Source organism: Pezoporus occidentalis, unplaced genomic scaffold (genome assembly GCF_034315485.1).
Source record: "Pezoporus occidentalis ecotype Australia unplaced genomic scaffold, CSIRO_AGI_Poc_V1 ctg21, whole genome shotgun sequence".
NCBI classification, from domain to species: Eukaryota; Metazoa; Chordata; class Aves; order Psittaciformes; family Psittacidae; genus Pezoporus; species Pezoporus occidentalis.
In genome coordinates, this window is record NW_026913964.1 from 3966577 (window position 1) to 4088472 (window position 121896).

Sequence of the window (121896 nt, forward strand, 5' to 3'; positions counted from 1 at the left end):
TTGTTTTCCAGCACTAGGACCTGCAGTGGATCCTGCTGTGACATGTTTCCAGCTGCAAAAGGAATCAAAAGATTTAGGGCTGAGTTCCCTCCTGATTCTGGAACATGTTCCACTGTGCAATCTTTTGTAATATCTCTCTGCAATAAAAGCACTAATGCTCTCCAAGAGGCCTCCCCCTTTCACTTTCCTCATAAGAGGTGATGACAAGCTCCCAGCCCAATTGTCTACACACATCCTTAAGTGCAGGGAGCCAGAAATTTTGCTACCTTTCCTAGTTCTGACACTAACCTGTACACTGGTCCTGGGCAAATCACTTAAGCTTTACCCCACCCAGACAAAACTTTCATAGAAATCAATTCTTGCTAATACTGGAGCAGCAGCATTAGCACTGCTGGGAGATGGCTGTAGACAGTGGGACTTCCAGCTGCCTTCAGGACTCTGCTGGCAGAAAAGACCTGCCTATGCCAGGGCTCATCTTGCTAACTCTGGGGCAGCTGAATCAGTTCTGTAAAAGCACACTGGTACTGTCAAGGTCCTGCCTTTGAACGTGTTTCTCCAGCTGTAAAATGTGTATGGAAGCACTGAGCCAGCTCTGTAAAGGTCTGCTGAGATTTAAGCTATGTTGGCATCCTCCTTAGTGTCAGTAGAGCTGGCAAGCACGAGGAAAGCGCAGGATGGTTTCTACTTTCCTTTGAATCATACTGTAAAACTCCACAACCCTGAGAACAGACCTCATAATTCCCAAGCACACAAGTGGGTTCAGGTGCTTGTGTGGGAGGGAAAGAAGAGGTTTGGGGAGGGGGGTTAAGTAAACAACGCATCCAGAATCTTTTTGTTACCCTCCAGATTTACTTCTCCTCAGCAGGAGTTGGTACAGCAAAGTACAATTTTGTGGCTCTTCTTCAAGACCGTCAATATAAAAATATCAGCACTGTTTTTATTATCTGAAAAAAAAAGAGCTCAGAGATGAGTTTTTGCGATCAATGTTCGGTTCATTAAACAATGACTCAGACTAGGTTTTGTGGTGAAGGATTCAGCTTTTCCTTAGTGGTAGGATCAAGATGTCCTGTTTTCACGATAATCTACATTTCATCTGTCTCACGTTGCAAAATTCGTTTTTACCTTGATCCCACAGAAACCTCTTAGTTTCTTGCTTTTGTTATTGTAAATTATTTACTTTAGAAACGCTGAATCATGACACTGAGGTTAGAGAAAATCGCACTTGTATTTAAACTGAGAATTGTTCCCACATCTTCTGAAGATTCCTGGACTATTATTTTTGTGTGTCCTTAAGTTCTGTGGGTTAGAGAAGTTCCAGTGGTACGTGGTTTGCCCTCCTCAAAGAGGTCCAAACCTGGACTTTTTACCCTGGAGATACCTAATTCTAGCAAACGATGCCTGCTAGAGGAACTGTGCCTAAACATGGGAGAGCTGTGTGGGCAGTCACAGTGCTGGCTTCCACCAGACTGCCCCAGAGCATGTCTGCCCATTCTGCTGCCGGATGGGCTCCTTGAAGCCTGGGTAGCAGAACAGCAGTGGGTCCTGGGCTGCAGCTGCATGGCCTCATGTTGCCCATGAACAGCATGGCATACACCTGCACAGAAGCAGGCTGCAATTCAGAGGATTGCTCCAGAATTCCTGTGTGTGAACACCTGAAGCTTATGTTAACACCTTGGGCTTGCAAAAAATTGGGCTAGAAATCTTCTAAAAAATCTATTTCCTATTTGACCAGAAACACAAGGGACAGGAACCAGAACCCAAGTCCCAGGTATGCACCACAGCTCCCCAAGCAGCCTGGAAATACATTTTGGTCTGCACAGTGTGGTTATTACCCAGCTGCAACCCTGCCCTACCAGCGTAAGGGCTACCTTACCCATGCTCTGTCCCACTGGCTGAATCACACCTGTTGTAAGCGAAGACGTGCACTAGTTTCCTGTCATCCACTGACAGACAGCTGCCAAGGCTCCCTCCATGTGCAGTCACAAATTAAACTGATAATTTGTTTGTGTGTCAAACAGCTAAAGTCAATGTGAAAGCTGACATAGGGTGACCTGCCAGGTGGTGTGAGCAGTGCAGCAGTGAGTGACTACTGGCAGATGAAAATCAGTGTGAGCCCAGTATATATTTTCCCCCATTTCTTACAGGTTTTTATGAACACAAAGATGCATCAGGGCAGGTAGAAGACAGTGTGAATGTGAAAAAGCCATAATTTACATTTTGTGTTATAATATCTGCTTACAGGTGTCTGCTTCACCACCCTGTGCACTGCCTGTGGGATTATAGAAACACCAGCACTACTTTGAGTGTAAACTGTATTGCGATACAAGTGGTGGGTTGGTGATGGCCGACAAATCTCTGCTCTGAGCAGTGGCTGGCCTCAGATGATCATTCACTGGCTCCTCTTCTCTGGGCCACTTAGGAGCCCAACACATCTAACAGCGGCGGCCACTCGCCTGCTGCATCTCTGCTCCACTGAGCACTGCCTGACATGCAGAAAGGCAGATAGGGGCCACCTTGTTAGTCATTTAATGAGTAAGCAGACCATTTCTCCAGTGTTATCCAGGATCACTCAGCCTGAGCCAGGACACCAGCCTGGCAAAAAGGGAGCTCTTGTTCTGGCCTCTCTCTGCAGCAGCTGGCAGGGGGCTTGTCCCCTGAAGCAGAACAGGACTGCCACACAGGCGAGCCCACTGGGTACAGAGCATGTGGGATGACCCATGACCATGGCTTTTTCCAGAGGCCAGCTCAACCTGCATCAGCTAATACATGTTTTCTGGGGTTTCTGGGTTTCTTTTATATCACCACTGGTCCTTTTTTTCTTTGTTTGTTTTTTAATATTACGACTGATAGTTGAATTTTCCATTTTAGTGACTCTCATCTTCTGGAGGTGCTCTGTAATTGTGGATTATTTAAGCCTCAGCACATCTTTAAGGCAGGTTTTATACTCCCTTTTACAGAAGGGCTGGGTGAGGCCAGGCTGCCATGGGAAGGTGCATGCCAAGCTGCATCATGGCCAGGGATAAAGCCCCATTTTCCTCTCTTAGTTTCTGCAATGGGATATTGTCTGCTTAATCCAGGCAACCATGTCAAGGGATGGGGCTTCCCAGCAGGATGGTGTGATGGTTTGTGTGCATGTGAGAGCCCAAGCGGAATCCCAAATGAGCGCTGAAGTGCTACTGGCTTCTCCAGTGGCCAAGTAACTGTCCTGCTTGTTAGTTGCCCTTCATTTTACAGCCCTTCCCATCCTGCCATGACTTCACTTCATCTACTGCGCTCTCAGGTAGTGTTAACCTGCTTACAGGCACCGCTGCAGAGCAGCCACTAATTTAACTTGGGCTGTAAGGATGTTGAGTGCAGAGCTGTGAGGATCTGTTGGACAGTAGTAATGCCTCCAGTTTTCTTTTCTCCCAGGCTTTTCCAGGACGCCATGCACACATTTGGTGCTTGCTGCCACTCCATATGTAATTCTTTGCCACCCTGTCAAGGAGTTGCATGCATGCTGCCCATGCCAGAAAGAGGAGAAGCATGTGCTGAAGGACTTTGAAGCAATGCAGGGCTGAGGGGGAGAGCACAGGACCCACAGAGCAGGAAGCTTTTGGTCGCGTGTTAACGCTTAGAAACCTGACAGAAATGGGACAAATGCAGGAGTGCAATTAGGGAACCATATTCCCGGCTGTTTGCAGGGAGCGTTCATTCCCCCTTCCCAGCTGTGCTGGGGTGGAGGTGAATTTCCAGTGCAGCGGGAACACTAACAAGTTAATGTTTAACATTATTATTACCTCATCTTCCAGAGGCTCCTTCTAAACATAACAATTGACGACAGGCTCCTGATAGTTCGGGGGAGACCGACCTCAGCCCTAAGACTATGATGAATATGATTTCCCTTCCCCCTCTGTTTTGATTTTCTGCTCTGTTACTCCAGAGCATTGGCTGGCCATGACCCCTGGCTGCTTTTTCTGTAATTACCAGCTCCTGCCAGATTTACTGTGGAAGTTAATGTCTGTTCCAGCCAAGTCAGCCCCACTGTTCTATTGTACGAGACAGTAACCCCTTCAGTACAGGCAGAGCCTAGCAAAGCAGAACGAAGAGTCAGGAAAGGGGCTTCTCAAGGCCCTGGGGAAAGCCTCATGTGCTTGACGAGGGTGCTGCATTAACACTAGAGCTTTCATTACACAGAGGCAGGCCACAAAAATCTTCCTCACAGCCTTTCAAATCCTGCAGAACACATGGGGTGCTCGATGAGGAAAGAGCAAGAAAGCAACTCTTACAAGAGCTCTGACAGACTCTCAGGCTTTCCTCTCAGACCACTATGCTCCTCTGGGCCTTTTCGTCAGAGCCGGTGCATGGTCTGGTGGGATTTTCTTTAATAAATTAACATTCTGGATGGTTACCCTTAAAATTGGAAGGATTTTGTTCAGATGTTGTTTTTGCAAACAACTTTTTACATGCTGAAATGAAGCTTGCTAAAAAGGGCAAGATTCAGACTCAGATGGCTATGCAGTAGAGGCACATCTCGCAGCTTTGGTCCAGCCATCAGAAACACCATGTCTTGCTTCCACCCATTCTGCCCAGCTAATCAGAGCAGCTTCTGGGCTGCAGTCATTTCAACAGTGCACAAATATGACATTTTAAAGTTCTATGGAAGATGAAACACAGTTGAAACACAGTCAAGTGTTAAATGCAGTTAAAGGCTAGACTCCGATGACAAATATATTGAGCTATGTCTGGAATAATTCTGTCTAAGCCATTGGAGTTAGGGGGTGCAAGTCCTGTGCCATGGGGTCATGGGCAAATTGGATGTGTAGCCTTTTTATGGTGTGTACAAGAGCAGAAGTGGCCACAACAGCTGTAAGCAATGTCAGAAACTTCTGCTCCTGACACAGCTGGGAGATAATTGTGAGGAATCAAAGAGATCATACAAGTACCAACCTGCTAATGTGACCCATTACTACAGATGGGAAGACACGAAGAATAGACCAAGTAGACTGGAGTGACACATTTGCAGCAGATTCTCCTCCAGGGCTCCCATATTTCTGTTTAAGATTTTGCAGACAGATGCACAGTAAGTGCATGGTGGAAATAAATCTGGTACCTCCAGGAAGTATCATCAGATGTGCTACATGAGCCATGTAGAGTTACTCTTCGCATTTTAGATTGATATTTAGATACATCAGGCAGTACACACTCAGTAGGTCTGCGCATTAGACTTACTTCATGCGGCTGGGTTAGCACAGTGCACATGCACAACAGTGTGAGTTGGGGTGCTGTCTGTCCCAGGTACCCTGGGGGTGACTCCTGGGCACCTGTCTTGAGCCTCTGGGACGTGCTTCAGCACAGCAAGGAGCTTCATACCTTTAACCAACCTGATACTCAGAAAACCATGGGAAATCTGTAAAGCTTAAACAAAACAAAAACTCCAAAAGCATCCAACTGGACACATTTATGCATAGAAAAAGTCATATCTGAAAATGTAGATATATGGGCAGCCCTAGTCTTCACCGCAGCTTGAGAGTCTGTGGTTCATGGCAGATATCCCACTCTTGAGGAAAAAACAGCACACTCTTCTTCACCCAAGCCATCAGAGCCAATTTTCAGGTTTGTGGGGCTGTGAGTGGGACTAGGAGCCGGAGCTACTTGGGACGGGAGTCTCTGTGCTTATTCCCTTTGTGGAAGCTGAGGCTGGAGACACGCCAGGACAGTGGGGCTGGCAGCAGCAATTTGGCATGTTGGGACTTGCACACAACCCAGCTTTTGGGTAGAAGACTTTTGGACCAGCCTGAGACTGAGGACACACCTCAGGCGTGAAGAACCACTGGCTTTCTGCGTCCATATTTGGCAGAAGATCACCCATTCCAGTGTCACCATGAGAGGGCTGATGTGGGTCTCTTGCTCTCTTGGGCTGCCTGCCTTTCTGCACTGATGGGGAACAGGAAAGGAACATCTTTGCCTTGGCAGTGTTGGCAGTGGATTGCAAAACACAAACAAGTAAACACAGAGTATCCCCGTCAGAAGAAACGGGAGATAATGAGCTGAAGTTACCTACAGCGTTCTGGGCTGCAATTCTGGCCCAAAACCAGGAGGAAGCTCACCCGCCAGCCCCTCTAAAGCCGGGGCTGGGTGAGGAGAGCAAGGGGGACCCTGCACAGGCCCCTCAGTGATGAGGCAGACCTCTCAAATCTTTTCTAGCGTGTGAGACAGCCCAGTGGCCTGTCACGCGACGGGGGGACGTGTCTGGCAGGCTGGCCCTGCGCGATGCAGGGGCTGTGGCAGGAGGCCACAGAAGCCTGGCCGCCTGCCAGCCCCCGAGCTTCGCCTCCTCCAGCAACCTGCCAATCTGCCGCCCTGGACGTGCCGCCGGGGAGCGGGAAGCAGGCCCAGCCCCGCGCTGTGCTCAGGCGTGAGGTATTTATTATCCCGGCAGAGGGGAGGCGTGAGGTGGGAGTCGGATCTGCGAGGAACGTCGGGGCTGGCTCTGCCCTCGGTGCACCCCGGGGCCAGGGGGTTGCCACAGGAGCCATGGCACTGCAGATGGAGGTCTCCATCTTCTCAAGCTGCACCAGGGTGCCACAGGTGCCTGCTGTTGACAGCAAAACTAACCCCCGCCAGTGTGGAGTGGGGGCATTGCCCTCTCCCTGCTCTGCTCAGGATGACATCTCAGCCCCGCTCCCAAGAGATTTCCCCGTGGCTCCTGGCCTCTTCCCCTGGTGAGATCTGCAGCATATGCTGCACAGAGAGCCAGACACAGGCATGCTCGCCTGCCCTCGGGGTACAACCACAGGGTGTTGGGAGCACCCCAGGCTGCCACTGTGGGAGGCTGTGGCAGGTGTGGGGAGATGTCAATGAGCGTCCCAGGGTGAACCGTGAGTGGGGTCATGCTCGCCATCACCTTCCTGCACATGCAGAAGCCCTGCAGAAATGCTATTGCATAGGCTGAGATGTTTTAAGGCACACATGTGAAGCACCCTGCAGAGTATCAGGGGATGCCACTGCAGGGCACAGTGCTGGTCTAGTCCCTTCAGCTGGGTACCTGCCTCTGGCCGTGGCTCATACCCACACTTCAGAGGGGAAGGAAGATCTCATTCCTGCATGTGGGCAGTGATGCAGCACTGGACTTCATGGGCAGGGAGCATCCCAGGGTGCTGTATACCTCAGGAGGGCACAGGTCAGTTGTATCTATCCTTCACCCCTTCTCCCTTTGGTATGAGGTACACTGCTGGATGTGTGAAAAGCCAACAGGTATTTTCATGTTAGGAATCACACAGGACAGATAAATGTCTTACAGGCCATTGGCAACATCTTCCCTTTACAGAGCATAGTTTAAAAGAGTTTCCAACAGCTGCAGCCTGACATTATCTTGGGTACTCAAATAATTTCAAACCTTCAGCTTCACCATAGTGGAAGAGTTGGATTGGTGAAAATGAGAATTAGACTTTCTTCGTTTTTATATCACTCACTGTCTGTTTTGAAAAGGTATTTTCAACCAATATTGAAAGGCAAAATACAATGTCAGCATCTTCTTAAGTGTCTTCAGGTGCAAGTAGATGGGATGGAAAGCCCTTGAACAAGGGCAGGAGTGGGACCTGTCAGCCCCACTTATGATGCAGACTGGGATTTGCTGCTGAATTTGTTGAGTTTGACTGCAGTTTTCTTTTTGATCTTGGGGTGGGTATGGGTTGTGTTTGAGTAACTATTTTAATAGTTACAACCTGGGAGAAGAGCTTTTCATGGCTGTAAATACAATGGTAAGGATGTGTAATTTGTCAGTCTGAAAAACTGAGGGGCTACACCTATACCGGTGTGGTGTTGATCAACAATTACCTGTATACAGACTTTCTGTTATTGGCAGTTACAAGTACTATGTAGTGAACCCCTCCCTATGGTAAACACACTCAGCTGGTCATCAAGTTGTGGGTTTTTTTCTTGTGGGGATGGAGGCTGACACCAAACCCAGCAACAGAACAAAAGCTTGGTCTGAGGGAAGGGGGTTTGCAGTGTATGAAGTGAATTTTGATTCATTCCCAGCTCAGATGTTGCTTTGGGAAATGTATTCTCTTCAGGTCTCTCGCTGTGACTTTATAAACAGAGTCAGCGACTGGCATTTGGAGGCACTAAAAGTGATTTAAATGATTCAACCTGGGATTTTTGCCAAGCAGCACCTCCTTCTGTTTGCTGCGGAGGCTTTTCTGCCCTCCCCCTCGCCGGTGGGTTGGTTGTTGTTGTTTTTTTTCTCCCTCCATGCAGAATTCTGTGAGACGCTCCTTTGAGACCGTCTCTTTCTCCTAAAAGAAGAAGGCAAAAAAAAGTTTGCTCCTCCAGATGGACAGCTGCTCCCTGCTCCTTTTGATGTTGCTTTTATCTGCCAGGCCACTGCTCTCTCACCCTCTCCCCTCCCCCGGAGGCAGTTTCCATGGGGGTCTCAGGGGAGCTTTGTCTCTCACATGTGTTTAAAAAGAAATGTGGAGCTGACACAAAGGCTCCACGGCTCAACCTTTTGCCCTCTGGAGTTATGAGGGCCATAAAGCTTGAGTCCCTGGTAACAGCGCCGATGACCAGGGCAGTTTTGGACCCAAACAGAACTTTTTTTGGCAGAAAATTGTTTAACTAAAAATAGTTCTAGGGAGGAAAATAAAAGTTTGTGCAAACTAAGCAATGTCTTTTATTGCCTTATTTGGTGTTACTGGTAGTAGCATGAACTTCTTCAGTATAGCCAGAGGCAGACGGCTTCATTGCATTTAGTATCAGATGTGAAATGCGTGGGGCACAGACAAAGAGTGACACCCGCTGAAGTGCCGGGGTGCAAGGCTGGGATCGCTGGTCTGCAGATGGGAAGGCCAGAGGCTGCTCTGCTGCGGCACCTCACCTCCAGGCAAAGCTCAGAGGTGGCACAACCTCCAGTCATTGAGGCTTTCTCTACAAGGCAATGGAAGACCTGATTCTCCTTGTGAGAGAGGAGGAACCTCGGAGTCCAGCAAAGGTCTGAGGAGCCACCAAGACAGCCACCAAGCAACTTTCAGCCTGAATTCTCACAAAAGTCTCCTAGTGCCTTAGCTGCAGAGTAGAGGAGGGGATTGCTGTTCTCTTACTGCACTGGGAGGCTGTCCTTCATCTATGTGTCCAGCCTTGGTGTCTCCCACCATGATTTGGGGCATTAGTAGTGCAATCTTTCTCTTTTTTTAATTCCTGCTCAGTCTGGCTGGTCACAGGTGTTGGATACAGGTACTCCACAGTTGAGGCAAAAGGTTCTCTAGCATTTGGTTTCCTGCTGAAGCTCTTGCCTTCTGCCTAAAATGGGCCAGACATAGAATGAAAGAGGAGAAAGAAACCCTGATTCTTTTGCCTCTTGCAGAGGGTATTTATTTGCAGAAGAGCTGCAAGAGTGTTGAGTCCCTATGAGTAAATTATAACAAGTGGAAAAGCTTCCACAGACTTGCTCAGGACATATATTAGCCTAATTACAAAACTGCTCTCCTCAGAGGTGCCAGATACCAGAAGAGAAATTCAGAGGTGGATCCTTCATTTCCTTAAGGGAATCTCCAATGTTTGAATGCTGGGTGTGATAAATGGCAGATGACCATGAGGCAGTGTCCCCCAGTTTCCTTTCCTTCGAGTCAAAGTTGTTGCAGTGTGGCCTGGCCATTCAGACGGGAGCGAGGCAGCTGCTGCTGAGCAGAGGTTTGACTGTGTGCGAGAAGACTCTGAGCAGGAGCTTCAGAATCTTTAAAGCATCTAAATATTGTGAGAAAACACCTCTTTCTCTTTGTGAGCAGGTTGGGAGCAGGGCCACCTGTTACATATGTATGTGTGGGTATATAAGCTTGATGGGGTTCTTACCAAGGCTTAAGGCTATGGCAGTAATAAGACATTTCCCAGGAGTCTTTCCTTAAACTTTTATTCTTTCAACCAGATAAAGTGGGGGGTCACTTGCTGTGGAACAGATGGATGGACTTTTCCTACTCACAAAAAAAAAAAAAAAATCAGGAGATTTTTATTTTAGGTTAAATAAAACAAAACAAAGAAGGAGGGGAGAGGGGGAAAACCAAATCTCCCAAAGAAAGAAAAACCTCAGTGATTTATGCTGAGACATTTTGTGTTTTTTACCTAAATACAACTACTGTTAGAGCAGACAGGGAGAATTTTCACACCAAAAGGTACACACAGAAAACACAGCTAGCATCTCTTTCCACTTACATGATCTCTCACCTTGGTAGTCTTTTTGCTTGAAATGAGCAGCTTTGTGTGTGAACACCAAGGAAAATTCCCTGTGCAACCATGCACCAACAACCACATGCAGTAATTCCTTGTGTAGCTACGTTTGTCTGCTTGTCTTGCATGATAAGGTGCACATACGCACTCTCATTTTCTTCCTATAAATCTCCTTTTCTTTTCAGAAAGTTATAAACCTTAAGATAATAGCACACACTCTCTTAAAAAAAATATTTCCTTGGCTTAAAAATATTGCCTGGAGGAGAAAAATCTCCATCAGCTGAAAGGCAAGGATTTGGCTCGTATGCCAATTGTCGCTCTCCCATCACACGATGGGGAGCATGCTGGGGGGAAGGAACAGTGCAAAAAAGGAGTGCAAAGGCTGAGCAGTCCTTTGGCTCTGGCGATCCTTCAGTGGTATACGAGCCTTAAGGGGATCACATGCTGGGAATAGAGTGAAACAACCATCTAGCTCCTCTAAATCACATCACCTTGTAGAATCAGCAAACACAATCTCTTCCCTCCCGTATATCACTCTCACACCAGACAGATCTGAAATGCAGAGGAGAATTGAGCACTTCTGCTCCAGAGCATGCATCTGCAGTTAATAACAGATGATCCTAATCACCGTTCCTGGAGCCCAGGGCTAGCTGATAACTCTCTCTTCTGACTACTGACCCCCATAATCTTCTCATTCCTGAGAAGGAGCAGATATTGTGAATGATGGGTTTTAACAACTGGGACAAAAATAGTCCTCCTTTTGCTCAAGGAATTCAGATAGCAAACTAAGGGAGCAACAGACTGGCTGTGAAGCCAAACTACAGGGCTGGGAAAGGTCTGCATTATGTATCTATCTATCTGGATCTGCCAGTCTTGTTCTCAGTGACCTTAGGCAAATTAGTTAAGGTCTCACAGCCTCATTTTCTTTCTCTGGAAAAATCAAGATAGTAATAGAGAGCAACTCCACAATGGCATTGTGAGGATACATTATTCATTCAACATAAGAAGGACATGGAGCTGCTACAGCGAGTCCAGAGGAGTGCCATGAGGGTCTAGAGCACCTCCCTTGTGAGAAAATACGGGCTGAGAAAGTTGGGGATGTTCAGCCTGGAGAAGAGAAGGCTGCGTGGAGACCTCATAGCAGCCTTCCAGTATCTGAAGGGGGCCTACAGGGATGCTGGGGAGGGACTCTTCAACACAGATTGTAGCGATAGGACAGGGAGTAACAGGTTCAAACTTAAACAAGGGAAGTTCAGGTTAGATATAAGGAAGAAGTTCTTTACTGTAATGGTAGTGAGGCACTGGAATGGGTTGCCCAAGGAAGTTGTGAATACCCAGTCCCTGGCAGTGTTCAAGGCCAGGTTGGACAGAGCCTTGGGTGAGATGGTTTAGTGTGAGGTGTCCCTGCCCATGGCAGGGGGGCTGGAACGAGAAGATCTTAAAGTCCTTTCCAACCCTAACTATTCTATGATTCTATGATTCATTCTATGATTTATCATATGCATTGAATTTTCCAGAGTAAGATGGGATATAATACCAACAGCTGAGAAACATGCTTTGCTGAAACTGCTTCTTTACTTGGAGAGTTGGTTTCGCTGCTTCTGCAGCAGCCCTTGAGGCTGTGTTACCGCTGAAGGGTAGCCTCACCAAATCTCCATTTACACTTTAAAAACCTCTATGCAGGCAGCAGCACAGACACAGATGCAGCTGCAAGAAGAAACCACACACCACAGTTGTGCAGGTGCATGTGGGCCCCAGTGGGAAAGAATATTAACTATTTCCTGGTAATAGGGACACAGAGGTCCTTCATGTGGATAAAATAATATCAGCACAGTTCCAGGCAACAGCCTGTGTGGGAAACTATTATCACAATGAACACATAACTGTGCTTAACAGATCCTAGCTTCAATGACTATAGGCTAAATATTCTGGACTCTCTTTCAAATTCAGCTAAGTTTGTGCATCATGTGGCCCATATTTTTAACGTGGCAGGGAAAGCTTTCATCCAAAGACTTCAATTAGTGTTAGTTTAAAGCTTTGTGACTGGAAGGCATAGTTGGTATTTACCCCAGTATTTAAAAATCAGATCCATTTTTTGTGACAAGCTCATAACTTTATTTACATGTGCCCTTGATAAAAAGTTGCAGCAGAATCATTCTTTATGTCTGTAAGGTACCTGGGAATTAGAAGAATAATTCATAATTGATATGTTTTAGAAGAGTTTTATCCTCTGGGAGGAAAATTGACTGTTTTGATTCTTTCAATATATTCTTTAATTACATTTGTTGTCTGAATTGTAGTCTGAAATTGAAACTGCATGATTATTTTCTAAAGTAACAAGGCATGTTTCCCTTCTCTGAAAAGCATGAAGTGAGAATCAGGCCTCTAGTGTGAATGTATACATAAACTGCATTTTAAAATCACGTTTTATGAAATTGCTTCCAGTTACATGGTTTGCTGGAATATTAAGATGCAAATGTAGGCAAAGCAGATTTTTTTTAATACAGTTAATATTTGTGACCCTAGTATGGTTGGCTGAGCTGAAGCTGTGGCAGGAGATAATGATGTTCTGCTGAAACACAGCAACGCTTCAGTAAAGATGATAATGCACTGAAATAAAAACATGTGGCATTGCAATCCACCCACACTTCATCACGCATCACACCAAAAATGTCACGATGTGCTGATGGTGAGGTTTCTTTTCTATAATCACAGAGCTGGCAGTTCAAGCTGCAATGCTCACAACAAACCATGCTGTTTCATTTCATGTGTTTGGCTGGTTTTGACCGTACCCAGGAACTTTCTTACTTGAGACAGTGATGGTGGATGCTCCTTAAGCATCGAAAAATGAGATTCAAAAAAATACTTAGTCATGCAAGTTTCTGCTCTTACTGAGCCCCACCTGAACAGTAAGAGGCTGTAAAACTAGGCAGAAAACCTAGTAAGAAAGAAGTCTGGCACCAGATTCCCATGTCTCCTTGCTTTCAAGCAGAGTGGAAAGTAGCCTCTTTCAATTCTACTTAAAATATAACTTCTGCAGGTTTTCCAGATTTGCCTTTGTACTTGTAGACTTTTCAAAGCTTTGATTTGGCACAAGTTTCAGCAAAGCTTTAGGGTTGTAGGTAGTTGGAATGATGGCAGAAGTGGAAATTTACCTTCCCTCTGTGTCATCATTACAAAATAGTTATGAAAGTTTTTTTGGTTTTCTTTTTCTGTTTACCCCGTCTGTCTGACAAACAAGACAATACATCCACAGTCACCTTCAAGAGCTTCTATTTCTCCTAACACTGGTGAAGCTAAAGTAAAGATGAAATATTTCAGGAAAAATTGCTTGAATGGATCAGGCTAAATCCAAAGAAGGCCTACCTGTATTAAGGTTGGGGCCTGGTAGAGTTTTGGTTCCTGTACCCTAAATTTTAACTTCGATAACCTCAGCTACTACTTAAATCTTCTTTAACTCGTAACATCAAAAAAAATCCTATTTAAGCTCTCTTAAAGTTCTATATCTACATATGCTTACTAGCACTTCAGCATTCATAGATCTGAGAAGTGTGACTTCTACCCCACACTGAAGGTCAGTGCGGGGTAGACCCAGATGCAAAGCATTTCTCCTCTCTGCCCTTCCCGCCTTTTACCTCTTGGGTTGGATGATGATGCCTGCTGCTTTGGTTTGGTTTGGCTTTTTTTTTACCTCAAAGCAACAAGTGTTGATGATGATAATCCTTGCTTTGCAGTTGCACCAGTCTCCCCAGGGTATACAATAGATGCCACAAAGTAAGTGACAGTCTTAAACATGGTTAAATCCACCAAGACTTCTTCAATCTTAACCAAGGGGGGCGCTGTCCTGCTCTCATTTCCTGTTTCCAAGGTACTGCAGGGATGGTCATAATCCCCTTCTGAAGGGATTGAAATTCACATTTCCCAGCTCCCTAGAAAGTATTATAGTGATTAGGGGAGAGATTGGGATGGGACATTTCTCCTCTTGTAGGTCTTCCAGCAGGAAAGGGAAATAAGATTGAATTCACTTTGTCAGAGAGAAGAGTGGTTATGGCTATGATGCCTACTGGCTAGGGCACTCACTAGACAGAGCCTTGCCTTCCTCACCCTGCTTCAGGATTGCTTCTGCATTTTGCAGTAAACAGCTATTGCAATATTGTTTACTGTACCTAAACATCCCTGAGATCACCATGAGAAGCCCAGGATGTTCCTTACCACCTGAGTGCAAACTAACAGGTATGTACTTGCTTTCTCATCTAACTCACTTCTAATTCTTCCTAAAGTTGTCTTTCCGACAAGACAGCTTGGGAGTACCCCCAAATCTCATGTAGGCACTAGAGTACTCCAGGCAGCTGTGGCTTTATGGGGAGTGGTAGGAAAGGGCAACAGCAAGGCTTTGCTGCATTTCACACTTTTGGACAATTGCACCTGCTAAGATAGCACACACATGAATTATGTGATGTGACAGTGGCCATGTGCCAGTGCAACTGTGCACTACACGTTTCCCACTGCACTTAGATCAGAGCTGTGTCTGTCCCTGCCTCCTAGAAGGCCAGAAGCTCCTCAGGGTCCTGGCTTCTGCTCCATGGGGCTGAAAATCCGGTACTACAAACCCCGGCCCTGCACTGACAAAGTTCCTCTTTTGAGCGCTGCAAGTATAGTGTGGGAGTGAAGTCTAATGATATTTCAGTACCATTCAGTCCTCAGTCTTCTAGATGATCCTGCCAGTAATAACTGCAGTGATGGGCATTTAGTTATGGCAGTGGCATTTTGTCATGGTAACTTCCATCCACTGCCCACTGAACTGAGCCCGCAAATGTCATGTCGCAAAGGCAAGTGTACAGTTCCTCAGCAGTAAGACCTTCGGATGGCTCCCATGCACAGACAGGTTTTAAAACAGGGAAGGATCTTACAGACCCCATTTCTGGTCAACAGAGCCACCGATTCCTGAAGCATGACCGGTTCATGGATATAAAAGTAGTTATGACGCAGTGCGTGGTCTTTTTAGGGAAAGGACTATGGGAACTTCCCGTGCTGTGTCTCCTTGTACGTACTGCAGGGGAAATGGAAGACGAGAAACACCGAAAGTGGGAATTAAGACTGTGTTTTCATTTCCTCTTTCTTGTTTGTTACTTGGTCCTTCTCTAGTAAAAGAAAAATACAACAACAAAACCCCCAGGTGCACCTGGGTTTTTACATAAATGTTCTCTTGCACTTCAACTCGTTCACCTCCTGGCACTGAACTCCAGAAAATACAGCACACTCTCTCTTTAAGAAAGACTGCTCCCTGCCCAGCTGTTAACTTGCCTGAAGGTGAGACCTCTGTTAAATTCATGGCTCCAGCTGTCAAAAGCAAAGAAAAGCAGCTTTTCCTTGGCGGCTCTCTGCTTTGGGTAGAATTTGACAACTTCCTCAGTCAGCAGAATTTAATCAGCACCAAGTGCCCACAGCCGCTCAGCTTCACCACTGCTGGGGCTGGGGCTGGGACGGGGGAGCCAGACCTGCGGAGGAGATGAGGGGGAGAGGCTGCAACGCAGCAGGCACAAACAGGCACAGTCACCCGTTTCTGTAGGAAATCCAAAGCTTGTCACTGGCTAGGGAAAGCCCCATTACACCCTTTGGCTTAAGAACTGCTGTTATCACCCAGTAACCTTAGCCATCTTATGTTCTGCTATGTCCTCCTGTGAGAAGCTGAGAGCAGTAAGTAGAGTGAGTTATTGACAGCTGACAATGAGACTGATTTCCAGTGGAAGCTGGTGAAATGGGCTCCGGGATACGGTTTCCTAGACTTAAGTGAACAAGTAGAGCCAAGGGAGGAACTCTTGAGATCACCATGCCCTGCTTGCCTTTCTCCTAGGGAAGAGAGTGTCTTCAGTTATTGTCACATAGATGTCAACAAATGAAATGATCCAACACTTGTAGCAAAATTGTTAAGCCAAGTGCCTAACCAAAGGCCCAGCATTTGATGCATTCATGTGCCTCAAATGGTCAGATTGGACCAGCACATGCAGACACAGGTACACACAGACTTATGTATGGACCCACCATAGCAGGAGGGCATTTGCTTTTCTTCAGTACCGCCGCTTCCTTCCTGCAACCGAGCCCCAGAATCCCACAGAGAGATACGCATGGGGGTGAGACCAGGATAAGGTCGCAGCTGAGGACATGGTTGTGAGGCCCATGTTCCAGCCCTGCGGTGCTGTGTGTGCTGGAGGCTGTGCTGGCCAGTTCCCCGCTGCTGCACCACACCATCACTGGGGAGCCAGCATGGCAGCCCTGAGGCCCTTGTTTGAGGGGGCTGGGTCAGGGCAAGATGGCTGCTGTTACAGCAGGTGTGTGTGCATGGGGTGTTTTCTCAAGGACACTTTGTATTAGCACTACCCATTTAAAATAACCCGTTCACAATAAATATTATCTGCCTATGTGTTTTGAACGCACAAGCTCCAGACGTTCCTATACATTGCAGTTCATTTCTAAGCACCTGCAGCTGTTACCCATTTCCTGACAATATCATCATGCCCATTGAGGAGAGGAAGGACATGTCGTGTTGTTGATTTTTTTAATGTTTACCTCTTCCACCTGTTTGATATTAGCCTATATAATGGCACAGAGTTAAATCAAAGGAGGCTTCTGCTGGAAGCAAACAGGAAATGATGCAATACTCAGGGTAAGGGAGGCAGTGGGCAGCAGGGCTGTGAAGAAACAAGTGTGGGGGGTATTAACTTGTGAATATCCACTTGCCTCTAAGCAGAAGGGTAATTTAGTCCTCCTTAGACACAAGCCAGGTATCAGAGGGATGCTAAAGCACTAAATGCCCTCAGCTAGAAAACAAGAGGGATGAGAAAGGAGGGGATGCTGTGAATGGAGGTAGGAGTGCAGGTAAAGGCTTGCTGCTCAGGGAGTGGGGGAGAGCTTGCAGGTGCATTGCAGCCCAGGAGCTTGACAGTGATCAATGTAGAGCTCAGGCTGTGAACTGTGTACTTTCACAGCCTGTAGCTATGAATGTGGTGAGCTTTTCTCTCCTGTTCCTTTGTATTTGGGGAATGAACTTCATAAAACCTGCATTCATCGTTTCTGCTCAGCCACATGACAACTTCTACTGAACTGTGTCCTGGAGGGCTGATGCAGCCACAATAACAAGATCCCTCCTGCTCCAGTCATTAAAAACACCGCATTTCTCATTTCACAGTGCTGGGGGAGGGGACCGAAAGCAGCCAAGGAAACAAATCCCACTGAGGATACTGTTACAATATGAAAGAGACCATTACCCAGTGCATTTACCTACAGAACTTACAACAAATGTCCTACCAAAATACATACTTTTAATCTTATCCTGGTATCGCTCATCTTTCCCAACATTTACCTTCAAAAAGCTCTAACTGATAAGCAAAATTACAATCTTTCTTCCCTTCTTAAGCCTCTCTGATTTAAAACTTCGCAGTGCTAAAAGGCACAATGCTGATCTTGTAACAGGGTCTGGAGCCTCTTCTCAAATGCTATCCCCCTTACATGAACAGCTAACTGAAGACATCTGTTGGATGCAATTATCTGAATGCTGCACATTTGTTTTATACATATTATTTTCTATATTACTTGGGGATAATGTATCTAATTATGTTTTTCTGACAGTGGTATTATTTTTGAAGGTGGTTTTCTACTGTCAGCCAAGTTGAGTGAGTGGTCAAGTATTGTTCATCAGAGTTCTAGTGAAGTTTTGGTATCAGTTGATGATGTAGATGTGCATGTTTAATTATTTCAATAACTCTTCCCTGCCTCCTGTAACTGGAGGAGGTGAAATGCATGCTCATGTGCAGCTCCTTAGCTTTCATTCACTGTAATGCAGTTTCGTGGCAGGAGGTGAACTCTGTCGCAGGCTTTCTGTCTGTAGGATTACCTACTGTACAGCCCTCTGCTTGTGGGAAATGGGCCAACTAATAATGCTGGATTAAAGAATAGATGGAAATGAATCAAACATACCTTCTTTTGGAGTCAGAAATATGTTGATAGAAGCTCTAAAATTTTCATTAACTTTTGTGACAGCAGCTCACAGTGACTATTTTATAAAGTACTAGGGAAAACACTTTCAGCAAATGTCTGCAGAAAGCTTTTCTCTACCAATTCTATTTAATCTGTCTTCTAAAAAAAGGCCCTATAGTCCCTGACACAGCCAAGTTGCTGTGGCTTGCTAAAATACCAGTGTTAGCTGAACCCTGGTAACTGCACAAATGTGCTTTTAGCTGGGGCAAATGCAAGATAAATTATATTAACTTTTCTCTGGGGTATAAACTAACCTATTTCACCTCTTGGGAGGGGACATGATTGCAGGTCAGGCAGCGCAGCTCAGCTGATGGACCATAATTTGCTTGCTGACGTTAGCCTAAAGATACTTCGTGTGAAGGCCGGGTCCTTCTCCACAAGGATAACAAGGGTCCTTCCCTCGTGCCTGACCTGGTAAGCATAGAAGGAAAGCCTGTTATTAGTGTTATTCAATTTGCATTACTGTGATACTTAAGAGCTCCGGTTTGGATTAGGACTCTGTTGTGCTAGGCACTGTATAAACACACATGAAAGCATTACACTGTCCTCAAGAGCTGCCTGCCTTATACAAACACACATGGGAGTCAGGTACAGTTTCACACTGAGTTTGGGCTTTGTCTCCCTTAGTGCCTCGTGCTCTTTCAAATCCTCCATATCTAACAGCCTATACCTCAGCCTGCTCTTTGCTGAATTGGCAATTTGGCCAATTCTTGTGTTTGTGTAGCATGCAGTAGGTTGCCTGGAGGATACTTGAGGCCAAGCTGGGACAGACCATGTGAATCTATATTAAGGGCAGCTACATAAAGCCCCCATGTACTGCAGTTATGAGTGGTAAGAGTTTGAACTGGCTGAGCATGGAAAACAAGTGCCTAGCACTAGGCAACTTGGGTGTCAGAAGGGGATGAACCTGAGCCAGCACGGGCAATGCTACAAGGCTTGTTGTGTCTGCTGTGTGCAGGACAACTGTGCAAGGCTTGCTGTACCATGGGAAGCATCTTCCTAAACTCCGAGACAGGCTATTAATAAACAACAACAAAATTGTTTTTTTTTACCTTGGAATTGGTGAGTAAAGCAGGAGCAGTGAGAAGTTGCTAGTTTACTCTGTGAGATGTGTTTAGTAGGCTGTTAATGGGACTTCTGGCTTTAGCAGAAGAAATCGCACCTTGTTCCCTAAAACTTGCTCAATAAAGATGAGTCATAAGCAATGTCTGTGTTTTGAAGCAGTGATCCTTCCTTCACCCTATGTGGGAAAGGTGAGGTAACTCCTAAAAAGGGGCTGCATAGAAACCTGTTTGGATAATAACCCTGTGTTCAGGTGTTCAGTGGCCTGTAGTGATAGTCTCATAGCAGTGTGCACCCAAACAGTTCTTGAGTTTTCTCATTTTCTAGAAGTAAGTAAAGAGCTCTGCAGTAATCTTCTCATTTCCCCTCTTCCTCTCAATATTAAAGATCTGAGTACATCACTCCTCCAAAACTTATTCAGAAAAGCTACACTGCTTTTTATAGATAGCCAGTAAGTTCAGCTGCATTCAAGGCCTTCTCTGCAGAACGCTCTTCTGAACAGCGTTCACCAGGATGGCTACAGCATCATTTACGTGTATGTTGTACCGGTATGTGGTGTCGTTCTTGGAACTGCAGTGTTTTGTGGGTTAAAAAAGTGATGTGGGCAGGCTGAGTCGGGGAAAATGTTTACATATCAAAAGATATAAGAATTCTCAAAACCAGCATAAACCTAATAAACAAGTCTCATGAGGTGTTGTTCAAGGTAGTTTGGTTTTATTTGGAAGTAAGAATGCAATGCAAGTCAAGGTGTTGTGGTTTGACTGATAAACCAGTTCTGGTCATGATGGGGCACAGAGCCTACACCATTTAATTAACCTTACAGCAGCAGGGAAGCATCTTGCTTTTGTTTTAATGTATTGCACCCTGGCTCACTCGTGATCAGTCACTCCCGATTAAAAATACACACTTTTACTCTTGTGGACAAAATGCATAAACATTTGACCCCTAGAAATATGATATACAGCTAAAGACAGCCCTGTGGAGTATGTATGTATGTTATAAATTCCCCCTATCTCACAGGAGCAGCATAGTAGAAAAAAAGATAATCAGTTGTGTCTCTTGGTCTCCCTCTCCATCCTGCTCCCTCATCTCCCCTGTGCTCCCCCTCCCTTTTGCTGCAGGATGTGCCAGCACTTGTCTTGGCAAAAAACAGTGTTGGATCATGAAACTGAAGGAAACTCCAGCGTGTTTGTGACTAGCTCAGCCTTTACTAGGCCTCCTCTCCTCCTGCCCCAGCCTCCACCATGAGAAGAGTGAATCATGGTGGTGCATCTGGGAGATGGAAGTGAGGGGCATCCACACCCAGCACTACGTGGCCGCCTTTGCAAATTCATAGTTCATGCTTTCATAAATCAGGGCCCTGCAATGGGAAGGGTGTGTAAATGCATATGCCCCCCAGGTCGGTCATGGCAGACACCACCAGCTGTGGTGACAGTAAGAGTGAACTGCCATTCAGTTTGGTCTTGGTCTGTCTTTTCAGTGGGGAAGTGGAGCAAGTGCTTGGGACCTGGATTCCTCTCTGTACTCAGGGCACATAACATCAGCTGATGGCTGTGTAATTTCTACCCACTGCCCTCCACAACTTCTGCACCCAGCTACTGGCTTGTTTGCTCTCCCTGTCCAGGCAATTTTTAGCATTTCTGGAAAGATTGCCTGCAAACCTTACCACCATCACTGCTTTTGGCAGAGGTGATTTCACAACACAGAAACCTGCCCAATAGGAGCTGCACAGCAGCTCATCTTCCAAAGATGCTACCAACCAACGGTGAGATGATACAGCGCAAACTCTCCCTCAGCCACCCTCAGCCTGGTCTGGATTTCAGCCAGGGACCCAGATATGACTGACAGGTTTTTAGTTCTGTTCTCTAGTATCACACAGCATCTTGCCCCAATCATTAAAAATTAAATCATGAGTAAACATCCATGCTGTTCTTAATGCATATGAATCTATTAACTCCATGCCAGGACTCTGGATAGAAAGGGTCTGACTGGGCCTTCTGCATCATGAACTGCTGTTAATAATTTGTGAAGCTCCATCCTAAGCTTGCTCTTTATTTTTCCCTTGTAAAATTTAATGGCAATTTTTTGTATAAGCTTGTTCCCCATGTCATTATTTTATACCACTTTGTTCTTGTGTTAAGGTCATGCTTTAAATAATTGCTTTTTCTCTACCTTTTATTTTCTTCTCTGACATGTTTAAAGGCTCCCATCCCTGTTCATCCATTCTTGTTGTTTCTTTCCTATATAAATCAGTTTCTTTTACAGTCTTCTAAGATAGACTCTTCATTTCCCTGATCATCAGTTGTTCTAGTCTATCTTTTGTGTAAATATGGGTGACAAGTGCTGTATATGTTGTTCTGAGTGATGTTTTGATACTGCTTTACACAATGGCAGCAATGCTTTTCTAATCAGCTGAAATATCTTGTCTCATACATCCTGTAACTGCATTTACTTCTTCCATGGCTCTGCCATGCTGGTAGCTTAGTTACTCTGCAATGGATCTTTGGTCTTTCTTCACTGCTGTTTCTCTTAAATGCTGTGTCGCATTTTTATAGCAGGAACTCCTGCTTCCTAGGTGTATGAGCTTTTGCGCTGTGAATTTCTGAAGTCATCATTTTTTTTTTCCTGATATTCTATTCATCCTTTCTGTTGATCTCATCTACAGTAAAATCTCTGTCCTTACTGTCATCACAGTAAATTTCATTATTATTATTATTATTATTATGCATCCATCAGCCTTGCTTACGATTAATAACAATAAAAGCTCTTTAACTTTTGTCTTATGCTGTTCCTGGTGTGAACATCATTCCTTAAGTTTTAACACAAAACTTCTGTTGCAACTGCTTTTGTGATGAACGAATCAATTTCATTGATATGGCAGAAGCTATGCATGCACCCTTGTCTGTGTGTTTCTGCTGGAGGCTTTTCTTCAGTTTAAGAAAGGAAGAGGAAAGCAGACTTCTTAACCACACAGCAGAAGACAGTAGGATAGGATCACCCTTGACCTGAGCCAATGGCGGGATCCCTAGATGTACTTGGCAAATCAGTTGCCATACCTATGGAGGAGGAGAGAAAAGGATTTCTGCTACTTTTATGTTCTTCCCAAACATGCTCTGGGAGCCATTGTGGAGGCACGTTTTACTGGAGTTCAGCAATATCTGGCTGTACTGTTTACTGTAAGTACAGAAGAGGCTGGGGAAAAAAAACAAACTGTCTGAAGTTTGTGTGGCGGTTCATTGTCTTCAGTCTGGTCAGCTCCATGGGGGAAGTCTCAGGGCTTTGAGAGCAGCTTTTCCAAACATTGAGAACAAACCCTAAGCATTAGTAAAAACCACAGAGTGTACAGTTAATACACCCAGATGTGCTGTCAGCTCCACAGCACTGCATCAGAGTGGATGGAGTGTGTAAATCTTGGAAAGGTTAAAGCTGAGAGACCAGTGATGTGCATAAAGACTCGTGATCCTTCCAGGAGGAGGAGGGCGATGAGGTGTTATCATTCTCCATTAATCACTTACATCTCCAACCTGCCTAAATCCTCTGAAAAGAACCAGCAAAGAAAACACCAGCTGCTGTAGCTCCTTCTTTTTCCTCTGTACCCACCAGTCTCCCTCCCTCCTCCCTGCCTTCTCCAGACTGTGTTTATTTTTACTGCTCGTGAATCAGCCAGGAACTTGCTCCCTGCAACAGGATCAGCTGAGAACAAGATGCAGATTGAATGTTCCCTGAAATCCTGGGTTTGTTTTGTAGCTTACAACCAGCAGCAAAGCACTGGAGAAAAGGGGAGAAAGTGATACATGTCTTCTTCCTCACCCGCTGAGATGGGACTTTCATTCTACAGAGAGCGGGACTTCCCCAACTTGCTGTTTGAATGCCTGGCAGTTTTCACTAGAGATTTTGAGTACGCTTAGCTTATGCAAGTCACTCAGACTGTGAGCACTTTGGGAAGGGAACCATTGTTTTATACACGTGTGCCTAACTCCTACTGTAACCCAGACCCACTGCACCAAAACACCACACTGCACCATATGCAGCACAACAGCTCTCCCTTCAGCAATGGCTGTTTCTTCTCATGTCACTGTGATATAAGAGCTGTCCTGTCTTGAACAGCAAAAAGATTCACCTTCCAAATTCAGTCACGCCATGGCTACCCCTGCTCTGGCATTAGTGCCACGGCTCATAATGGGGCAGGGGCAGGTGGTCCCTGTGTTAGTGAAATCGCTATCCTGCTTAGCAAAAACCATCCCGGGTGACAGCCACCTGCACAACAGGGGTAGTGAAGAATGGCAACTGGTGACAGAAGTAACTAGTGGGCAGTAGAGAGATGAGAGAGGGGGGAATAGGAGAGAAAAAGCTGAAGGGAAAAAAGGAATCAAAACACTTCCCAAAAAATGTATGTGGGAAAACAGAAAAAGAAAAGGAAAAATAATTCTTGGGAGAATGAGCACCTTTGTTAGCCAGGGCAGGGTTGCCTCTTTGGTTCTCTGAATCCACACTGTCTAACCAGAGCACCCATGAGTGCAAGACCTATCCCAGGGTGCATTCTCCTGCCATGCTGCAGTCCTGGTTCCCAGAAGGATCACACTACAGATCCCCAAGCAGTGAGAATTTGGAGAACCAGTTTTAAAGTCCTATCCTCCACAGAGCATGGAATCCCTTATTTACAGAGCCACTGAAATACTGGCTTTCTCCAGACTCTTGTGTTCAAACAATCCAAAGGCCACCCCAACATTTGCCATCTGACAAATCATGTAATCTGATTTAAACCCAGAATTTCAATTTGTATGCCTCTGAAAGGCATGAAGTGCTACCCTTGTCACTACACCCAATGGAAAAGCACTCTACTCATGGAGAGGGGTGAGTCCCTTATGCAGCACTCCACCACGGCACGCACCGAGAGTCTGACTGTCATTTTGGCACTGGCCTCATGCAGAACTGCTAATCTCTTTCAGATTGAAGAGACTGTTTGCTGCCAACACTTCTTTGCCAAAAGATAACTTTATAATACTGATAATCAGGTGCCCTGTGATGATAAAATGCCTGTTGCTTGCCCCTGTATGAAGTTTCTTGCTGACAAGCTGCTTATTATGGCAAACCATTTGTGTTATGGAAAAAGTGGAGTCTTTTACTGAAAAGCAGAAAAAAAGTCTTATCTTAGCCTAGAATGGGAGAAAGTGCAATTAATTAATTTGTTTCTGAGTCTGACCTCTAGACATAATAGATTTTATAGCACAGCTATATATTGTAATTACAGGATACAGCAAGCCTATACTGTAGCTTGTAGTTGAGTGTGTAATGAGGAGTGAAAGATTGACGTTCAGTGTGGTCAGATGACTAATACACTGGTAACAACTAAACTGGTCGAGCAAGAGTATCAGGCACCTGAGATAGCATGGATGTCTTGCTGAATAATGATGTTGTTGCCTATGTTGATTATCTTCCTCTAAATTGGGATTTAACTTGTCCTAACAGCACTGAGTGCAACACAAGATTGAGACCCTGCTGTTCTATGTGTAGCTGGTCTTATGCCACTGTTCATCTGTGCACTCTCTATCCTCCCTCAAGAGCACTGAGATTTTCACAGACTGCACATGGTATATATATATGTGTATAAACACATATGACAGATGATAGATGCCTTCTGAAACTTGCGTTAGTGATGCTTTTCAATCTTGCCTGGGAAAACAAAGAAATTATGAAGGTGAGAGAACATCATAACTTGATTGCAAAATAATGTAAGGTAAACCTTCAGCATAGATGAAGCCAGCTTCATCTCAGGATTTGTGGGAACATTTTTTGGGTCCTGAACATATCCTTTTTGTGATGTTCTTCATAAAGACCTACAGCATCCTTGTTTCAATGGAGTCCAATGGAGCTATAGCTCTCGGCTGTGTTCAAATGATGATGAAACACCGTTAGGTCATTATAAGGTTCAAGCATGATAAATGCCCTCCATTACTATGTCTCACTGATGGAGCTCTGTGCAAAACTGTGTGCTTTGCAGTTTAAGTTCTGGAAATCTTCCTGCTTTTTACTGGCACTATAACCCAATCACAACTTGTCTGGAAAAAAAAAACAAAACCAAAAAAATCAAACCCAACAGGTGCGATTCTTAGGTGAATTTTCCCTCAAAATGAAACAAACCAATCAAAAACCAGAAACAAAAAAAACCCAAACCAACCAAACAACAACAACCAAACAAAACAACAAACACCCACCCCACCCCCAAAAAAAAAAAACACCCAAACCCACAAACCCCAAATAAGTTTACAAAATAAATCATTCATCATTCAGTGTGGAGGTTTCTGGCACAGCATTCTGTAAACCTAGTGCAATACCTGCATGCCGTATCTTCAAGTAATGCCACTCCCAAACTTTAAAAGGTGTAGGACTCAATTGTCACAGGTTTTTAAGGCTACAGACAATAACAAAGGGATACCTGCATTGCTTCTGAGAATTTCTTTGGCAGTGTTATGTTTAAGGCTCTGTGAGCTTGATTGGAAATGGCTGGGTTACCTGCTACTGCAAGTACGGGTGACTCACCTGGGATTTCTATAGCCTGAGCACTAACAAAGAGCCTGTGACTTCCAATCTGCCTGGGGCTCCTGTCTGCTGTCTGCTTCTCTGTGTGCCTTTGAAAAGAACACGTATTCAGAAACAGAGAGGGAGCCTGAAATAAAGAGACAGGGATAGCAACAAACTCAGATTACAGTTTGTGTACTTGTGTTTCCTGTTTCTGAGCGTCTCCAGTCCCAGTTACAATGCTTAGTTTAATCTACTTTACAGAGCTACCCGCTGCAACCCTTAATCTCAGAAGATGCTTTTGAAAAAACAAGGCCAGTAAGTGAGGCAGGATTTGGATATGGCTGGGAATCATGACAGCTGAACTCTGGCATTGTAGCAAGCAATGTTGCCCGAGTATGTAGGCAGTAGGAGGACAGTAGGAGAGTAAGAGCACTGTGTGAGCTGATAAAAGTGGATTAAAGGTTTGGCATGAAGCATACCATTAGAGAAGGATGTTTTTCAGAAAGGCAGAGAGAGGAGTCTCTGCCAGTTCTGTCCCTGCCCTAATGAACTGACCACTGCTGGAAATGCTTGTCTCAGGGTGGTGCTGAAAACCACCTACTAGGACACAAGAGATGCTTTAGGTGTCGTAAGAAGGCATGAGTGACTCTTCCTGACACTGATGCTGCAGAAGCACTGCACGTGGATCTCATATTCTCTCTCACAGGAGGCAGGAAGAAAAATAGAAACTAGGAATACTCACCCTGTTGTTTCAGACTTGCTGCCAAGGGGTCCAAGCTGTTTATATGGCAGAGGTACCTTCGAGCCCTTGTCACATCAGCCTCAAGTGTCTCTGCCTCCTCTCTTCCATTGTTGTCCATGAACCAGAGCGGCCTGTAAGGTTGAGGGTGGCTGGGGCAGAGCGGGGAGGGAGGCGGACAGCTCATGTAGAAAACAGTTTTGCAATGCTTAGATCCTGCAGTTTTTGCTTTCCCCCTATTGTTAAGTGGCATTGAGCACCAGCAAAACAGGAAACTGCTTCCTCCAGCCGCTGACCCAGAAATCCCATGGCAGCTGCTGGCTGTAGAGTGGCCTCCCCACACCACCCTGTTCCTAGAAAGTGTCTGGACATTTGGAGGAGCATTAGGAAAGAACAAGAAATACCAGGAAAGCTTGAATAAGCAAGTATGCTTAGCGGCTCCTACAAGAAGGGAGCCATACTGGAAATACCTGGTGGTAACTGTCAAAACTGTCCTGTTTTTCCTAAATTAGGGTTTGCGGAAGTGAGAGCAATAACATCTAAGCCAATCTCTGTCACCTCACTCATCTGGTAGTGACAACAACAAACTTGTCCCTTTGTTTTGCTGTGCAGCTCTTGTATCAGACATCCTCACTCAAGCTGTGAAGAAACTATTGTTTTACAGGCACTGCAGCTTGTGTTGTGATCCTTAAATTTCGGAAGTCCAGCCAGGCCTTGGCAGTCCTGGGTAGCCTCAGCAGAGTCAGGAAACAGTGCTAGTGAGGTGGTAGGTGACCCTTTTCTTCCTGACAGCAACACCCCACGGTATCAAGAGAATATATGCTGCTTGGGTTTCTGTCATTCTGAGGAGACTGCAAATGGAGGATAGCAAAGACCTTGTGGCTCTTTTTCTAATTATACACCCACTGGTGTTCTCTGATATCAAGGGCAATGTTGTCCTCCCTGGTGACATTCTGCTGACCTAGAATTCCACTGACTTGCTTTGGGTTTGATTTTTATTTTTTTATTTTTTTTTAACATGGTGTGATATTCTTCATTCTGTCTCTTAAATACGTAACATAGAAAAAAAACCCAAATCCTGTAACCTCACTGGGAACGTCTGGTGGAAATTTTTCACAACTGCATTTCTGTGTTTCTGAAAGTAGGACACATTGATGTGAAAGAAATGATGCTCAACCCAATCTCTGTCACCTCATTATTCTTGAGCTTCAACTTAATTCCCTCCCTGATGCTTTGCACAGCTCGTAACCAGACATTTTGTGTCTGCTTAGAAATCTGCCATACAAAATGAAGTGGTAACTATATACCCTCTTCTTGCTGGAGAGATGAGCTTTGAGGTTTGGTAAATACAATTTCTAGAGTACCCAGAAGGTGCATTATGTTGTGTAGGCCTGATCCTGCACCACTGGAGTTCACAGATGCCTTACAAAGACCCACTGAAACCACACTGAAAGCTCGTATCACAAAATCGGTTTCAAGATGATAGCAAAGTTTTAACCCCGATGAATTTGTGGTTTATAGTTTACAGCTCCAAAGACAGAGTTATGTTAACAGCTCTCAAACTCTAACCTCCTGTATACCACTATGGCTGTATGGATGCCAGTGGGGTCACAAGGAAGAATAATTTGGTGGTTTATTTTCAGACAGTCTTTGAGTTCCTTATGTGGGAGTTCATACCCTGAAGTAGAGGGAACATGCCTGAATGCCTTGCAAAACTTACTCCTGGTTCAAAGACAACGATCAGCCATTTGAGTAGCCCTGTAACCCTAAAAAATATGTGAGGCAAAATTAGTTTCAGGAGTAATAAATAATATGAGGTACCGAGATACTATAATTTTGGACATGGAGAAGATACACAGTGGGAGTTCGGCCGCAGCAGACATCCCTGGGTTGTAAGGATAGAGCACATTCTGATACATTTTGTTTGTTTCCATGTGAGTGTCTCATTTGTCTGGACTCAAACCCGATGCTATTGCTAGGTCACTTGTAAAGACTCATTCTGGCACACTCTCAGCCATGCAGTCTCTAGTTGGTGTATGTGTGTACACTGCAGTGTCTTTTCCCAGCAGTGGCAGCAGGAAGCTGCTGACCGAAAATAGGAGAGGCTGCTGGAGGAGAGTGGTGGTAAGGACAGGACAGGACAGGACAGCTCAGCTGTGTCACCTCAGAGGTGCACTCCTTCAGAACAGGCTGTTCTTACACTTCCCTCTGCTCTGCGTGCAACTGAAAGTTATGGGGCAAGTGTACCTTCAAAACAGTGTGGATGCCCATACTGCGTATCTCTTTTCCTATCTGACTTTTACTGCAGTGTTTTGCATTGGTTTTGGAGGTTTGTGAGACTGTGGTTTGTTTGCCCTGTCAAAAGTAAACACATATGGTGACGTGTTGCTTCTTCTCCTTAGGCCCTTCCTCATACTCTGGGAGTCATCTGAATTGTCTCTTTAATTCACTGCCCCAGAAGTGTGTCACACACTACAGCATCATTCATGGATTCATTACATACATGTCACTGCGGGGATGCAGTGCGTCTGCTCCCCAGGGTGAGCTGTGCCACAGGGTTTCCCTAGAGAGCACAGACGACACCATCACTTGTACAGATGACCAACTCTGCATCTGTGCTTTCTATTGGCCTTTATTTTTTTTCCCCACTTTTTTTTTTTTTTATGGGAAGGGGACTTGTCACAAAACCATTTGAGCACGTGTGAGACACTTAACAGTATGGTAAATATACGTCCCTTATCTTCCTTGACAGAGAAGCTTTATAAAATCAGGACGGTACTTCAAAACCATGAAGCTCTTTTCCAACAAACAATCTTTTTGTGACTTGTGCCAGATAGGCTTTGGTTTGCACTACAATAGTAATGTGGTGCTATTGCTGAAAGTCAAAAAACACAGCACTGCACCAGGTACTAAGAAGGAGAAAAAATGACTGCTACTGCTGAAGCCAGGACAATCAGAGTTGAGCAAACATATCTATATCTATTTCCTTGTCTATCCCTCGCAAAATATAAATCACATTAACATTGCTGTTACACAACAAAAGTGCCTGTTGAACTCAAGGTTACACTTAACCTATCTTTGAGACTCATTTTGTGTAAATAAAACATAATATTGGATAAAAGAGGAAGAATGCACTAAGGTGAACAGAAATGTTTAGGAATGAACTAAGGGTACATAAACTGGTTCCTAAGACATGAAAGAACACCTATGATTTCTTGCGAAGAGCTTCTCTTTGGAAATTGGCCTTCTCACCAGGGGCTGAGCAGCTTTCTAGTGACACTTCCTGGTCTCAGAAAGATCTTTCTAAAATGCCTTATTTAGTTCCCCGTCTGAATCAATAAGATATTCAGAATCTCTCTCTTTTTCATGGCTCCTGGCTGACCAGGTAAGTAACACTGCTTTGTACCTCTGTATCTACCTTGTTCGACAGATCACTGATCACCGTCCCCTTGCACATCCTTTATTTCTTGTCCCAAGTGCCACTTACAAAGAAGGTTAAGACCTGATCTTGGGACTGACATTCACCTGTACCCATGTAACCTGCTAATTGCTTTGCTGGAAATCCACCTAATACTGTAAAAAAGAATAGTAACAAATGTTCATTGCTCTTGTTAAAACTTTTCTTCTTTACTTCGCTGGCACAGAGATTGGGGAGGATTTGGTAGCTATTCTGGGGTTAACAGTCTTTCTGCCCAAGCAGATGCTGTTAAATGTTGGCTCTTGAAGGCTTTTCCTTTGCTCATTAATCTCAGATCTGGTGAGGCCAGTAAAGCAGTGAGGTGTGCATCTCTGTTTTTACAGTGCTAATGATAGACTTGTAAAAGGGGGTTTCTGGGGGGAAGAGAGGGGAGAAGGGCTGATACTGGGGTTTTGCTGTAACACTGACTCTTTTTCCTGTGCATAGCTATACTTTGACGTGGTATGCTTGAACTTACAGATCAAAGAGACTAACCAGAATGATCCACTTGTGAATTGTTGGCCATTATCTGTTATTAACTCATCTTGAGCACTGTGGTGAGCAAACTGTAATTTGCAGTATAACATTTCTGCTCACCGTGGTGTGAAGCAGCTGAATGTGTGTGCCTGTGGTAGTCCATAATGAGAAGTAATCTTTTTCTAGCTAATTCAAATAGATGCTTGCCAATCTCTACTAAGGTTGATTAAGAATTTAACTGACTTCTAATAATTTTGTTTTTCTCCTTCCTGCCCCTCCTACACCACATTTAGGAGAGGAGAAGGTTTCACCTTCTCTGTTTCTCTTCAGTATATGCTTGCTTCCAGGAAAACTTGGAAGCACAGCAACAACCTCCTCCAGTTCTCTGCCAGATTTCCTTCAGGATTTAATGATTCAGGTGGCTTCATTTGCTAAATTTTTGCCAAAAAAAAAGTAGTTCTCGACTGACACCGTATAATAAAGTTGAGCAAACAGGAGGGCTGGTGGGAGACTTACTTTTATTGCCTGGCTTTAGTCACATGACAGATCGGGTTACAAAATACTTATACCCCTGCCAAATCTCAGGATCCACCAATTCCTCCTGCTACTGTTTTAATCCAACCTGTCTTTTCTTTTTTTTTTTTTTTTTATTCCTAGAGGGCAGGAGGTGAGGGGGAAGGCATTAGACTGGGGCAGGGGATAGAGTGACAAGCAAGTACATCATGATTGGGAGTATCCCTTTAGCTCCTTCAGTGTTAGTTCAGCACTTTTTCACCAGCTGAATAGCTTATTCCTTCTGAGTGTTGGCAGCCTTTGGCAAAAGTAAAGCAATGTCAGCATTCCCCTGTTCCATCTATTTTTTGGAAAATGAATCATTAAAAATATTCCATTTTCACCTTGTTTGCAAGTTGTGGTGAAGGCTTCTCCCTCAGTTAAATTGTGACATTCTGGCTTGAAAAGCAACTTCAAGATCAGGAAGATAAGCTAACACACACATTAAAAAAAAAAAAAAAATCCTCCTTCTTCCTTGTGGAAAGAAATTCAGGAATTCAGTTGAGCCACTTCTTTTATTAGCAGTGAGAAACATATATTTTCAGAATAATTGCTGATAAAACAACATATTTGTAAAATGTAAACTTCATGCAACTCTCTGGAGTTCTTCACAGTAGTTTTCCTTTTGTCTCCCAGCATGCAGCAGATCCAGAAGCTTTGGTGTTACAGGTTCCTGCAAGAGATCTACCTATTCATGTAGGTAGATGCCCGCTATCTTTGTACAGTCTCCGATGCCATAGCTGCACTGCTACTGATGCCTCAGCTAGGTTAAGGTGGGCACAACTATGTCCACAGCGTACCAAAGGCATGCCTCAGCAGCAGAAGTGCCTCCTAACAGTGGGCTGAGATTTTTGTGCAAAAGGTGAAACTCCATCCCACAGGCACTGCTTTTTGTTGTGTACAAGGTACAGAGAATAACTACACATCTTTCTCCACCTTCAAGAAAGAGGAGCTGTTGTGGTACAGGGAAGTTATGAGATAGGTTCAAGGCAACACAAGACTCCTTGGGTGAATTCAAGGGTCAGAATTCAGATGAGAGCTGTAGTCCCTGTGTTTCAGCTACAAGACCACCTATCTTCCCTGCCTTCTTGTGTCTGTGACCATCATAGTTTCCAAGGGGGAGCATGTTGCAATTGTTTTTCTAGTTCTGCTCTTCTTTCACAGGTTGCCTATAAAGATCTGCAATGCTGTTGCACTGAACTCATTCAGAGCTCTCCTGAACACACAGCCCTGCTCTGATTTCTGACAAAACAACTCTAGGAGTTTTTTATGACTGCTCCTGCAAACGGGCAGTGTTAGAGGAAGCACGTATCAGCAGTGACTCCTTGCATCTTGTGGACACTCACTGTAAGCTGTCCAGAGCAGGGACCGCCACTTTCAACTTCACAAAGCTTTTGGCCTGTCAGTGCTTCGGACCGCAGCACTAATGAGCACTTAGAAAGCCCGTTTTCAGGAGACTGAAACAACACATATTCCTTGCTTCAGTTTTTATGGGATTTTTAATGCTACAAGAAACAATGAATTTTATTCTTAAGTTTTCCCTCCTCAACTGCAAGTAATTAAAGTGCAAAAATATTAGGAGAATATCATCCACAGTGAGGGAAAGGCAGTGGTGGATCTCTACACTTCCGAAGACTCCAACATAAAAGAGTTAATTTAATAAACGGATAGATTTTGATAAACCGTGGCCGTGCTGTGATGACCTGCTCCATGGGTATGTTTCCTTGTACTTTAGGCAATTTCGTTTCTGTGTGTGCAATCACAGCACCCTCTACTGCCTCTTGTTTAGCTTGCAGAAGGGCACCAAATGATTGTAAACTGAAAAGGACTTTTAGAATGGCCAGACTGATTATGAGGGATTGTTTTATAAGTTAAACAACACCCCACCATGAGAAAGGTAACGCAGGAAGGCATTTCAGTTCTGTCTAGAATGCAGTCCCGAGCTCTTGAATGAGCAGTACGAGTTAATTCCTCAGGGGCTCAGGCACCTATCAGCCTGTGAGCAGTTTTCCCCTTTTATCTGTATGTAAGTTCCACTTCTGTTGGCTCCATGGAGATAAAATAAATGAGCGTTCCTACTGAGAAACTGGTTTTCCTAACTCAAATGCGGCTTCCCTGTGTTCCCAGATCAACTAACCTGGACCTGACAGAAAACCTCCCCCCTTCCACAACCTGCCCCTCAGGAGTTTCGAGTATTGCAGATGTGAAATGACTCCTTCCCCGCGCCCAGGTGCCGGTTTGCTCTTAGCGGTTCCTTGTACAAATCCAGGGGTGTTCATCACCCCCGAGCCCTCAGCCGGTCACCAGGCCAGGACCCTTTACACCAGCCACCTCAGCACTGCGCCGGCAGCCAGAACTACCTTACCACCTCCCTCCCCTCGCCTCGCCTCGCCTCGCCCAGCCGCAGGCCACGGCCACCGCCACCGCCACCGCCACCGCCACCACCCGCGGGCGCACCCGGCCTACGCTCCGAGCCCCGAGCTCAGGCCTGCCGGGGGGCGCTCCACCTAACGGGGGGTGCTAAGCGCTCGGTGCCACTCCCCACGGCTGGGAGCGCAGGAGCCGTTTGCCCGCGGAACATGTAACGAGAGAACGGTGCATGCTATGGGCGGTGACCGCCCGATCACCAGAGCACAGCCCCGCAATCCCGCAACCACTCCCCCGCCTGACCGGCCCCTCCTGCGGGAGAGCACGGTGAGCTGAGGCGAGGCGAGGTGAGCTGAGGCGCGCACGACGTCAGCGCGCCGGGCTGACGTGGCGCTCCTCTCCGCGTGCGCGGCCCCGCCTCCTGCCGTGGCTGCGCGTGCGCTGGCGGGTGAGTGCGCGCGAGTGCGGGGTGCTTCCGGGCGGTGTTGGCGGAGGATGGTGCTGCTGGAGAGCGAGCAGGTGGGGTGGCCTCGGCCTCGCACCCGCTGCGGGGCGACCGAGGGACGGAGGGAAGGAAGGAGGGAGGGAGCCTCCGCAGAGAGGCTCCTCAGAGCCCCGGGGTGTGCCGGGCCCGCGCAGCGCCGTGCCCTCGCCCGCCCCGGCGGCATGGAACCGGCGGTGGGGTTAGGGTTAGGGTCGTTGTACCTGGTACCTAGGGAGGGGGTGGTGGGGACGGAAGCCCTGGGCCCGCGGTAGGTGGGGGGGGTTAGAGGTTGCTTTCCGGGATGAGAACCTAGGGCTGTGCTGTCCCTGGCTGAAGTCGTGGGGAAGGAGAAGCGGGAGTTCTCCCTCCTTCGGTGCTTGTTTCGGGGGGGGCTGGAAGGGCCCGGCCTGTGCGAACGGCGCCGGCGGAGAGGGGCAGCGGCTGCTCCACGGGGGTGAGGGAGGAGGAGTGAAGGCCCATGTGGTGGACTCCCGCCAAGGATGCGGTCTGTCTCTTGCAGTTCTTGACGGAGCTGACCAGGCTCTTCCAGAAGTGCAGGACATCGGGGAGTGTTTTCATAACGCTGAAGAAATGTAAGTTCCGGGTCCGTTACTGGGTTGAAGAGGTGTGCCTCTAAATCAAACCTGGTGTGGTTAGCATATTTTAAAGGGTACAGCTGTAATTCAGAGTATCTCAATACAAGAGGAGTCCTATGGACAAATCAATCATCCTAGCTGCAGTACTGATAACCTTGAAGTTAGACTGTGTTTCAAACTGCAGGAAATACTGGGGCTTTCTAATTATTAGTAATAATTGGAAATTAACTGTAGACTTCTATGAAAGCAGAATATAGCGTTGCCTTTGTGTGTACATGTTTCTCTGGTTTCTGGCTGGCTGGCACTGCTTGAGAAATCGAGTGTCTAGGCTGTGGTTTGGCATGCATTTAAAACATACTGCTGCTGAAGCAGGGGCTTTGAGCAGCCTGGTCTAATGGAAAGTGTGCCTGCACGTGGCTGGGGGGTTGGAACTGGGTAAGCTATAAAAGGTCCCTTCCAACCCAAACCATTCTGTGATTCATTCTGTGAATGATTTACACTTTTTTTCCTGGCAGATATAGTTTATTGAACAGATCCTTCTGGGGTTAGAGGAAGGGTTCTGTGAACAAATTTGTGCAGTGTCAGTTCAGATGGCCTTAGATTTTAAGGTGTTTTACAGATCTCAGCAGCAGTTTTTAACGTCTCACATCAGGAGGCATCTAGTGATTTTAGTGAAATAAGAATAAACGTTCTCTGCCTTTCAATACAGATGATGGCCGAACAAAACCAGTACCACGCAAAGGCCATGTAGAAAGTTTTGAACCAGCAGACAATAAATGTCTTCTAAGAGCAACTGATGGAAAGAAGAAAATTAGCACAGTGGTAAGTGACAGTTTTGGGTTAGAAAGATCAGTAGCCCTACCTGTCCTTTATGTAATGCCCTGTGTAAGTGAAATTTGTCTTTACATGAATTTCATGAGAACTACCCTCTTAATTCCAGAGAAACCATATGGTAGCTAAACACATTGCTGATGTTGGGATGCTGAAGTGTTGCGCTTACCTGAAGTCTTAGTGCTTACGCTCAGCATTACAGATGGGACAGTAGTTTATACGTTTGTTCTGTATGTGGGACTTTGCTTCAGAATGGTACTGCAGGACAGTGAAAAGGGACTGTTTTCAGCAACCTTGGCTGTTGTGTTTTGAGTTGGTGAATCCGTTTGGAGGGAACAGGGAAACTGCTTCTAGAGACATGGGCAGAAGGATGCAGGGCAGTTATGGAGTCTGCAGTATGTAGACAGATGCTTGGCTCAAGGAGAAGAAGGGCCCTGCACACCTACACTCAAGCCTCAGATGACAAAGAGGTAGTTTACTGTAGACCTCAGTGAAATTACTGAAGCTTCTTACAATCCATGAAAGAATTGAATGTTACCAGACTGAACCATTAGGAAAAGGATTCTTGTTTCTTGGCAAGAAATACGGGCATGGGTAGACTCTTTTAAGCCTTAATCTTGCTTACCATGCATTTTATTTTTTCACAGAGCTGTTTGTATTTAACTTTAGCGGACTTTAGCTCTCCTCTGTGATGTAACTCAGGAAAAATGTTACTTTGAGAAATCTTGAGAGGAGCTGGGCAATAACGTATCTTTATGGCCCTATGAGTAAATAAATCCTTCCTTAGAATACTTCTTCATGTACTTTCCATTTGAAAACACATGGATTTGGGACGAATGGCCTCCAGAGGAATTTTATTAATGGAGTAAGGGGTGTTTTCAGTTTTCTAAATTGGTGAAGTCCTAGGGCATTTTAATAGAGCCTACTTACCACTGAATGCGGTGCATTGATCTAATTGCTGCTAGGCTAGTCACTTGGTGAGTGAACGTGTACTGATATTTGGTTTTTAATAGAAGTCAGTGGTTTTGTGGCTGACCTCCACCCTTATTTTGTAGGTGAGCTCCAAGGAAGTAAATAAATTCCAGATGGTAAGTTTTGTATGCCTTATATCTTCCTTTCCTGTAGCTACTGGGGAGTGGTCAGTAGGCAGCACTGGCCAGCTGTGAAGGGGTTGGCTCAGTGCAGAGGTGCCATGCAGATTAACCTCAGACTACCCATCTAGCTGCATTTGTTACAAAAATAAAAATCCCATTGCGTTTCATCTGACTTTCTGCATTGATTTAGAAATAGTTTTCCCAGTGTGGGGTGTAAAAGCAAGATTTCTGTCAGACAATGCAGATATGTGTCCCCATTAGCAATATGTACAATGTTATTTCTAGTATATTGTCACTTGTTCTTTTAATGGTTCCACTTCTTATTTCAGGCGTATTCAAATTTGCTGAGAGCTAACATGGATGGGTTGAAGAAAAAAGACAAGAAAAGCAAAAACAAGAAGAGTAAAGCAACGCAGTGATGAAAGAATGTCCTACCATCACTGTAACAGACTTGACCCTTGCTCAAAGCAAAGTCCATTTCTTTTTGAGTTACCACTTGTCTTTGGCTTTCCTTCCAGCAGGATACTGGGATGTGTTCATTACTTTTGTTTAAACTGAAAGAGCAGAAAGTACTTTCTGTGGTTTGCTGTATGGCAGGAGTATCTACAAGGTTATACTGAAATAGCTCATCTGCCAACTAGCTTTGTACTTATACTGCTGTTTGTTTTGTATTTTACAAGTGGGCAGTGTAAAACCTGTTTAGGGGTAACACGGGATGAAGAGAAATGTACCAGGAGCCAAAGTAAGACTGGAGCAGGTATCTCAGTTACAGAGGCCCAGGTTTATAGATAAGCCTCAGTACTAGGGAAAGTGGGTGCCAATATATTACCAGGAACAGCAACTTTCCTGTTTCTGTCTTATTTTGAGGGACATGATACCCCTAAGGCAACCAGCATGGTGCTTGAGCTCTTGCAGAGCCAGGCAGCTGTGCCTTTGCTCTGTGCTGATCCAGCTGTGCTCACCCTGGCTCGGGGAGGGCAGGATTATGCATCATGTTCACTTCTGACATGGCTTAAAAATGCTCATGTCATCCATACTTTTTTATAGCTTCATTCTGCTGTATATTTGGGGATCTAAATTTCCCCACACTTTACATCTTACAAAGTAGCTCCTTTCTATGAGCAGATGTAAAAGGTGAATACTTAATTGTTCCTATTAAACACAATGAGAAATGGATGTGGTTGTAATGACTGATGTGACTTGTCTTGATGAATTGCTAGGGATGGTACAGTTATCTTTGCCTTTAGTACTGACTCTCCTGATGCTACTTCATGTATTGCTGCTACAACTTTTAACAGGTCTCAGAAGTTCTTGGGTTTGTCTTTGAAGTTATCTCTTTACATATTTTAATTTTCTCATCTTCAAGAAGAGAGCAGGAAACCTAAGTAGGTAGTTCTTAATGCAGTGAGCTTGCAGTGGTAAAGGAAATCATTTGAGTTAAAGAAAGAAACAGCAGTAAGCTGTTTAAACAAGGTACCGGGTGGGGAGGGAGGGGAAACACCAGTGTATTCGCAGAAATCTCTAACTCCTGCATATTCACTCTGTAAGTATTTTGTGAAATACAATGCATAGGTAACTATGGCTGCTGTAACTCATCTTCGTATTTGTTCCGCTTCATTGTTTGTGATGGAGTTGTGTTACAGTTTAGCTTCAGGAAGATAATTTTAAGATTCCCATCATCACTGTGACCTTCAAACTTAATCTGATGACCCATGTGAAGAAAGGTAGTTCAGAACTTTGGTTATGCCTCTAGCAGGTGCAGGCTTTTTCTTCTCTTAAAAGGCCTAGGTTTAGGTCCATTAGGTCTGAAACAAGCTTTTGCTGTATCGGTTCTTATTTCACCTCCCTGAAAGCAGCTGCCTGATTTGAATGCAAAAGTATAGGCAGGACAAGTGTAAGCAGCCAGGCTTGTACCAGCTCAAAAAGCCCACACCACAAAACTTGCAGTATACTTCTCAAGAAGGCCCAGTAGCCAAAACCTTTTATTATATAAAACCCCTTATCCAGGAAAGTTCAAAACAGTTTGTTAGAAGATAACGCATCCTCTCTGATGCTTGAACTGAATTTCAGTGCTGCTGTTGCATGTTGACAGCCAGTCTGAAACTATTAAAAATTTTACATTCACAGCTCATAATCTCTTTTGTGGCATAAGGGATGAGAATGACATGGTAATACATGTCTGTGGCTGTAGTCAGACTTGCTCCTTAATTGCCTATAAAACTTTTATTTCCACTATGTGACATAAATTTACAAGTTTATATTACACATGAAATTCAGTCAGGACACATAAAAAGGCAGTAGTTGCCTGTCATAAATTATTGCAGCTTTTTGAAACTTCTTTTGACAAAACGCTGTTGTTTGTTAGTAAAAGCATCCCACAAATGATGCTTTAAGCACTAAAACAAAACCTTGTATTCATCTCGGTAGCTGTACAGGATAAGTGCAGGAACCCTGCAGAGGGAAGGAAAAGAGAAAAGTTTTAAACTTTGGAACTGCAGCTTCAAAAGCTACAATACCTATGGCAAAGCTCAGCAATAAGCTAACAGCAAAGATGCAGTAGAAAAGAAGTTCTAGTTCCTTTGGATATGGCTGCAATTTTCCCCTTCATTCTCTTTCCATTTAGCCTGCTCAGTTTTCATTCAGTGATCTGAAGGGCGACGGCTACGCGGTACTCTGTGCAGGCATCAGATGGGAAAGGAAGACTTTGTCAGGGATTGTGTTACATTCATACCCAGTAAACTTCCCCAAATTATAGAATGCTATTTGGATGTAATAACTGGGTTCTGTTGCTCACAGCCTTTGAAGCCACAGGAAGAAAAAAAACGAAGTTTCACATGATAATTAGTTGCCTTGGTAAACATAAGCAATTTTGGGGCATCTTGAAGAAAAAAGAATCGAAATCTGGTTTTGGTCTCATTTAAAAGTTAAGCAGTATCTTCAAGCTGAACATAGGTTTAAGAAAATGTATTGCAAATGAAACCCATAACAGGACATAAATACCCAGGTCTCAGTGAACTGTACCGGTACCTGCCAACAGATGCAAATTTGAGGCTTAAAACAAGATGTGGTCAGACTCTTTTCAGCCTTGCCAGAACCCAACAAGGAGACTGCAAGTTGAACATGAATGGTTTTATGCTTAGAAAACAGAAATGGGCTTTACTGCAGGTGTTGGGAGGGCATGCATCGTGTTTACTTAAAGTCTGTCAGCTATGCCAGACTCCCACAGTATTCCTTCAAAGCAGGAGGAACTAAATGAATTTTGAAAGGCAAGCTGAGTCCCTCCCATGAGAAAAGAGGGTTCTTCTGCAGTATATTAAATATATATATTTATATAGTATATATAAAGAGGTATACTTCCACAGAACAACAGTATACCTGACTGTATGCAATTGTTTGCTCTTCGGTTTTATGAACAAAGCAGCAAGTGAGGTAACAGTGGGAACACATTTTAGAATTTCTTGAAAAGGCTAATAAAAAAAATTTACACGTCCAAGAATTTCCATTTGACCACAAGTGGGGATTAGATGGCCAGTAAAATTTTCCCATACTCAAGGAACTATACATGTTTTGGAAATATTTCTTTCTTCCTCAGGGAGCGGGAAAGGGGAGGACAAACTAAGAGCAGCTTATTTAAGTAAAGTTTGAAGGCAGAAAAAATTGAGGTATTTTATGTACATGTAAGAGCTTAACAAATTTACCTCTTCTCCACTTTGATACTATAAATTTCATCACAAACTGCTTGTAAGTATGAACATCTCTGTTTTGGCCATCGTGACATCAGCTGTCTCACAGTAACATCAAAGGCTTGTCTGTCTCCATCAAACTAAAAATAAAATTGACAAGGATCTGTGATACAGTCATATTCTCTTGTGAAGGAAACACTTCTCCCAGTAAGATTCAGTCTTCTGAACACCGTGTAATGTCAACACTCCTTAATTAAACATGTTTCAAAACAAAATTCATATAAAGAACATGTGCATCTTGAGTTTTTAAATGTACTAAGAAACTGGTCACTAATTTCTTAGCACAGGTAGTTTAGCAATAGAAAGGTGTAAGCAATGAAAAGGGCTCCCTCAGTTTCACAATGCTGGATAGAATGTGAGAACTGTGGTGTAAGGGTGGCCAAAAGTGAATGATGCAAGCTGTACACGTGCCTGGTTATGGTAAGGAAAAGGTGATAAACTATCTCCATGATTTGGACAGACTGGATAAACTAAGTATTTTGAAAATATTTTCAAACCTTGCACTGGGATCTGATGATCAGACAAACACTCCTTCAGAGGAGCAGATGAAAGGTATGAAAGCACTTCCAGGTAGGATGCCATTCTTTTGTTTTGTGGGGGCTGGGGAGGCATCCATCTCACTCTAGACCTTCTGACTTTAAAGCTACGGTTGTCATTAGAGGAAAGAAAAGAGCTTTGTCCTTGGTGGCTTTTTTTCACCTCAGCAAGCAGTTTCTGAGTTGTTAGAAGGTGTCAGTATAATGTTGATACATCAACTTTTTATCTTGGCTTCATTAAAAGATATTTCAGCCACTGTAAGCAACTGCCTCAGTATTTTGGGTCCTCCTTTATTAACAGGTTCAAGAGACATCTATGTTGACACTGCTGTTAATGCTTATTGTCTTCTGAAAATGAGCAGTAAGGATTCATTTCAGTTAACTGTTCTTGGGGAAAAAAAAACAACAACAACAACAACACCCCCAAAAAAACCCCAAAACAGAGCTTCGGCTTAGGACTTCCTCATGCTGTCGTGTAACTTGACAAAAGCATTTTTCTAGCCTGAGACAAGCTCCTTGGGTAAAAACAGTTCTAACAAGTTTTAAAACCTAATTCAAACTCCTTGAGGAGAAAAACTTATAGGAGAATTTTACAGTCCTCTTCATTATGAACAGAATTTATCATCTATTGTTCCATTAGAGTTTTAACGACAATGTTTAATTGCTTACCTCTAATGATAAAAAGTGTATCATAGTTGCTTTTGGCAGGTCTACCTGTAAAAATATGAAGAAATCAATACAGTTGCTCTTTTACCAGTTTGCTAACTAGATTTCAGCTATACTGAAAGGAGTCAGACTTCTGGTTCCCAAAGAAGCACTCATGCTGGTAGAACTGAGAATTTACCAAGGTTTTAAGCATTTAAATAAGTTCTTCATGATGGATTCCATTATGGAAAGATCCAGACAGCAACTGCATCATCCAATTCAATTAAGAAATTAAAATTAATTCAAGCTTCTGCCAAATACTTACTGCTAAAATCTCAATCTCACTTGTTTTCTGTTGCAGGCTAGAAATGAACGTCTGAAGTCTTGTTTGCACCTGGCAACAAAAGATGGGCAAAAGTAAAATACACTGCTTCTGTGACACAGGTAGGGAACACTTATTTTAACAGAAGAGGCTGCTTCTAACACAAGATATAGAACTACATCATATTTAAGCTAAAATTCACATTTAATATCATTTTCAGTAACAGTTCCACCATGATCCTTGATGAGTAGACAGGAAGGAGACGGGGAATGAGCCACTCCTTCAGCAGTGGTAAACACTTGATAATACTGGTACTAAATAGTTGGTAATACTGTACCAAAGCAGACAGAACTGCATGTTACAATGTGTATTCTCATGTATGTAGTAAAAACTTCCCTTCTGTTTCTGCGTGTTAAATAACTTTTCAGAGGAACATCAGAACCTGTGACTGGATACAGTGAATCGTATCTAGTTGAAGGATAATTCATTTGAAAGCCAAACCAAGGTACCAGTCATGCCTTGCAACACTTTTTTTCCAGAGCAAGCAATACTGCAAAGGTAGTGCTTTACAGATGTAGCTGCAGCCTTGCACTATATTGTCTTTGTACCTTGGAAAGATGCTTTTGTGTATTAAAACCCTGAAAACATATGTCTGTTTAGCTCAAAGCTCAGAGTAACATCCACTTCTTTATTTGGGTTCCAAGTACTGTTTATAAGGGAGGATTTTCTGTTGCACACCCACATTTGGGCTGAAAGGGTGGTAAGATTACAGTTATGTTTTACCATGTACTCTAAATATCTTGAAGCCAATAGCCATGAATGACTAACTCTTGACATTTGTTTCTAGTATCATTTAATCTTTTCTACGTTATCACAATATTACATTTTAGGTAGGGCTGTTTGCTTAAATCTACTATTTTTTTAGACCATTAGTTTGAGACAGCATAATGAAATACATAAGTATCTGTTACATACATATTACAAATTAACAGCATGTCGAACTTGTATCTTTAACATGTTCCAGCAATTACTAAAATAAAAAAATTCCAGAAAAATAGTTCCTACTAAAAATAAAATTTCTAATACGTATGTACAATGATGGCTGAGCAACCATGTCACAGCCAATCCCCAAGACCCAAAATGTTGTAAAAAGGTGGTCTTTGCTTTTGTATTGTTCATAGTCTATTTTATAGAATCACAGAATAGTTAGGGCTGGAAAGGACCTTAAGATCATCTAGTCCCAACCCCCCTGCAGGGACACCTCACACTAAACCATGCCACCCAAGGCTCTGTCCAACCTGGCCTTGAACACCACCAGGGATGGAGCATTCACACTTCCCTGGGCAACCCATTCCAGTGCCTCACCACCCTTACAGTAAAGAACTTCTTCCTTTATATTTATGAATAATAAACAGGATGTATATCTGTAAGGTATGTGATAGTGAAAATATGAATTTTACCATTCCTTAACTTCTAAGGATCACCTCTTAATACTTATTTAATGTATGTGTACCTGAATTTCTTGACGACGCCTGGCACTGGCAGATAATTTTTCAGGAGCTATAACACTAACATTAGGCACCGCAAGAGTTCCATGTGATTCAAATACACCTAAAATGCAAACATATATTTTTAGATTACATTCCTTTACACGAGAAATAGCAAGAAACAGAAAATTCACTAATATTAATAAACTAAGATCTGCATAGTAAAGGGTTCAAAAAGCTGCTAAAAACCCCCAAAGCAAGTCAAGTAGATAGGATAGTGAAATACGTGCATGTGCATTCTCAGATGCTCACTTATGACTTTGAAGGACTGGTTGGTAAGACCAAGAAATATGATATTTTGTATCAGTGTTCCCTGATACTAATAAATGGTTCCAAATGGCTTGCAGAATTTTACACAGGAATGTAGCATGCCTAATACCAAACCAAGAAAAGCTATTACAAGAATGAGGCAACTGTTTAATGCTTAGTCCCAAAGCAGAGTCAATAACAAAACAAAAAAACAAAACCCAGCCCCCAGTTCACCCAAATAACAAGAATAAAAATTTGAAATGGCTTATTTCAAAATCTAAGTTGCCACTTATGGTAATCACACACACACGCACACACACATACACACACAAAAGAAGAATAAAGTTAAGCATGGCCACCTCTTTCTCTCCCTGTTATGCAAGGGGGGGGGGGAGGTTGTTTCTTTGAAAGTAACAACCACCACCACACACTGTATCAGTACTTCATAAAATAATTATCAAAAATGTCAAACTTTATCCACACAATGAATGCTTGATATTATTCTTTATATACAAATTTATAATATCAGACTAAGGAGTGCAAATCTGTAGCTAGAAATGTAAAGGCATTTTCATTTGAAGAAAAAATCTTAGTAGAACAGTAGGTCAATATACATGGGTCTCAGCACTGTAACAATCACGGGTCATGTCATTTTTCATCAAGATGATGTTTAATTTCTCCTCAGCTAGGACATGTTCATCGGTTTTGGCTTTTCACCCCTCCTAAATCACTACATCAATGAGTGCTTATGTGGGGAATGTTCTGTATATTGCTCTGAGCACTTTGTTTAGAGAAAATTTCACATTTAGATCACTTGGAACAACATTTGAGACTAGGAGGAAGTGGCACTGCTGGGAAACATTTTCATGCTCTGACTATGGTAATACTTTTGAATTTTATGTTCTAGCAGTATTTTCTTGTAAAACAATTTTTAATCAGAAACAGTTTGTATGTTCTTAGAAACTAAGTACCTGAGATATTAGTAAATGATCCCTTCTGATTTGGTACTGAAAGATTATCTGAGGTTTCTCTAAAAATAAACAAACAACAGCAGTTAGGGAAACAGATTTACAATAATGAAGAAATACTGTAATAAATTGTTTCACATTACTTTACAAACATACTTATTTAAATCTAACAAATAATAATAAAAAAAAAAATCTATGGATATGGCCCATATTCTCCAGAATAAATTCTATTCTGGAACAGACAGGAAATAGTAAAAAAAATCACATTGCAAAATCTGATCTAGAAGCAGTCTTTTTGATTCCTACGGATGCAAAAAATGTGTTCCCATCATGCAGGAGTGATTTAGATCCTAATAAGAGAATATACTTTAAGAATATTTCCTCTAAATTATTAATTTAATCTACAACTCCTTACAGGTTTCTATGAGATAATATTAAACATATTGAACTAATATTTATGTTTAAGATCACACATATTCAAAGAAGCTTTCAATGGTTTGGATCTTTACTTTGCACATTCAGGATTCATTAACAAAGAAATTTACCAGTGCTATTAGAATCACAGTTATTGCATTTCTCTGTTTAGTATTATCAAACATGGTATTTTCTATATTCTGTTCTCACGATCTAGAAATAAGGTAAATTTTAGATAGAATTATTTTCTTTCACAGCTTCCAGCAGATCTTGTAGATCTGTCACAAAACACATGAGACTTGGGTAAGTTGTTACATTAAATGGCAAGACTGGCTGAAGCCAGAAAAATGAGAATGAAGCTGTGGGCAGGAGGGGTACGAGGAGATGTCAACCACCTGCAGAAACTACTGCTCAAGCTGGGCATTTCCCAGCTTAACAATTTCCTCTATTGTTAAGTCTGTTCAGAAATACTACGAGTGTCAAATGTGTTAAGCTTTTGAATTCTAGTTTGTGTGACTAACCATGTCTGTTCCTGCTGCCAGTATCCACACACACACACAGATTTACACACATATAAATATATATAGATGTAAATACATATAGTGTGTAGAATTATATTATTTACAAAAGATGTGTGAATAACAGCTATACTGCTTATGCACACAGGTGTGAGTGTAGCCTCTCCTGTGATTTCTGTACTAACTTCTGTTGGTGACAATAAATAGCAATGTCAACAAAGATAGGATGATGGGGTGTTGCTGTGTACCCCGAGTCTTTGCTAGGTGTTATTTTGATTTGCACCCGCTAGGGTGTACAAGTATCCTACACCTTCATTTTTACCGCATCAACACTGCCTCAGAATGAAAGAGATTTGCTGCTGTAAGTCTTTGATTACACAGTATATGTAATGCGACTTCTGGTCAGTAACGGGTACTTGCTGGCAGTCCTGCATACAGACAATGCTGGTGTTCTGGTAGCATTTGAGTTGGATAACTGGATGGCCTTTTAATTTGTGAAGCACTATGGATGTCTGAATGTAACAGCAGCTACAGAAATCAGTCTCTTTCTTAATCTCAATAGAATTCTATAACCAAGCCTTTGCTGTCTTTTCTCCTCAAAAGAAATTCAGCAAAGCTCTTACTCTTTACTAAATAAAATCAAGATTTAACTGAGCACATCTTAAAATTATTTCGCTAAAACACACATTCACTTCTGATTTTGACTATTCACATTGACATTTTATGTTACTTACCTACTACATCTTTCATCACAGTTTTTAGTTTTCAGTTTCTGCATCAGGTGATCTAGTAAGTCAGATTCTAAAATCCTTTTCTCCGTCTGTCTGTCTTTCTCAAAGGATTTCACCTATGATGTAGTTCAGTGAGTCTTAAGATTTTTGATTAATAGTATATGAATAAACTTTTATCAAATTTAGTCAAAACCAAACTGGAATATTCACTCATTAAGGTGAAGCATTCAAAGGTATGAAGCTAACATCATGACCAATCAATCACTGCCAGTTAAATCTGATTAGACTTTTTTTTCCCAACCAATTTACTCTGCATTCCCAAAGCTTAAAAGAGTTTGGTTACTTGTATTTAGTAGGTAATAATTTTTTAACAGAATGGTTCATGGGTGCAAATACCACATCATTAATATCATATTTGGTTTGTTTTTGTTTTTTTTTTAGTTAAGGAATTATATTTGAATAAGGCCTGCCTTTCAGTTTGCATGAGTTACAGACTCAAACATTCAAAACTTTGAGTATCTGCTCCATCTTATTCAGTAACAACACCATTTGCCTCCTTAGCACGTTCTTTGTTGGTTTTGCTTCAATAAAGCTGTATTCAGAGAACTGCTCTGTAATAGTCTCATGGAAAACACTGATATATTGCATCCTCATCATCAAAATCTACTTATTTATGCAGTTATTGCACAGTTATAATGACAATGCCAGTAGTAAGTGGAAAATATTTTTGTAATGCCCACTGACCAGGTAACACGGCCATCCAGATGCTGTAAAATGGTTACTATTTTTCAGTCAAAGAAGGAATTTTTATTCCAAAACTAATGATCTTTTTTCTAATGATCCAGAATCAACAATATTTTAAAACTTTTAACTTCTGGAAAGATTCCAAAACCAGAGGCTGCAGAGCACAGAAAGTGGTAATTCACCTTGTGACACAGTCCAGACTTTCCATCTTAACCTCAGCTTACAGATACAAGGAATGTGGTTCACTCTACCTGTCTGAACTACATGGATTGATTTAGATTTATGTTTTAGCTGTCTTTGTATTTATCTTTACAGTTAGTAATTTTATATTTTCAGGTTGGATATAAGGCAGAAGTTCTTCCCTGTGAGGGTGGTGAGGCACTGGAACAAGTTGCCAAAGCAGTGGTAAATGCTCCATCCCTGCCAGTGTTCAAGGCTTGGGCAACATGGTCTAGGGTGAGGCCCCCTGCTCATGGCAGAGGGGCTGGAACTAGATTATCTTGAGGTCCTTTCCAACCCTAACTATTCTATCATTCTGTATTTGTTTTGTATCTCAGAAAGCTGGAACTGGAAACATCACTGAGTCATCTCATTATTTTTGTAGTTTCAAAGAAATCAGAGACAACAGAAACCTTTTTCCACATAAAGACACCAATGACTCAAAGTCAGCATGTTTGCATTTCTTTTTGGACTTTCCTAGAGGAAAGGGGGTCTGTAAATAACAGTGTTATGGAGGGATAAAAAGCTTCAGAAAAACATTCCACTACTTATCAAGTGAAACTGTATTTATTGAATTTCATCTACTTGGATACTTTAGTGAAAATAATAATGATCTTGAAAAAAGAAATGCAGAACAGATTACAAGTCTGTAACACCATCAAGCATCCTCTGGTCCCACACTCACCTTCACATGACTTCCTTCTTTATCTGACACAAGGGCCACATACATAATCCCAGAACACCTGCAATATTCTTGCAGTTCTTCTTGTGACTGAAATGGGAACAGGGGAAGGGGAATGGGACCAAAATTCGACAGATTATGGAATTATTACTTAAGCAATAAACTTAAGTCTTCTGTCCTTCATTAAAACAACTTTTATGCAGCAGCTACACTGATTATGTAAGCTTCTAAGAGAAGAAAGCTTTATTAACAAGTCCAAGAGCTGAAACTTCATTACGCATGTATTTATACACCTAATGCTCCTTGAAAGTTGAAATCTGTTTAAGTCTACACTAGACAAAGAGAATGTCTAAGCCTTGCAGTCCTAATTCCCACATGGAAGGGCTAGCTGGATCTAGAAGCAAAGATTTTACAGATAACTGTAAAAACATGCAACACAACATCAATCCAACAGCCACCACCCCACTCTCTGCAACTTTCAGTAATATGTCAGTCCTGCATGACTGGTACTTCGTCATGAAAGCTGACTCCAGCCATCAGCCTGAGGCTGCCTTACATCACTATCAGTGATGAGAATGATGTAAGTCAGCTTTACTGGAGGGCTTGCTATGCTGATTTAGGAGTCGGCTGCAAGACAGCATTAGACAGAGACAAGAACTACTCAAAATCTTCATTACTTTAAAGAACTGCAAGAAGAAGAGAGCCCAGGGTGATCATAGAAAAAGCATTATGATCTGGATTTTTTTCGTTTTGAGGGACTGAAGCCATTGGAAATGTTACAGTGAAAGATTACAAAGAAATCAGGCAATTAAGGGAGTGAGCTCAAAACTGTCTGCTCTGCAGCACATGAATCAGAATGGACAACTGCACAGCACTTCTTCTGTTAGTCACCAACTGACATAATTAAAGGTGACCTAGACTCATAATCCTCAGGTAACCTCCACTGCTATTGGAAGGGAGTTCCTCACTGCCATGGAGCTCCCTACTCCAGTGAGGCAGTAGGGGATAAAGCTCTGGTTTCAGCTGCAGACAAAAGGAGCACAACTCAGCTTGCCACTTTCTCTCCCTCTCTTACCACACGTCTCTCCAGGAACAACACGGGTACCCCATAGTGTATCTAGTAGCTGAGTTTACTAAACTTTTTCTAAGAGTAGAATGGTGTCAATATTCCCCCTGTACCTACTAGTCTTCAGCCATGTGGATAGATTTAAAAGTCAATGTTACCGTTCTGTTCTAGACATGCCCTTATTAAGGATTAACTCAGGGATTTCACTTGCAGCCCTCACTGAAAGGAAAATTCACTGCCTTTGCTGGTACAAATATGCTTCTGCTTTGAAGCATCTCCACTTCACTTAATTTGAGCTATAGTAATTTTAAATTCATTATGCAACTTTTCCCCCTTTGATTTCAACAGGCCTTGGACTCTGCTCTCCATGTATAATTAGGGAAGCTCACTTAATTTATTCCTGCTTAGAGGAGTGCATAAAGATACTGCATCGCACTTCTAGGTATGCTGGGATGTAGAGAGGAAGAATGCTGCAAGCCCAGTGAATCTTACAATTATTGCATCTGAACAGTGTGCTATATGCTCAGTTTTAAGAGTCTGTAACTCATAAAAAAAACCTAGAAAAAACTGAAAAAGGGCAGTCTCAGGCTGCACTATCTTAAAGACATCAACAACATAATTAACACAGAGAGACAGGAATTCTACCTGGGACCAGTCATACATTATTTCGGCTGGAATTCCTACAGTCCAGAGTTTCTGAACAATATTGATAGCTCTACCCATGGACATCTGACCAACACTTACAACCAGCAGGTCACATGAGCTGACAGAAACCTGAAGGGAAAGTAAAAACAAGAGGGATAGTATTAGCCATGAGACCTCCTTTTCCCCCTTCATAAGGCAGTGAAAGTAACAAAGAGGATAAATATGCTAATGCTTTTCAAAATCCATCAAGCTGAAAAAACAGGTTAGATCCATCTCTTCTTAGAGCCACAATCTACCTGAGCATGTTTGAGAGCCACTGAAGCTTGCTCGTTGATAAAAAGCATCTGCATAGCCTCAGCTTGCAAAGTATCCTAGCTTATTCTGTTCTTCCCTTTTCTGCTTAGCAATGTTAATCTATTCTTATAAAGAGAAGTTTGTAAAACGCACATTCCACAACCAAGTAAAACTGTGTGACACTGTACAAAATAGTCCATTTTCTTAAGTTTCTTTCCATTTCCACCTCCTATATACTTTTATAAGGGCAGAAGTGGTAGGGGCAAAGTAGCACTTATTAGCTACTACACTTATTAGCTACTACTCTTCTACCTGCAACAATCTACAGGCTGAGGAAGATGTCTCATTTAAATTTTTAAAAAAGGGGTATAAGCCTGAAGATCCTCTTCTCTTTCCCTAATTCTTATTAAACAATATATTTTTATTAATAAACTAAATAATTCTCTGCAGAGAAACACAGAAGAAAACAGGTAATCTCAATATTTACTGTCTATTTCAGTATGCTGTTATTTTGGGACACAGCTGAACATCTTTGTTTTTACCCATCTGTGGCTACAATTAGGTTAGTAAACTGTCAGGAGTAAACAAACAAACAAAGGCCCTATATCCCGCCCCCCTCCAAAGACTTACAGAATCCTCCACACTGGAAACAGCAGCAGTTATTTTATCTATAGCTATGCTGACTCCAACAGCTGAAGGAACAGGTCCTACCATCTGTGGCCCTCTAAATTGTGGAATCTCAAAACAAGACAAAAACAAAATGGAAGACCCAAATAATTATCTCTGCAAAATGTCAAAAAGGTGTTTCATTTTTTTGTGGTTAAAATAAAGAAATAGATAGATAGAAATGAGTATGGTTTAAATAAATAAATAAATAGAAATGAGTACATACCAGATGATCATACCTGCCCCCCGCAGCAAGAATTTCAGGCACAGTTCTTTGTCTTCTTTTGATGTATGCTATAAACTGAAAGATAATTCCATTGTGCTGCTGTATTTTGTATACAAGCCCCAGATTTATAGAAACCTGTAAAATAAAAATGAGTATGTGTACAAGACCTTTACCAGTATTATAGTTAGTATAATTGATTTTCTGTTAACAGCAAGGATTGAAAACATAACGTTTTCATAAGGAAGACATACAGAAACACTCCTTAAATAAAAATAAGAAAATCATGTTTTAATGTTAAAGCATCCCAAGAGACCTATAGCAGAAAACCCAAACAGCAAGCCTCAAGGAAGGTGGAGGTGGGGAGGACTTCAGTAGTCAACAGCTTTCTGTATTTTTAAAATATTTAGTTTGTTTCAAAATTTAAAAATTCCTTTATGCTCTAAGTGATGTCTTCAGTCTGGGTTGGGGAAGAAAAAAATGGTAGTCTGTATGTCATTAGACAGAGATTAAACCAGAGACTTTTGACTGGAAGAGGTCTTAAAAGGAATCAGTGCCAGTATTATTACTTGCCACCAAAAGACACTTCGATGTGGTTTTTCTATTCTAAAATATGACTACTTTGTTTCCTGGCAAATTACAAAGCCCAGCAGCCTATAAAGCCATTAATTTATTAGCAGAGTATTTTACAAACCTGAAGCTTTATTCCAAGTTGCTTTAAAAGACCAATGACTTCCTCTAAATCCTTCATGCCATGCTTCAGCAGCTGAGTGACACCTGGCTTTTGTTTTATCATTGTGTTTAAAAATGGAAATACATTACTTGCTTCTCCCTTCTGTTCAATGAATCTGTAGAGCCGAGAAAGCTAAAAGCAAAAACCAAAGAAAAAAAATATAGGTAGCACCACTGACAGCACTCACAACAGATCACATCTAAAAAAAACCTAGACTTCGTGTGAATAAAATATCTGCCTCTTTTGTTTGTTTAGCCTAGCAGCCCATTTTCACCTAGTGAGTTGAGGAAAGGAATGGACAGGCACAAGACTCCTCAGGGTGTCCAGAAGTTAACCTCAACTCCTTATGTACATTCATCAACATTTGCAGACTTTTTTTTTTCTCAAGTTTCTCTCAGTTTATTTTACCAAATACCACTGTAAAATATTCTGTTTATCCTTCAATTGCTTCCATAGTCCAAAAAATATTTTTAAAAGCAGAAAGAAACTTGGAGAGTTGCAATACCAACTTTCAGAAAGAAGAAGGAACAAAATCAGACTCACTTCCAATTAGACTGATCTATTTTGAATAACAGATGTAACCATTTATTTTACTTACTCTGGCTGATTAACCTGCAAAATAAATAAAGTATTACTGAGTTACGGCAAGTTACAGAGAAATTATCACTGAATTAAAATTACTTACACTATTTGATGTGAGAGAAAGATTACAGAATTTGGCTTCTACTTCTCTTTTAGTTAGCTTTTCAGTCTACAAAAGAAACAGATTCAAACGTGTTCAGCAACTGAGTTACCAAAAAATTACTATTGCTGAGAAAAATTAAAACACAACTTTCCAATGCTTTTAATTAAATGTTGCACTTACAAACTGCAATAATACTGTAAAAGAACAAAACCAATAAATAACATATTTTCCACCAATACTGTAGTGAGCCTTACTCAGCTTCATTTCAAGAAGCAACAAAAAGCATACAAATACCAACTTAAGCTGTGCTTATGCAGACATGCACTTTGTTGGGATTTAAACCTTACCTTAATTATTTAAATGGATTTCATCTATTTTCTCTGCTTATACGGTAGGAAAGACCAACATGATATTGAGATACATTTTGAAGTTTTTATTGAATTGCCTACCAGTTCTTAGTTACACAGGTGAACAATTATCTCATAAATACACATCTAAAAATCTTAAAACATCTGAAAACATCCCAGAAGTAACACAAAAGGAATTAATCTAATTTTACAGCCCAAAGATAGTTCTGTTTCTTATAGCTATTCCTGGTTATTCTGGCAACGGACTGTTACTCATTTTCAGAGACAACTCCACAAAACAAGATACTCTACAGTGATGATTATAGAGATTAGATCTATAAGTAATCACTTACCACAGCATCATACAGAATGATGTAGACTTGATTGAGTTTATCCTCTGGTATCCCACAGTGCAAAAGTATAGCTTTCAGTAAGGCAGTGTGGTTCAAGTAAATACTGTAATTTCTTTCCTAGCAAAGGGTAAACAAAAGGAAGAAAGAAAAAGTTTTACTTGCATTCCATTTGCTTAGTAATAGTAACATTAACAACAATAATTTCTAAAGATTTAATAATAGCTCAAAACTCACTTTAGACCCCTCCTTCCACCACCTTGCCTCCCATCTGTAACTAAGACTGACAAGGCTTGTCCCATTCTACAATAATCACCTACCTGACATTAGAAATACGTTACTTCAGTGGCACTGTAAATATTCAATCAATATTTCCTTTGCACACAAACCTATGCTTCATTTTAAGTTTACCTATGAAACGTATTTTTTATTTAAATCACAGTGTTCTATAATTGACTAATGATAAAATGTGAAAACGCCTCTAGCTAAGGTTAAAGGAACTACCCTTTTTGAAGACATTAGACTAAATATTTACTTAGATTAACATTTTAGGATGGAAAGAGAACAAAGGGCATAATTAAAGAATCTACCTGTAGCACTGAAAACTCTTGAATGATTTCTGAAATGACATAAATTGTTTCTGCTATAGGCAAAAAGCTATTTCCAGTAGATGTTACAATGTCAAATGCACATTCTAGAAGTTCTTTAGGATGACAGCGGTCTAACTTCCGAGGTCTGAAAACTCGCTCTATACAGTATCTAAAGGAAACATTGAAGAAAGAATTAGCATCTTCAGAGGTCACTGTCATAAAGCACAGCACTTGTGCAAAATGTTATCTCTATATCCCTTACCTTTTCAAGTTTGATATATTATTTCTAGCTACAAATCTTGCAAAAGGAATCTGAAAAACAAAATATATATAAATTGTTGAAACAAGATATTCTGACTAGGCTCCTGAGATTACTACCATGCAGTAACACTTGTACTCTCACATCTGTAAGTGCCTTAAATATTTGCCATAGCCAAGTAATATTAATCATTCTTGCTCCAAGTTTTAAATAATAACATTTCCCTCCCTGCCAAGTTCCTAAAAGAGCTTGGAGAGGAACACAAGGACATTTCTTAATTACCCTACTGCATGCAAAATGCATCATAAATCAACTATGAGCATATTAAAATGTACAAGCAGATTATTTTGCTGCTTACATAAAAGGAGTATTTTTTAATAAATCTTTGGTTGACACATTTTCCGAACAAGTAATTCCTACAGAAAAATCAATTTTGTGGATCCCACACAAATCCTTAATTAGGAATCACATTGTATAGCTTGATCTTATAAATGCAAAGGAAAGACAAGTCAAACTGACCTTACATTAGTGAAATGGAGTATAAAAAGTCATGTTCTTTAACTGTCACTAGTAAACAAAAACCACAAAGCATTTAGGTTTTAAATGCAAGGTAATTAATGAGGCCACCATTGCACATAATTTGGTGTGACTGAGAGAGGAATCCCAGACTGTAAAGTGCTCAAACAGCAATTCCTCCCAAGAGTAGACTGATCCTTGACAACATCTGTTTGAGAAACACAAAACTGGACAGAATGTTACTCACATTCTCTATAAATAAGAAAGGGATGTAAATACTAGAATTTTCACTGGTCACTGGATGTGGAGACAGTGTTCTCATGGGAGAATGCATAATTAGTACATAAACTCTGAACAATCCTGAAAGATACAGCAAGGCCATGAGAGGCCCGAAGAAGCTTAAGCAAGCAAGATAAGAAGAAGCTGGAATTCACGGAGTTAATCAGAACTGTAGACTGCTGGCAAGCTTTCGAGGTCAAGTTCTCACACCTGTGCTTAACCAATTATATGTTAGTCACTAAGGGTCTTCAAGACATGTATCCAATCATAATATGCCAAATCACTGTAACTGCATGTAAGAAACAGTATATAAAGAGTTAAGGCTTTGTAATAAATTTGGCAATAGCTTGATCACATTGATCGTCTCTGCGTTGTCCGTGACTCCTGCGCCAACAACTGGAAAAGTGTCTCTTACATGTGGAAGAAAAAACCCCAACAAACAAACCACAAAAACTCCACAAACAGCAGTAACATCGATTACACTTACAATATGGCACTATTTTTACCTGTGTAAGATATACTTCTTCTGAAATGCTGAAGCAGTGTAAGCTTAAACCAGATTTGCCACTAGTGAATCAAAGGTATCTACAAACATCACAGGACTATTCAAACCCAGCTTTGTCTGCAGAGAGGAAACTACTTACCCTGAGGTCATATGGAAGCATTACCAGCATCCCACTGTGATCCATGAAATAGGAAGCTTCATTATGTTCATATAGTTTTTTATTTCTGGGCATTAGCAGTGGAGTATGCAGCTTGATGGCTCCTGCACAAAACCAGTAAAATACTATTACCTTGCATTTCAGAAGTAACATCTGCTTTATGCAACAAGCTCACAAACAATCTTGCAGACCATGATAATCTCAACCAATGCCTTTAAAAAATTACATTATTTCAAGTGTCTTTAATAGACTTTCCTCCTCCACTCTTTAAACAATGCCATCAAACAGATGTTCCATCTTGCATACTTCTTGGGTTCAGCAGGCACCCTCACAGAGAAACAGAGAACTGCCAGTTACATAGCACCAGCAGAATCCTCACTTTGCCTCCCTTTTTGAACACCACCTTTCACAAAAGCATGCATATGCAACAGATGAGAAACTCTACAGATACCACTAGTACTGTTTTGATCTAGAGGCACTTCTATGGAGAACAAAAATTGTTCAGACATATAGCATCCTGTGCCTCAAAAACATACTAGAAGTGTTTATGGTTCACTGTAAATTATTTAATACCCTTTTTTCTGGCTTTATTTTGCAACCATCTATCTGTATAAATCCAATCTTAACTGAAACCTAACTATTAACAATAATATCACTAATCTCTGAAAAATACTTTCCTGTTTTAAATTCTCTACTGATTCTCAAATGGCTATTTTGTTATGGAAGCTTTACTCACTTCTTCAATTAGATGTCAACATAAACTTTTAATCAGGGGGAAAAAAAGCACCCCAAATACAAGGAAATGCTTCTAACCATTAGAGACAGCAATACAGTCTAACAGAAAAAAAATATATATATGCCATCCCTCATTTTTTTTCCAGAATGAAAACATGTTTCAAAGTCTGTGAAGCTTCTTACTCTGTGACAGCAGTAAAACCATTCTGTTCTCTTAAATCCATTCAATCATAAAAAAATTTAAAGGAACAACTCTGGTGAACACACCCACCGTGTCTTTTAAATATCCGGCTGACAATCTCACATACATGCTGCTGTATCTTGGCTGCCCAAACAGAAAAACTACCCTGAAACCATCACAAATAAAAAGTACATATATAATTTATATGCCATGAACACTCCAGGTAATACAGGCAATTATTCCATGTAATATAGGCAATAAGCATTCTGCTATCTCATCCCACTGTAATAAAAAATAACTAGAGCTATGAAAAGCATTATTGTGCTATATTACCTTGTATTTCTTCAGATTTAGAAATGTTTAAAAGCTGAGAAACCAAGAAGGATTACTTTGATTGCCATGATTAGACAGGGAAGAAAACAGTCAGAGGCAACGCATTCTGTTGGCAATCAGATACAAGTAGCATTAGTTTGATAGAAATTAAGAGTAAAGAAAGTAATCATCTGGATATAAGCTTAAAGCTTAACCTGCTATAATCAAATATTGCTTGTTTCTTCCATGAAGAATGAATGTTAAGTTTTAAATGGGAAGTGGTTATTCAGGCTCACATAGTACAGGCAATAGCTTTAAATGGGAACTAACGTGAAGGCTGATTTCAAGAGAGAATGCAATTCTTTCAAACATGTTAAGAGTCTACCCATATAAACTTTTTTTTTAATCTAACATGGAAAAAACTGAAACAACATGCATCCCCTAAACACCTACAAACCTTCAACATATCACTGTCATAGGTATAATCTATAGCTGGAGATACACGCTGCGAAAATATCTGACTCATCATAGTCCTGTAGGCCTTTCCATCCACGTTAGTTAAGGTATGGTGCAGTACTTCGTGGAGTTCAGATTCTTCCATTTGTGGTGGTGGAAGATGTTCACTTTTTAACAGCTCCACAGCTGTTGGTCGTGCTGCAGGATCATGGTTCAGGAGCCATGTAATAACTGATCTCTACAAAATAAATATGAATGTTATAGTTTAGAAAAAAACTCAGACATTAGCAGTACTTATAACAAACTTCCCAGTCACCTCATATTAATAAAAAAATATGAGGCTCCACAGGGGACTAAAAAAGCAGGATCTGAATTTTTGGGGTGAATATTCTTTGTTTTTTAAATTCTGAATATCTTTTCTTGTGTTATTATTTGAATAAAATTTACTAAAACATGAAAGCTTTTAGAAATATGCCTCCTGGGATGACAAAATATGTAGTATCCGTTGTTGTTCTGTTATGCTATCTCTGGCATCTCTTTATCAACAAAGAAAGCAGAATCATACGCATAACAACAAAGATCTGATAGTTACACATAATAAAGAAGGGGGAAATCTTCCTGGCATATTACAGCAAACTTTACTAGAGGGAAACATTTGTATGGTACTAGTAACAGGCAGATTGTCATTTCACAGGCATAACAGACAAAAAGATAATGCTAATGTTCAACGAAGAGTTCACTAGCACAAGATAAAAGTTATCTAGATGGTCCAGAGAGGATTACACTGCACATTTATCTGCCATGGAGGCATTCATAACACCTCTTGACAACTCTACAAGCTCAGTGCAGTCAATCTAGCTTGCACAACTCTCTCTGTTCTGTGACACAGATTTCTTCTGAAATTTTCAGAGTTAATCAATACAGCTGCATTTGTCTTAGCCTAAAATTGTCCTTCAGAGATTAAAAGGTATGCCCATGAACTCCACATTTCTTTATGACTGAGCTTAGGGAATTTTGTGTAATTCCGTGTCAACTTTTTTCTCCTTACTTTGTTCCAGTGTCATGTAACAAGAACTTGGAAGAGATCGTTATTTTAAAATTAAGTGGGGAAAAATGATAATAAATGTTTCTTGACAGTGAACACCTAATAATTAAAGTATCTTCAAAATTACCTGCTTTGCATGACTGACTTCATCAAAGTCTTTAGGAAATACAATAATAGGCTATAAAAAACAAAAATCACATAGGATTATAACATGCAGTCCAGCTTGGTCAGGCCAGTCTTATTTTTAAATTCTACGCATTTAAACAGAGAAACTAAGCATTTATATTGCTCATGGGAAAAAAACACAAAACCAAAAAAACAACCAAAACCCACCAAACAAAAAAAAACCACAGAAAAAAAACACACGCAATTTCAGTTTGAAGTGCTAAAGGGAAAAATGAATGTCACTGAACTTCTTTTATGATGTTCTGTATAATGAAGATACAACCCATAATCACAAAAATTTACCAACTACAAATACCAACCGGTTCCTGAGAGCAACTCACTGGGTCTAAAAGCGGGTGAAATGAAAACATGACGTCTTTTTCTGACGTTTACAACTTTGATGTTTTGCACTATAAAAATTTCAGAGAGAGAACACTGACTGATGGTAATACCACAGCGCATTAAGGGAATGTCAGTACCAGCTCCAATCTTATTTTTCACTTTTCATTATATATTTTATAAACTTTTTTTTTCCCTAAGCACTCCTTGTGGAAACGCTTTACTCTGTTTTGCATCCTTCTCTTAACAAACTATCTGACGCAAAGGATTAGTATCTTTTGTATCTGTGTACTTACCAGTCTTAACTGACTAAGAACGAAGATCCTTTCTGATGCAGTACTCATAGGATGGTAAGACATTTCAAAGAATATTATACCCAGACTGAACAGGTCCACTTTCTAAGGGAAAATAAAAAAGGGAAACTTTCAATGTAATATCTGTGAATTCTCTGCAGTTGATGATAGCAGAAAAATAACAATGTTTTGGCTAAATTTCACAGTGTATTATAGCCAGAGATAGGGGTGTTTTTTTTGTGGTTTTGTTTTGGTTTTTGTGTTTTGTTAAACAGCACAGTCCAAACCTGTCAGACTTCAATACCTTTTATCATCACAGCACTGCCATGATGTAAAGACCTCCCTCTATAAAAAGGCTTCTGCTTTGAAATTCAGCTCATCTCTGCATAGAAACAGGATCCGCAAATGGAAAAAAAAAAAAAAAAAGTATCCCTACCACCCAAAAATCAAGTCTAGGAATTTAGGAGAGCAATATATACTTCTGATGACTTTTCACCTTCATTAAAGACTGTAAGATTTATAACCTACTCATTTTTACTCAAGGTCCTCCATGATCACGTCCTTTCAAATTGAAGTTGCTTGCGCCTAGTCACAGTCACAGCCCAGGCAGAAAAACTGACTTGCCCACATCCTTTCACTCTTGCTCTCCTCTCAAAGGAGTATTTCTCATTCCCTTGCTTATCACAGCAGTACCCCCACTCCCTGTTCCACCTTGAATTTACCTTTATTGAGCAGGAATGACCTAAACTGTACCTTGGATTCCATGCTACCTTTTTATTAAATCTATTCTAATCATACCTGATTGTATGTAGACTTAGTGCTTCCTTGGACCTCTGGGCTGACATACAGTGCAGTGCCAACCATCCCTGTCAAATTACCTATGTGGCAAAAGATGAAAAAGTTTCAAGAAAGTGTGAGAGAAATACAGCATAAAAGTCAAGAAAAGACACATTCATTTTCTTTCCCCATTTATGCTAGGTTGGAAGGCAGTCCTTCTTCAGAGAAACCTACGTGAGAACAGTTTGCAAAACAGGCAGTTCTTCCCTTCACAGGTCAAGTATCCATGTCTATCTATAGTAGCTAAACTTACATATTACTTTATAGAATTGCAGTACGTCAGCACACAAGTAATACAACTATATTTCACTTCTATTACACTCACCTTAAGACATACAATGTACTATATTTTACACAAAACACAAAATGCAGCCTGTTACAGGTGTTAAAAAAAAACCCAACCAAACAAAAATCCCTTGACTCCTGAAATTGTCCTGTACAGGCAAGAGAACAGAAGTGCAAATGGAACAGATATAGAGAATCTCTATACACGTCACTCTGAGAAAAGCACTGATATCTACGGCAAAAGGCTAGCAGTGGAAGCAAATTCATTTTTAGATACCAGTCAAAACTGAAAGATTATATGTAGCATATCTACCCAAAGTCGGAGGTTGTTTCCCCCCCCGCCCACCAAATAAAACAGGTTTTATCTTCAAAGAATGAATGGAAGTTCTAACAGATTATACAAGACTGCAAAATAAAAGTGATGGCTTAAAATAATTTAGTATAAGCCACTACACAACTAACCTGATGGGTCAGACATAGCAGAACTATCTGAGTGATTTTCTTCTTGTTTAGAGACCACCTGAAATCAGGAAAACAGACATACTGTAAATGGCACTTGAAATGCTTCTGTTGGCTTTTCTTAGTGCTTTGATTGACAATACATGGTTTAACTCTAGAACCTTAGAAACAAACAAGTTTATGGCATTCACAGTATAAAGTCCAATGAGAACTATGTTTTTATGTTTTATTTTCACCTTTCACGCTATTGCAACACCAAATTCAAGGGGGTTTTTCTTTCACTTTCAGCTGTACTTACTGCATTTGCTGGATGATCCGTAGCTAAACCAAAATCACCAATTTTGACATGATCATCTGAATCTAAAAAAATGTTCACAGGTTTCAAGTCTCTGTGGATCATTCCCTATTATAGCAGAACAAAAAAAATAAAGACTAATAGAATATTAAACAATAAACACGATTCAAACTAAAACTCTGTAATAGACTAGAAAAATCGTATTACATACTTTTAATGCAGTAGATTTCCCACTGTAATAAGTCATTGATACTTAATTTTGAAGTAAGACTACAGACTGTAGCCCAGAAGCTAGGAACAATAATCAGTGCTACCAGATACCAAAAACAAGAAAAAGTTTTTAAAAGGCGATCAAATTTTTGTGACAAAGGGAAAAATCTGAAGTGGTTCATTATAAAATTCAGGTTTATGATAAAATATTCTAACCCCCTAGAACAGATTAATAATGGGAAGGGCAGGGAACAAACCTTGCTAATAAACATCCCAAAATGAATGGAATATGAAGAAACCCACACAGAGAAAGACATTACACAGATATTATGGACAGGTCGTAAGTGTCATACTTACTAACCTTTTCATGGATATAAGCTAATCCATCTAAAATTTCTCGGAAAAGCCTCCAAAGCCGACTGGTGTCTTCATATAATCCTTGGTCAATAGTATCCCTTAATGTGCTCTTTTCACAATACTCCATCTTCAGTCATGCAGTGGTAGGGGACAGAGGGAAGAAAGAGCAGTTTTGTCAAGAAAACAGACCATCAAAACTTGTATCTATGTGCATATTAATGGCTGGTCCTGCAACACACAGGTCAGGAGCAAACAGTATCACCAAAATATTCAACTGTTTGCAATTTTCCCGAGAGCTGTCTTTTATAGGTAGAAAAAATGCATTCACTTATGGGTCCTATCCCATTTTCTGGGACAGCAGTACAAGCTTGCAGAGTAGCATATTCTGAGCATAAATGTTAAAAACAAGACAAAAGCAGCGAAGCCACTGAAGTGAGTCCAGAAGAAGGCAACGTGAAGGGCCTGGTGCACAAGTCTTATGAGGAACAGCTGAGGGAACTAGGGATTTTTACTCTGGAGAAGAGAAGGCTCAGGAGGAACCTTACTGCTCTCTACAACTACCTGAAAGGAGGTTGTAGTGAGGTGGAGGTTGGTCTCTTCTCTCGAGTAGTAAGTGATAGGAAAAGAGCTAGCGACCTCAAGCTGCAGCAGGGGTAGTTTAGACTGGATATTAGGAAAAATTTCTTCACCAAAAAGGATGATCAAGCATTGAACTGTCCCTAGAACTGTTCAAAAAATGTGTAGACAAGGTCCTTAGTAACATGGTTTAGTGGTGGTCTTGGCAGTCCTTGGGTAGCGGTTGGACTTGATGATCTTAAAGGTCTTTTCCAACCTAGCTGATTCTATGATTCTAAGAACCTTAGAAGGCGTAACAAGCCACGTGCGCTGCCACCAGCCAAGCCTTTCAGAAAACCAGTCTATTGCAAAACCAAGATTCATCTTGGCCTCATCTGCAATTTTAAAGGTCATTACTTCCCTCATGAAAACCAGCAATTAATCTCTGCAGGCTGGAATAAACCCTATCATTTTATCTGAAAATTCAAGTCAGTTTGTACCTGAATGTACAGGTAATGCACTGTCTGAATGACTGGTGCCCTGTCTTCTCCTCCATGGTTATTCTTTTCATGCCCTTCTTCATCCTTTATCACAATTAAGAGTAACAGAAAAGTTAGTTATAAGAAGCCATCCAGAGATTTTTATATGCATATTACTATTTTCTAAGGGCTGAAACGCATTGATGAGAAGTCATCTTTTGTGACTATGTTTGAATAACATAAAAATCTATAAAAATAATTTACTGACATTTTTGTAATGCCACTGCTTCTAAATAAACTACAAAAGCAGGTGTGACCCAACTCTCATTTTCAAAGTGAGAATGAGTAATGTTTTGCCATCACAAGACACGGGAGGAAAAACATGCAAGAAGATCTGGGTGAAACATAAATCTCAAAGTGTGGCATGTTTAAAAAAAACCAAATAATAGAAAAATTCAGATTAAAACATACAAAACCTACTTAATAGAATGCACCCTCCACCCCACCCAACCATTTTGATATAAACATAGTGACAAAAAACTAGTTGATCTCCAAAGGTCCCTTTCAACCCTAATGAGTCTATGACTCTGTGAATGCAGCTCACGATGGGACAACATTTACTCTGATGGAACATAACCGTATGTGGTTCTGTACTTACACCAGAACTGAAATGAAACTTCTCAACTGACCTCTTTGCTTGTCAAAGACTATTTTATGATCTCTTTATTTTCACTAGCTTTATCTTTATACTTACTGGAAGCTGACCTTTACTGTTTTCATCTTCATTATCAAAAATTATTTCACTTTCAGAATCTGTGGTTGGCCTGTTTAAAAAAGAGAAAGAAGAGAAAAAGTTTTGGGTGCTGATAAATCTGGAAACTATTTGCAGAAAAAAAATAGAAAAATCTAAGCTTTTGTTAAAGACCTTCCATATGCCTTAAACAAAAACAGCAAACCAAAACAAAACCCCCAAAAGTATCCTGCTTGCACATAACACTTCCTTTGTCATCCCTGTCTTTTAAAGGAAAGGTTTATCTCTGCATCAGTACAATCCCACTTGTATACTCAATAAGCAAAACTGAGGCATACTTACTTGCTTAAACAAAAGACTTACCATGAGCAAAAGGACAAGTAAAATATTTTTCAGGATTTGAAAATATTTCTCTATTATTGTTTATTAAAAACTTTACTCTTAAGGTTGGAAAAGACAATCCAGCATAAACAGTTATGCATTCTGACACAAATTATAAGAATATTCTAGAAGCCTAAACCCAGATTTTCCTTCTACACTCGCTGTTCTTAACTGCAAAATTTCCTCTCCCTGGCTATCTGACTGCTGGCAAATGCATTGATTTTGAGCCAACAGACAGAACAAAATGCAGTGAACTAAAAAGAAGTGAGAATGATAAAAGACACAAAATTGGAAAAACAACTCTGTTCATGTTCCCTACAGTGCCAATACTGAAGCCTACTTACAGAAACGACTGCGAGAAAACCCCATCACCATCGTCATCATCATCACTGGACTCTGGATCAGCTCCACTGAATTTGTTGCTGGAGGATCTTTCACACGAAGTACTCCACTCAACTGAACTTGTCAAAACTGGAGGAGGAGCATTAGCTTCCACAACACTTGTCTCCTCAGCATTAAAGATGAAGACACCGGCTTTGGTGGGCATTCTTTTATCTTCGTTTGTTTCAGATGAAGACACCGTGGGAACAGGGTGTTCATGTTTTTCTATCCAAGCATTGTAATACCTTACGATATTCTCATGGTTCAAGCGGGAAAGTAATGTTACTTCTCCCTTAATCCTCCGAAATTGCTTGCTGGCAGGGTTTACACGGATACGTTTCACAGCATAATAGCAACCATCAAGGTTATTTCTTACCTGCAAAGTTCAAATAAATCTAAAAAGTCAAATACTTTTCCTTACCAAATAGAGCCAGAAGTAGAGTAATTTCATGTAAGAGGAAGTTTTCCTTCCAACTGGGAAATGAATACAATTCAAATGCAAGCTTCCCCATACCGACAGGCTACTCCCCAGTCTCTCAGCAACCTTGCACAAAACTCATCAGCCTATTCCAGATAAAAAACACAAGACAGGCACAGCACACTAAAAGATAATATATAAAACCATGCAAACACTATGCATATTGTTTTGCTTCCGAGAAATCAAACACATCACCAAAAAGGGCTGTACAGAGGGAAATAACTTTTCTACCACACCTTAATGACTGCTCCAAAAGCCCCTTTGCCAAGTAATTTGAGCTCTTCAAACTCATTGTAGTAGCGTGAAAATTGTCTCTGTGTTCCTGTGACAAAGGAAGCACTGGATATCTGACTGGTGGGTACAACTGTCTCAATGCAATCTATGCCTGCCGAATCTGTAAAGAGGATATCAAAGTCAGCACTGCTGGCAGTATGGGGTATGGAGATAAACCACAAGGGACTGCCAAAAAAGCATTAGAAGAAGATAAAACTTAAGTAACTTCAAGTACAACTGAAATCTAAAATACAGAAGTGTTCTGCTGTCTACAGTTAAGTTCTGGTGCAAGCATAAACTTTAATACAGTTTTTAATTACTAACATTAATCATGCTGGACAAAGGAACAGATTCTAACATGAATGTAACAAGGGAAGAAGTCTTATTCAAACATCTTCTAAGGACAAAATTAAGGCTGAAATTTACACCATACAGGAGGTGGATGAATTTACAGGATGAATTTACAGGTGGATGAATTTACAGCATCAGCTTTGACTAATGAGACAACAGCAGTAGGCCCACCCCCAGCTAGTCACGGATACAGAAGTTAAAGACCATACTCACTCACGTAAAACACTTGTGCAGTCTTGCGAAGCTCACTTTTTTCCTATTACTGCAGCACACAGTCCACTTATTTAGCAGTATACAGAAAGAAATAAGTTTCTTACCATCTAGATTTTCTTCAGCTACAGGCGTTTTCATTCGTGGAATGTTTATAAAACTATGTTGCAACAACTGCTGAGGAGTCCATCTTTCCTTATCTTCCAAGCAAACACATCTGTTAGCAAATCAAGAGAAAACTGTTCAAAAACCTATTCCATTTCAGGCCTAAATGTTCAAAGAGGTCTCCTCATACTTAAGAAATTATCATTGTTATAATTCAGATGGGAATCAGAAGCAAAGACAGATTAAATTACTTACCCATCGTGGCACATAAACATGGCAGCAAGGCAAAGAATAAAAAAGCACCGGACTTGTTCTCCCAAATCCCAGATTAGCTGCTTTAGCTGTGAAGGAGCAATTACCTCTCCTCTACAAATTTTAACTAGTGACACAGGGGGATCTAGTTGTTCTTTCAAAAACCCATCCAAGTCTTAAAAAAAAATAACAACAGAAACCAAAAGACACAGGAATGCAACAAACATACCTTCCCAGAAAGTCCTGGAAGTCAGCAGGTAAAGTGGTAGGAACAGCAACTGGAAATTCCTTGGTTTCTTGGCCCTGGCTGAGTGAAAGCAGAAGCAAGCCCAGACTCCACACATCTCCTTTTTTTCCAGGTTTGCTGGGAAGACCATTATCACTAAAATGAACTTTGGTTTGCTCAAAAACATCTGCTTTGCAGATATCAGCTAAGCGCTTGGAAATGCTGTAGTCTGTCACCTTGACATTTCCTTCAGCATCTACCAAAATACTGGAAGCACAGAGAAATTTGTGTACTACTGAATTATTGTGCAAGTAGTCGAGAGCTGACAAGATCTGGGTCACATAATGGCGCAACTGCTCAACTGGAACTGGAGTCTCTTTGTGTAAGTATGTAGAAAGGCTGCAACCACTTACATGCTCCACTAAAATGTCCACCACAATTGAATCGTCCCGTTCTTTAAGGTTCATACATTTATAATGCACTATGTTTGGGTGACTTAGCTTCGTTAGTGAGCTGAACTCTGTTTCTGCACCCTGAAGCTGTTAGAGAAAAACAATATAATGTGCAACGTGTCATATCATGAACACATTACTACTAAAATACGTAACATACAAAATACACTATATTCTCATCATTTCTGAAAAAGGAAGTATTGTATACAAGGGACAAGAATAACTTTGGTTTCTGCCAGGTAAGCTTGATACTAATTTTTTATTATGTTATTTATGCATATTCACAAATACATGGTCTTGCATTTATGTTATTGTAACTCCTGAATACCCATCTTCTTCTGTGGTACAGATACTCTAAACACCAACATCTGCAAACCCATCACCACACCACCCTCTCAAGTTTAACATAAACTAGCTGCCTCCAGAAAAGCACAGAACCCCACTTAAACCTTTATTAAGTCAAATGCAAAATATGGGCATTACCTGTTTCTTACACTTCTCAATCTTTTCCATTTCATGCATTGTAAGAAATCTTCCCACCTTTTTTTGCCAGTGCAGAACCCACTCATATATTAAAACAAAGTCTCCACTGCGAATTTCCAAGGCATTGTACACCGATTTACCAAGCTGTTCATCCTTGCCTATACATGGAAAGAGAGAGAAGAGGAACAGGGCTTCTTTTGTTTCTAAGATCTGCCAAGAACTCCTGCAAATGCTAAATAAACACCATTAAGCCCACTTTCTACAGTTTCAGAAACCCAAACTGACTTACAATTGAACAAGATCTATACCTACATGGTAGGTATGGAAAACACCAGGTCTGATGAGACTGAATGATATGTAGCAGTAGTCAGATGAAAGGAACAGTACATTGGCAAAAAATTGCTGCACATTTTAAAGAATTTCAGGTTTTAATAAATGTTATTCCTGCCGAGCAAATGCCAAGCTCTACACACAGTAACATCCTCAAGCTACAAAATAAAATTCCCTTTACTCCAGAGACTTCCAGGCTGCTCATCCTACCACTGAGGAAGTGCTATATTGAAAACAAACAATAAAAACATTTGATGGTCCATTCATATGGGCATTTCATGGAGGCCTTTCAGCTCTGAGTCTCCTATCATTGTATTTTAATTTTTTTGCTATATCTCCTGCTTTGATGGCACTGCTATTAGCAACAATAGGAGATGAGCAAGTATGCATTTCTAGCCCTGTGCTTATTATTGGTTTCACATGTTACTGAAAGCTAAATGACTTCTTGCTTGGTAGCCATTTTTATCTGACAACCTAGCTATTTAAATTTAAAAGCAAATAGTTTTCAGTATTATTTTAATTATGTAGAGAGGATAAAATATTGAAAAGATGGGTGGTTTTTTTTGGTATGGCTATTCAGTTATGCAATTGTATCTGAAGTAGCACATCTTTACTTAAAACAGTCATAAGAAAATATAAACTATTTACCACAAAGTAACTTTTCACTCTCGGCTGTGACATTTCACAATCCACAAGATTCTCTCCATCCTTGCTGCTTGTAGGTACCAACATTGCGTAAGTTCCCCCTCTCAAAAAAATCCCAAACAAAAAAAAAATCCAACAACAATAAAACAACAGCCCCAAGCCCAGTATTTGAAGCTGCAATTGTAATTTTGCTTACCCAGACATTTTCCTTTATGGACAATAAGCTGTCCAGCACCACTCGTGCTGAAGTTCAAAACTTCGTGATTTCCAGGGGACTCCTCATTATTACTAATAGAAAGCTGGCGTTCTCGTCTGCAATGTGAACACAACGTTTTTCTCCAACTCAAAAAGATAACACTGTTGCAGTCCCTAGCCCCTAAAGATATCAAATCTGCAAGAGGATTAGGTTTCTGAGACTTGCATCCAATAATATCCATTAATTTCAAAAATACTAAGCGAGTTACTGCAAAGATATATGTTTAAGAATGCAGGATTTTAGCAGCCACATCATGCTGAGCTCTATAGTTTAAGCCTGGGGGGAAAGTGGCAGTAAAAAAAAACCAGAAACAAACGAACAAAAGAAAACCAAAGCCCCCAGCCTACCTGTATCATCACCAGCCCTAATCTAGATGAGTTATGTACCAGCAAAAGAACCCTCCAGCAACTCCAATTTCCCTCCAGTAAGTTACTCTGCAAAAGCAATTAGCATTATCCAGTTCTCTGACAGGGAACTTTACACTTGCACATGCTCTGAGGTGAATATAAGCTTTAATTTATTGTGCTATTCCAAAACCTTCATTAATTGATTTAAAATTTTTCTTATTTCTTCAACTGGCAACATATTGCATACTTTTAAGAAACTAAGTATGTTCTGAATATGCTTTCCAATGTTTGCCAAATACTATGTTAAATTAAGGGCCAAGTTGACTCTCTTAATTGGAAAGTTCTCAAGTTATCCAATAGCACATGAATTAAAGCATGCCAAAATAAGTGTGGAGGAGAGGGGATGACACAACAGCAAAACAAATAACTGAGCAATCTGACACAGTACTCTCTTGCCTTCAAATTTCACTTTGAAATCTAATGTTTGGGAGGAAAAGGAAAAATCTACATGCAAACTGACATACTCACTTTGAACGTCCAGCTGAATTTGGTCGGTGCTTATTATTTACTCCATGTTCCAAAGAGCTCCCATTTAAACGTGAAGCAACTCTCTTGTGAGAATTTTCTTGACATGTCAGAGCAGCTACTTCCAAACGTTCCTATAAATCAGGAAAAACACCAAGTAAGTATAGGAACTGCTCCTGTCCTCAAAATATGTGAATACTTGACTATTATTCTTTAAAGCCACCCAAATCACAGAAGAAACAGGTTTTCATAATATAAATGTACATATGAGGCTCTGGAAGAAGTGCTGAGATTCAGAAAGTCCATTTAAGCACTGTCCACAGGCAAAAAGATTCTTTATAACGAAAGCAGAGACATTAATATGCTATCTTTTTTATATGTCTGTTTGAAAACACCCATTTCAGTACACTTAAGATGCTAATATATTAAACTATTTTCCCTTGCAGTTGATTTTATTCTGGAAATAAACTCCATATAATCAGGAACATATTTTAACCTAGATCTATCAGACGCACTGGATGAGAAAAGATGCTCAGGACAATTCAGTCTTGTAAATCTTCCAAGTTTCTATAAGCGGATGTTATGGTATTGACAAGACATTGTTGCAATGGTTTTTGCATGCCTGCTTAGAAAGAATACCTGTTTGGCAATCTCTTTCTTTTTTCTTTCTTCTCTTTTCTCTTCCTCCCTTCTCTGAATCTCGTTAAGGATTTCACGTTGCTGAAATGAATTTTGGTGTTGTTAGAGATGCAAACAGCGCATGCAATGCAACTGCTAACCTTACCCTGGTATAATTAAAAAAACAAACAAAAAAAAGCTGATGCTTATTTTCCAACAGTGTAAAAGAGGGCTGGAGGATCTCACAAGAGTAAAAAAAAAAAAGAAAAAATTAGAAGTCAACTTTCTCAGGAGAGCTAATTTAAAAGCATCAATTGCATGGTATAGGAGACTGGAGTTGTAAACAAAAGAAAATTACTTCGACTGACAGACCCAACACTAAACTTTCACATACCAGAGAGACAATGGAATAAGCAAAAACATTTTTCTCAGAACAAGAGCTATCCTACCCATATTCCCACAGTGTGGAGACTCCACATTGGTAATCTCTGTGACACTTAGATGAATTCCCTTATTTCTAATGAGGAACGTATGTGGATCCAAGGTCTCTTTAGACTAAATTTATTGTTCTCTGGACAAGTTTGTCATAGTGAACATTCCAGTCACCCTACGGCCGAAGGAAGGTATGATTACTCATCTATAAAGAACTGGCTAGACGGCCACACGCAGAGTTCTGGTCAATGGCTCAATGTCCAGCTGGATACCAGTAATGAGTGATGTCCCTCAGGGATCGATGTTGGGACCAGTCTTGTTCAACATCTTTGATGGTGACATGGACAGTGGGATTGGGTGCACCCTCAGCAAGTTTGCTGATGACACCAAGCTGTGTGGTTCGGTTGATACGCTGGAGGGAAGGAATGCCATCCAGAGGGACCTTGACACACTTGTGAGGTGGGCTGATGCCAACCTTATGAAGTTTAACCATGCCAAGTGCAAGGTCCTACACCTGGGTTGAGCAATCGCAGGCATACCTGGGATTGGGCAGAAAAGAGATTGGTTGGGCAGAAAAGAGATTGGTTGGGCAGAAAAAGAGATTGGTTGGGCAGAAAAAGAGATTGGTTGGGCAGAAAAAGAGATTCAGAGCAGCCCTGTGGAGAAGGACTTGGGGGTGTTGGTTGATGAGAAACTTAACATGAGCAGGCTTCAGAGTGCGCTCGCAGCCCAGAAAGCCAACCATATCCTGGGCTGCAACAAAAGGATCGTGACCAGCAGGTCAACGGAGGTGATCCTGTCCCTCTACTCTACTCTCGTGAGACCTGACCTGGAGTACTGTGTGCAGTTTTGGTGTCCTCTACATAAAAAGAACATGGAACTGTTGGAACAAGTCCAGAGGGCCACGAGGAGGATGATCAGGGGACTGGAGCACCTCGCATATGAAGACAGACTGAGAAAGTTGGGGCTATTCAGCCTGGAGAAGAGAAGGCTGCGTGGAGGCTGCTGGCTTTCCAGTATCTGACGGGGGCCTATAAGGATGCTGGGGACGGACTCTTCATTAGGGGCTGTAGTGATAGGACAAGGGGTAATGGGTTCAAACTTAAACAGGGTAAGTTTAGAGTGGATAAAAGGAGGAAGTTCTTTACTGTAACGGTGGTGGGGCACTGGAATGGGTTGCCCAGGGAAGCTGTGAATGCTCCATCCCTGGCAGTGTTCAAGGCCAGGTTAGACGGAGCCTTGGGTGACATGCTTTAGTGTGAGGTGTCCCTGCCCATGGCAGGGGGGTTGGAACGAGATGATCTTAAGGTCCTTTCCAACCCTAACTATCCTATGATTCTATAATCTGTCTGGCTAATACATCCTAGTTTAAGATGGAACACAGTTTATACATTTGATTACACTTTCGTATAAGCACCTCTTTAAAAGTTATTTTCATAGGATCAGGAATCAACAATTAGGTTTGTTTCAGGCATAAAAATTTCTCAGGGTTAAAACTATATCATTAAAATGTTACAATCGTAGCAGCAAATAGTTCATACAGTACATATTGATCAGCTCATACTGACAGGTCTGAGAATTTAGTAATTCATTAAAACCCCCAGTTTTAAAACCCACAAGAAAACTGTGATTATTTTAAGAATACAGGGTTATTCGTACTTTCAATTTCTCTTACCTCCTGCTCTTCTCTTCTCTTAACTTCTTGTGCTCTGCGCAATTCCTCCTGAGCCAGTCTTTCTCGTTCTTTTTGATGATTTTTTAACATTTCTTCATGAAAAGACTTGGAGGGTGGTTTATTATACTCACTGAGAAATGACTGTATATGGTCAGCAAGTTCAAATATCATCACCTGAAAGAAAATAAAGATGAATGACATGCAGAGTTCAAAGAACAAGTAGATCACATAGTAAAATAACACCCAACTTGAAGAAGCCATACAACAGCAGTGTGACTGCTGATTTTGTTACTTATCAGCCCGAATTTACTACATTTCAGTTTTTTTTGGCAGAACTGTTTATTAATAGACAGTAACATGAAAAATCCCTGACCACATTAGCAAAGAGGAGAAAAAATACTGAAAGACAACCAACTTGAAACACCATCTTTTTCTTAAAAATATTCTTTTATTTTTTTCCAAAGATACGTTTATGACATGCAAGTGACAACAGGATAAAACCTCTGCAATTGTCTATTACTGTTTCTGCTGCTTATTACTTGTGAAATAATTACTTATTTCACTGCTAATGTGAAATCTAATCCCTCCTCTGTAAGCTAGCCCCCCCAGTTGGAACTGTACAACCACTTAAGGCATTCCACATTCATATAACCACTCCCTGGAAGTAAGAGCTGCACTTAAAACTCGGCTGAATTCTGCTACGTGGTTTGCAATGTTGGAATAAATTTTCAGTTACTGTTACTTGAAATGGGTATGCACTATCAGGGCTTAAGCTTTCATCAGTCTAGCAGCATGCCTTTAGTAATTCAAGCAATCCATAGTGCTAATAAGACCATTGCATCTCCAGAATAGTGCATCAGAAAGATGCATCCCACCAGCCAGCAGCAGCATTGAGCAGGATTTGCATGTATACATGGGAGAACAGCCAAACTAAATGTACCATCTGCCTGTAACAGGCTGACATTTAGAAGATTCTCAAACACTAAATCCCCTGCTTAAAAGTAAGAATGAAGCCAGGAGATAATTCAGAATACGAAGAATAGCACAGTATGCATACACCTGACATGTGCAAACCAAAATACCTTTCCTAGGTTACTATTCAGAAGGCAAGGCAATCATGCATGCGCTCACGTGTATTTAAAAAAAAAAAAAAAAAAAAAAAAGGAGGAATCCCAATAATCAAAACCCCAAACAATCTACTATTCCATTTGACAGTAACTGAGGTATTTTCAAGTTTTCCATACTGCAGAATACTCTTCAGCAAAGAATACCTGTCCAGGCAGAGAAAACAGTTGTCTCCCTTTCCCTTGCAGAGAAAGTGGTTCAGAACTGCACATACGTTATTCATCAAAAATGAGTATCATACATGGAACTTACAATTGTATCTACACATTGCTGGAGCAAGCATGATTCTTGCTTTGGAAAACTGACATTAGGAAAACATACAACACATTTGTAGCTCCCTTTAATAAGATCAGAAATCAAACCAGGGAGAGAGGGGTGTAGTCAAGTATTACTATTCCTAAAAACAGTAGAAAAAAAGGCACAGTGGCATAGAGTGACTGCGCTACAGCCACAGAGGTCACTGTTAACCTGATGTTAGAACGATGGTCTCAGTTCAGCATTAGATGAACAAGAACACACTGAAAAATTCCCCATGTCTGCTGTCAGCTTAAACAGGTATAGCCACTTACAATATTCAAATGAATCTGGAAAGTGCCGAAAGCTCTCACTTTTAGAGTTAGTATTGCTTTTCATACAGTGATATAACCCCAAGAATAACATGAACTTTTACATCTGCTTTTCAACAGGGATAAAATTTGCACTAGTTACAACATCCACTGTATTTTAACATCCTGTTTATTCGGAACTTCCATTAATTAGAAACATCCTTTAAAAGAAATTAAGTCTCTCCTTCCTTAGGAGCAATACAACTTAAGCTTCCAATGTGGATGCTTTCCATTATATTATACCACACATGTATTTAGAACTATTTAGGGTCCAGACTGTATTTCTCAAGGAATTTAAAAGCTCTTACCTCTCCGCAACGCTGTTTTGCCAGTTCAGCTAGGCTGGATTTTAATTCATTTATTTTCTCATTTGACAAGCCTTTTGAATTTTTTAGCTGTATTTCAGGGACACTGGAGGACAAGCAACAAAACACTGAAAGTCTGCACTAGAAAAATTGAGTGTAAAAAGCAATATTTTTGATAAAAATGGGTGAAGGAAAAGGAATGGAGTTCATAGTCACTTGGCAATTAGTCAATACTCAAATAAGCAGTATATAAATATTGCATATACAATGTAAAGCCAGAAATACATTTTTATATTCCTTACCATCAAATTTTCTGGCTGCAGATTACCTGTCAGTTAACAAGAAGAACTACCAAAGAAACCCTGCATACTCTTTATTTATCACCACTATAAAGGTTACATAAACCTAAAGAAATATATGCAATAAATAACAACCAAATTTAAAAAATGTTTAAAATAAAACGCCTGTAACTATGATATGTTAAATTAAAAAAAAAAGAAATTAGAGTGGCTGTTATGTCCTATAGAATCACAGAATCAAATAGGTTGGAAAAGACCTTTAAGGTCATCAAGTCCTAGCTTTACCACAGGACTGACAATCCACCACTAAACCATGTCACTCTGTTACAGGGTATAACTGAGCTAACACTTCGTAAGGAATAGCATTTCCCTAGTGTACCACTCATGCCACAGCACAAATGGATGGGCCAAAGGGAGATAGACAGGTTTCGGACATAATTGGTGGCATAAGGACTAAAGGAAATGGGGCACAGAGCATCATTTAACTCAGAAATTACTTTGCAACCCAAATGCTGAGAGGGAGCTGGTCACCTGCAGTTGTTTTTACATTTCCTACTGAGAACTCTTCCAAAAGGTTAATCCACCAGAAAACAGGAACCCCACATATAACTGAGACAGCAGACTGCTTAAAAATGATTCAATCCTTCTTTCAGCAGGTTACAAGCTCAGTTTAAAAAGGCCACTAAGATGCTAGAAGGTATACATCTCTGTTTATGTCTCTCCAAGCTACAAACTGGGGCTGCGGTCATGCACTGGTAAATGCACCCATATAATTTTCCATTGCACAAAAGAGCACATCCAATTCAGGTGCCAAATTTTATAGTTGCCTATTATAAAATACCACAGGCTTAATAAATACTGACATGTAGAAAGCCAGGAGGAGAGCAATGAATGAACTACATGTTTTTCCAATTTACACTTTACTATGGAAAACAGAGGAAAATGTTCAGAGGAAAAAAAAAAAAGTTAAGATTTTAATGTTCACTCACGTATCAGGGTAAGTATGTGGACACTTGACCCACAGATCAACTTTGGCGTATACTTCATTATCACCAGTCAATCCCTGAGGACGTAGAACTAAATTAATTTCAGGAGGTTGTTGCACCTGAAATGGAAAACAAAACTTTAGATTTAAAGAGCTTTTCTGGTTTCGTTTTAATGACAGCACACAACTCTCAAAACCTGTATTATGACAGAATTCAGGTTAGACCATCCAAACTGAGAAAAAAATACATTAATACATAGCAGTACATTATCAATACATAGCAGTATTGATACTGCTCAATGAGAGTGAACTGGTTCACTGATTATCATATTTTATCCAACATATTTTTAAAACTTTCTCAGAGAAGTGTAGTTAGTTATTAGAAGATTCAGACTGAGCATTTTATAACAAACCCCTTGTATTCTGCTTACTGTAGGCTAGTAGTAGGAAAAAAAAATTAAAAAATGGTTTACTTATGGAATATCACTAATTAAAGCATTCATTGTAAGAACAATATTGTTTCTTTTGTGTTTGTTTTGGATGACTAGCAAACACCAGTCGGTATTTTAGTTTCTCACATGGCAATAGACTGTAACATCACATATATATACACCTTGTGCGGTCAAACAAATGCAGAGTAATATTTTGCATTTATATTTTTGGGTTTGGAATGAAACAATGAAACAGAATTTTAGCAAGCCCTTGCCCTTCCCCCCCCCCCCCCTTGCTGTTCAACTGCCTACTCAAAATCAGAATAAAGTAATACATGCCCACATAAACATTCTAAACTTTTTATTTTGTATTAAAGACTTCAAAAAAACAAAACAACCCAGACCTTATTAACATGACAAACAGGCAGGGAAGTAAGACCACATGTAATAACAAATACTGAAACAGGTTAAAAGACAGTCACTATACCCCTATTTCCCTTCCATCAGGGAAAAGAACAGGTAAAGTCAAGAGAACATCAGGTATGAACTTAATAGGGAATGAGGTGTGCAACACTTCTGAAAACCCAGCGAATTACCGTGTTAGTATCAAACTCCGTGTGTGTGTCTCTGCATAGGTTTTGCAAGAATTTAAACTTCAGGTTTATGGCAGAAAAAAAAAGACAGCAGGGGCTATTTTGTAGAAACGGAAGACAAAAGAATGTAAATAGGCCAGCAGCAGTGAACTTGGGGAACTGAAAAGAATGATCAGTACCTCCAGGTACAGGAAAACAGTGCCACAGATGCAACTGGAAAAAAAATATCAATTAGACATTGTGGACACAGAAATGTGAAAGAATAGCGAGTAGTAGACCTGAGCATTAGTTAGTTGTAATAAAACAAACAGAGCCCAAAACAACAAACAGAAATATATGAAAGCTCTCATTAAAACAGACACAGTTTGAGTAAACCACAGCATGTAATAAATATGTGAAGATTAGCAACATATATACGGATGAGATTAACTAATTAAGCAGGTATGCACTTGGTTAAAGGATGAATTAAGTGGCAATGTTTAAAGAATCTCATTTAAAACGCAAGTTACATGCACAACATTAATTACAGCGCGAAGGCACCAATCTGGAGGATTAACTGCAAAGGCAGTCGGTTACAGGGCTGTCTGCCGAAGCGGGGAAGGGCCAGGGCCAGGCAGAGAAAGGAAAGATGCGCCAGGCGAGAAACACGAGGACCAGGCACCAGCTGGAGCACCACCGCCCTCCGCAACCCGCAGGGAGAGGGCCCACTCTGCTTGCTTCGCCGCTGGAGGCCGGAGCCCTGGCGCTCTAACGATTAATGGGCACAGGAAGCGCTAAGGGAGAACAGCGGCAAGGCCGCCGAGCTCGCAGCTGCCTGGCGAGGGGAGCCCCGCTCGCTACCTTCCAGGCCTGGCTCTGCCGCAGATCCTTAAAGTCCTGCCCGTAGATGGACTCCAACACCTGCAGCTCGTTCTCCTGCCGCAGCTGGTAGCTCTCCGGCGGCTCCGCGGCTACCTGCACAGGCAGCGGCTGGGCGCCGCTCGCCCGGGCCATGTCAGCTCCCCGGGCGTGAGCGGCAGGCAGCCATCGCGCACAGCCCCACCGCACTGCCTCCGTGGAAGTGGAACCGGCCCAGCGAAGGCCTTGCTCTGCCGCGCCCCGGCACCGCCTCCGCGGCGACGGGGGGAGGAGGAGGAGGAGGAGGAGGAGATTGGGGGGCTGGGGCCTTGTGGTGCGTCCGGGAGCGGTGGCTGCGGGAAAGGCCAGGACCAGTTCCTGGTGTGGTGGGGTGGCGGCTGCCTCGGCCGTGTTCCGTTAGCCCCGGACCGTGCAGGGCTGTAGACAAGACCACTCTTGGCGGCTTTCCTGGGGCTCTGCCACCCTCTGAGGGACCGCGACATGTTGCATAACTCGTGTCCACTCATGGTCCCATCTGCCTCCTGCAAAAGCACCATCTTAGCTGCCTAGGCCCAGAGCAGCAGTGCCTGAGAATCGTAAAATTATCTTGAGTTGGAAGAGATCCATGAGGATTATCAAGTCCAATTCCCTGCTCTGCACAGGACTATCTAAAACTAAACCATGTAAGTAAAAGCATTGTCCAGACACTCCTTGAGTGACAGGCATGCAGCTGTGACCACTTCCCTGGGGGAATCTGGTGACCAACCACCCTCTTGGTGAAGACCCTTTTCATAATGTCCAGTCTGAACTTCCCCAAGATATGCCTCAAGATGTATCTGCAAATACAGAGACAGGCACCAAATACTGCACGGATTTTTTTAAATACACCTTGAGAAATATTTACAAAGGGGGGAAAAAAAAAACCACAAAATTAGTAATGGATTTCATATAGAGCTGGGGCAGGATACAAGTTCATGTGGAAACTACAACATGTTTTCACTGATGATTAATTTAACAACTACTGGGAGGTTGAGCATGAACAGCCTTAGCCTCTTCCTTGGTGAACTGCAAACACGAAGCTAGGTAAGCAGATGTGTTTTTCTTCAGCCACTGCATGTGGCAACTTCTGAGCAGAAGGACTGCCACAAGATGTAGTCTTTAGTTTTGGGATCTTAATGAAAAACCTCTAAGTAAATTCATACACACAAGCTTATTGATTAGGTGTGTAATCCCCAGGCAAAGAAAAATGCTGCAGTAATCTGTAGTTTGCTACTGTGCACCCATACACAGTACTTCCATTTGTTAGGAAATGAAGGAAACAAGTGTGGTCCACTGGAACTGAACGAACTGAATTGTTTTCCTTCTGCCCTACCAGGATTCCCACTAATAGTTATATTATCTTTCTTCTAAAGATCAAATTCCCTCATCTGAATTGAAAACAATGTAAGTTTCAGAGACATACTTGCAGTATTTTAGATCTGTTTCAGTATAATAAACTCAATTTTTCTTTACTTTTGTAATTGCATGAAAAAAAAAATCTTCTTATGCTTCTCTTTAATTACAAGGTTTCTCCCAATGGAGTTCTAGTGATCTTTACTCCCTGACCTAGGAGTACAGACTCCTTGTTTTAAATAGACCACTTAAGGAGGGACTTACTCTAATGAGTAGTTTCTATAGTCCTCAGTTTCTCCCTCTGAAGTTGACATCTTGTTAATGCATACTTTCATTTATCTTTGCATTTCACTTAAACTCTTAGGGTTCCCAGCTGGGTTCATAACTAATATAATAACTGGCAGTTTCATAATGTCATTAGCATCCAACAAAAACAAATCTTCAACTGTGTCACTGTTCTCTGTTCCTCACCACGTCTGGGAATGCCTGGAATGTGCCTTTAGTAATGTTTTTGTTTCTTTTCTTTTTTTTTGTGGGAGATGGCATGAACAAAGCTCTGTAGTATTTATCTAACCACAACAGAGATCTCCTTTTGCACAGTCACAGGTGACCTGGGGCACTGTAACTGTCCACTGAAGTTTCTTGCATCTTCTTAGAAGTAACTGCTGTATTTGACTTATGGGTGCAGTTGGGTATTTTTCATCCATCGATTTGTTTAGGTGTTTTCTCTGTAGTGAAGACTAGAAATAAAAATACCTAGGCCACAGATTCATCTTGTCTCCTACCAGAAGACATGGCAAGAATGGCCAATTTGAATATATGATGCAGTAAATAATTAAGAAACTTCTGTAAATTTTTCTTTAACAGAAATTATGAGTTTATACTTTCCAAGCACATTGTGTGAGGCACACAGCCCAGCATATGGCAAACTTCCCCGTGTCAGTTTGCATAACAATGGGAGGGTCAGGTAACATTATGCATTAAAACTCCCCCACTGTTCCTGTTCTTTGTGACTTGGCAAAATTTTAAACAGTTGGGATGAAATGTTCTAGACCAGATGTCTACCCCAGGCTATTTTTTTCTCTCTTTATTTCTTCCACAGTGATTTATTGTTTCCAAGAAGACAGCCAGAGACAAGTAACTTCACAAAAAAAAAAAATCACAATCATTTATTTTAAAAAGTCTTGTGCCCCAGCATAAGTGTGAAAATTTGGTAGGTGATGGGGAAGAGACACCTTTTTCAGGGCTGTGGCTTTGCTAGCTAGCCTTGAGAAAACCTGCACAAAGGAAACAAAAATAGATTATTTAGGGAAAAAAAGATAATCAAATACTCTGCACAGATCTCCTGGAGTACTGCGAACACCACTGAAGAGTCTGCCTGCACCAAACACGTGCATCTCGACAGAAGCTTCCCTTCCAAAACTTTCATATCTCACATTAAAATTTAATACTAGCCACTAAAATTTAATGATGTGAGATGTTACAGTGCGCTTTCACTTCCGCCTGTGCGTAGGGAGGGGAGGTTAGTCTCCCCTGGTGAGCTGCAGGAGAGTGGGGAAGGGACCCAGAGGGAGAAACTGAAGGAAGGGGCTGTCCTGTAAAGAAAAGCACCTCGCAGGTGGCTGGGAGGTGGGCAGGAGGTCAGAGTGGCCAAAATGGCCACAGGAATGCTGGGGGTCTGAAAGGACGAAGACAGTTTGGGAGGCCTAGGAGACAAAGATGAGAGGAAAGCAGGGTTATAGCTGCTGGCTTTTGCTTGGGTAAGGTGGGGAAAAAGATGGGACTGACTGGACAAAGTGAATGGCTTGTGAGCAGGTGTGAGAGGAAAAAGCAGGGGAGTGAGTCAGGATGTGAACATGGAAGAGATAGGAATTACCAGAAAAGAGCCTGGAGCAATGAGCCGGGAGATTTACACTCCCAGAGGAGGCTGCAAGTGTAGAGGCTGCAGCACCTGTAGTGTGATAGGGTGGTGGCAGCCTTCATTTCCCTGTAGTCAGCACACGTCTCTGAACCCATGGCAGAGCATTTGGCTCTTCCCTGTATCATCGAAGTCCACATAACAGGAGACAGCACACAGACCACAGAAGTACATTCTATCAGTGTGGGTCCTTGAAAGCCTTGGTGGGCAGGGGTTATACTGGTGGGCAGTTGCTCGTCCAGAGGGCACGTCTACATTGCCAGCCAATGCCTGAAAGGCCTTTTGCTGCTTAACCATCCACCTAAAATCTTCAAATTTGTACTCACTATATGGATGCAGGTATACTTCTTGCACAATTAAAACCCAAATTTACTATGCCTATAAAGAAGCTTACCCGATAAAATATGTATTTAAAAATATTTTAACAAATAGCACGTATAAATCTGCACTGCCTTTTGAAATTCTTTCCTGAGGTACTTACCTGTGCTCTAACACCGCTGGACTCCGGATGGTGCCTGCCCACACGAACAGAAAGAGCTTCCCCACAGCACCGCCCTGCTCTGCTCAGCTCAGCCCTGCGCCCGCCACCGCGCTGCCCACCAAAATGTCGGCCCCGTTGGCTGCCGCGGCCACGTGATGGCGGCACCTCCGCCCCCTGGAAGCGTGGCGGAGGTGGGAGATCGGCGATCCGCCCTGGCCGCTTGGCTCCGCCTGGCCAGGCCACCGCCTCTTGCGGGTGGTGGGGCTAGGTGGGTCTGCGCAGTGTGGAGCGGTGGGGTCGTGTAGTTGAGTGCTTGGGCCGGGATGCTGGCGCATATACGGGCAGGGGTGTTACCGCCGGCCGTGCTTGGTGTGGGGCGCGCTGAGAGTGGGGCGCGCAGAATCGTACGGAGGCTTTTCGGTTTGTTGGAGGCTCGAGTGCCCCCCGCCTTGGGGTTCAAAACCAAATTAATTTAACCCGAGAAATAGCTGGAGTGCAGCGGAAGTCATTGAACAGTCACTGGCTTCCCTGGGCTCCGTATAAAGGTCTTCTTGGTGTCCAGTGTCGCGCAGACTGAGGAGGAACGCGGGACGGAGTCGTGTGTCACCACGGGAGGAGTGGGCAGGAGAGAAGAGAGCGCTAGGAAATGTGCCACGGGGCAAAAGGTGTCCTTCCTCCCTCAGGGCTGTGAGAAAAGCTAACGTCAGGGCAGAGAGCGGAGCGGGGACAGCGCTTGTGATCCATCAACTTTTCCTGACTGATTTCAGTGTATGGGAAGTCCATGTGCCTGCGAGTGTGTACGCTGTGGTGCGAGACGACCTTCTGGCGGGGTGAGCTGCGGTGTGGACTGTGATTTTCTCATGCACGTTTATTGCAGTAAACCATGCTGAGGAAACGCTGTGGCATTGTGAAGCAAGAAATATGGGACAGCTAATCGCAAGGAGGAGCCTGCTTTTTCTGTTTTCCTTTACCAGTTACCGTAGTTTACAAAGTGAAAACGTGAAAAGCCAACCCTGCTTTCTGGCACACAGGAATACGGTGAAGATGTCTCCAAGTGTGAGAGACAGGGCTTTGTCCTCAGAAGTGCCTTTTTGCTCGTGGGCTGCAGTCAGTCGCTGAAGCCAGGGGCTCGGTAACCTGTGAGTATTAGGTGTCAGCAGGAAGGCAGGACCTTCGCCATGGGGTACAACAAAAGCTGGATTTCGAGGAATGAAAGCGAGCATCCCCCGTACCAGGCTGTCACCGGAGCCCTGGAGATGAGGAACGCCTCGGCTGGGCAGATGGTGTGGCAGGGTGGGAACAGCAGCCAGGCTGGGGCTGCTGAGAGCGAGGAGCACGGCGAGGAGCAGACCTACAGGCATTTCACTACCACGGTGCAAATCGTCATCTTCGTAGGCTCTTTGCTGGGTGAGTGAGTGTTGGCTGGAGTTTTTTGTTGATGTGGTTTGTGTATCATTATGGCCAGGGACTGCAGACGAAATGGTGACCAGCATAACTTCCTTCTGTAGTGACCCTTCTTTCTGTGTTTTAGGCCCTCAGCTGTATGATTTCATGTTCTTTTTTTTTTTTTTAATGTGTAAAAACTATTACTATAAAATTCTATTAATCACAGCTGAGAACTGGTACAACATACGTTTGTATTACTTTGTAAACTTTTCTATCACAATTTAAATGGGCAAAATTTAAATGCATTTATTACACCTTTAGTTTCAACTGTAGGGGGATCTGTTCTCTAAAGAGATAGGGTGTGAAGTGTTTTAAACAAGTTTTACTCAATTTCTGTTTCACAATGCAGAAATTCTGTGTTTGTGTCCTGCAGATTTTAAATTAATCCTTTGGAACTACTTTATGCTGTAAAAATGTATAACCATGTGCAATCTTGCCATCTTGCCTATTTGTTATCCTTTAAAGTAAGAATCATACACTTTAGATATGGGGTAGTAAACTAGTAATATATTGCCAAATAATTTTACAGATATGTGTGTATTTGCTTTCTCGATGCTTATAGCATGTTGTTTTATCAGGAATACATATGCATTTCTTACAAAAAGCAAAATAAGCCCTTTGGTGAGTCAAGTTAGTACTGTTCAGGAGATCAGTAAGTTGGGTTTCAGTAAAATGCTGCTACTATCTAAATCATTTAAAGCTGGTTACTGGAAATTATGAGGCTTTTCACACAAGGCTTGACAAAGAAAGTCTCCAGCTCTCTTAGGACAGTTCAGTAGGACTTTACTGATGGTCACTGGCTCTTATCATCAAAGATTTGTTTTTGTTTTTTCTGATCTTGAGTAATGCTAAAATCCATTTCTGTGGTCATGGTAATTAATTGTAATATCAATTTCTTCTTGGCAATATTTAACATCACAAATAATTCCTGGTAAGTTGGTAAGCATAGTCTTGGAACAGCATTGGGCACAGTCAGTGGTATGCTTACTGCTTGTTACTGTAAATCACAGACTTTTCCTCAATTCCTCTGCCCAGTGCTGGTAATCCTCTTGGTTCTTGCTTTTTTTTTTTTGTATTTAGCACATAGATGGTGTGGGGAAAGAGCTCTCTTTGAGTGTTTGGTAGTGCCTGGCACAAAATGACAGCCAGCAGATAGCATCCTAAAAACTAACAAGATTAGATGAGAAAAGACAGAATTCATTCATATTCTTCATTCTTTGGGGTTTGAGCCATAAGAACATATATCTGGGTCATGTGTCCAGACTTGCTTTCATGAGCATGGATCTTCCAGTTTTATTTGAAGAAGAAAACAGACATTGTGATGTAATCATACTTTCAGCAGCAGGTGTTCTTGAAAACTAACCAACCAGTCAACAAATACCATAGGTATAAATTTTACAAGATGACTGTAAGTCATGGTTTGGCAGTCCTGCAATTTGCTTTCAAGAGGTGGACTCTCTGAAAAGAGGGTTTATGTGCAGGTTGGATGGCTGGGAGGTTGATGAAGCTTCCAGATCAGTAGCTTCTCCAGGCCTACGAAAGAGCAAAACAGGAGAGGAAGTGATGTATTTTTAAAATACGAAAATGCAGCGTTCCAATGACAAACATTAGCAGCAAGCCTCGTGAGTTTACAGGGATAAACAACAGTTTTAGTTTTTTTTTTCAAGCTGCCTTGTTTTCCAGTCTCCCTGCTGTCCTGAAACACTATTTTGACAATATTTATGAGACGTGCTATTGTAACACCTTAAAACTTAAGAATCTTTACACATGACTTCCTATATCATCTCTATTCCACCTTTACTGAATGGAAACAAAGCCATGAAGAAGCTAAAGTCTTGATCTCCAGGTCTCAGGGTTTCTGCGCCTGCATGCTCAACCCTCATATGTGGCAGAAGTTTTGCTTGTGCATGTGCTGCATGCTATCTCCTGCATCAGCAAGGGGGAAGAACTTGATATTCACCTGATGCTTATGGTTGTACAAGCCATTATTTAAGTTTTCCTCTTCATTTGTTCTCTGCCATGATCCTTAGAATGTGGGTGATGTCCAGCTCTTTTCTCCGTCAGGTGAGCCCTTCAGCTGAGCTGCAAAAATAGTCCAGTGAGTCTCAAGTTTGCCTTTGCAGAGGGGAAACCCTTCAAGGGGAATTAGGACTATCCTTCCTCCTAAAGAATGAGGTGGATTTGAATGCTTTCTAGTTTGGGTGGTTGTGCAACTTACTCATTCCCACAGTGTTAGTGTGTGCCCAAGCCACTTTGCTATTGGATAGAACAGCACTACCCTTTTAAAAGGAAGAAATAATTTGTACTTCTGCCTTGAAAGGGAACAAACATCTATGTCTTAGTCTTGATAATGGACACTGGGGTCTGACATAAGCAGCAGTCTACACCACAAAGAGGTCCAGGTCCTACAAGAGGGGGAATCATAGTTGGTGTTGTGAATTTAATTTTGGTTCCTGCTGTGCAGAAGGATGTGATAGTGATGGTTGTGAGAGAGATGCATGTTATACTGTGTTTGTTTACTTTGCAATACATCAAAAGTACATCCTCAGTTATTTTAGGTAGCATTAATAATGATACTAGATTCTAGAATTTCTATTTATCTATAAAAGGGATTACATAGTTGTCACAAGCTTGCCAAAGCTTGAACCTGGATGTGACATGTATATCAGAGGATTTAACTGGTAGAACCAACCAAAAGTACCAAGAAGAGGCTAGTTAACTGGCAGATTGTTTTATTTTTGTTCTTGTGGTTTTTTTTTTGTTTTTTTTTTTTTTGTTTGTTTGTTTTTTTTATTTGTTTTTTTAGGGTTTTGTTTGGCCTAATTTAGTGAGAGCTTTCATTGTTAAAAATTTCTGATTTTGTAAAGAACCAAATTATTTCATGTTTGGAATGGACAAAACATAATTATTAGTCAAAAAATGACTTATAATTTTGGGCAGTTAGAGATGAGAGTTCTTCAGATAACTTGGTCATGATTTACTGAGTTTATGAAGCTGTAATATGCTTCATTGCTACAGTTTTAAGTAGCTGTTGATGAGACTGAGTCTGCAGAAACTCTCTTACTGTTGCTCTTCCACTGTTTGCATGGAAGTTCTCACTTAGAAGATTAGCTGTGATTTTAATATTCAGGGACTGAGGAATAAGAAGGGGTAAATCTGCATCTCTGTGCTTTGAACCCACTGTGTACTCCTTTGGTTGTAGCCTACCACAAGGTTTCTGCAAAAGACAGGAGGCACTGGAGGGAGGAATTTAGTCAGTTTAGTTACCCTGATCAGCAGCTTGGTTTGCCTCTATGAAGGAAAGATTTAACAGTATCTTCAAGACTTGAAAGCCATTTCTGTCTGTGATGCTTAGCTGAGTGCATGAAATGGGGAGTACAGCTGAGGAGCTCTGAATGCTCTGCACACGTTGGTGGACCTTACTTACCAAATGCATAAGGTGAGGTACCAAGTATGTATGAAACAAGAAGACCTTGTTAACACTGTCTTCCTGTGCATTTTTTCTGGTTCTCCTCCCCGTTCCACCAGGGGATTGGGGAGTGAGCGAGTGGCTGTGTGATATTTACTTGCCAGCTGTAGTTAAACCATGACACTAGTAATGGAAGTTCCCAAAGTAATGGCATTTCCTAGCCTGTAAGCTGTTAACTCAGGACTGGAATAAAACAGTGAAAATGCTTGTCACTGGTGTTTCTTGTTCCACTGTTTGAACTGTTCTTGGGAAAGTGGAACATGTTACACAGAAAAATACAAGTGTGCTGAGCTTCAGCAGAAGAACAAGGAAAAGACCTATGCCTCTCATTACCACTTTGCTTTTCTGATCCACACATGTACATCATAATCCTTGAGATGAAGAGAGTATGTGCCTCAGGAGCTCTGGAATGGCAAGTGCATGTGTAGAGATGTGTTTCTGGTATGGGGTCGGGTGAGCTGCACTCATTAATCTGTTTAGGCCATAGCTGTGCAGGTACAATGTGATTACTGTTGCTTCAAAGAAAAATTACTACAGGAGAATAGGAGACAAAGTAATTATGCTGCTTCTCTTATGAATAACTGTATTTTGTATTCCTCAATTGTGCCTAATTGGTTTAGCAAAAGGAAAGCTATTGTGCTGAATTTCCATGTGTAAGGCAGCAACTTTCATTACCTTAAATATGAGGGAAAGTGAAAGACACTGACAGGAAGAACTAGCTGATTTTACTGGCCACTGGAATGACGCAGACAGGAGCAGTGTGATATGAGAAGCAATACATGCTGTCAGTGCTGATTTCCTTCAGTTGATTTAATCCTGACTGGTAAAAGGCATCAGAAGTTTCGAGCTTGTCATGTCCTGACTTGTTTTGAAAGGATGTAAGATTCATCAATGGAAGAACAGAAATGGAAGAGGTTTGCTTTGAGATTGATTACTTCATTTCCACTAATCCTGCACAGATCCATCTGCTCTGTGGTTCCCTGTATATTCTGCCTGACTCAGGTTAGATCATTTTTCACTGCCTTGTAGGAGCTGTTTTGTTTTGCCTGACTTGCGTTTCAGGCTAGTTCCCTCCACCTGCCATCAAACGGATGTGGCTAAGATGATGAAGTCAGGATTACTTGTGGAATTGAATGATGATTTGCAGTCACAGTAATACTGGTTAGGATCCTTAGGTGCCAAATTCAAATGGCAAATATCAAAGGGATAGTATTGTTCATGTGAAGTTGATAAAAGGAAGGATAAAATAAAATTGAGGTTTAGAACTTCAGCCTTGTCAAACTACTGAGGTTTTGAAGATGGAGACCATATTCCCCATCCTCATGTGTGTTTGTTTGTTTTTGTGGGTTTTTCTTGGCATATTACCGTGTCTGTCTTTCTTTGGGTTCTTGTTTCAGGATCCCTTCTCTTCACAAGGTTGTTGTGCCACCTTTTGTCATAGTAGCAGTGCCATCAGTGATGCAAATTAATGACAAAAGCACGGTTTTTCATGCAGTTTCTAAAGTTGCTCCTCTTTGAGCAGGAGTAAAGTTCTGCTTGTTTTTTTTTTTTTTATTTAAATTAAAAAGATATGATGAGTTTTGCAGGTTGTGTAGGGATTTATGTGGAAAAGGACTGACAAGTACTGCTGGAGTGGTAGAAAAGGAAAATTTGTAGTGTTCCCATGTGCATGGGTAGTTGGTTCTTCCTGCTGGAAAACAGTTAAGCTTCAGCTTTTGTACGATTTATTGTGATCGTAATGGTCAGCGTGTCCCAGAACAATGCAGGCCACTGACGGTTGTTCTCAAAGGGCAAGTATAGAAGCTGGGAAGTTCAGTAGCCCTTCAAGGGGAGACCAGTTTCTTGTTGCTTGCTTGCTACTGATACAGGGTTAACCAATGTACAGGGGGGTTGTACAGGGGGGTTGTACAGGAGGGTTAGAGGAATTCACTTGCTTAAACAAAAGTATTGTCTGTACCTCTCATGCCTACTAAGCAGAACAAAGGCACTATCCATTGATAAGGAAAAGCAGACACCTGGTTCTGTTGACAATTCTACTGATAGACTAATTCTACTGATAAGCAACTATTGATAAGGAAAAGCAGATGCCTGAAGGGGGAGAAGCAGATGGTTTATGGCTGGGACACAGACCAAACCCTAAGGTCATACGTGAAGACTAAAAAGTGAAAAGTTCAAGAAGAGGAAGACTCATTTACTTCATCTTGAAGACCCCTACCCACAGGAGGAAGATTCATTTGCTTCATCTTGAGACCCCTGCCCATGACCAGAGGGGGCACTGCGCAGGCGCAAAGGACCTTCTAACTCATTATAATATGAAGCGGGGATAGGACATGAATATGTATAGGCATATTGTGCAACCTTATGAATATATATAACTTTAGAGAATAAATGTAGAGGGAAACAACACTGAGGTACGCATGACTTTGAGGAATTGTCCCTGTGCGTCTCAGCGCTGAATAAAAAGCATACCTACTTTACAATTTTAATGAGTTGTGGAGTCTATCTGCGTATCACTACTGTGGTGAAGAGAAAGTCATGATGTGACTGAGCTCAATGGGCCATGAAAGTGAGACTGTGCTGGCTTTTCCTGTAGTGACTGACAGACTGGGAGCTACATCTGGCTTTGCAGATGTATTTGCATTGGCTTTACAGATAAGAGGACCCTAAGGTAAAGAAACTTCCACTATTTGAGAAGCATGCTGTGCAGCAATTCTATTATATTACCTTGGGGAAATGTTTCCTGGTTTTTGTTTTCCATTCTTTCCCTTCTGAGACCTGTGTAAACTGCGTGCATTCTGGATTTTGTCTAATTTGATCTTTCATCATGAAGACCATATGTGAGATGGACCTCATGCAGCAATCCCACTCTTCTATTTTTTTGGGGCACATCTCAGGCAGTTTGGGCTTCTGATACACAAAGCATACTGTGAGGATTAACTACAGCATGAGCATGGTAGGACTGCATCTAGCACTGCAATACATTTCAGTAATGCACAGCAGAGAAGCCAAGGCTGCAAAGGGGATCACCAGTGCTGTTGGTGTTACTTGTCACACACTCATGTCAGAATAAATAGAGGCTTCATATCTTTGAGCTTGAGGTCAAAGGGGTAGAGCAATGTTAATAGATTAGTTTTAATTGGATTTAAGAATTAGATTTCTAACCTGAAATTTGTAACATTTTTTAATTAAGATAATTTCTTCTTTCCAGCATGGAAAAAAGAAGAAAAGCCACCAAAAAGCTCCAGTATATTCTTGGCTGCTATTCAAAAATGAATAAACAGTTTATGAAAATAGAGTATTTGAATATGGTAACTGTGAAAAATACTAGCTATTTGGCTCAGAAAAATATGGAGTTACTGCTTTTACTCTTGTGGCTGTCATAAGTTTGAAAAAGGATATGTGTGGACAGTGACAAATAGCTGACAACTTAACTGATGAATGGCTAATCAAGGATGCCTTTTTTAAAAAAAGAAGCTTGGAATTACGGAGTTCCTTTTTAAAGTGAGTAAATTATTAACAGCTTCCTTTTTATCAAAGAAGATTCTTGAGATCAGATTTGCAGAATATAGGGATACACCAGTATTGCTCTACAGGGGATATTTTTCTCTTGCCATTAGAGATAATCAATCTTCAGAGACTAAATATTAATTTAGCAGAGCAATCAAACCTTTGGCAGAAGGAAGAGGGAGCATTCGGAGCTTTGGCAGAGAGAAGTCGCTGGAGGTGGCTGCAGCTGCTTTCAGTTGAGTGTAGGCAGTGGGAGGGGATCTTGGAAATGAAGAGGATTTCCAAAGAGCACTTGTAGCCAGCATGTGCAGTCAGCTTAGCTTGAAAGGGAGATAAAACTGATGCATGAAATCCAACGTACAATAACATGTTCTATCGTTCTCAGGAGAAGGGAAATGAAGACCAGGAATAGCAGTTTTGAGGGATATCAGGGTATAGGTTCTGTCACTCTTAACATGGATTTTTCACTTATTTGCATACAGATATACATACCATTAACTGCAGTTAAACTGAGAAGTTATGAGTTGTGCTTTTATTGGCTGTAGCATGGACGTAGCAAATGTTCATGTCATGTTAGGTTTAAGCGAGATTATACCCCCCTGTCACAGTTTGTAGTTTCTATTCTATTCATATTTCCCAGGTCTGAGAGCCTGCATGTGCTCCTGAGGTTATTGAGTCTGTTCACAATTTTCATGTTAACAATATAGAGAAAATGGCATGATTTTTTTCTTTAAAGAAAAAAATAATTCTTTTCAGACATTTAGGAAAAAAACCCATACACAAGACAATAAAAATTATAATGAGAAATGGCTCACTGCCAGCATCTACTCCCCGGACCGAATATGCATCTTGTAGTTAGTAAGAAAATATACAGAAAGTAAAATAATTCCATATTGAGGAAACTTTCCTAGACCTTGTAGATCAGTGCCTTAGTTGGGGCTTTGGGGAATGAGGCTCTTTGTTACTTGCTCTTTTGTCTTCCCAAATCTGTCTTGTATAAAAATAAATTTTACTGGAAAGTCTAAGAATGCTCTGATACAGTCTGAACTCTATTCTAGTGGTTACAGCACTTTTTTGGAAGCTGTGGGTTAGTTTGGTTGCCTTCTGGTTCCACCACACTGTGGTGATATCAAAGGGAGGTGTCCTTTGAAAGAAAATGGTGTACTCTGAACAGATATTAGATTTCCAAGTAAACCCCTGCTGCCTTCCCAGTGTCTTGCAGGACAAGAAGAGGCAAAGCTTCAGGCTTGCCTTTTTTCCTGAAGATTTCCTGTGAACTGTTTGGTTCCAGCCTCTCCCTGCCCTGGAAACTGATTGTTGTTTCTCTGTGCTGTCATCTGTGCAGAGATGTGAAATGGAATTGTTACAGCACTTAATTGCTAAAGGATCTATATCCTTTCTGGGATACAATTCTAAAGTAACTGGCAGTCTAGGTAACATGTTTGTAAAGAATAAATATTTGTATCTTGGGATAGCTACAAGTGAAATTCACCACAAGCATCTTCTGTAAAGAAGGATGCAGGGAATCTTGCAGTAAAAAATACTGCAGGTACATGATTAAAGGCTGGAAAGAATTTCTAAAGACCGAGGGGCACATCTACAACCGCTCCAGCAAAAATCTGTAGCTCTGTTCTGCAGGTGTGGGGATAGTGAGGATGATGTTTTGTTTCTACTGATGTTGCTTAGGAAAAACTGAATTGTTTTAGATGAAGTCTTTTAAACGAGGCACTTCGCATAGATGTACTTTGTTGCTGGTTAGCTGGAATAGTTAAAGTTTGGCAAAGTAAAAAGTGACTGAAAATCAAGTCTAATAAGCATCAGGTGAATGTAATGATATGCATGGTAATATTTGCATGTAATAATAATTGCATAGTGAGAACATATTACAATATCTTAACTTTATGGTAGTAATTTTCCCCTACATTTCTATATGGGTGATTCCAAGCCTCGGGAATAACGGACCCTGCAGCAGTAAGCACAGTTCAGGTTGTACCCTTGACTAAATCTGTCTGGTATAGGTATTAGGCTTTTGCTGTTCATGTGTTTTCAGGTGAACCGCTAAGCAGTTCTCTTCGGAAGAACAAGTGGGTCTGGGGAGTGAGTGAAGAAGAGGGGTGCGAGAGCCTGTTCGGTCCCCGTTGCTATGGAGACTCCTCCTCTTCCTATGCATCAGCAGAGGCGCCTTGTCTGGCTTTGGCTGAGGGGCTGCTCGGATAGCACCACCGTGGTGTAGAAGAGAGGCACTGGGAAAACAGTGATTCACCCAGCCTGGAAATGTATGAAATGCAGTGATTTATACCTGAAAGTGCTTGGCACTTCAGGGATACTGTGTGCTAGAGCCTTCCTCAGACATGTGCTGGGGGATTAACTGGTGTCTTTAAACATTGTGTGCATTGATGATCCTAAACTGATCCCTATTTAGGGTGAAACTGATTGATAACCATCATTTTACTGTCTGTAGTCGCCCTGTGAACACTTCAATGACAGCTGTGAACCGGAGCTGTGAAACTAAGTGACTGGATGTTATATTTTGCTTTTCACTGAGAGTTACGTTTGCCCAAATTCCATATGGTGTATATATCACCGTTTTGAACTTCAATGAAAGTTTAGATGCATCTAGATTTTGAATTGGATATTATGGCAGTAAGTTAGTATTTTGGGTGTGAATGAACCCAAGTACTTAGAAAGAATTTTAAATGCATGTTAGTTCTGTCTGTTGCAGATCTCATTTATTGGCTTGCTATTTAAGCAGGCACCATGAGCACTTAAATGAGAGTTTTATTCTTTTCTGTTTGTCTTTAATAATTAATTCGTGTGGTGTTGGAAAAAGTAAGTTTGCTGCTTGCTGGGAACATTTTTCAAGATCTAGGAAACTGGACTTTTCTATTGCTCATCCCCCAAAAGATGGTGATAAGTGTTTAGGTGCTGCTGAATCCCATAGGCTAATAGAGGTGAGCCTGCTGCAGCTCCATGTCCTCAGGTCCAACTGCTGCAAGGCTGAACACACATTCCCAAGAGGCACACATACACATATGTGTGCCATACACATACATAAACATATATGCATAAGCAGCCACGCAGACTGACACAGAAAGTAAGTTCAGCACTCATGCAAACAAAAAAGTGCCAATGGCCTCATCCTCTTCCCCTTTCTGGCTGCTCAGGATGAAAGCTCGTTAGTATAAAATACATAAGTCTAAACATATATAAGCAATATGAATCCCTGTGTAGTAGCTGTTCTTAGCCATCCAGTCTAGCCAGCAGTCAGCCCAGGATCCTGTCTTCTAGTTGCCTCACATATAGACACATAGCTGTGGACGGGGCTCTCCAGTGGCTGGCCCAGAACTATGACCTTACCAGTAGCTGACCTCCAAATCCCAAGGTCTTTCCAGCAGTTGGCTTGGATCTTCTGGTCCTCCACTAACCAACTTACAGACCCCTGTTGTCCCCCCTGGTTATCTGGCTCAGACTTATGGCCACATCATGACTTGTCTCCTAGGCATCTTACCTTACTTGTTGGCTAGCCTGGCTTGATTTTCAATAGTGACTGCACACTGACATACACACTCACATGAATGCACACTCTTGTCTCTCCTGTTGTTGCCACCCTGATGTCCCATGGTCTGACTTCAGTTACTGCACTTGGACCTCCATATGCACACAGACCCATGGGGTAGAGAGCCCCTCACCCACAAAAAGGGTTGGAAATGGAGTTTAAGGAGAAGATGGGATAGACTGTGCTGATCAGGTGCAGGACATGGCCAGACAAACATACTGACCAAGTGCCAGTTTATAGATGGCTTTTATCCCCTTCTCCATCTAGTCCCCCATATTAGTACCAGACCACCTAGAACTCTCCCTTTACTCACTTTTTCCTCCCTACTGTAAACATACCATGGTAAGTTTTGTACAATCCCCAAATGCTTATCCCCTGGGTCCCACAATGACTCCCATTACCTCTGGGCTAAACCCCCTCAGGCTGAAAGGAGACCTGGAGAGCCTCTCCCACCCACTCACAGATGGGGCCACCCCTGGCCCATGGGGTGGAGGCTCCCCTGTGACAACCAGGGGAGGGTTTTGACAGGGGCTCCATTCTCTGAGTAGGTTATTGGGGTTCCCACACCTGCTTTTGTGTCTCTCTGTTCCTTCGTCTTCACAAAGGCAATCCTGTAAGCTTATATTTCCTAATATAAGCTACATAGTGCATTTATTTTAGATAATTTGGGTATGGTGATGCTCTGAGATGATACAGTATATTGTATATGTACTAGTGGGAATATCAGAGTGAAGTCATTTGCAGAGGAAAAGCGAAAGTAGATCTTATATACATCCTGTAAATATTTAAGGAAAAATTCCCACATGCTCAAGATAATACTTCCTTTTCCTGCTGTACATCTTTTGGTCCCTGCCCTGTATTCCATCAGCCCATAACAGAATCTGTAAATGACTCTGCATTCTTGGGTGTCCAATATAGGTGGTCACTAGGGCAACAACTGAACTGGAAGTTTCATTTTGAGATTTGAGACTTCTCTGTGTTATGGTTCCTATACTTCCTGTATCTGTATGTAACAAGGAAGGAGTTCTCAAAATGTTCAGTGTTCTGAGAGTGGGCTAGGTGCTGCTAGAAAGTTTGCAAATGGCAGAAACACCAGTGAAGAATTGTATTGTATCCGTTTTCATTTCAGTCTTGATTAAATGCTATCCCTGTAGGAAGTACAGCCTCTTGCTCTCTGTTACATGTAAACCTTTGTTATTTTTAGCATTTTTAAATTAGATGTAGCAGCTGGAAGCAGGGCCAAGAACTGGTGCCTTGTGTCAGCCAGCTTCCTTTGAAGCATTGCAATAAGGAGAATATCCTGGATTGGAGGGCTACCTGGACAAGAGATTGCACCACCTTTGATGGTAAGGCATTAGTCAGACAATGCAAATGGCAGTTGTGGTAGAAACAAAAGCAGTAGTGAAGCTGTGAAATGGTGATGGCTGGAAGAGCTCTAATTGTCTTATTCTATGGTCATGGTCTTTTGCTGTTGGGGTTTGCTGGAAGATTGCCGTGGACTGCTGCTTTTTTGAATGCTGTATGAGTTATGATATTCAACGCTGTAATTTACGTTCTTCTCCATCATGAATAGTCTGGCTTACTTCCTGACAATGGTGGTCCTTCCTTCCGGTCTGGCAGTTCTCTTTGGGGAAAACAGCCTGTAATTTGGGGGGGAACAGAGACTTTATTTTTAGTCTGCTTTTTATTTCTACCACCTTTGACTTACTCTGTTGTCTGTCAAAGGAATTCCATGCAAGAACTCAACAACTTACTCCAGAAGACTGATAAAATATAAAGTGATCTTGCTTCTTGTGTAACCTTGTATATCTTTCTCTACATACCTTGCATCACTTTACTTGTGTTGTGTATATGTATTTCCTATGGCATAACTGGATCATGTCTCTGATACTGTAGAACAGCCAACAAAGTCACTCATACAAGGGGTTAAAATACATTTTCTACTGCTATTGCCGGAATTAATTGGAAAACGTGGAAAATATTGCACTAGGGTGCTTTTTGTTGTTTTCATTTAATGTCTGTAGTTTTAATTAGTTCTATTGTATTAGGCTGTTTATTTCTTCTAGCCTTTTCAGGGGAGCATTAGCTACAACCTCTTTGGGACTGTGTCAGTCTGAATCAGGTGCTCCTTTGTGCATTTTTGGCTTTCCCCAACTTTTAGTTTAAATGTTTTCCTGCAGTTTAAAGGTACAGCCAGCCTGTCCTTTTACAAGTCTGTCTTGTCACAAAAGGTACCCCATTTCTAAGCATCACCATCTCATTCATGCATTGGGACTCCAGATCTCTGTCTCCCCCTAGCATGTAGAACTCTTACCAAGTCTCTTTAGTGACAGTGGTTATGAAGGTCCTGTGCTTCAGTGTCGTGGTTGATAACATGAACTGAGATTCCAGGACAAACTTCTGACACTTCCCTGTGTTATTGGTACTGATACAGACAGACCATTGACCCTGTTCTTCCTTGTGAGCTACCAGGAGGTTCAAGGAGGTCCACTCCCTTTGCACTTGACAGGCAAGTTGCTGTTCAGTTCTTCTCCAGTACCTCAAACCCTGCTACTTCTGTGCCTTGTAAAGCAACTTGCTGCTGCTTCTTGTCATCTGAGTCCTTTCTACTCTGTTACATCCAGTATTATCCAATATTATCCAATATCTGGGCACTCTTGCCCAGACGGATACAGTGCTTCCTTGAGACTCGTGTCCCAGTCACAAGAGCTGCTGTGCTGAAGCCAAGGCTATGCAGCAGTGTTCCTGTTGGCCTATCTGGGACCTTTTAATTTCTCTTCACTGTTCCAGTTCAGCCATTCCCATCTGAGGAGGACGAGGGCCAGGAACTCCTTGTACTGTACACATACACATATACACAAAAAACCTGCCCTTGAATAGGTAATCACATGTCCAGCCAGTAGCAGTATCTGTTCCTGGACTTTGACTGGCACGTTGAGCTGAACTTTTTTTAAAGCTTTACCAGTTTAGCTTGTCTTTTGTTTCAGTGAATTAAGATGGCAGTCTTTGTACTGTACTGTAGCCTTCATAAGGTTCTTATCAGTGAAGTAAGCTGCGGTCTATATGAGATAAACTGAAGAGTGAGTGCATGCATGTGTGAGTGAGCATGCGTAGAGAAGTAAGCTGATTCGTACCTTTGCCAGTGAAGGCTCCCAGTGCACTCCTCCATGGTGACTGCCCCTGTTCACCATGTTCCCGTGGTTACTTGGTTTCTGTTAGGCCTTTTGGCCTGTTTTCAGCTCTGTTCCAGGTATGCTCAGCCTCCTTGTCAGGATGAGGAGACCACCTTGCAGACCTCTTTGCATGCAACCCTCTCCCATCCTTTACAGCAGTTGCTTGTCAAACACTCAGAGCAGCCTCAGCAAATTCCCACTTACCCAAAGCATGTGGCCAAAGCACCAAAGGAAGCGGGCCAGCCCTAAGTTCAGCAGCTTGTACTTGTACTGTACAGTACCTTGTACTGTTTTGCCTCTTTCTTTGGCAGAACAGCTGTGTCACCTGCCCTCTTTGGTTTGCCTTTTTTTGCTACATGTATTCGCACCACTGATCCAGAGAACTCTCCAGGAACTCGCCAACAAAGTTTTAAGTCGTCAAGCAGGTATTCTTTATTGCGGCGCCGGGAGACACGGCGGATAGCTCCTCCTAGCGCGTCTCTCTCGAAGTGCTAAACAAGCTGTCCTTCTGTAGTCCCTAAGCATACATATTCATTACGGACATGCATATTCATGAGGTTACTTATGTATTGCGTCATTTTTCTAGGAAGTGCGCACAAAAATGTGGTTGTGGTCTTTGGGGGTTGTTTACTTCTTCCAACAATCTTCATTACTTAGCTGTTCCTTGAACTTCCGTCCTGGCAGTCTTTGAAGCATACGCAGTAGATAAATGCTCACACCAGCTTAATTAGTTTAGTAACACCACTGACATAATTGAATGATTCCTCCCTGTCCTTCTACCTATACGTTAACTTAGCTACAACTCATCCTGAACATCTGCTAGTTTCAGTTAATCTTTATCTACATGTTCTGTTTTGCTTACCATAAATTTTGTACAAGGTTACAGGGTCCTAGAACTACATCAGCTACGGTCATTTATCTTATACAAGGAGCACTAAGTAGAACTAATTTACTTACTTATAATAGATTATATTTTAGTGTATATTTCTCTATTTCACCACAGAGAGGTAAACATTCATCTTGTTTTGTTTGGAGTGCACAAATACCCTCTGATGGCTGCATGTAAGATCTGTCTTTTTTTGCAGTTATGTCTGTGTCTTGTGTAGGTTAAGTCTAGGAAACTACATGTATGTGTACAGTAAGTAAGTAACACTGTGTATATGGCTAGTAGTCATCAGGAAATTATAATGGGATGTTGCCGCCTACATAGCTCTTTAACACATCTGTATTTTTTGTGCACGTTTTGAAAGATGCAGTCCTTTTTTTCCTGCTCCACGCAAACACTGATGCATTAATAGAAAAAGGGAACATTACAAGAACATCATGTACAGGTCAGCAGAATTACTATAATACTTAAAGAAAAAGCTGCAGAACTCAATAGGGTATTACAGAAGTGCTTTTTGTTTCACTTATAAAAATTTGGATCTATTATCCTTATTTTCATCCAGTGCAGTTCTCTAGTGTTCATGCTAGATTTAGCTGAGTTCAGTGGTCTATGTCTGCAATTTAATTAAAAAAAAAAAAAAATGAATTGCCACCACAGTCAAAATTTTCTGTTTTTAACAAGCCTTTGCAGTAGGACAGCAAAGATGTCCTGTTCTTATTGTTCAGTTTTTAGAACACAGTCAGCAGAAGAAAAGAATCTGGTTAAAGGAGATACTAAAACACTCATGCAGTTGACACTGCATGATGTGGTACCAGTCTCTAGAGGCTTATTTTGATTATTTTAAGCATTTAAGAAAGCAAAATTGTTTTTTGGTTTTGTCTTTTTTTTTCTTTGAGAGAGCGAATTATTCCAAAAGGCCAGCCTTCCTGTGTTGTTTGGTTCTTTGTCTTTTTTTTTTTTTTTAAAGGCAGAATCCATCTGGGTACACATTTTTGCTTTGCTAAGTAATAGTTGGTATTATTTACCTATAACATTATCTCTCATATCTTAGAGTAAAGCTTTTATCTGGTGTCTTGTTATTCAGGCAATATAATAGCTAATTTATACATTATCATTTGTAAGCTGTGTTTACACAGAAACTCGCATTCATTTACATAAACCTGTTTTAAATGATCACTCTTATGCAGTGTCAGGACCATTATTCAGATTAAAATGAAATTAATGTTCAAATGGTCTTTTGCACCTGGTAGTGGAGTACTACCCATCCTGTGCCAGGGTTACACTTGAATTGATCTACCACACCTTGGGGACAAACATGCTGGCATAGCGTGCTCAGGGTGCTTGGCCATAGTAAGTGACAGGTGCTTTAACCGCTTAGTTTAATCTGATAACACAGGCACCTCCCATACAAAGGCTGAGAAAGTTGGGGTTGTTCAGGCTGGGGAAGAGGAGGCTGCATGGAGATCTCAGAGCAGCCTTCCAGTATCTGAAGCTGGCCTACAAGGATGCCAGAGGGGGACTCTTCACCAGCAACTGTAGTGATAGGACAAGGGGGAATGGCTTCAGCTTTAAACGGGGAAAGTTCAGGTTAGGTGTAAAGAAGTTCTTTACTGTGAGGGTGGTGAGGCACTGGAGAGAAGTGGTAAATGCTCCATCCCTGCCAGTGTTGAAGGCCAGGTTGGATGGGGCTTTGAGCAACTTAGTCTAGTGGAAGGCATCCCTGCCCATGGCAGGGGGGCTGGAACTAGATGATCTTAACGTCCTTTCCAACTCAAAACATTTTATGATTCTATGATTCTAGGCAGTGGCCAGGCTCAGACTAGTCAAGACTATGTAACTTTGCTTTCTGCCTAACAAATTTCTTCATGTCTGTAATGCCTAATTTCTAGTGGTTTGCTTAGCTATGTCTTGAACTAATTTACGGTTCTTTTTTTCTTCCCTGACTTAATAATTTTAGTTAAGTTTTAAACTTGAGATGAGCTTGTATTGTGCATTGTGGATCAGTCTTTGGAACTGTGTCTTTAACATGTCTATGTAAGTCACTCTTCAATTTGTCTGAAGTTGTCAGAACAACTTAGAATTTAGATTTCTTAAGTCCAAAGAGCAAAGGAAAAGGTAAAAGAAGCTAGAGTATATAAAAGTAATAGCAGAAGGAGCAATGTTTGTGAGGTGCATACAGCTGAAATTGTCAGAAATTATGGGTGAGTTTTGGCTATCTGGCCCAAGAAGCTGTAAAGATGGATGTTCACCTTCTCCTAAATATCAGGCTTACGATGTCACCCAGCAGAATCGTTACCTACTCTTGCAAAATTGGGCCATAAGTGACTTCCAAAGGTAATGTGGTTACTTAGTGAACCCTGTGATTTTACCTCAGTACTGTTATTTCTGGTCTTCTGTTTTCGAGAGTGGCCACCTAGGCTGTACATTTGGAAGCTGTAGAAATCAAATTTTCATGTACTTCTGATATAAAAACCACAGACCACACACACAAATTTCCCAATTTCATCTTGCTTCAGCAAAGTTATTTTTAAAATAAATTTTTATTTCCAAAGTGATTCACTGCATTGGAAGAGTCTTAATTAGAAAATCCCTGCTGGCTGTTGAGTGCTTTCAGTGAAATCTGATAAATTGGATGCTACCACTGTGTGGAATAATTCTGCCAGTACTTGGGGAGTCTTTTGAACAATTTGCTGCTGCTCAGGGGTTCCCAAAAGATTGATTATAAACTAAGACCATCACAGGAGCATGCAATTGAAAAATATATTCTGTGCTTTTTTTAACTCTTGAGAGTTGCAAAGCCTGTAAAGACCTGGAATGAAGACTGAAATCTGTCTTTGGATATGGAGGTAAGTTACAAAAAATTACAATGGCCTATGGAGAAGACAGCAGTCAGACTGAAGAGTTTCCTCACATCTCCTTTTTCTGTAACCTTTTAACTCTATTCTGTTGCTAAACCTCCTGAGTGCAGAGAGATATTTTTGAGAATTGTCTTTTTGGCATGGTAACTACTGCAGCAGCAGTGTGTAATAGCAGTCACAGATACTAGTAGTGTGTTAATAGTCAGCAGGGAGTATTAAATTATAGACCTGTATTGCAGCAATACTTACCCAAGGTACATGCGCTAGAAAGTGCTATATATTTCAGTGAAGCAGTGGGGAACCTTGGCTTGATCTCTCTCTATATAAAGTATAATAGTATATAGAGTATATATATATATACTATATATACTATAAAGTATATATTGTTGATCTATATATAGAGATATAAAGTATAAATGACAGCTTTCTGTTTGTTGCATTTGACACTTTTTTCCATGTTAGGAAACCAGCTACAGAGATAACCTTTTTTTTTTTTTCAGCTGTGGTAGCTATGTAGATCCTCTGTGGGATGCTTACATTTTTTAATGTTCTCTCTTTTAAGGAGGAAGAAAGTGGCAGCACACAATGTTTAATCTGGAAAACTGGAAAATAAAGTGGCACAGTCTGAGATCCATCTAAGAGACCTGAGACACATGCACATGTAAGGGAACTGATGCCAGGACTGTGTGCCCAGGTCAGAGTTTGAATGCAGCTGCTGGAGCCATGGGCAGGGGCTGAGGGTCCCAGGAATGGCCAGCAGGGACCACTAAGGCCCTCATAGTCAGCCAGTGTGAAATTTACTTTAGCACGTAATTGTATAAAGCACGCATGCAAAATTAATGTTAATACATGACATTATGCCTATGTGATGGTATTTCTGTAATCCTGCTTTGAGTGTTAGTGGCAGTGGTTGGTACTCCTCTGAAGACCTTTCTGGCAGATAGAGGTTGGCCTGCTTTCTGCCTTTCTTGCCCAATCTTTCCTAGTCTACATCCCCACTTAAAAAGCTAAGAAAAGGGATAGGTGTGGTAGGTAGCCTGCTGAAAATTCATCAGCCAGTGCAATCAGATGTGTAGTATGCTTCTCTCTCCCTGTTCTGGTCACTTGGGCACAATAGGGAGAAAAGTATACCTTGCTCTCTGCAGCATCTTGCACCCTCTGGTAGCTGGTGGAAGAAAGCAACCCTATGGAGCTGTTAGCACAAGCTGCACCACCACGCCAGGGCTGGCGAGGTGATGTGGGTGCTGAGTCTCCTGTGCATGGGCAAGGAAGCCAGTGCCTGCTGTGGGGCTTGCTTTATCACTGCTTGTCATGGTGAGGGCTGAGAGAGATTTCTGTGCTCTGTACCTAAGAAGCAAAGTCTTACACCAAGAAACAAGTGGCACAGAAGGAGCAGTGTTGTAGCAAGGTTCAGAGAGGAAGGGTCTTGGACTGGGAGAGGCTCCTTCTGCATAGAAATGTGTGCTAGAGAAAAGCAGATGGGGTTGTTTCTCAGAGCCCCAGTGTATTAATATTTCAGCAGGGAAGAGGGAGATTCCTCTATTTTGTTCTGTCTGGAACAGAAAAATTTTCCTTACTGTCAGCTATTACAATGAATTGCCATCTTAAGTAAATAAACCTGATTGCCTCCCTATTTTATGTGATGTTATACCAGGTCATAAGCTCTTGCATGTATCGATCTAGTTCATCCTAAAGGACTTGGTTACTTTTCATGAAGGTTTTAATAGGAAGATTTATAGGGAAGTCGGACACCAGAGCAAAAAGTTTTCCAAATAGAGTAGAAAAAGTGTTCAAAAGTTTATGAATGTGACTTCGTAAGTGGCTAACGTGTTATTTGTTTGCTGCTAGTAATAAGGACAGCAGCCTGGGTTTTTTTTAAATTATTTTTTAACATCTGAATTCAGGAACTGAGTTTTGTTTTATGGGTCCAACATGGACTTCAGAACTGCAACAAAGTGTGGAGTTTGCTTTGGTTTTCCTTGCACAAATCATAGAATCATAGAATAGTTAGGGTTGTAAAGGACCTTAAGATCATCGAGTTCCAACCCTCCTGCCATGGGCAGGGGCACCTCACACTAAACCATGTCACCCAAGGCTCTGTCCAGCCTGGCCTTGAACACCGCCAGGAGCATTCACAACTTCCCTGGGCAACCCATTCCAGTGCCTCACTGCCCTTGCAGTAAGGAACTTCTTCCTTATATCCAGTCCAAACTTCCCCTGTTTAAGTTTGAACCTGTTACCCCTTGTCCTGTCACTACAGTCCCTAGTGAAATGACTAGGTGTTAGGAAACTCAGTGTCATGCCTGGAGCAGTGGGACTGCCCTGTCTCATCTGTGTGGGCTTAGGGAGAGTGGAAAAGTATGGTGGTGTTTTATCATCCTTTGCATCCAAAGGTTTGAAGTCGTGGATGTGATTTAAGAAACCAGCATCCAGACTCCTCATGGCTGTTTGAATTATAGAATGGTTTGGGTTGGAAGGGACCTTAAAGATCATCTAGTTCCAACCCCCCTGCTGTGGGCAGGGACACCTTCCACTAGACCAGGTTGCTAGACAAACTTTGTGGTGTGTTGCAGTACTGAGAGGGCTCATTTTGTAAGGTTATTCTGTTCCAGCAGATTAATGCAGTTTGGAGTGGCCTAAAGCATTTAAAAAAAGAAATTTTGGCCTGCATTTTGAGTGCTGTTAAAACATGTGTCTGCATCTATGTAGGTTTTAATGATAAAGGAAATTTTGTACTTTAGAAAACATCGTTAAAGCTATAAATTTGTGAATTTTCAACTTCGGAGTAAAAGGAAAAAGAAAAGTTGTCTTTAATCAAGTTAGCTTATTTTCAAAGTCTTATCCTTTATTCAGCCAAGTCTCTCTTGGCCCAGTAAATATGGCAAGATTTTACTTTGAAGGGTGCAGAGTGAAGTATAGGAGAGATTTCTCCAATATACTTCATTGTTGTATGTTCCCCTCTGTTTTTAAACTGTAGTTTTTGCTAAAGATCACAAGAGTGTAAATCAGTTTTGTCCCCAAAAAGCAATACAGAGGGCTCCAGATAATCCTGCCGCTGGTACCAAACAACAAAACAATGCAATTACACTGGAGTTTTACCTCCACCTGCTCTGATTGCAGGCTTCATGTTACTCTGTGGAGCAAGTGCAATGATAATCCAAATACAGGTGAATAAGGGTTTTTAGGTAAATGTTCTGGAAAGTGCCTGTGAAAATAGCTAATTGCTGTTGTTTCATCCAGATGAACAGGTGAGCTGTACACACACTACTGTGTTAAATGCAGCATTTGTAACAATGAAAGCATCATTAGTGTCACAAAATTCTGAAGATTTGAAGATTACTTAGTATTCACATTTGTCATTAACTCTCTTATTTTGCATTTTGTTTACTTGCATTTCAGTAAATGTAAGAAATGTGCTACCAGGTTTGTGCCAAACCAGATAAAAATGAGCCCTTGCAAATAATATAGATCAAAGAGTACTGAACAACTCTCATGTCCAAGAGGGGTCTGGCTTCAGCCTGAAACTTCTGTTTTCTCTCCTCCTCACCTTGCACTTTTTTAGCTGGTTTAGTAAAAGGTGTTGCCTCCTGTACCATCTTTGCCTCTCATTCCTTTGCAGAGCTGTGGTTCTTGTGGGTATTTGTTGTACTGAAGTGGTGATTTGAGATTAGATTTATGATTTTGCTTCATCCTATGAAAAAATGCAAAGACCTCACCTGTAGAGCAGTTCTAGGAAAAGTACATTGCTACTCCAATACAGCTTTAGTAATAGGTACTGAAAATGCATTTTTAAAAACCCTGAACAATTCAAATAGTGTAAAAATACAAAATTAGTAAGTAAATTGAATGAATAATGTTCATAAGTATAACACTTGGCAGAAAGAGGATGCATTCAGAGGAAAAAACAATAGCCACTAGTATCTACGGTAGCCACCAAACACAGCATGAAAACAGACTCTAAATCTTCATGTTTTTTAATTTGATAAAGAATGCTTAGAAGCCAAAAAATTACCCCAGGAATATATATATATGTGGACATGCATTTCTTCATCAACACTGGTTCAGTTTCACAGCAACATGGTATTGGTAAATAGTAAGTTAACAAAGCAAAAGTGAGAATAGAGGAAAGGGAATAATTTTAGTGCCAATTGCATTGAATTACAGTTTTTATGTATTTTCAGAGCAGTATGAATCCGGTAATTGTGTTCTTGGTGTTCATCCAAATGTGATGTATGAAGGAAATAAGAATTTAACCCGATAATGCCTTCTGGTTTCTCTGGCAGGCTGCAGAGGAGAACAGTGGGGTATCTTGACACGGGTCACACCAAGGTGTAGTTGGTGATGTGAGGAATGTCCTGTTGACACAGCCAAGGGTCTGCTGGCAGCTCAGGCTAGGTCCTTTGTTGCAGAGAGGATTAAAAGTAGCGATCAGATCAATACAGATCAACCTCTGAGTTTGTGCTTCTGGAAGGTTAATGCTGTACTTTTATACTCCCAGTAGTATTTGAACTTGGCATATGTGACATGCATACAGGGAGCAGTCTCTTGTACTCTTCCTTTTTTTTCCATTTGTATTTCAGAGAAATAAAAATACCTTCCTCTTTTATGGGTGGCATTGCTCGTTAACCTGATGAGAGGGTTGAAAGAATAGAGGAAAACTCATCATCTCCTTCATTCAGTTGTTCACAGCAGGGAGAATTAGAGATGACCTGCAAGTCCTGCTTTCCCTGTCTTTTTTAGCAGGGTCAAGAAAGCAATAAGATAGTGTTATGATCATGTTCATCTAAGTAAGTGCTGGGACAGCCAAATTAATTGACAGTGGCTTGCCTGAAGGATGAAAAGTGTCTTCAGGTCTCAGTTTTGCATTTTGTTTTGTTTTTAGCTTTTCTAAGTAGGTTTATTGATAATGTAGGTCTCCTTGCATGTCCTACAGAAACTCCGTCATTTCAGCAAAGGAAAGCAAGTTATGAAATATTTTACAACTAATTGATGAATTAGGCAGCCTGGCATCAGTGGAATGATAAAAACAAAACAAAACAAACAAACAAAACACCAAAAAAAACCAACCCAAAACCAAAAACTTTCCAATTATGTCTTCTAATTTCCAAGGAATGGAAGTAGTCCTTTGGGTCATTCCACAATTCTGATGTGTGGTTTCAAAACATTGCAGAAAATAAAGCTTCATGACTGCCGTTAATATTGCAATGAGCCATGTGGCAGAAATGGCCAAGTATGTGGCCTGGAAGAGAGTTGCTTTTCTTTAAAATAAACAAAACCAAACCCAGACATGTTGCAAATTAGATACAAAATAATTGATGCATTGTTTAGTTTAACCACTGAAAATCAGAGAAGGTTATTGACGTACTGCTCTGTAGTGCCAGATTAAGACTTATACGAAGGTCATTAAACAGCAATTCAACATCAGTAATTATTAATGTAGGTACAACTCAAACATTAATATTGCATTAATGTTTTTTGCATTTATGTATTCACTAGATGCTCTGTGAAATATTTATCTAACCATAATAGCTGTCAGTTACCTCTGTTAGCATATTTTACCGGTAAAGCTTGAGGTGGTAAATTAACTTTTCCATACTTGAAATCCAAGGAGTATTTTATTTGCTGTTGGAACACTGAGGCATGAACAAAAAATTGAATAATCCCAGTAAAAATAGTTTTATAGGAATTGGGGAAGGGTTATGTTGTGCAATTCTACTTTAGGGTACAAGTGGGACACCCTTGCTCTCGTTAGTGTGCAGGTTCTGCTGTGATCTGTTGGGCTACTCACACAAGCAATGGTAGAATGAGTCAGGTTTTAACAGCGTACGTCTGCGTTCCTATGTAATGATTTTCTTTGCGTCATTATAGTGCTAATTTTTGATGTTAATTTTTTATTGAGTAGGCTCCAGAGGCAGTTGTAGACTCTCGGTAAAATTCTGTGGGCTTTTGGGAGCTTTTCTTTCTTTACTTTCAATCTAGAACATCCACTGTTTTAATTCCAAGATTGTTAACTTTACTGATGAAGTCTTCTTCTGCTGTCCTTTTGGAAAAGAGACTTCTTCTGAAGGCACTTCTCATAAACTAAAGCTTTTAAAGCAGCGTCGTAGTTCATGGCACTCCTACAATGTTAGCACAAAGATCCAAATGAATCATGAATGCAGAGCATCCACAGATTTTTCTATACATAGGAGTGGGTTGACAGAACAGGCCAGGGGGTTGTACCTGTGCTAAATATTTTTCTTGGAGAGCACTGTAGTGTTGCAGTCTGTCAGTAATAATTATCTTAATTTAAAAAAAAAAAAAAAAAGAGGGGGGAAATAAGGAAAATGGGATCACCTTGACAGAATCTGAAAGAAGTCTGTGTGCTAATTTGCTAAAATTAAGACATTTTAATGAATATTTTGGAATATAGGTAGATATATTTCCTGCTGTATTTATGTAATTTCCAAAATATGAAAGAGAGGTTATTACAATTGCGCAATTCAAAATGACCATCACTATGGAAGCCCTCTGTTTGCTTATGTTAAACTTGTCTTTAAAGTTTTACAGAGTGACTAATGTGGTTTTTCCCCAGTACGCATCTGGTAGCAAACTGTTTAAAATGGTTATTGCTGATGAGTTGTCTCCCACTGGAAAATCAGAGAGTTGAGGTAACCTCTGACAGTAGATTGTGCTGTTATTTGAGTGCTTCCTCATTAAGCATTACTTATGCTTGCATTGGCACTTTAACACCTGAATGGCTTATTACAATGTCTCTTAGGAAAAGAGAATTTATGTAATGCCTTTTTCTTAATTTGTTGGGTTTTGTTTGTTTATTTTTTAATAAAATGTTCTACTCAGATTGAATTGACCTGAGAAAAACTCAGGTACGTATTCTTTAGTTTGTACTTGAGATTCTCTTATTATTTATTCTTAGTGTAACCATCCTGATGGTTTGCTTTTGGAACTTTCAGACAGTTTGGTAACATACTTGCAGTATTTCTGTTACATGACTTTGTGTGCCATTTACAGTATTGTTGTTTGTGTTTTTTAAACAATTCTGTTGGCTTTTTTTCTCCTGCAATTAATTAATCATATTTTTTTTTAAATGAGATTTGCTTGTTTGCAATGCTAGTTTTATATGTAGGTACAAAGCTGAAGGGTTTTATCTGGATACCTTTCAGTTCCAAAGCTGAAATTGCCATAGATTTTTGGTATACTTTTTTGTTGCTACTTTGTGGAAGCCAAGAGAAATTGCTGGATTGTCTTTATTTTCTGTTTTTTTTTCCATGTGGGGTAGACAGATGTGAAACGTTTTTACCTGCTGACAGTGGATGATGCAGTACAAGAGAGGAGCAGCTACACAAATGTATCATTCCCACCATTGTGACATGGTAGCTTTTGTAGGAAAGCAAAAGGGTAGAAGGGGTGAGAAATACAGGCATACAAAAACCAGCTGCTGAGATATAAATAATACATGCCTTAGTTTATAGCAGTAAGTGGTTTGAATGTAATAAGCAGAGGTCAAAGACACAGCAACTAGCATCTCAGTTATTTGTAATTTATTGCCACAACAAGAAATGTTGTTTTATAGATGACTGCAGAGAACAGATGCAGGAACCCTGGAGAGCTTTCCTAATGAGCATGTATTTGTATGTGTATGTGTGCATAGGAAAACACAGCAAGCTGTAGATGATTTAATACATCCACTTGCTGATTTGCCTCAGTCAAAGAAGTCACTATTTGTGGTCCTCTTTGGTGGAAGAGATGGGATATGCATATATTGTTTTTCCTTCATGTTTCTGATGGCAGCTGCTGTCTTTTATAGGGTAAGTTGTATGCTACATTTGTTGGGCTCCTTCAGTTTTTACATGTATATTGCTTATACATGGTAGAACTTTATCAGATTTTACATATATGTAGACAGACAATGACAATTTTTTTTTTTTTATTTTGGAAAATAAAACTAGAAGCTAATTTTAGATTCTGTTGTTCCAGCTCCATAGCAATTTTTTATGTTGAAAAATCATATAGAAATCAGTTTGATTTAATATGCTAATAGACCTAAAAAACCCATGTATCAGCCAAAAATTGTCTTCAGGTGCATCTATCAGCAAAACACAATTTTAAAATTTTATACTGCATATGGGTGGTTGGTGAGGGCACCATCATCAGCCCGTACTAGGTCATAAACCCATGCTAATAAAGGAAACATACAGCAAAGTTTTGGCAGTGTTATGGCAAGTTTCAGTATAGAGTATCTTCTGCGGTGCCCTGCAACTAATGAAGTACAAATATGGATGGCTAATTATATTTGTAACAGTAGGGATGAAAAGGAGACTTACAGTAACAACAATCATGGTACCTTCATTTTCCAGTAGGGCAGTCACCTGGATTCTTGGAAAGTTAAAGGAAAACTTAAAAATTCTTTCCACACATCAGAGGTTCTATTTGGGGTGAATGTTGCATGGTTTTACAGCTTGCCTTACCCTCAGAACTATTTTTTTGCTAGAGGGCATCCAGAGCTACAGTTTATAAAACTTTTCTTATTCTTAAGATCAAGAGAAATTTCAGTAGTTCTTCAGTGTGTGTAACTGAATCTGGTTCCCTTTTCTTCAGCCAACCCCAGGCATTTATGTCTCTCTCTGGATTTTGAGTCATCAGTCCTGATTAGATAACGTATTACCTGTTGGCCTTGCTGAGGAGATTAAAAATGTGAATCAAGCTGAATTTCTGGCTTTTTTTAAAATAAAACAGAAGCCGGAAGCAATAATATTAGCTTTTCATAGTTATATTTGTAAAGGCACTTGAAAGATGAATGATTGTGGCGCATCTCACTAAGCCAAGTGCTGTTCTGGTTTTAACTGTTGTCTTGCAGAGAATGGACATGGGAACAGCAGTGTCTCTTGCTGGGAGGATTTTGAGCAAAGAAAAGTGAACTCAGCTATTAAAAGAGTAAAAGAAAGCAGGCTGGAGAGTAGGACTACAGAAGTCCTGCAATGGAGTTCTGTTGTAGATGGGGACTGTAGAAAAATGAGAGAAAAAGAAATTTAACAAGAGTTTCAATCAAAGATCATTTTTGTAAATGAAATGCTTGATCAACAAAATCTCAAATTTTACTTCAGGGCTCTGTGTGTTTTAAGGAAAAAAAAAACCCAAAACACAAACACAAACCAAAACCCTACCTCTTACATTCAGTCAGGCCAAAAATGTCACTGTGATCTTGACAGTGAAGCACTTTGCTTGCCCTGAGGTATCCCATGGGAATTCATCTGTTCCCTCTGGCAAGTTGGAACAAATCCAATTTGTTCTGTAAATACATATTTCTTCAGTGAAATGCCTCACTCTGGTAAACAGAATAGTTTTCCATGTGATATTAAAAAAAAAACAAACAAAAAAGTATTTGATTTAGGGTCATCCCGATTTTTGTTTTTTAAGGTTTGTTTTTTTTTTTTTTTCTTTCAGTTTAGAACTCATGGTGATTCAGAGGTGTGTCAGAGTCCCCAGTACATTCTTCTTCCTAGCAAGTGTTTGAGCCCTTTCACAGGGCTGGGAGGAGTGGAGAGAGCCATTCATTACAGTCAGCTGTGGAGGGAGGGGAAAAAAACTTGTTTCTAAATATAATGTAATTAATCCCTCTGCACAGGATGTATTAAAAATATGTAATTTATGTCTGAAGACATCTGTGTGTAAAGAATCAAGATCCAGTACACCCAGCTGGTGCTTGCTGCAAGGCAAAACTATGTGGAGAATGTAATTTTGTTTCTGATAACCTTGCACTTTGGAGAAAGGGAAGCACAGTCAAACCGGTGCAGAAATTACATCAGATCTTTCTTACTTGTATAAAGCGAAAAAAGAAAGTGACAAGGCTGTGGGGTAGGCCAGAAAATAATTTCTGTTCTATGAAATAGCTGTTACTATGGTGTCTTTCAGCTACAAACTCTGTAATTTCAGCTTCAATGGAGGATGAAAATTGGTGCTAATGGGTAGGAATTATTTTTTTAATCATGAGTGCAGCAAGATAGCCTCAATTACCAAGTAAAATATAGTCTGTCTTCCAACTACTAGTAATTACCACAGGCTTGTGCTCCTCCATTAAGTATCATTCATTTAAAATTGAGTGTATTTCTGCTTTTTGCCTCAACAAATGAGCCAGGGAAAATCAGCTACCCAGTAATTTAATCAAATTGTCCAGTTGGTTATATACTATTAGACAGCATAGATCTCACATATCCACTATGCTACAGCAACTAATTTGAGTTTTGTCTTAATATCTTAAGCGAACAACTGGAAAAGTATTGGATACAGAAAAAATGATTTTCATAAGAACAGTGTTGCTGAGCCATGTCTGTGTTGTGTTCTGGTCTGGTAGCATTTTGTACAGATGGAAGGGTGAAGGCAGGGGGTAGTAAGGCTCTGAACAGCACAGGGGGTCATCATGTCCAGAGGGGAAGCTGGATGGTTGTTCCTGTGTGCTGTGGATGCTGGAGCAGCTTGCAGCCCCATCCAAATGCTAGAGTTGCTCTAAAAGATGTTTTCCCACAGCCTCACAAGTGCAAAACTGTCACTCTCCTCCTGGATCTGACCTTGGCATGTCATGCAGAGAGGTCCGAGGTCCAAGGTCCTGCAGGTTTCTCCTGGAAGAACCGATTAGAGAGTGAGGCTGGCCTTGTAAACAAACCAAGTTGAGCTGCATCTGCAACATGAAAAATCACAGCTCAGTGACTGCACCAAAGTGCCTGCATATGGATTGCAGGTGCATATGGGCAAAGTCAGACAAAAAGGACCATCTGAAGAGAGGTGCCTGGATGTACGTAGGAATGCTACCAACAGACACAGCTACAGGCTGTCTACAAAGATGTATCAGTGGAGAGCATTGTTATTTAAAAACAAAACTTAAACATGCTTGCTCCTTGTGTTGACTGCTGTTTACAGTTACATTCAGCACCACAATCGGGGAGCTCAAGTTATTTCCTTTTTGCTTGACATCATCTTGTGTAAGATGTGCTACTATTGCATCACCTCAGTCATTTCATAACATACAGGTTCAATATGGCCCTTTTCTGAGTTCCTTAGAAAACAAAGGGACAAAAGCTATTCCCCTTGTACCAGGGATGATGAACAATGACTGGCTGTTCAGAAAAATTACCCGCTTTCAAGCCTTGTAGTGTTTTAATAACAATGTCGGATTTGCTCTCTGAGAGTGACTGGCACAAAGCCTCATGTAAGAAAGGCCAGATGATTCACTAGATGTGATACCTGCTTGGCAAAGATGATGTGGGATCTAGTACTTCTGCTAATGATTTCATGTACATTGATAATGATATTCAGTATTTTTAGCTGTTCTATACCTATTTCCTTTATTTCTATTTCCTTCCTCTGTAGAGGAGGTAAAAACATTGGTCCTCATGTCATGGGGGACTCTCATGGGGGTCATGTAAAGTCCTTGGGTTTAAAAATTTTTGGTTATATTTTCACAATAAGTAAAACAAGCTGGTCCCTTAGGCACTGTGATTCAAAAAGTTAATAACTTTAAAAAGATTTGTATTCCTCTGATGGATAGGGCAGTAAATCTGGACATTCTTTTTTTTTCAATTTTTTTAAATTTCCTATCTTAGGTTTCAAAGGTAATGCTATACATTTGTCATGTTTTCCTGACATGGGAGCAATCCAAGCTCCAGAAGTTGCAGACACAATATTCTTTAAACTTTTTTCCTTCCAAGAAGCTTAAAGAGTTTCAGGTACTTTGAGGATATCCATTTTTAAATAGAGGCAAGTAATTCAGGCAGGTTGACTGTACTTAAGCAAAATAAGTGGGTTTGGTTGTTTCCTTGATCATGGTGGCTGTTGAAGGACTGTAATTTATCAAAAGGGAGAAAATGATTGTTGCTGCCCAGAAATCATGTCTGTTTAATGGACAATAAGTACAAAAAATGAGTTGGGAAAAAGTGGTAGTGGGTATGAAGAAGGAGAGAATTACCAGTGCAGGACTTTCTTACCTCCCTTCAGTAGGCATATGTAAGAGAAATGCAAGTGGGCATCCTAGACTTTAGCATGGTGCAATTAATTTAGAATCTGCCCACAGACGATAAACTTATAAAGTAGTAAGGGCAACAGTAAAAAAAGTCAGAAATGGCATTATATTAATGATTATTTACCGAAGTGATTTTGACATTACGAATACCACCATAGCACACAAGTTCTGCTTTCTGTAAGAACAATTTTAAATTTCCTCAAATATGTTTCCTAACTTTACTCCATCTTCACAACAAGGCAGAGTAGCTGCTGCCAGTGGATTGTTTAGGCAGGTGTTGGCCTTGGCAATACTGCAGTATTGCAAACTTGACAATCCTAGGCAATCCTGCAACAAAAGTCAATGATTTACCTGTTTTTACAAGGAAATCTTATGTTCATTTTCTGGAACTAAGCTGCTATGAACTAACTCCTTCCTTAAAATCTCTTCTATTGTGTAACTATACTGTGTAACTTGGGAGCAGAAACACACTAAATAAACACTCTAAAAAACCAGTATAATTTACATCTATACTGAAATGCTTTGCAACTAACTACTCTGTACTAAGCAAATTTGTGCTTGATGCAGTTCAGTAGAGCCAAGTTTGGTGATCAGAGCTTGATGGTAAGTATTTTACATAGTATAGTTCTACATCAAAACTTACGATGAAAGTAGGAACATGTGATTGGGAATTCCAAGAATAGCAGTTAGAAATATAATTTTAAAATTAAGGAGATCACCTGTTTTATGAAGTGGAAAAAAAAAAAAAGTTTGGTATACAGCAGATCTTGTTCCAAGGTAGTTCTCTTGCATCAGACACTTCATCTTGGATGTAAAACATCTGGTTGCACATGTGCACAAACTGAAAAGGAAATAAATATGTTAAAACCCCCCAAACTAAGTTATTGCCCACTCTTTTTATCACTGAATTTTGACCCTGGCAGCTAGAATGTAAAAAAAAGTTAAATATGGTTTCAGGACATTCTAATTTTCATCTATAAAAGCAATTCTGACAGTCTGATGACTGTATTTTTTAAACTAAAATATACAAGAATTATAAAAAATTACAATAATTTGGTCTTGCTTGAGCAGGGGTTTTGGTCCGGATGGTCTTTAGAGGTCCCTTCCACCCTCAACCATTCTGTGATAAAGTTAGACATTTTTTCCAGCTGTGTAAGCCAACATGTATCCTGACGGATCCCTGTTCCCTCTGGAGATGAATAAGTAAACAATATACGTTTTAACCTAAGAGGGATATTTGATAGCTATCTCTCAGGGGTTGCCAAAAATATTTCCAGTGATACACTTTTTAAGTGAGATTTGTCTTTTAGCATAGTAAGTTCAGCAGAAAAAAACCTTCCTTAAAATACCTCAGAAAACAGTATGAAAGAATGAGTTTGAGGATTGGGAATGTAATCATCCTGGTGTTTCAACAAGGGAAGTTTTTCTAGTTCATCATGCTGTGACTTTTTCAGTTAATTTCTTAATGGCTCAGTTCCTAACCTTTTTTCTTTGCTTCCTGTGTTGTTTTTTTAGAAAGAGTGCTGCCACTTCCTTCCTGTAATCCTGCATGAAGTGTGGGTGGGGTGGGCAGAGGCTCTTTGCTGGGAAAGATGGCTGGATCCTGAGAATGCCGCTCTGGGTGGGAGAGAAATCAAAGCAGAGGGAAGCAAGCTGCAAGGAGGAGTATTTTGCTAGAATGTGGACTTTGTTTTGATTCAATTATATTAACATTCAATTAATGTTAATAAAAATGTGAGATGAATGTCAAACCCAGCTAATGGATTGGGTTCCATGTGTTAATCGACAAACAGCTTATTTCTTCTTCCTTTTTTTTTTTTAACTCGATGATTGCATGGCAAATGCATTTCTTTTAAGTAACTGTCTCTGGTTTCCATGGGGATTGTCCTTCTGTTTGTTAGAGCTATTATTAAGAATCTTTCATGTTATTTGAATTACTGCTAAGAGCTAGTATTTCAAAACTAGCTCACCTGTTGATGCCTGCATCAATGCTTTGTGTCAGGCAGTGAAATCCAAGGAGAGTACAACTTGAAAGAGAAACAGAAGTATTTTTTGCTGCTTTGAATCAGACTAATGTATTCTGATAACATTTCATGCTCAGAGAATGTTACTTGCAGATACAGGGAATGTGAAACACTACAAAGGTTAGAAGCATACTTGTGCTTGGACCTTTTTATTTACTTGGTGTACTTCTATGCAACTTCATGTACTGTATGGCTGCTTATCTGTGATACCTCTCAATTAACAGTAGGGCATGACTGGAAACAACCATCTTTTCAAATCTGAATACAGTGGAATTGGTGTATAGTACATGGAGATTTTATTGAATGGTTATAGTTACAGTAATAGAAGAGGATAAAATGAACTCTGTTTAACCTTGTTTGGCAGGCTTTAAACATGGAAAGAGCTGCTTCTCATACAGTGGTTACCTATTTCCTATTCTTCTCTTTTAGTCTGAGAATTTTGCAAAGGCACAGAGAAGTTGCATACTTACCTCCTGCTTACTTAGTCTGTGTGCTGATAAGTTTGTCAACTATCGTTAGGTGTAGTAAGCATTTTATGTACACATAAATGTTCATTCTCTGAGAAGACCAAAAAAATGCCTTTCCTTTTTAAATGAAAACACTTCATCTTTTTTAGTTGTGGAATTCTGTACAACGAATATGGGATATGCTTTGTCACATGTGATCAATTATAAGTGACACTCCTGTCCTAGGCAGTATTGACTTCAAGGAAACAGCAAGATGCTACATTTTCCAGCTGCTTGTTCACTCCAGCTTTTCCTGGCTGCCTCCCAGCTAACCAGTACAATCCTGTTAAGAAGTTTGAATCCAAGGTTATGTAGCCCTAGAGCAGTTATCAAGCAGAAATATCTCAGAAACTAACTCATGGTAGAAAATGACAGTTTTGCCCACTGTCGGAGTGTGCAACAGCCTCTAGTACAGTTTTAAGTCAAGGAGAATACTGGTGTTAGACTAGCGTCTTTCACAGGATCAACAGTGAATGACTAATACATACAGAGCAGGGAAGTGCCTCTAGACATTGTGAAAAGGTTCAGAGTGCAATTGCCATAATGCTTGTTGAATTACCTTGTTGCCTGGAATGTTGTTATGCTTTTCCATGGAAAGGTGAGAAGCAACAAAATGGGAAATGCATGCAGTTTTATTCTGAAGCTTCTCAATATTTAATGCTGTGCGAGTTCCTGGTGTAATTTTTTTTATCTGAGTAGGTGGCTTTGAGATGCATGGAGGGAAATATTTGATTTGAAGGCATCAGCAGAACGATTTACCAGTCTATACTGAAGCTGATCTGGTTCATCAAGTTACTCATAGTTGCAAGTAGAAAAGTAATGTTTCACTGAGAGATACTCACTAATTTTCAAGTGGACAGTTCTCTCTGCTAATCCATTCTTTCCCTTTCAGGCTCTGACTTTACTGTGTCTGTCTAAGGGATTCTTCCTCATCTTAGAACTAGTATTTCTATTTTACACTTTATTCTTTCCACTTCTATTTAGGATTAGTCAGCACCAGGGCTAATTTAATTTCCTTGTGACTCTGATGTACAAATGACAATATGATGTAATTTGTAGAAGTAATTCAACAGTTGAAAATCTGTAGTCTTGAATGAAACTCCTCTGTAGGACCCTGAAGAATAGCTCAGGAGTTCTATAGCAGCTTCTGAAGTATTAATGAAAAACCCTCTTATTTTTTTTATTTTTCCATTCTGCATTTATATTCATTCTAATGGAGGTGAAACTTGCTTTGGAGGTAGGGTTACAAAATCAGTGCAGTTCAAACCAGATGAAAGATTCAAGTTAAAAACCAAACCAAACAAACAAAAAAAAACCCAACCCAACTCCTCCCGTATTCCAGGGCATTGTAATAACGTATGTGAGACTGGAGAGTCAGAGACATTCTTGAAAGCAAGTGGTCTGGTTGACTGAATATCTCCTAGCAACTTAGGAGGCTTTAAATACAACTGATTAAAGACTGCCTGTGAAATACATTGTCAAGCCCAAAGCACCTGCCAAAACCAGATGATGATTCTGTTCTTTAAAACACATCAGATAGTAAATATATAACTCAATATTTTGTCAGCTACCAAAAAGAAATTTGTGTAAGACGCAACACAGTATATAGAAAATTGAATTCCAAATTCACGAACTGCAGACTGAAATAGCATGTCCGTGAGGTGGATTTTGAAGTTAATGCTGCATGCTTCTATTGAAGTGGTGCACTGTTTTATCAAGAAGCTAAGCTTGACTTTCTGGTATTTCTTAGTACTTGCCATGAAGACAGGCTGAGGAAGTTGGGGCTGTTCAGCCTGGAGAAGAGAAGGCTGCGTGGAGACCTCATAGCAGCCTTCCAGTATCTGAAGGGGGCCTATAGGGATGCTGGAGAGGGACTCTCATTAGGGACTGTAGTAATAGAACAAGGGGTAACGGGTTACAACTTAAACAGGGGAAGTTTAGGTTGGATATAAGAAGGAAATTCTTTCCTGTTAGGGTGGTGAGGCACTGGAATAGGTTGCCCAGGGAGGTTGTGAATGCTCCATCCCTGGTAGTGTTCAAGACCAGGTTGGATGAGGCCTTGGGTGATATGATTTAGCGTAAGGTGTCCCTGCCCCTGGCAGGGGGGTTGGAACTAGATGATCTTAAGGTCCTTTCCAACCCTAACGATTCTATGATTCTATGATTTGGTATACACGTCAGCCATGTGAACAAGAATATGACCTTGCTGGCATTTTATGTGGGGGTTTTTATCAGTTAGAGGAAAAATCAAGCCAAAAAATGGTAGTGTCAACAGAGAGAAGTAGGGGGGACTGCAGCTGCTTTTTCATCTCAGTCAGCAGCTTAAGATGCTGTTTTCTTTCACTGTGTATATTTGACTTTTCTCTGTACTTCTGCTTCACAGTCAGCCATTCACCCTATTTGAAACAAATGTGCAGGGCTTGAATATCCAGAAGTGAGTTGCCTTCTGTGTTTACTTTTGTGAAGTTACGTGCATTAAGTCTTTTTTTCTTTTTTTGCCTGCCCCATTTGTTTAATTGCAGGTCATTATGTATATATAAAAACTCTTGCGGGGGACAAAAAAAGACAAAATTCTTCTGGATGTGGTTTCACACAGGCCCATCTGTGTCACTGAAGTGGCCAGTGGAAAAACCAAGCTGCTGTGATGCATTTACAGAACACAAACAGATTAAAACTAATTTATATTCCAATTATCTTTACGTTTACTTGCAGTGTATTTTTATCTTTTAAAAAGAATTATGCACTACTTAGTAAAATATGAAAACTAGCAAATTTATATATTTGAATATTCAGGGTGGCTCATTTAATGCAGGAGTTAACATAAGCATCTAAAAGCATGGTTTGGGTATCCTATTTAAACATATTCCTCTGAAATTCCCTAATTCGTTCATCACTAGAAGATGGGAAGAGATAGCTGGGGAATAATTGTTTTCAGTTATCTGAATTATAAAGCCACTAGTCATTACACACTGTTTAGTTTGAGCAGTGTGATGGTTCAAATCAGTGACTCCTGGCAAACTCCAAACAAGCATTTTTGTTTGCAGTACCGGGGAACATTCAGAACTGTGAAAATTATTGTTGGGTTTGGGGGTGGAAGGGTTGGTTGCTTGTTTGTTTGGGTTGGAACTAGATGATCTTAAGGTCCTTTCCAAATCTAAGTATTCTATGATTCTATGATTTTTATTTTTGCTTTATCTTTCCTGTCTCTACTCACAGGTAACATCATGGTGCTGTGGTCAACTTGCAGAACATCAGTACTCAAGTCTGTAACAAACAGACTCATTAAGAATTTGGCCTGCTCGGGGATCTGTGCCAGCCTAGTCTGCGTGCCTTTTGACATTGCCCTTAGTGCCAGTCCACACTGCTGCTGGTGGATCTATACGATGCTTTTCTGCAGAATTGCCAAGTTTCTGCACAAAGTCTTCTGCTCAGTGACCATCCTTAGTTTTCCAGCCATTGCTCTTGACAGGTAAGAGAGAAAATTTGCCAGGATCCTTGATTTTTCTTTCTTATTTCTCCCTTTGAAACCCTTTTATATCTTCCATATTGATCTTTGAGTGCTTTCCTCACTGTGTGCAGCTTTTTTCTAGAACATATTGGCATATTTTTCTCTGTAACATCAGAACCCTTTATTTTTCAGTTTACTCTGATATCTCTGAACAATTATAAAGGACTTTGAGTCTATAGATTTGTCTTCAGAGAAGTTTTTATCCTTTCTTTCTTGTTTATAATTTTTGTTCAGTAATGGAACTTGAAAGCCGACAACTTCAGACTATAGGTAAGGTGCATTTTTAACTGTGGAAGTTGAAAGCAATTGCCTGTTAGAATAATTCACCAATGCCTGAGGTAGATTGTCTATCTATTTCAAATTTCAAATACAGATTTGTTTAAAAAAATCCCTCAGTATTAATACAATCGGAATTAATTCTGAGAGGTTTTGTATGTAGATCAGTCTAAATCAAAAGTGGCCCTTTGGATTGTCTAAGTTTTTGGATTCAGTTCAGTTTGCTTATTATTAGCAGTCACTTATTACACCTAAATGAACAGCTCTATCATCTTGTAAGTGACAGTAAGTAAGACATTTTTAAGGAAAGGTAGATACTGGTTTAATACAGTTTACATTACTGAACCAGTGCATTTATACATGTTAGATAAAATTATTGTTAGTCTGTTACTGTGTCTCACCACACAATACATTAGCTCTAACAAACTAAACGCTATACCTAATAAAGTGGTATGTCTCTTACTTGAATGTTAATGCCTTGATAAATGCAGTATCACTCTCTGTAATGCATACCAGTGTTGGCACTGGAATAGCATATCGTTTGCCCTTCATGAGTAAAACTTGCAATCTTACTCACAAAAAGCACAAACCGCTTCTGCTTATAATGGTAAGTGTAAAAGGGTAGGTTTGTCATGAAAATTCTATGAGCTTAAAAGTCTACAGTAGTAAGCAAACAATGAAGCAGTGTCTAAAATCTGAAGTGCATGTTTTAATGCACACAGAATGTTCAGTGTTGGACTGGTCTTTTGCTCAGGGCCTTGCCATACAGAGCTTCTGCAGAACAAAACTTCCAGTAGAGGAGTACGTGTAATTTGTGACCAACAGCTTTTTCCAAATATCCAGAGGAAAAAATCTATCATAAAGCAGGTTTTCAAATTAACTATGAGTATGACCTTTCAATGCAACATGCCTATGCCTCCATCACATTTTCTGAGATTTTGTGCTGTGTGCAATATACTGTCCTGTTTACAGGTAAATAGTGAAAGCTTCAAACTAATGTTCAAATGCATCAGCTGAAGTGATACAGTTCCACTTACTGAAAGAATCGTTTGCCACCATAATGTGATCATGAAGTTTGACTATTCACTTTTTTTCCACAGACAGGCCTGCAAAGGCATTCTCTTTTTGTTCTTTATTTTTTCCTCATAAGCTGGTAGTTATTTGGCAACCCAGTTAGGGTTTTGGGGCATTTTGCTCAGACAGCTCCTGAGAAGCTTCTCCTAAGCGTTATGTTCATTACAGATTTCACCTTTTGCATTGAATCAGTTGTAATTTTATTTTATTTTGGTTTTTGACAGGTACTACTCTGTTTTATACCCTCTGGAACGAAAAATATCTGATGCAAAATCCCGAGACCTGGTCATCTATATCTGGGCCCATGCAATAGTGGCCAGCATTCCAGTATTTGCTGTAACCAACGTGTCTGATATTTATGCCATGTCCACCTGTTCTGAATCTTGGAGTTACTCCCTTGGCCACCTGATATATGTCATCATCTATAACATCACCACAGTGATTGTACCAGTGGCTGTGGTATTTCTCTTTATGATTCTTATTCGCAGGGCACTGAGTGCCAGCCAGAAGAAAAAAGTCATCATAGCTGCATTAAGGACCCCTCAGAATACAATTTCTATACCTTACGCCTCCCAGCGAGAAGCTGAGCTTCATGCCATGCTGCTTTCCATGGTTATGATATTTATTTTCTGCAGTGTCCCCTATGTAACTTTGGTGATTTACCGCACCATACTCAATATTTCAGATATTTCAATCTTCTTGTTCCTCACTGCCATCTGGTTGCCCAAGGTCTCTTTGCTGGCCAATCCTTTATTATTTTTAACTGTGAACAAATCAGTACGAAAGTGCTTAGTGGGGACACTAGTACAGCTGCACCAAAGGTATAGCAGGAGAAATATTGTCAGTTCAGGTGGTTTTGCAGATGCTAATCTGGAGCCCAGTGTCCGTTCAGGAAGCCAGCTTCTGGAGATGTTTCATATCGGGCAACAACAAATCTTCAAGCCAGCAGAAGATGAGGAGAATGAGACCAAATCTGTTGGTGCTGGTGACTTGGAACAGAAGGAAATTCCTACCACCAGTTTAGAAGTAGGAGAGACTTTGGTTCACAAATTTATACCACAGACAATTGCAGACTCTACAGCTCAGGTGGCGCCGGCTGTGGTCACAGAAGCTGATACGGTAAATGACAAGTATTCCATACAGTTTGGTTTTGGACCCTTTGAGCTGCCTCCCCAGTGGCTCTCAGAAAACCGAAACAGTAAGAAGCGACTCCTGCCTCCTTTGGGGAATACACCTGAAGAGCTAATCCAGACAAAACAGCCTAAATGTAAAGCAGAAAGAAAAATCAGCAGAAACAATAAAGTCAGTATGTTTCCCAAGGTAGATTCTTAGTAAGAGCAGGAGCTTTAAGTGACAGGGGAAGGTCACCTGTTGTATGTGTGATCCCATGGATCTTTGTTATGCTGAAATTTGTTACAGGCTGATTTTTTTGTTTGTTCCAAATATAATTTAAACACACAAAGGTAAAAAAACTACAAGTATTCCTTATTAATACGTTTTCATGAAAATAATATATCAAGAGATGGTGGTTTTTAGTTGTATCTGTGAAAACCCCACAATGATACCTGCCTGATTTACTTTCAAAAAGTACATATGGCTTTGGGAATGCTTTGTATGGCTGAAAAATGAAAATAGTGGCAGTTTGCTGGGAAGCCTCATGTTGTATTAAAATGGACTGTGTCAAAATAACTTCATAGGAAAGGCTGTAGGGAGCAGAAGACAGATGCAAAATGGGTAAGTCCTAACCTGCTGTAAATATACAAAGCAAGGTTCTGCACATCTCATCAATGAAGTAAGATGGACTATTAAGTAGATATGTTTTCTATTAAGCCCATTTCTTCAATAAGTGTTAAAACTCCCATGACTTTTTGCACAAATTAGTTACCAAGTATCTGTCTGCACTCTTTTTTTGGCCTAAAAAAAACCTTCCACACAGCCAAAAATACCCAAATAATCATGTGTCAAACCTGAGAAAGATTTTATTTATTTATTTATTTTACTTTTTTATTTTTTTTTAAGAAAAGCATATAGTCTTGTAGTTTTAAATAAAAACTGGATTGGAGACCATGCAGGACAAAATCCTGACTCCAGTAAACAAATATGCATGTGCCAAAGGCATAAATAAAACACTTTGATCCTGTGATAAAGGACATATACGAATGTCCCAACAGTGTAATGTATGTATTGTGTAAGTAACCAAACTGTCAGCCTTCATGTAGACCCATCTGCTGGTGCACTCTGCTGTTTTGTTACAGGAAGGCTAGTAATGAAAGAACCAGGTCAGAAGTGCTAGTAGCCTTATACGGAACTGCTGAGTGAGGAAGCTGATATCAGACCCCAAAAAGCAAGGCTTATTAATGTCGTTGCTCACCACTGTCAGAGGCAAGGAGGTTTTTCTTCTATCTCCACAGATACAGATACCAACCCCACTTGTCTCACAGTGCAGATCACCCAGTGTACTAAAAAGAGACTTTCAAATCTGGTGCCCAATTCCTGAGTCAGAGTCACGCCATCAGCACACCAGCTTTCTAGGAGAGTTCAGGCATGGTACTGTAGCTTGTCCCCCATCACCACAGCCATATTGTCTTGTTTATGCTGAATGTGAATTTTAAACTGTATCAGTCTGCTGACAGATGACCTGAAATTGTTGTATCCCTGGCATTTTAACCCTTGTTCAGTTGCGAGTAGTCTTTCCTTCTTATCTGCGTTTGCTGTTGTGTCTCTGAGTAGTTTCTTAAAAGCACAATCTAGTAATGTCCTTGTGGTTATCCTGTAATTTAGCCCCTTGGTGCATGCCGACCCTTTATCTGTAGTTACTGTCTGTTTATGAAAGTAGTTTTCTTTAAAGCATACTTTTAAAAGGACAAAGTGAAAAATCTTGCCAAGTTCACAGTAACTTAGTAAATCCAACCTGTCATTGTTAAAAGTGAGAAAAAATTCTGCTGAAGCAGGATTTGGAGAAGTACCTGTTCTTCCTTTGGTTTGAAGAAAGCAGCTTCTGATGTCTCCAAGGTGATGGATTTCTACAAGGTATTAAAAGGAACAGTTTTAATAAAATTGTATTTAAAGAAAAAAATTATAAATTACTGTGTAAATGATGTTTTCCCTTCATTTCCTCTTTGTTTTCAGTGCACTTCACTTCTTGCTAGTTTAAGAACAACTCATCTTGAGAGTGAGGAGCAGTCTTCAGTGGGCCCAGATGGGTGGTGGGCATCCCAGCTGCCCTTCTTCTTAGATACAGAGAAGGCAGACATAGCTTGCCTGAAATCAGGCAGAAGAAATATTCAAGGAAAAGGTGTTCCTTCTGTGGCGAAGGTAGAGAAAGTAGCATAGCAGACATATTTTAAGTGTTAAAAAGTTATTTAATGGAGTGTTTGTTCTGCCAAAGTATAGTGAAAAAGCAG

The 121896-nt window shown here is 40.9% G+C and overlaps 3 protein-coding genes and 1 long non-coding RNA gene across 7 annotated transcripts; 2 read left to right on the top strand and 2 right to left on the bottom strand.

Moving 5' to 3' along the window:
- Nucleotides 1-33776: 33776 nt before the first annotated feature.
- Nucleotides 33777-37594, top strand: SRP14 (signal recognition particle 14). Its single transcript, XM_062619299.1, has 5 exons — nt 33777-33932; nt 34418-34490; nt 35203-35315; nt 36380-36412; nt 36748-37594. Exons 1-5 carry the CDS (start codon nt 33909-33911, stop codon nt 36835-36837), a joined length of 333 nt encoding a protein of 110 aa, XP_062475283.1. The 5' UTR covers nt 33777-33908; the 3' UTR covers nt 36838-37594.
- Nucleotides 37595-38370: 776 nt separating this feature from the next.
- On the bottom strand, nt 38371-76685 carry EIF2AK4 (eukaryotic translation initiation factor 2 alpha kinase 4). 3 transcript variants are annotated; one of them, XM_062619297.1, is made up of 39 exons: nt 76409-76683; nt 74549-74664; nt 73264-73366; nt 71226-71399; nt 69140-69220; nt 68504-68634; nt 67569-67684; nt 66398-66555; nt 65466-66001; nt 64987-65096; nt 64282-64439; nt 63531-63943; nt 62809-62878; nt 62076-62159; nt 61025-61147; nt 60457-60561; nt 60162-60219; nt 59376-59455; nt 58581-58682; nt 57908-57958; nt 56737-56973; nt 56058-56133; nt 55034-55155; nt 53598-53647; nt 53336-53504; nt 52749-52865; nt 52049-52114; nt 51325-51495; nt 50634-50768; nt 50372-50479; nt 49448-49576; nt 47740-47826; nt 46095-46207; nt 44432-44490; nt 43178-43275; nt 41668-41736; nt 41367-41411; nt 40117-40241; nt 38371-38869 (listed from the first exon to the last, which is right to left on the bottom strand). In XM_062619297.1, exons 1-39 carry the CDS (start codon nt 76559-76561, stop codon nt 38815-38817), a joined length of 4953 nt encoding a protein of 1650 aa, XP_062475281.1. In that variant the 5' UTR covers nt 76562-76683; the 3' UTR covers nt 38371-38814. The 3 variants fall into 3 exon arrangements, 2 of the variants coding, with proteins under 2 accessions (XP_062475281.1, XP_062475282.1); XM_062619298.1 differs by lacking the exons at nt 43178-43275; nt 44432-44490; nt 46095-46207 and having other exon boundaries at nt 76409-76685; XR_009964938.1 differs by lacking the exons at nt 38371-38869; nt 40117-40241; nt 41367-41411; nt 44432-44490 and having other exon boundaries at nt 41684-41736; nt 76409-76685.
- A 2262-nt stretch (nt 76686-78947) lies between these two features.
- Nucleotides 78948-80194, bottom strand: LOC134163976 (uncharacterized). Its single transcript, XR_009964939.1, has 2 exons — nt 79674-80194; nt 78948-79074 (listed from the first exon to the last, which is right to left on the bottom strand). It is a non-coding gene; the product is annotated as an uncharacterized LOC134163976 (long non-coding RNA).
- A 308-nt stretch (nt 80195-80502) lies between these two features.
- GPR176 (G protein-coupled receptor 176) lies at nt 80503-121568 on the top strand. Of its 2 annotated transcripts, XM_062619301.1 has the most exons (4): nt 81491-81603; nt 93379-93520; nt 116851-117103; nt 118717-121568. In XM_062619301.1, the coding sequence occupies exons 3-4, from the start codon at nt 116859-116861 to the stop codon at nt 119822-119824; spliced, it is 1353 nt and encodes a 450-aa protein (XP_062475285.1). In that variant the 5' UTR covers nt 81491-81603; nt 93379-93520; nt 116851-116858; the 3' UTR covers nt 119825-121568. The 2 variants fall into 2 exon arrangements, with proteins under 2 accessions (XP_062475284.1, XP_062475285.1); XM_062619300.1 differs by lacking the exon at nt 93379-93520 and having other exon boundaries at nt 80503-81603.
- Nucleotides 121569-121896: the final 328 nt, after the last annotated feature.

Bases quoted from the DNA above. Each gene is read 5' to 3' on its own strand.
- SRP14 (XM_062619299.1), top strand. From the start codon at position 33,909: ATGGTGCTGCTGGAGAGCGAGCAG. The intron at 34,491-35,202 runs GTAAGTTCCGGG...CTTTCAATACAG, and splicing joins TTTCATAACGCTGAAGAAAT to ATGATGGCCGAACAAAACCA. The intron at 35,316-36,379 runs GTAAGTGACAGT...CTTATTTTGTAG, and splicing joins AGAAGAAAATTAGCACAGTG to GTGAGCTCCAAGGAAGTAAA.
- EIF2AK4 (XM_062619297.1), bottom strand. From the start codon at position 76,561: ATGGCCCGGGCGAGCGGCGCCCAGCCGCTGCCTGTGCAGGTAGCCGCG. The intron at 66,556-67,568 runs GTAAGCAAAATT...TTCCATGTATAG, and splicing joins CCATAAAGGAAAATGTCTGG to GCAAGGATGAACAGCTTGGT. The intron at 44,491-46,094 runs GTAAGTAACATA...GTTTATTTTTAG, and splicing joins TGTGATGAAAGATGTAGTAG to AGAAACCTCAGATAATCTTT.
- GPR176 (XM_062619300.1), top strand. From the start codon at position 81,375: ATGGGGTACAACAAAAGCTGGATTTCGAGGAATGAAAGCGAGCATCCC. The intron at 81,604-116,850 runs GTGAGTGAGTGT...CTCTACTCACAG, and splicing joins CTTCGTAGGCTCTTTGCTGG to GTAACATCATGGTGCTGTGG. The intron at 117,104-118,716 runs GTAAGAGAGAAA...GGTTTTTGACAG, and splicing joins CCAGCCATTGCTCTTGACAG to GTACTACTCTGTTTTATACC.